Source organism: Chiroxiphia lanceolata, chromosome 8, assembly GCF_009829145.1.
Source record: "Chiroxiphia lanceolata isolate bChiLan1 chromosome 8, bChiLan1.pri, whole genome shotgun sequence".
NCBI classification, from domain to species: domain Eukaryota; kingdom Metazoa; phylum Chordata; class Aves; order Passeriformes; family Pipridae; genus Chiroxiphia; species Chiroxiphia lanceolata.
This window is the reverse complement of record NC_045644.1, coordinates 6,391,617-6,514,160: the sequence shown is the minus strand read 5'-3', so window position 1 is coordinate 6,514,160 and position 122,544 is coordinate 6,391,617. Positions and strand designations below refer to the sequence as shown.

The 122,544-nt window shown below is 45.9% G+C and overlaps 1 protein-coding gene across 2 annotated transcripts; it reads left to right on the top strand.

Moving 5' to 3' along the window:
* The first annotated feature begins 22,631 nt into the window (after positions 1 to 22,631).
* On the top strand, positions 22,632 to 81,333 carry TCERG1L (transcription elongation regulator 1 like). Of its 2 annotated transcripts, XM_032695272.1 has the most exons (14): positions 22,633 to 22,938; positions 24,247 to 24,393; positions 25,233 to 25,413; positions 33,982 to 34,137; positions 58,801 to 58,926; positions 63,177 to 63,271; positions 64,393 to 64,481; positions 65,727 to 65,881; positions 71,101 to 71,170; positions 73,596 to 73,730; position 74,111; positions 76,690 to 76,779; positions 78,819 to 78,937; positions 80,381 to 81,333. In XM_032695272.1, exons 1-14 carry the CDS (start codon positions 22,675 to 22,677, stop codon positions 80,535 to 80,537), a joined length of 1,785 nt encoding a protein of 594 aa, XP_032551163.1. In that variant the 5' UTR covers positions 22,633 to 22,674; the 3' UTR covers positions 80,538 to 81,333. The 2 variants fall into 2 exon arrangements, 1 of the variants encoding a protein (XP_032551163.1); XR_004358332.1 differs by lacking the exon at position 74,111 and having other exon boundaries at positions 22,632 to 22,938.
* The last annotated feature ends 41,211 nt before the right edge of the window (positions 81,334 to 122,544 follow it).

The window sequence follows — 122,544 nt, the reverse complement described above, 5'->3', positions numbered from 1 at the left end:
TCCCGCCTCCTCCTGCACCCTCCCTGCTCCTTGTCCCTGGTCCTGTACAGACCGAAATGTGGATGTGGCTAAAAGCAACCTATTTGACGTGTGGGATCAGGGTGGTATCAGCCCTTCTCATGCCTGGGGAAGGAAGTCCTTTTCTTTCCATGGTGTGGGTGCTTTGCCTGTGTCTGTCATGATTTTAGACAAGTTCTAGGAGAGGGGGTGCCTGGAATGGGATGTGTCCCCTGACAGGGGGTTTAACCCCACAGTGCTCTGTGCTGGCTGAGGAGGTTCTGTGTGCCCCCTGTCCCTGCAGCTCTGGCAGTGTTTGTGGTGAAGGAAACCATCCCTCAGATTCAGAATGTGTGGGGAATTTTGGCCACTGAGTATCTGCTGTTTGCTTTTCCTTAGCTGGGGAGAAGGTTTTAGGTACGATGCCATAATGAACTCATTAGCATCAGCTCCAGTCACATACTTTATGCAAAGACTGGATCAATTTACAAACTGCTCCTTCTTTTCAATTTGGGATGGGATAGTTATAAATACCTAGATCAAAAATAGCCTTATTACAAAAGCTCTGGTCTCATTAGGAAATTCAAATGTGCGTTGATTTTGCATCTACATATATTAAGTTGTCTGGTTTCAAAGATTCCCATGGAATAATGTTATGGAAGTACTTAAACTATGTGGGTCACCAGTGATGGGAACCTCAAAGCTCAGGTATTAATTTTTTTCTCTATTGTTAATATTCCAAGAATTAGATCCTAATTTGAACATGCAGTGGGTTTTCCACTTTATTTTGACCTGACTCTGTGTAGCTCTGTGCCTTCTCCTACCTCTCCAAACCCCCATGGTTTTGTGAGAGGGGATGAGATGAAGAGGGTCCTTTCTCAGGGTGTGTGTTCAAGCTTAAAGGAAAAAAAGAAATTCAAAATGAGAGTCATCTTCCTGCTGCTCAAGATGAAGTACTGATCCCAATGTCCATAATTTTATATTAAACAATGAAGTCAGATGTGGTGAAATACCTTTCCTGCAGTACTTTTAAGTTTGCCATTTCAGGAGCTTTGTGACTTTCCCTCCTGAGCAAACACCTTGTGTGGGTGGGGATGTGCTGCTGGGGAAGTACAGCCATGGCTGGGGGATAGCAAAACACTTTTCTCTAACAAAGCCACAATCAGAGATGATTTTTCCTGCGTGGAGCCCCATATGATGCTCTGAGCTGCCTTCTTTTGCTGCTGTCATCACTAATTACATGGCAGCAGGTAATTGTCCCAGTGTGATTTATGCAGCAGCTGTGAAGTGATGCATTAAATGCACTACTGAGAGGAGACCTAAAGGTGAGCTCTGAGAATTCCAGTCAGAGGAACAGTGGATTTCGCAGGAAAATCTCCCTGTGCGGGTTGTGTGGAAGGTGCAGTTGCTGTGCTTGATTTGCCAGGTAATTTTCTGTCTTCATTGTGGGGCAGAACCAAAGGACAGAAAAGGCTCATTTAGGAGTGTTGTGGTGCTGTCAACTGAAAAAAGGGTGTGAGTCAGTGAAAGGCTTGAGCAAAACAGCCATGACTAACAAAAGATTGCAGCAGTCATGGCATGAGGCAAACATCTGTAATCTTGGAGATTTCTGAATCAGACAATTCTAGAAGCACAAATGGTTTTTTCATCGATCCAAGACATGTTTTACTGATTCCCTGCTGTCTCACAATGAGAGCTTTGCTACAGTTTCTTTCTGTATGTGGCAGTTTTCTATCTGCTCTCCCTGCAATCCCATCCTGATGGCTGGCAGGTGAGGGGGAAGCAGTGAGACCAGGGATCCTTTATTTTCCATTTGATTGCCATGATCAGCTGGAGCTGTGTGTGGGTGGATATCCTGCCTAGCAATTATTTATATATAGCAGTAGACAAATAAATAATAGGTATTGATGGATTAGTGCTGAGATGTACTTTTAGGCTTTCTTTCCACAGGAAAGTAACCCATGGACTTGTGCAGATGCTGGGAGTCTTGGGATGTGCTCTGTGGGTCCTGGGCACAGGGCAATGTATTGGCTGCCAGAGGTCACCTCTCACACCCTCCAATTCACAACTATCAACCCACAGGAAACAAGTCACTTGTTTCTATGGTTTTTTTCCTTGTTTGAGTTTTGCATAAGGGCTCCCTGGTGCTGTCCTGCTGATTTTTAAATGCTTCTGTGTTTCCTGGTGTGAGTTAAACAACCAAACTCTGTTGGTGTCTGTGGGGATCCTCGGACCAGATCCTTTGGCAGACCTGGAAATCCCAGGGTGGAAGTCTGCTGGTGATGTTTGTTCTATTGACTTGCCAATGACTTAAGTGAATGCAGAAACAGAGCAGAATAAGGGGCTGAACTTGTACAAATCCTCTTGAAACCAATGCCCTGCTAGTAAATAAAGGCTGTGTTTTGGTCATCCTGAAGGAGGGGTGTTTTGGAGAGCCTGGACAGTGTAGATCTAAGTGTGGAACCTGCTATTTCTGAAGTACTTCAAGAATTGGCTCTATAAATTTTATGAAAAGCAAAAATATTACCTGTAACAAAGTGTGTCTCATTAGTGGTGTGAACACCCCCCAGGCCCTACCCAGGGCTGTAAAACATGCACTCAGGGAGCTGCTCTCACCTGACAGCCAGGTACTGATTAACTGAAATGATGCCTCTCTGCACCCAGTGTTTCAGTGTCTAATGAACTCCTGGATAATACTGATTGCAATCAGTTCTCTGCCCAAAGCTCCCAAAGTGATGGCTCTGTTCGTTTGCTAAACAACCCCAAGATCTGAACATACATCTTCTGCCAACTGCCCAATGAATATTAATCTGCTTGTAATAAACTGTCTCATAAATAATTCCAGTTTCACAAAATGAGTGAGTTTAAGATATTGCAAAGTTAAATGAACCATTAGTGATGTCTTTTATAAGTATCACCAATTATTGGATGTTGTTTCAGAGAGTTTTCCATCACGTACCTTTCATTTATGAAAATGCTACAAAGAATCTTTAACTTTTGTTCCTTATCTATCTTTTTATTGTCTCTATTGAAATGTTAGATGGATTTATGTTGGATTACAGTGCTTATGACACAATTCTAAGCATAAAAAATACTGCAATGCTCTCATTCAGTGAAGAACAAAAAGTAGATGACAAAGTACTTTGATAAAATAAAGGCTAAGGATGTCTGAGTAAAGATTTTTACTCCTTAAATTACCTGCCTTACCCAGGACAAGACTTTCAAGCTACCTCAGTTTCCCATATTATAAACTAAGGATGACATTCCCTATAATGTTTAAAAAATCTTTTCTTGGAGAGCATTCTATGGCATGAATGACCTTTCTGGATGAAAGTGCTGCTCAGCTGGGGGTAACAAGTTATGTTACCTGATTTTTTAATACCAAAAGGTTTGCAAAGATTGCCAAATTCAGCTTAGACAAGTAAAAAAATAAAACGCTAGAATTGTTTGGGTTGAAATGATGCCATGGGCCCCCCCCATGGGCAGGGGCATCTTCCACTTCCCCAAACTTATCATGTTTCCATTGTTCTCTTAATTCGAAATATAACACACTGTTGTAGCTAAGCATCAGGTGGGCAAGATGAAGATTTGCCTTTGGAAATCACAAAAATAGTCAAACCACATGAGCTTAATTATCAATCACTAAAACTGCAGTGAAAAATTTGTTCAACTGCTTCCTTCAAAATAAAAGGTCTAATAAACTGTGCAAAAGGCAATTTTAAGGAAAGTGTTTATCGCAGTGAGATGATTTATTCCCTAGAAACTACTCTCAGCTTGACTTTTTGGAGGCTCTCAGTACAAAAAAAATAAATTACTACTTTAAGCCATGAGAAATTTTGAAGCAGACAAAGTCACAGTGACAGTGGCCTACTTCAATCTGTTATTTAAGGCATATTAAAAAATAGGCTCCTTGCATTTATAGTTTCTAAAGCTGTTGTCATGTCTGGTTACAGGAATATCTCCATAATTGCTGAAAATCCCCCTTTATTTTGTGGGAGAACCCAATCTCTGTGTGGGGAAGACAGTGTCCAGGTTTTTCTTTGCATGATCTGATCCTGTGGTGGAGGGAGGTTTTCCTTGAGTGAGCACAGATAGGAAGGTGCTGTGTCAGCACCTTCCCCCCCTCCTTTTTAAGATTCTGCCTGGGGTTTCCACGCAGTGTCAGTGCCTGGCTCTGTTATTCACACACCTGGTGATTCAATATTGCAGAGGGTTCATCAAACCCACTGAGCTGAGAAGCTCTGACTAATTAGGAGGCAGTTGTACAGTGGCCATAAATCCATTTCCTCGGAGAAACAAGGTAAGACGTGAATCTCTTGGCTCTCAAACCATGAATTGTTAAAGAATTTAGCTATTTATAAGAAAATTCAAGCTGTACCAAGCCAGATAAGACTTGCTTATGAATAACATTACCCTAAAATCTTCATCTGACGCTTCATCCCTTCTCTGCCATTCCTGCAGAGATTGCAAGAGATAACAACCATTTGTAAATTAAACTAAATGTTGTGTATGAATTATTCTAACGTTTCTTTATGTCTCTTTTCCCTCTTTGGGCTAATTTGGGCCTGTCAGTCTTAGAGACTTGCCCATCTCACCATCACCTGCCTGGGAGCATTGGGGTGCCATGTGGGATGCTGGAAGAGAGCTCTGAAGAATTTGGGCATTAACGGCAGGTTCAGGGTAAACCCCTCTTTCTAGAGAGTTAGAACTTGTCTGCAAATATTCTTCCCAGTGAGGGTGGTGAGGCCCTGGCACAGGTTGCCCAGAGAAGCTGTGGCTGCCCCATCCCTGGAAGTGTCCAAGGCCAGGTTGGACAGGGCTTGGAGTAACCTGGTCTGGTGGAAGGTGTCCCTGCCCATGGCGGGGATGGCTTTGAAGATCCCTTCAAACCCAAACCATTCCATGATTCACCTTGCAGGATGATGGTTCTGAGCACAGACTGCACCTGCCATGGGGTGAGGGATGTGCTGATGTTCTCCACATCCCCAGTGGGTCTGACTTTGGGCAGTTGCAGCTCTCCAATTTGGTGAGCAATAGCTCTGGTCTCTGCAGGAGTGGCAGTGTATTTCCTTCAAGAGGCCTCTGGAGCTTCAGGTGCTCATTTAATTCACACGAAGACCTACAAGGTCCTTGTAGATGACTTGTCTGCCCCCCAGGCTGTGGAGGGACCAGTCTGTACTGCAGGAAAACCAGCCATGTCCAACTGGAGAAGTCCTGTGCTTGGAGAGGGAATTAATAACAAAATCAGAGAATCATTGAGGTTGGGAAAGCCCTCCCAGCCCATCGAGTCCATCCTGTGCCCAATCCCCAGCCCAGAGCACTGAGGGCCACATCCAGGAAGAACTAACATGTTGCAATTCCAACTCTGTACAAACCCAACTCTTGCAGCACTGCTCTGATATTTGCCCTGTCCCAGGGTGATGTCCATCCTCTGTGGGAATGTTGGGAAGGAGCAAAGATAGAGCTGGTTTGTAGAGGTGATTTTTCAACTTTGTTCTCTTGTAGAGAATTAATTAGCTGTTATTGGGGGCTCAGCAGCAGCAGGTTGCCATGTGGTTCTTGGGTGTGTGGGTGTAGTCCTGGAGGTTTTCTGAATCTTTTAATTACCAGGCAGGAGTGGAGCAGAGCCTTGAGGAGATTTATGCCTATGGAGGAAAATATTAATACTGTCTGGATGGGGGGCTGTGGGGAATGTCTCCAGTGCCTGCAGCCAAACCTGCTTGAAACAGGCTCTGAGAGAAATAAAAGCAGAGAGAACAATTCCATGGGTTGACTCAACGTTACACCAGTGGTGGGGATATGTACATTAGGCTTTTAATTTTAACAGTCTTATTAAACCTGGCTCCCACAGAAGGTTCAGAGAGCCTTTGGCATTGCCAATAGTATTTTCTCCACTAAAAGCACCTTTTTGTGTGTTTGCTTCTGGTGAAAAAAAAAAAAAACCTTCCTGTTTTCACTTGGTTAATTTTATTTCTTATACAGATTTTAAAGGCTTATTGCTTAAGAGCAGCAAACACTTCGTGCACAGATAAGCTGTGTGACATTCCCCAGCTATCACTGGCAAAGAAAAACCTTTGTTATCTCCATCAGGAGCTGCCTGGGCACATCACCCAAGGCAGACTTCCACCCTCTCCATCAGTTTGCAGTAAGATGTGCTGAGGTCTGGTAGGGGCATCCCTGGGTGAGAAATGAAGGGTATGGTCCATTATTCTTATTTATATATTTTTATATAAAATAAAAAAAAAACCCTAAACCCCAAACCCAACCAAACTCTGATGTGTGGTTTCCCAGTCTTTTTAACAGTCTGAGGCACAGCTCTGCTGGTGCCTCAGTAGGGTCTGGGTTGGTCCCCAGAGGTGTGGGACCTGTGCAAGGTTCACATGTCCTGTCTGTGCCACCAGCTGGGGCTTCAAAGGGAACATCACTGCCAACATCCACTGCTGAGTTTCTGCAGGCTCAGCTGCAATAGGAAGATAGAAGCAGGAACCTAGATTTGAGCCACACCCAGAGCTCTACAAACACCTCCCTTTTTCTGTGTTTATTCAGCTTGTCAGAGGACCCTCTGTCTTTACCCCACACTTGATGCACAGCTCCTGCTCTGTTTGGTGGGCAAATAAGGCATCTCCTGTATTTTGGAACACCATATTTCCCCCAAAAATATGGCATGTAAAGCCCTAGGGATTGTGTTAATTTGATAACTAAAAAGACTGAACAATTTAAGTGTTTCTTTTGCCCAGGAGCTCTGAGCTCCCCTGGCCATGTCATTAGTTCAGGTTGGTACATCCCAAATATTGATTGTGCCAAGCTGCAGAGGAATGAGATGGGAAATGGGCACAGGTGCCAAAGGCATTCAACCACTTCCCATGGGGTGAAAAATGGAGAAAACAGGAGTGGTGGTAAATGCATCGATTTGGGATTTTGGACCACCAACTTTATTTCATGACAAATTTTAGATTATCCTTGTAGAAGTGCAGGTAGAAATTGCTGCATATAATTTTTATTCAGAGGACAGGCATTAGTTAACAAAAGAAATAAAAAAACCCTCATCTATTAGCCTGTAATAACTCATAATGTCAACTTTTAAATTGTGTTTCTGTGGCATTGAGATTGGCATTGAGATTACACAGAGGTTTTCTTCCAACTGAGGGTCTGAAAGGTCTGTATATTCTATGTTGTTGATGAAGACAAATTCTCCCAATGTTCAGTTGCATTAGGGTGATATCTGAGGGTGGTTCCTTAGGAATATGATGATAAATTAAATTGGTTGGTGTTGGGCAGGAGCATGTGCAGTTTCAGGATAGGGAGATGTTTTCTACCTAGAAAGATTTTCTATATATAAATTCATATCACCTGTTGCCATCGTGTCTGCTGGGTTTCCTCCTCCTCCAAGTTCAGTTGTGGGGTTCAGCTTTTCCAGAGCTGCCTGTCATCAGGAATTGATCTCAGTGATCCTTGTGAGTCCCTTTCAACTCAGGTATTGTGATTCACCTATTCTGTGCAGAAATGCACCTGACTTTGAAAGTTCACTTGGAACAATCCAGTTCTGCCCAACCTCAGTTTCACTGTGTAAAAAATGTTCATTTGCAAGATGGCTAAAAATTTGTTTTTCTCTTACTGTGTTTCTTTGTTCTCTTTCTTTCATTTTTTTCTATCATCTGTTCTCACTTATTTTGTACCTCCATCTTCACCTCCCTGTGTTTTACTCATCTTTCTTCCTCTTTCTTATCCTTCATGGTGACAGGACAGGACCAGGGGAATGGCTTTAAGCTGAAGGAGGGTAGGACTAGATTGGAATTCTGGAGGAAATCCTTCCCTGTGAGGGCAATGAAGCCCTGGCACAGGTTGCCCAGAGAAACTGTGGCTACCCCATCCCTGGAAGTGTCCAAGGCCAGGTTGGATGGGGCTTGGAGCAACCTGGGCTAGTGGAAGGTGTCCCTGCCCATGGCAGGGGCTGGGACTGCGTGAGATTTAAGGTCTCTTCCAACCCAAACCGTTCTGTGATTCCATGATCTTCCATCAGTTCTTCCTCTGCCCTTTCTTAACATGACTTTCTTCATATGACTTTCTGGATGCACATTTGCAAAGCCCTACTGGGAGGGTACCAGGGTGGTAGGGGGTGGTTGGAGTGAGGTTACATCTAATCCCTGTCTTCCATCTGTGCAGGAAGCCAATTTCTGCTCCCAGCCTTGAATTCAGCTGTGCCTTCCACAAATCCAGGCCTTGGTCCTGCATGAAGAACATGGCTGAATTCCCAGATGAACCTGGCTGGGAATGTTCAGGGTCTCCTTGGATTGGCTATAAGAGGGAAGGGGTAACCTGGTGATGCTCATCTGCACAGGTCAAGGGTTGGTTGGATGGTCAATGGAAATATTCCTTGTAATGTCATCTCCCTAATTCTGTACTGCTATGAAAAGAAGAGAGGGGGAGAAAAAAGTGATTCAGAATGTATTTGACTGGAGATAATGTGGATCTCTCTGCAAACACAGCTTGACCATCTATGGAAGAAATATGATCTCTTTAGTTTTGTGTTTCAGACTTCTGCAGTCAGTGAGTGCAGCAGAAATGAGTCACTGACCCCAGCAAAATATCACTGATTTGATTAATTAGCACTTAAAAGGACTCCTCAGAAAGGGAATTTTCAAAGGTTGGAAATAATGCTGGTATTTTATTTGTCCTTTCATTAGCTGGGATACTCAGAGATTCTGACATGATTTTTATGGTGTGGCTTTCCAGCTGGTGCAGTGCAACCTCTGACGAGGTCACTTTGAGGAGAAATATTGTCATACACAGATCAGAAGGGAAATTCAAAGGGAAACAGGTTTTATTTGACTGAGCTGAAAATTCTCTTTAAAATTAACTTTTTTAAAATTAGAAAGCAGGGGGTCCATTCAGGATAGATAATGTATGGTTTCCTTTTTATTGATAAAGATGTTATTAAATCATATTTCACTATTTTCAGTGAGATACATCACTCAGATGCTTTAGTGATTTAATCCTTCAACATCACAACTGCATGAAAAGGAAGGAAAGTCACATTCTCCTGTTCATTGGGAGGATATTTGGCGGGGCTCAAAGCTTCTGATGAGATCAGTAAGAACGTGGTGTTTCACAGAATCACAGACAGAATTGGATTGAAAGGGACCTTAAAGACCATCTCTTTCCCTCCTCTGCCAAGGGCAGAGAAATCTTCCACTCTCCCAGCTTGCTCCAAGCTCTGTGCAACCTGACCTTGGACACTTCCAGGGATAGGGAAACCACAGCTTCTCTGGGCAACCTGTGCCAGGGCCTCCCCACCCTTAGTGTAAAACACTTCTCTAGAGACTTTCCAGAGAGTCTCAGTCAGTGGAACAAATTAATTAATGAGTTAGAAAAGCCTTCCCTTAAGTGTAACATTTGCTGTTGCTGCAGGGTGTGCAAAGCCTTGGACGTGACCAGTAAGTGGAGATGTTCCTGAGCAGGGAAGCTCAGCAGGTACCTGGAGGTGTTTTGACTGTGATTAGAGCTCTCCCAACAGGGAACAGGGGTGATGGTGTCTGTAGCAGCCTAGAGAGACCCAGTCAGGAGTCTGGGGAGAACAGGCAGCTCATCCTTGCTCGCTGCCCTGAGGGTGCTCTGGGTCAGAACTGGCCTTGCTGCACCCTGGGCACAGACACCAGAGTAGAGAATAAAGAAAACTGAGAAACCTCCAGTAGAATTGCAGAAGACAACGTTATTCCAGCCTCCACCTGCTGCCATTCTCCATTCTCTGTCACTTTTCTCCCTTCCCATCCCTGCATTTTATGGCTTTTTTTTTTTTTTTCCCTGCTCTTTCACCAGACTTGGCTTGTGCTGAGGCCAGTTCCTCATCCCCACACTCACAGGAGTGATGCTGTCAAGGAAACATCCCTGAGAGCACAAGGGACCCTTCCCCTTGGGGCACTATTGCTGCTTAGAAAGGGATCTTTAGGTTTTCATGCCTTTAGTAGAGCAAAGCAGAATTTTAAAGAGGGTGGTGTGACATGCAAATGAACGTCTGGCAGTAGAAGGTCTGGCTGGAGGCACCTCACTGAGATCAGGGAAGTGGTTCCCAGTTTTCTCTGAGCACTGGGAGGCTGGGACTGGGTGATGGGCTCCAGATAAACTCCTTGTGTGTGGGGAAAAAAAAAGTCAGAAATGGGAGGGGGAGTATCAGAAATGGCAGCCTTTGATTTGGTTGCCCTTTCTGACGGCTGATGGATGAACCACTGGGCTTGAATCTGATCTGATCATGCCAGTGGGATGAGCCAGGTAGGGCCAAGCCAACCAGCCTGGGAGTGTTGTCATGTCCAATTTCAAGCACTGGCATCTGCCCTTAATGATTCAAGAAGCACATGAACGGTCTTAGATTAATCAACATCTCTGGATTTCATGAATCCCATAAATTCACTTAATGAATTCAGATTTCCAGACCTCTGCCTATGCCTGTTCCTGAAGGGAGCTCAGAAGGAAAGGGAGAAAAGCAGCTTTTACTTGCATTTCATGTAGGACCGGATGTGTTCTGCAGTAATTTAGAGTTTAATCTGAACCCAAGTTACAGCATTATGTGTGTGTGATGCAATGTTATTACGTGCTAATTAAATTAATTGAAATATGCTAACTGGTGATTAGTCAGATACTTTAATTGGATGGATGGGGCTCTGGCACACACACATCTTGCACAGCTCCCACCTTTGGGTTGCCTCTTATGCAGTAACAAGCTTTGCATTTTATGGGGCTGAACTTTACAGGAGCAGTTCCCATCCTGTGCCTCTGGGATATCCTTTGATCCATGCTGTTTATGTTTTATTGGATTAAAACTGCTTTAATAATTGCAGAAAGCTGTGTTTGGATTAAGGAGGGAAATTAATGCTACGAGGAAGGAAATAATGAGATGATCCTACTCCTTGTGCCCCTGACTGGCTCAACGATGAGCCAAATGTGGCTGTCAGGGACTGTCAGGGGGGACCGGTGTCATGGGGACCATGGTGCTGGTTGATGGTTAGACTTGATCTTAAAGGACTTTTCCAGCCTTAAAGATTCCCTGATTTTATGACTGGCTGGAGCAGACATTCCTGGTTTCTGATGAATATCAGAACGCAGAGGACAGGCTGGGGCTTCATGCAGCTTCCTGTGTTCATGGACACTGGATAATTTTTAGCCACGAACTATATAAATGTAAATTTTTCTGAGTGCTTTGATTCAGCAGATCGCAAGTCTAGGGACTGGAGCAGATCCAAGCTCCAGGGAGAACTCAGAACCCCTTCCAGTGCCCAAAGGGGCTTCAGGAGAGCTGGAGAAGGATTTTGGACAACAACCTGGAGGGACAGGACAAGAGGGAATGGCTTCCCACTGCCACAGGGCAGGGTTAGATGGAATATTGGGAAGGAATTCTTGGCCGTGAGGGTAGTGAGGCCCTGGCACAGGTTGCCCAGAGAAGCTGTGGCTGCCTCATCCCTGAAAGTGTTCAAGGCCAGGTTGGATGGGGCTTGGAGCAACCTGGGCTAGTGGAAGGTGTCCCTGCCCATGGCAGGGGGTGGAACTGGATGGACTTTAAGGTCCCTTGCAACCCAAACCATTCCATGATCCTGTAAGTTTGGAGGAGAAGAGTCCACTGGTGTAAAGCCCAAGGCTGATGCTGTGGGATACTCCATCATTCAATAACCATCAAGAGATACCTCAGGTCTTGCTCCATGAACAGACTCTGGTCCTGTGTCTGGTCCCATCAGGGCTAGTAGCGGAGCTTTAGGGGCTCAGACAGATGGTGGGAATTCCTCCTGCTCAGCCTCATCCCATGGGAAAAGAAAAATTCCTCCTCTCCTTTTAGTGGCCCATCACAGCACATCTTGCTGCTACAATCAAGCAGTGAAAAGAGTGCTGGGTTGGGCTTTTTTTAAAGCTTTTATTGGTATTCAACAAACAATAATAATGTAATCAGAGCGATCAAATCTTCAAGCACTGTCAAATTATTTCTGGGAGATGAAAGCATGAAATGTTCTGCGCTCCTGGCAGTTTGTGCTACAGACACTGAACAAACTGAAGGTTTGATAATGCATTAATAGTGCATTTTTTGAGAGGAGCTGCATGAGATGCCACATTTCCCTGTCACAGGATCGATGGGATGTTCTTCTCATTGTCTGATGTGTTGGAGGTTTTCTCTCCCGTTTCTGCACAATCTCTTTCAGCTCTTGCACAAAGCCCTGCACACCCCCAGCAGTGCAGCATCACCCCCTGGGCCCCTCATCCTGCCCAGGACCAGCTGGAGCTTCACTTATAGTTAAAAAAACCTGTCCCTCCCTGGTAAAGTCTCAGATTTGGGGAACCAAATCCAGTTGTGCTTAAATGTTTGGGTGTCTGTAGAAGTCCTAGAGAATGGAAAAAGAGTAGTTAAAATATCTTTCATCATTTATTTGTCCATAGTCATAAAACTTTCTGTGTTTTTTAAGGGCTATAATGTGGAAAAAGGAGAGGTGAAAATAAAGCAAGGCTTCAGAGGTGCAGTGGGAGCTGGGCTGTGGTCTGGACTGGGCTGCTGAAATTCAAGATGAAAGATGGTCTGGAAGTGGCATCACTCATGGATCAGGGACAGGGGCAGCTTTCCTGCTTGCACCAAAGGAAACATAATTGACAGGTTTATAGTGAAGTAAGAAAGGGACAGAAGAGTTACAGGAACAATCAGAGGGGCTGCAGAGGAGTGTCTAAGAGCTCTGGTGTTTTGAGAAATCTTTAAAAGATATAGGTAACTGAACTTTTGAAGTATTGTGATATTTAATATCTCCCCAGTTCAGAGTGCTCAAACATGCAGGGCCTAGTCAGATGTGAGAGTTGCATCACTTGCAGGACAGACACCTGTGCTGTGTCCCCATGGATGGAGAGGTGCTACCACCTCTCTCCTCACTGGGGGCCTCAGTGAGGCTTCTGAATTCTGAGGTCACATGTGTCAACCTGGGCAGTGGGACCAGGACAAATCCCTGGCCAAGCTCTTGGCTGGAAACCTCCAGCTCCAGGATGGTGCTGACTCTGCTGGACACGGCTGAGGGATGATGTTCATCCACTAGTGTTGCTTCTCTTTGCTTTTAATTTGTTAGTGAAAGAGCTGCTTCATTTAGCCCACACCAGATGCCCCCCATGGCAGTGGAGATGTCACTGGAAACATCCCCCTTGCCTCACCTGAGGAGAAACCTTTGGAGTTCTACTGGCTCACTCCCATAAATCTGGGGGATTTTTAATGGGAGAGGAAGCCACAAAGTTAATTGTGTCATTATCTGAGTGATAAATATTTCTTCAGGAATGGCATAAAGCTCTTGTGGTCTGCTGGCTGTGTTGTTGAAAGGGTTGGATGTATCACTTAGGAGTATTTTTGTTTGGGCTGTTTTTCCATAGGAATTTACAGGAGAATCCATTTCAGCTCCTCTTCATGCCCACACCCTTCATGGTCTCACAGGCCATCAGTATATTGAATTCTCCCTAAAAAACCCTGTGAGAAGCCCAAGAAGGACTTAAATAAACCAAGAAAAAAACCCAAACCAAACCCCAAAAGAGCACACAGAAGATTGATGACCCCAGGGACCTCCCTACACACTTTTATGAGTATCACAGGAGACCCACACAGCTCCACTCCCAAGAAGAATTCCTGTGGCAGATGTAATTGTCATCTGCCAGCAGGACCCTCTGCAACTGATTCCCTTTTCTCTTTAGGATTTTGCTTGTCAACTGAGCATTAAAGCATTTCTTTTTCTTTCAATTTTCATCTGATCAAAAAATATCTAAAAAGAAACTCAGGGCATTTTTTACTTTCTCTAGTAGAAAGTGCTACCAGCAGTTGCTCAGGCTATTTTTAAATTACACAGAGCAGAGGAACTTTCTAATAAGAAGGGAGGATCTCAATCATTATTAGTCTCCCTTAAAGCCCAAGCCCAAAGCAGGAGCTTTCCTCAACTCTTGGGAGAAGGAAAGCACAAGTCCATCATACCAAGTGCAGGGTGTTGTGTTTGGTGGTTCTCTTTTGGGGTTTTTTTTGAGGTTTGTTTTATTTTAATTGTAAAACTGTCTTAAATTTGCAGTGTTTGAGGTGTCTGTAGAATTCCTCTCTTTTACAAAGTCAGTCAGGTTTTTACTCAGCAGTAACAGTGATTTTTTTTTTTTTTCTTTAAAGGATGGATGTGTTTTTTGTCCAAAAAGCTGCATTAGCTGATTTTTTAAAGTTGCTTAGAAATCAGAGAATCACAGAATGATTTGGGTTGGAAAGGATACTAAAGACCATCTCACTGCACCTCCTGCTATGGGCAGGGACACCTCCCACTATCCTAGCTTGCTCCAAGCCCCATCCAACCTGGCCTTGAACACTTCCAGGCATGGGGCAGCCACAGCTTCTCTGGGCAACCTGTTTCAAGGACTCTCCACCCTCACAGCCAAGAATTCCTTCCCAATAGCCCATCTAACCCTGCCCTGTGGCAGTGGGGAGCCATTCCCTCTTGTCCTGTCCCTCCAGGCTGTTGTCCAAAATCCCTTTCCAGCTCTCTTGGAGCCCCTTTGGGCACTGGAAGGGGCTCCGAGGTCTCCCTGGAGCCTTCTCTGCTCCAGGCTGAAATCTTCTTTTTCTCATGGCTGAATTCCAGCTGTGGTTGAGCCATTTCTCTCCCTAACCTGGGCTGTCCAGTTGTGCCCACGCCTGCACATGGCTCTCCACAACCTGCCAGGAACACCAGTGGCATCTTCAAACAGGGAATCCATGCTTGGCTCTTTAGAAGATGATTTAACAAGTTCTGCAGTGTTCAGTGTAAATTCCTTCTGAGCAACAAGTTTCTTATGTCACAAGAAAACGGTCTTTTATCGTGTTTTCTGCCCTAACTAAAGGCTGGCAGTCACAGCTCAGTCCGTGCCACTTGCAACCTGTGTGGAAAGGCATGATCAGTAAGGGGATAATTCTCTGTCTCCCTCAGAAATGCAAGAAGGTGCTGGTGAGCCCTAAGGAGCAGAGTCCTAACGAGCAGCTCCTCCCCATCCACAACCGGCCTGGCCATGCTCAGCTCTGTCCCTTGGCTGTGCCCAGCTCTGCTGCTCAGTCTGGGTGGGTGAGAGCCCTGCAAGGATGGATCCTGGTGTGAGGAACCAGCAGCACTTACCCCGAGGGACGGGGCTGAAAGGAGGAGTTGTCCTGTGCTCTCAGTGTGCAGTTCCCAGAGGCATCCACCACTGCCTGCCTCACCCATTCCCGCACCAGGGCTGGGAACTGGATCCAGGAGACAAGTCGGGGCCTCCTGAGCGTCTTCTTCTCCCCCTCCTGCTCCCTGGGGTTCCTGGCCGGAGGCGGGGAAGCTCCGGCGGCTGCTGAGAGTGTTGAGTTGTTGCTTTGAGCTGCAGCCCCGAAAGCTGGGGGAGGCTCCGATGCCTCCGGGGGATGCTCTGATCCCTTCAGGGAACAGAGCACAACTGCTTCGGAGCTACCGAAGGTAGCAGGACCGAGTTCTACCCCCAAAACCAAACAGTGAGGTATAACTGGTGTGTGCCCACACTGTACTGGTGTTTGCTCCCCATTTACGATCTGGGGGCTGAGCACTCACTGGAGAGGCTTGGACTGGGATTTGTTCTTTGCCAGAGACATCCGAGTCCCAGCAGTTTCTGGCAGACCCCAGGCTCCTCTTCTCCTCACAGCAGCACATCCCAGCTTGGGGGAGGGATTTTGATGCAAGCATTTGTTTTTAGGAGGGTTTTGTGTCCTAATTCCTAAATGACTGTTTTAGCACTTTCTATGGGTGAAAAGCCGGTGCTCTTTCTCCAGCCCCAAGCTGGTGGCACGGGGGGTGGCTGTGTCACTGGAGGTGACCCTGCCTCCCTCTCCAGCCCCTTTGTGAGCGCAGGGAAAGCTCAGGCACGGGGGAAGACAAAACGCAGCATCCAGCCCTGGACTGCAGGAGGACTGGAGGTGGAATAAACGGCCTCAGCGAACAACTCCAACTGCGAGGGAAAATCATCCCTGAAATGGGTAATTAGGCGGCAAGGAAAAGTGGCTGCAGCGAGGAGGGAGCGGGAGAGCACTGTCCTGGAAAGGCTCCTGCGGGAGTGGAGCAGAGCCCGTTCCAGCTGAGTGACTGCGAAGAGACACTGGGGATTTAGTGCCGGGGAAATTAAATCGGAAGGTTTCCAGATGAAATAATTAGTTCTCGGTACGTTTTTTGTAACTTGACACTGATATTCCCACATTTGGTTGCCCAAATGGGTTTGAAGGGAAGTGTGTGATTTGGGCCACTGTCTCCACTGCTGAATCCAGAATAATGGGGATTTTACTTAAGAGCAATAATCTGGGAAGGGAAATAATTAAGTAACAAAAGTGTATTAAAGTTACTGCAAAGAGGATAAATCCCATAAAAGTGTAATTGCTTCACTGATAAAGTGAAGTTTAAAACTTGCAATTGGCTCTGACAAAGCTGTGTTAATGCGAGGAGGTAAAAGCACCTAATTAAGAAGCCAAAAACATATTTTTATGTTGCAATAATGTATAAAAAGCAGAGGTAGTTGTGATTTTCCCCCAGTGTGAGACTCAGGCACCCACGACTCCCCTCCCTGCCCTGATGTATTTTCAGCCCACTCAGCTCTGGTGCAGGAACCCTCATGAGCCCCTGTGCACACGGAGTGGGCTGATGGAAACTGGTGCCTCAGGAGAGGTGTGTCCCTGGCAGGGAGCTCGCTGGCTCCTCACTGGCTGGTTTGTGTTGTGTATGGCAGGGGTGTGTGGGTGGGTGCAGCACCTTTCCAACATTCCCACTCAGCATCCGGAACACCCCTGTGAGGCTTCACAGCAGTGCAAGAGCCTCATCCTTGTCTGGTGGGGGTTCTGTGCTGGGCACTGGTGAGGCTGTGTCTGGAATTCTGGAGTCAGGTTTGGACCCCTCACTCACAGAAGGACATTGAGGGGCTGGAGCATGTCCAGGGAAGGCAACAGAGCTAGGGAAGGGTCTGAAGCACAAGGAGCAGCTGAGGGAGCTGGGGGAGGCTCAGCCTGGGGAAAAGGAGGCTCAGGGGGGACCTTCTGGCTCTGCAACTCCCTGACAGGAGGGGTGAGCTGGGGGGATCGGGCTCTGCTCCCAGGAAATAAGGGACAGAACAAGGGGAAGAGGCCTCAAGTTGTGCCAGGGAGGTTCAGGTTGGACATCAGGAGGAATTTCTTCCTGGAAAGGGTGTTCAGGCATTGGAAGGAGCTGCCCATTGAGGTGGTGGAGTCTCCATCCCTGGAAGTGTCTAAGGAACGACTGGACATGGCAATCCTGATTCCCTACAGCAGGGAGAATTTTTTGTCCCTCCAGGATGAAATGTAACTTGCTTCTGAGAGTGAAAACCCAAGTTGCTGCCTATGTGACAGGCATTTTTGCTGGACTGTGGCACCTTCTGCCTGCCCTGCTGGTGCTGTGGAGTGTGTTGATGTGATCACTGCTCTTTACTGATAAACTAGCACAAAAAAGTTGGATCTTTTTACTTTAAACCCTACTGAGAGTCTGCCTATGAGGGGCTTCACTGACTATCCATCAAGTGTCCCTTCACAGCAGTAGGTAGATATGAGATGACACCATCTGTTGTTGTTGTTTTGGATTCCAGGACTGTTTGAGCAGAAGGATGTTTGACTAGCAGGATGTTTGGAGCTTCTCACATAAGTATTTGCTGAAATTCATGAAACAGTTAATTTCCAGACTAGTTGTTTTGAGTGAACTCATTGATCTGACTTCACTGAGAACCTGCAATGCTCAAAGTTTCTTCCTGAGGTACCTGGAATGCTTATGAGATGAGAGGTGATGCAGAGGACCAGGTCTCCAGGCTTTCAGTGATGGCTGAAGAATGTAAATCAGGAAAGCATCCCCTGAAAACTTAAACATTAAACTCCTCTTCTGATTCCCTGCTGGGCTGTACCAGCTGCAAACCAGCATCTTCTCCTCAAACCCTTGATGCTTCACATCTTTGTATTTTGACTAAGAAGTTTCAGATCTAACTCAGAATGCTGTGTTTCTGCAATAGGTCTCCTTGGAGATGCACAGATTGCTCCAGACAACCTGTTGGCTCTGAAAGTCAGAAGGGAATAAGGAAATTTGTCACTTTCTGCTAACGGTCAGCAGGACCTCCCAGGAGTGTCTCCCATGGAAAGGAGATGTGGTGGCCCCTAGAAAAGCCTCAAGGGCTCTTCTGGAGCATTGGGCCAGCACCAGGTCAGACACTTCATGGAATCCGAGAATGGTTTGTGTTGGAAGGGACCTTAAAGCCCCTCCAGTCCCAGCCCCTGCCATGGGCAGGGACACCTTCCACTATCCCAGGTTGCTCAAGTTCTGTCCAACCTGGCCTTGGACATTTCCAGGGGTGGGGCAGCCACAGCTTCTCTGGGCAGCTCCCTTCCCAAATTTCACAACCTGGCACGTGATGTGTGAGGGCATCACTGACTGTATTTTGTGAATTCCGGGTGTACTAAGGATGGTTCTATCCATCCTCACCCTTCTTCCTCTATGCAGAGGGGAGATGAGTTGCTGCCTCTACAGGTTGCTCAGCCCCAGATTTAGTATGGAAACTTTTTTGGAGTCTTTTAAATGGATGCCCATATCAAAGTGAGAGCAAAGCGTGCTCTCAGAAGTGCTCTGGCACAAAGGGGAGTTAGAGGTAGATATCTTTATCCTGTGTTTCTTTTATCCTTCTGCTGCCATGGAGTGGAACTAGGAATGACTCCCAAAAAGGATAGTTAAAAAGCAAACCTTACCTGAAATGACTGTGCTCTTTGTTCTGCAATTCACAAAGAAAATGTTTGCAGCCTCTCAGTCTCGAGCCTGCACACACAAAAGATGCCATTTATTTTTTTTTTATTTCTCGTGGTTTGAACATTTTCTGTTTCTTAGCCATCTGAAGTGATCTTCCTGTATGCAAACCCTGCAGAGCTTTACTCTGGATCTGTGCAGCAGTTGTGCTGTTTTTAAAGAAGAAAGGTTGGTTTGACTTCTGAATCCAACACGATGAGAAGAAATTTGAGATTTGAATGAATGAATTTAGCTGTTCCAGCAGCCTTGGCACAGGTTGCCCAGAGAAGCTGTGGCTGCCCCATCCCTGGAAGTGTTCAAGGCCAGGTTGGATAGGGCTTGGAGCAATCTGGGATAGTGGAAGGTGTCCCTGCCCATGGCAGATGGTGAGACTGGATGAGCTTTGAGTTCCTTCCAACCCAAACTAGTCTGGGATTCTGTGTTTGCCTGTGCCCTCTTGTTCCTGCTTTCAGTTGACTATGAATGAAAGGGCAGCAATTCCTCATTTGTTTTCCCTTCCTAAACAAGAGTTTGAAATATTGGTATCAATAACTCTATCTTTGTATAAAAACAGCTTGTGAATATTGAAGAAGAAACCAGAAAACAAATTTAATGGAATATAATGGAAAGGAAACTGATATTTTATAAAGGGAATTTTACAGGGGGAATGATACTCCATCCTTTTCTCCATCCAGTTTGCCATGGGTCACATCCTGCCAGAAAGATTGGGAAGCCTCTCAGGGAGCCAGGTGTTCCATGGTAGTTCCCACTCTCCACAGAACCTGAAAAAGGGCTCCAGGGAAGGCTGAAGTCAGGTGTCACACAGGTTTTCCTGCAGTGATTTTTATTGCACTGAAGCTACTCTTCATTTGCTTCCTGTTTCTTTGATATCTTTAATGGGGTTGAAACAAGCTCATGGAAATCAATGGAATTCAGCAAAAATCAAATCAGAGATCGGGTATTTCACACGACAGGAATAGAAACTAGGTCATTTCATGTCAGGATTTTCAATTTGATGTGTTTCCCTTGGGTACTCCGCTCACTGGAGGGTTGACTTGTGCTCCAAGGAGCAGTGGAAGCTGCTCCCCCATCCACCACACACACATCCAGCAGCTGTGAAATCCCATGGGATCCACACTGGTTTAGGCATCGGGGGTTAATCCCTCTATCCAACCACAATTTCCAAAACCGGGAATTTGTCAGAGCTTCCAGCAAGCTTTGTGGGAGAATAAAAAGCATCTGGCTGGAATTAAAGACACAGGACGATCAATTCTCCCGCTCCAGGAGCCGATCGCGAGCAGACTCAGAGGCTCGTTTCCCTTTGTCATGTGGTGTTGCACATTTAGGGGCACCGTGGGTTTATTTGATGCATTTCTGAAGCAGCTGCTCTTCACCACTGCTGGAAACAAATGAGTGAAGCAGCAGATAAGGATTAACCCGAGGGACAAGACTATTGGTCTGTGCTGGTGTGAGGAAACAGAACAATCACCTCGCAGGCTCGTTTGTTTGCCCGGGGTTTGACAGCTCTGCTGGAGGAGGAATGAGAGCTCCTGGGACAGGGTCCTGATTGCTGCCCTGCCAGGAGGGAGGGAGGGAAAGGGGGGATTGGTGCCTCAAATGAACGAGCTCTCTGTGCTCACGTTTGCTTTCTCACCCAGCACTAGATCCCTGTGATGGGGGAGGAGACTCCCTGTCCTTGCTCCTTCCCTGGGACTCTGAGCTCAGATCACACATGGAAACAGGGAGGAATTTGTTCATCAGGGATTTGCTAAGCGTGTAGCTGTGCCGGGATTCTGGTCAGTGCTATCACCTACAGGTAGCTTCAGATGTTCAAATGTTCATGGCTCCAGAAACACCTGCACACAGGGTGTTCTACACAATGCCTTTGGAATGTGGCCCAGGATCTGCTCTGTTTATGTTCACCAACCAAATCAAACGGATCCCTATGGATGGCTGCTGATTTATGGCACCTGTATTTTGAAATAGTCAGTCCATTAACAACAGAAAGTTTGGTCATTACCTGATATTGTGTCACAAAGACAACCCTGTCATGAAGAACAGTGGCTAAGAATGTCTTCAGGAAAAAAATCTGTAATTTAGATATAAATGAAAGGCATGTCTTGTTTGAATGCTTGGATGCATTTTTCAGAAATGAAGATGATGGGTCTGAACCTTTCATTTCAGGGCTAAATAGGCTTTTTGTCTTTCTAAAGTGCTCTTTGCAGTATCCAAGGGCTAAGGTGTGCACTAGGGGTGAGACTGAACTGTCTCAGGTGCCTTTTTTCCCCTATTGCATTTAAACCCAACTACTTGAGGACTTCTGCATTTCAGAGGAAACAAACATTTTTGTTTATTGGTTTTTGTTGTTGATATTGTCATTGCATTTCTGTTTCTCTTGCTTGGTTACTATTCCCAGGATGTGGTTGAGTTTTACAAACACACTAAAACATTCAGCAGTGATCCTCTGTCCATCTGACTCCTGTCACTTTGTACCTTACTCAGATCAGTATTTCAGTGTCTCTCTGAGGGTAATTATGAGCAATGTATTTCCCTGATTGAGTGTTCAGCCACAGATCATTGTAATTTGGTTTCAAACCTTCTTGAGTATTACCTTTACTCAGGTTGTGCTCTGCCATAGGAAATCCAGTTCCTCTGCAATGATTTTAAACTGTGAAGCTGAAACACTTGGTGTGATCTCAGGCTCATTTCACTGGTATTCATTCCTTTAATTTTTGCAGGAGTTCCTGGAAGCTGGGATGCTGTCAACAGCTCGCAGGGGTTTGTTCAGCTGCTTTATTTCCCAGTGTGGAGGAGAAGGCAGGAGAAACAAGCCCACAGGTTGTAAAGAACACGTCTTGTCCTCCTGGGGTGGCTCAGCCCAGGATCACCTGAGCTGGGTTGGAGAAGAGATCTGCTCTCTGGCAGTAGCACTGGTACCAGGCTTCTGTATGCCGGAAAATCCTTAGAATTCTATGCTGGTTTGGTTAGAAGGGATCTTAAAGATCATCCAGTTCCACCCCCTGCCATAGGCAGGGACACCCTCCATTAGACCAGGTTCTCCAAGCCCCATCCAACCTGTCCTTGGACACTTCCAAGGATGGGGCAGCCACAGCTTCTCTGGGCAACCTGTGCCAGGGCCTCCCCACCCTCACAGAAAAGAATTCCTTCCCAATATCTTAGCCAATTCTCCCCTCTTTTAGTTTAAATTCAGGTTATTTCCACTGCAGACAGAAGGGTCGTGTTCGAGGGGGCAGCTGTGGGATATCTGAGCCTCCTGCTGCTGCTGCTGCCGCTGCCGTGGCACATTCACAGTCTGAGAAAGGTAGAGAGACTGGGGAGGGTCGGGCAGGTCGGGGATTTGGGGCTGCTTTGGCAGAGCCGGGGAGGTTTGGGGGGTCGAGGGTGTTGGGGGATTAGGGAAGGTTGGGGGTTCGGTGAGGTTTTGGGGAGGTCGGGGAGATTGGGGAAGTCGATAAGGTTTTGGGGGTGGTGGGGAGCTCCGGGAGGTTGGGAGTGTTGGGGTGTCGGGAGTGCTGTCGGAGGGGCCGTGCCCAGCCCAGCTGTCTCTCCCATCCCCACGCATCCCCCCTCCGCCTCTCCCCCTGACCCCCCACGCGCGGGGGCTGCCCCCCGGGCGCTGGGGAAGTGGCCGAAAAGCCCATTTTATTCCCCCACGGCACACGGCAGCGTCCGCGCTCCCGGCGGGGGCTGTGCCGGGGGCCGGTCCCGGCGCCCCCTCCCTCTCTCCCTTCCCCGGGGCGGCTCCGGCGCCCCCGCCCCGCTCCGCGCCCCCCCCCGCGCCGGGCGGAGCCAGCCCGCGGCTCCCGCCGCTCGGAGTTCACTCGGCGGCGGTGCCGGAGCGGAGCCGGTGCCGGAGCCGAGCGGAGCCGCTCCCGCTCCCCCCGTGCCATGCGGGATGCTCCCGGCCGCCGCCGCCCCCCGCCCGCCGCCTCTGCTGTGGCCGCCGCCCGCGGAGCCCCCCGCGCCCCCCTGGGCCTGGGTGCTGCCCGCGGCCGCGGGGCTGCTCCGAGTGGGCGCTGCCAACGCCGGGGGTCCCCCCCCGCCCCCGCCGCTGCTGCTGCCGCCCCCCGCCCCCGCCGTGCTGCGGGGCTGGCGCGGCCCCGCAGAGCCGCTGCTGCCGCTGCTGCCCGCGACCACCGAGCCGCTGCTCCAGGGGCAGGTAAGGGCGGAGCGGCCCCGCGACCCCCGGGGGGCACAGCTGTCCCGGGGCCGTGTCCGTGCCCGGCGCCAGCCCCGCCACCGGACCCCCCCCCCCCCCCCGCCGAGGGGACGCGGCGGGACGGACCCCGCGGGACGGCGGGGATGCCCCGGGCTCGGCATCGCCCTTCCCCGAGCTCGGCATCCTCTTTCCCCGGGCGGTGCCCCCCTGGGCTCTACAATCCCCCTCCCCGGGCTCTGCACCCCCCGGGCTCCGTCTCCGGTCGCGCCTCCAAGTGTGGGGGATCGCGACGCTTCCAGAGGCTCTAGAAACCTGCGGCAGGGTTTTCCCCGGGAGGAGAAGGGCTGGGAGAGGGGCTGGGGTCCCTTCGGCAGGGCTGGGGGTCCCTTCGGCCGGGCTGGGCTCCGACTCCGCTCCCCGCCGGCTGGGGATGCGCTTCCCGCAGATCCAGCGGGAACGCGAGGGATGCTCCGGCAGCCGGGGCAGCATCGCCGCTCTGCGTTCTTTGAATATTTATAAAGACGAAAGTTTTGAGCCGTGTCACTGGAACCGGTGTGTCGCGCCAGTGCTTCCCCTGATGAATATTTGAATTATTAATTGCTGCCGTGAGCAGCAGCAGCAATAGCGGAGCCTCTCGGCCGGGTGCTCTCCCTGTCACAGTGCAGGTGCCGGAGCTGTGCCGTAGTTTTACATCGTCTTTATGTTTTTTACCACGCAGAGGTAAAAATAAACCCGGGATGTGAGCGCTGTGGTGTCCGCGCGATTTCGTGTGATGATTTCCAGCCGTTTCGAGTTCGAGCGTCTCTTGTGGTTTGGGAGAAAATAGTCGGTGCTGGGTCTAATGAAACGGGAACATCAATTATTCCTCAGCATGAGACCACTTGACTAATCTGCAGAGGTGGTTTTGCTGTGGGAACCCACTTGCCAAGAGAATTTAAGTTGACAAAAAATACGTTTCTACCATTTCCTTTGGTTCTCCAGACTCGTTTTCAAAGCATTTTCTAGCGATGTTTGGTTTTGTGTGTGAGGTTCAGTCTGATCAGAGCAAACCCACTGCAGCCATTACCAGTGCTGCTGTGCTCCAGGCTACTGGTTTGTGGCTTCCTAAAGCAGTTTATGATGCCGGTGCCATGTGCTGCTCACCATGGGATGCCCCAAGAATCACAGGTTCTTGTTGGACTGGAGGAATGTGCTTGAAAATCTCAGTGCTCTTCTGTAACATGATTAGGAAGTCATGAAAAGCGGCAGTTTACTCGGGATAAAATCCTCTTGTTAACTCTTCCTCCTGTTTTTTTCCCCCCTCCAAAGTGGATATTTGGAGCTCATTCTCCAATCATAGGATTTTCCCCTTCTTCGAGCGTGGAATTTGTCCCTGTTTTCCCCCCTGTGTTCACGGCTTCGGTTCCACCTCACACTGGGAAAAGCTGGATCGATAAAAGGCTGCCCAACTGCAAAGTAAGTCTGATCTTGGATGTTAAAGTGGTTTTAAGGCTGAAGTACATGAAGTATGGAAGCTGAGGAATGTTATGGGTTTAGTGGATTGTGATGGAGTGTGAGAGGTCAGTGGTTTGTCAGGAAAACCCTGTGGAGGAGGAATGTTGGGAGGGAGCGTTGATGGAGCAACATTTACGCAGCTTTGCTTTTCTGAAGCCTTAAAAAACTAGAACAACTCCAATATTAGTCTTTATTGAATAGAGCGTCTTACTTTTAAAATGAGATGTGATTATGGGAGTTTTCCCTTTTTTCCTGGTTTTTCCCCTATTTACCCCAGAGCGATGCCGAGGTCCAGCTCTGGCAGCAGCGGTGTCACTTATGAGCGCTGCCGTGTCCCCAGTACCCAGTCACTCGTGATCCTGTGTCCTCATCCCACCCTCAGTTACCTTCACATGACCATTTACCATCTGAATGCTGAAAATGCAGCTCTGTGACTTCATCCCATCCCCTCCCTCACCTCTTGTCCCCAGTTTGGAAGGTGGCTGCATTCCCTGAGGTGCCGATGAGTCTCTCTGGAGTGGCTGTGACTGTGTCAGGGACACTGCTTCCTTCAGTGATGCTTTTCTCTTTGTGATGCTGCATCAGCTGATGATTCATGTTAAAAGCCAATTAATTTTTAGATGGTCACTTAAGCTCAGCCTCAACACTGAGGGAGCAGAAATCCATCTAGTTTGGCAGATTTGTCCCCAGGTGAGACACTACCTGTTATAATACTGAGTTAAAGACACTTTAGTCTCACTTTTATTACTGAATTTTTTTATCTCAAGGGGTAACGTTTTTCATTTCTCCCTGTTGGACAGATATACTTGAACAATGCATTTGCTCTGGATTCAGCCTGGATACATCCTGAGGAGTCCAGGCTGTTCCAGGGAGCTGAGAAACCTCTGCTGATGACCAACCAAGTAGCTCTGGCTGTAGCCAGGCCAGCTGCTGCCTCCAGGCCACTGCCCACGCTGGTGTTGGCACCTCAGCTGGTACCAGGTCAGTAGCATGTAAATAATTAGGCACTTGCCTGTTAATTGGTGTTTTTCCCTTAATGCATCTCCCAGAGAAGCATAAGCCATTCTCTAGAGTAAAGGTTTCCTTCCATTCGACTAAAAATCTCCTGTTTGAGCTGAACCTTGATGGCAAAGTGCATTTCATCCTCTAAAATTACTCTGAAAGAAGGAAAAGACTATGTGTAATTACAGGAGATTGTAACAGGTTGTTCCCTAGCCTGTCGTTGACCTCTGGAATGAAGGGACCAGCCACTCCCCAACTGCACAGTTTATTTTTCAAACAAGAAATTGCTGACAACTTGAATGATTCCATGATTCTATGGCACAGCCCATGCACAGTTCTGTTGGCTGCTCATTGTAAGAGTTCGGTGTGGTCTCTGTAGACCACTGGCAGTAGAGGGGAGGAATTGATCAGTCAGCTCATTAAGGCTCAGTTATGCACAGGGATAGTGTGAAATAAATTCCATTGATCTGCATAAATCATTAATAGGACTAAGAGTTATATACCTATAAATATATTTATACTATTATGTATATTTTCTGTATAAATATTCAGGGATTCTGTAAGTTACTAAGATTTATACTTGGAAAAGCACAGGACATGCATTTCTGTAGAGCTGAATCTCTGTTTTGTCACTGCAGTAGTAATATAGCAGTTGTTTCAGAGAAGAGGTTGAGAAGTAAAATGCGACTGATGTTTCAACCTCTAAATATATTCTTAAATTAAGAATTAGAATTAATGGCTCACTGTCAATTGTTCCTTCCTCCTCTTTCTGTGGTCTCTGCCCCATAAAGTCCTTTTTTTTTTGCAGCTGAGCAGCACATGGGATGTATTTTGCCATCACTGTTGAGATTCAGAGTGTGCTGGAAGAGATTGTTACTGTTTGGGCTCATTTGCCAACCTGATTAATTAGCAGTGAATATTGTTCTGCACTGAAACATGTTGAACCACTCAAATGGGTCCATATTTTGGTGTTTTAGCAAAGCCATGTCTGTCAGCTGCCTCCTCCTGCCAGGATCTCCAGTGCTCAGCTGGGGGAGTGAAGCTGCTATAGGGAAACCCTGTTATTTATTTATTTATTTATATTTATTATATTATTTATTTGTATTAATTATCCATAAAACCCGCTGCATCCCCCTAGCATGACGTGGGGAAGCATCAAGCTGTGTTCCCAGGCAGGAGACAGTGGGGTTTCAGGAAAAGTGTGATGGTGAGGGAGATGTTCTGGGCAGGGGAGTAACAGCCCCTCCTTTTTTATGTATGTTTAAAAGATTTCAATATTTTAAAATATTTCACAACAATGTTATTTAAACATGCACAAACATTTTATTACACGCATAACACAAGAGTGTACCTGGCAGTGAGTCAGGGGGATGTACTGGGCAGAACCAGGACATTCCCAGCCTGGTGCCGTGTCTGAGGTCTGGAAGTAACATGGAGAAGGGAAGGTTTTCTTCTACCTGGATAATACATGCAAACACCAGCCTGTTTGTACAGGGTATCCTCAGGTGGATCCAGCTCTTCCTGCGGCAGTGTGTGCAGCACTGTCTGCCTCTTCAGAATTCCCTGAGCTCCACTGGGAGGGAGAAATGCAGGGAGGAGCGCAAAGACCCCCAACCACCTTTCTAAATCATAGAATCCTGGAAGGGTTTGGGTTTGAAGGGACCTTAAAGCCCACCCAGTCCCACCGCCTGCCACAGGCAGGGACACCTTCCACTAGCCCAGGTTCCTCCAAGCCCCATCCAACCTGGCCTTGGACACTTCCAAGGATAGGGCAGCCACATCTTCTCTGGGCAACCTGTACCAGGGCCTCACCCCCCTCTGAGTCAAGAATTCCTTCCCATCTTTCTCAAAATCTCATTTCTGGTTGCTGTGGTTGTACCAATCCAGTAACATCCCAGGCTGTGCGGCCTCAGAGCTCGTGCAGGACACGTGTGGGGTGGGGCCATCCCTGCAGGACGGCACCATCTGAGTCCTCCAGCCACAACCAGAACCTGCCTCTCCAAGGGTTATGGTGGCACTTGAAGTATTTGCTGTGTAGTCTTTACACTTAAGGTGGAGATTAATGAAAACCCTGTGAGCAAATGGCTTTGTTAAGTGGTACAAACGGAGCAGTTAATAAGGGTTCTACCGGCTCTGCGTTGGATTCATTTCGGGAGCCGCTCGTATGGCGGGTCTGCCTCACACAGTTATCAGTAATGATATAATTGTTTCCTCAATGGATCTGTAGTTCCAGAGATAAAGGAATGAGCACTGAGTCTGCGGAGGCTAATATGCATAATTTACCAGCTGCAGCTCCAGCTACTACAAGGTGTTATTTTCTGTAAGGAAAGGAAGCTCTATTATTATCTCACAAACTGCAAACCATGAATTTATGTACTTAGTGGTTTGTGTATCTGAGGAGAATTGTGGGCTTTGCCCACCTCGGAATGATGGCTCGTTTTGTGTCTGCCACATTTGGCGGGTTTGGGTGGAAGGCAGCGGCTGGATGTTTTTCAGGGAAAGGATTGATGTTTTTCCAAAGAAAGGATTGATAATTTTCAAAGAAAGGATTGATAATTTTCAAAGAAAGGATTGATACTTTTCAAAGAAAGGATTGATATTTTTGCAAAGAAAGGATTAATATTTTTATCTCCTGTGTTGTGCTCTCAGCCATGTGGGTGAGGTCAGGGCTGGTTTGGTCCTCAGTCAGATGTGCCCCTGTGGCACCTGCCTATCCCTGCGAGGTCGATGACTGCTGAATTAGGGGTGAGGAAGCATTGGCAGGACCCCTTGGTGTCACCTGTTAGATAAAAGCTGTCACCTTCTGGTACATGATATTCTGTGCTTTTACTGTTGTTAATGTTGGTTTAAGTGCTTGAAGGGGTGTACTTGTAGTTTGACATTCCTGGCTCTCAAGAGATTCACCAGCAGTGATTACTTGTATGTTCCTGTTGGTGTGTTTGGGAAGGTTTTCACAGAATCATGGAATGGTTTGGCTTGGAAGGAACACTAAAGTTCATCTTGTTGTACCCCCTGCCATGGGCAGGGATGCCTTCCGCTAGACCAGGTTGGTCCAACCTGGCCTTGAACACTTCCAGGGATGGGGCATCTACCAACACCCCCAAGTCCTTCTCCCCAGGGCTGTTCTCCAGCCATTCTCCTTCCAGCCTGTGATGGGATTGCCCTGACCCAGCTGTAGGACCTTCATGAATTTGGCACAGCCCCACCTCTCCAGCCTCTCCACACTCCTTTGGATGCCCCATCCCTTCCCTCAGGCATGTGACTGCACCACCCAGCTTGGTGTCATTGGCAAACTGACCAAAGGTGCATCAATCCCACTGTCCCTGTCACAGACACAGATGTCAAACAGCTCCAGTCCCAATCCCGACCCCTGAGGACACCACTCCTCACTGGGCTCCACTTGGACATTGAGCCATTGACCACAGCTCTACATGTGACCTTCCAGACAATTCCCTACCCACTGAGTGCTCCATCTTTCAAATCCATGTCCAAGTTAGAGACAAGGATGTCATGTGGGATGTCCTCAGTAGATTGAAACTTTGATCCTCCCTGTCAGTGTCCTTTCTTTCTTTCAACCCCAGGAACCTTTACAGAACCGAGCCAGTGTCTCTTGTAGCAATTATCAGCATTAGGATTTATATGCAAATACACACCTACATACAGGCACAGTTTTCTGGGTAATTTCAGTTTAGATTTCAGACATTACAAATCTCTGAATTAAGTGAGGTTGCTTTGTGTTGAATTTGGGTTATACTGTCTTACGTTTTTTAGCAGTTCTGAAATACAGGACCCAGGACCTCCAGCCTTCTGTATTTCCTGAGCACATGCTTTGATTTGAAGCCCATTTACATATACAAATAATCAGGTTTGGGCTTCTCAAATTGGATTATCTTGTATTTAACATGCGTGTGCTGCGGCTCCGTGTTTGGGAAACAACAATAGCACTGCAGGACCCTCTTCATGTCCCTGAAAAGCCATCAAACCCCTCTTTATTTGTGGAGTGTTCAAGCATTGCAGAGCCAAATGCTTTATTAGGTTTGGGAATGCTTGACTTTAATCACAGTCTTCACAAAGTTTTTGTTTTGCTTATTAAGTTTATGGTTCTTTGGTGCTTTTTCTTGTTATCAACCCGAATCAAGAGAAAATTTAGCCCAGTTCGGGTTGGTTTAACACTTCCATTACATAAATAAAACATAAAATATGTTATTTATGGGCAAGGCTGGTAATTCTGACCCTTTCATACTATTGTCCTGCCTGACCAGAGACCCTTTGGTAAATAAATGCAGCTCTCCTAGTGCTTTGCAGGGTGTTGTTTGTGAAGAGCCAGGGATTTTTGTTTCTTGCAAATGAGCAGAAAAGTGAGGGGTTGGTGAGGCTCCCCCTGGCACGCTCATACAATAACTGGAGTTTACAAATGGAAGTGACACAAGCTGTTTTCCCCCATTGGGTTGCAGGAGACAGGGATATCAATATGTTTTCCTTTGCAGAGGGATAAATATGCTGTTTAAGTCAATCCATGGTTTCACTTATTGAAGGATCGATGTTGCTGCAGGAGCTCAGCAGGTGATGGTTTGGAGCCTGCAGGATGGGGGTGGAATGGCCAGATGGGCATGGAGCATCACCCTGTAGGTGTGGGGGCTGGGATGGGTGGGGCTGGATGATTGGAAGGGTAAAGTTCCTTCCAAGACACATCAGAAGCTCCTGTTAAAGCATGACTGGTGTCAGGCCTTGATGATGATTCTTCCTGATTCTCAGGAAAAATTTCTTTCTGGAAAGGGTGTTCAGGCATTGGAAGGGGCTGCCCAGGGAGGTGGTGGAATCCCCATCCCTGGAGGTGTCCAAGGAAGGACTGAACATGGCACTCAGTGCTCTGGGCTGGGTGACAAGGTGGGCATTGAGCACAGATTGGGCTGAATGTGCTGGGAGGGCTCTTCCAAACCTCAGTGATTATGGGATTCAGCAGACAAGTCTCACCTGCCTGCCCAGGGTGTACCCTGACCTGCCAAAAACAGATTTGGGAAACCACCATTGCTAGGAAAAATATTGCGTATTTTCCCCCTCAAGGATATGTTGACAGCTGCATTTGACTCTTGAAATTCCACCTATAAATGTGGAATGGTTAATGATGATTCTAAAAAACTCTTTCAAGAACTTTTTCAAAAATCTTACAGCAGAATCTGGTTGGTTTCTGAGAAGAACTTCTCAGATGAAGGTCGTCAACCCTCAAGGAGTCACGTCCTGGGCTGGCTTTGGCAAGTCCAGTGTTGTGTTAGAGCTGATAAATTGATGAGTGATTGTTGAACTGCCTGCAAATAGGAGAGGGGCTTTGCTGACTCCACATACCCCACCCGTGCCTCCTCTCCTGGATTAACAATCACAGGGATAGTCCTTTCTTCATGGAGTTACTTAGCAGGAGAGAAGGAGAGAGAACTTCATCAAAGGAGGGGAAATCACCCAAACTTCTCTTTCAACTGACTGATGAAACTTTAATAAAGAGGTTGATGAAAGTTTAATAAGGAAGCCCTGCTCCAGGACTGTTACTCATTGGTGCTGGCAGAAGCTCTGACTGGCCAAGCAACCAAGGCTCACATTATTTTCCTCTTTTCCTGGACTCTTTGGGGAAATTGCATCCTCTTTTCCAAAATAAAATAATCAAATGAGAAGTAAACAGCCTTTCTGCTCAGGTCCCCTGTAGGAAGCCAGGAGAAAAGCCATTTTTCCAAACAACACTAATTTTCATAAGAGCTACAGGAGATGTTTTGTGGGTTTTTCCCAGTTGCAGACAGCTGGAATTAGGAATGGGCCTTGACTCTGGGAGGCCAGGTGTTTGACCTCACTAAATGACTGTTCTAGTCCTCAGGTGAATACAAAATGAGCTTGGATTTAACATTTGGATTAGTTGGACACTGATTTTTATTTATTTTTATTTAAATGTCCGTCGTGACATTTAAATAGGATAGTGGAAGGTGTGGGATAGTGGAATGGGAGGGGACTGGATGAGCTTTAAGGTCTCTTCCAACCCAAATCATTGTTTTTGTTTATCCATCACTGAATGATCAAAACTGAAATATTTGTGAGCTTTTTTGGCCTGTGTGCCTGTTAATTAGTGCATCTGCAGGTCTTTCTTGGCATTGAGGGATACAGTAGAAATAACAAACTTTTTTTTTGGTGATGATTACTGAAAATATTTAAATGTCTGTTTTACTAATGCATGGCTTAGTTGTTGACAAATAATTGTCTATAAAGGGTTAGAACAAAGCTAAGAGAGCTGGGGGTGTTCACCTGGAGAAGAGAAGGCTCCAGGGAGACCTTAGCACCCCTTCCAGTGTCTAAAGGGGCTCCAGGAGAGCTGGAGAGGGACTTTGGACAAGGGCCTGGAGCAACAGAACAAGGGGGAACGGCTTCCCAGTGCCAGAGGGCAGGGTTAGATGGGCTATTGGGAAGGATTTCTTGGCTGTGAGGATGGTGAGGGGCTGGAATGGATTTCCCAGAGAAATCCCCATCCCTGGAAATGTCCAAGGCCGGGTTGGACAGGGCTTGGAGCAACCTAGGATAGTGAAAGGTGTGGGATAGTGGAATGGGAGGGGACTGGATGAGCTTTAAGGTCTCTTCCAACCCAAATCATTCTGTGATTCCATGATTCTGTGATTCCACCCTGCAGCAGTGATGTTGTAGGTGTTGCATCACCCCCCTGACAGTCCCCCTTCCCAAACGCTGATTCCCTGTTTTCCTCTCAGTGATACGCAAGGATAAAGGAACCCCCCAGACTGACATTGTGCCTGGAGTGAGGAGTCTGATCAAATAGTGATTTTTTTGGAGCACCACGGTTGCCTCCTGTTGCCTGAAGGATTTCCACAGAAGCTGGGAGTGTTTGCTGAATGACATAATAAGCTAATGATTGCTTAATTCTGGAATCCTTAGCTCGGTGTGGAGGGAGGAACAGCTGCTGTGTGTCAAATTAGGTTTTCTCCTTAAGATTTTTACTCCTCATATTCTCATTTATTTAACATATTTAGCCAAGACTGAGCTCTGAAGGTCTTTCTTGCAAGTTTGTCAGACAAGGTGAATAGGACAGAGTCTAAATGCTGCTTGAACTTTAATTTGGAAGACTCCTTAGTTCTCACATTAGACCATTGGAAATTTCCTGCATGTGATGTTTCTGAGATGAAGGATATGAATGTACCACTTGTAAAACCCAGGTATTTGTGTGCAGAACAAAGCAGAGCAGCCAGGAAGGCAAGAGGAACATTGGGTTGTTAATATAGCAAGTAATAAAAAAAATCAGGTTTGAAATCAGACAGCTTATATTTAGAAAAGTTCAGAATAATTGTGTTCAATGTGCTCAAATATTTGGCTTTTTTATTGAGGTTTTTTCATTTATATTTAATAACTCTACACAGTTTGGATATGAGTCACTGCTGCCTTGTCCCTCTGGGTTATAATGATGTTTTCACATCTATGGGGTTTTAATATCTAAAAACGCTCCAGCCATGAGCTGGGATTTCAGAATAATGATTAGGAAAGGGGCTTTGGGAGTCCTTAGGAAATATATCACAGAGCCACAGAACAGTTGGGGTTGGAAGGGACCTCTGGGGATCACCCAGTCCATCCCCCTGCCCAGGCAGGGTCACCTGGAGCAGGTGATACAGGAACGAGTCCAGGTGGGGTTGGAATGTCTCCAGAGGGGGAGACTCCACACCCTCCCTGGGCAGCTGTTCCAGGCTCTGCCACCTCCATGGAAAGAAGTTCTTCCTCGTGTTGAGGTGGAACTTGTTGTGTTTTGGTTTATGGCCATTGCTCCTCGTCCTGTCCCTGGGCACCACTGAACAGAGTGTGGGACCATCCTGACACCCCTTGGAGATATTTGTGTGGATTGATGAGATGCCCTCAGCCTTCTCTGGGCTAACCAGGCCCAGCTCCTGCAATCTCTGCTCATCAGAGAGATGCTCCAAACCCCAGATCATCTCTGTGGCCTCTGCTGAACCCTCTCCGGTAGCTCCTTGTCTTTCCTGCTTCATCTCTTCTGTGAGGCAACCAGTGACAGGACAAGAGGCAATGGCCTCAAGCTGTGCCAGGGGAGGTTCAGGTTGGATATCAGGGAAAATTTCTTCACAGAAAGGGTGGTTAGGCATTGGAAGGAGCTGCCCAGGGAGGTGGTGGAGTCCCCATCCCTGGAGGTGTCCAAGGGACAACTGGACATGACCCTCAGTGCTCTGGGCTGGATGACAAGGTGGGGATTGGGCACAGGGTGGACTTGATGATCTGGGAGGGCTTTTCCAACCTCAGTGATTCTGGGATTCTTGAGCTCCGGAGACCAGAATTGAACCAATACTGAAGATATGCCCTCACTATATAATATATACATATATTATATATATATATATATATATTCAAGCTCCAATGTCTCTGACATGCAGCAGGGGCCAGGTGGGAAGCGTTGCAGACTTCTGTTCCATCTTGTGTTGAAACTGAGTGCTGGAAATGTCCTTTTCCTTAAACCCACTGTTTCCTATCCAGATAACCCTGCTGTGCCTCCCTGTCCCACAGGTGGTTGCCAGAATAGCCTGAAGGCCATGGGTACCAACCAGACCCTGGCTCTGGCCACGGCGGCCGTGGTGTCGGTGGAGCCTGAGGCCCCCCAGCCCTGCCACCTCCTCACCTTCTCCCCGCTCAAAATCCCGCTGGTGGCTTCACCCTTCCCAGGTAAGGTCCCTCTTGGGTCACTGATGAGCAGCTTTTCATGTTTTCATGCAGCAGAGAGGCTTCTGTGTGTGTTGGGTAAATCCTGAGGGGTGCAGGGGGTGTCGCTGCAGTCAGGGGTTGAAGGTGGGTTTTCTGGGGCAGTTTGGAGGCATCCTCTGAAATGGTGTCAGAGGTGAGTGTAGAACTCTGTGGACATTTGCAGTGGCCCTCTTGCTGTGGCATTTACAGGCAGTTGATGAACTGAACTGGTTCCTCCGTCTCAGTGAGTTCTGTAAGGAAACGTGGTCCGAGCTACACCAATCCTTTGGAGCTGATCCTCAGCTTAAGTGTCGGTGTTTGAAAGGTGTCTGCTCAATGTAGAATAATATTTGATTAAGACTTAAGTAGATTCCTTGGCCATTTATAATTTTAAAGCACACTGGGAGACCCAACCTGGGTCTGTGGCTTTTTTTCCAGTAGGTTGCGATGTGGTTTCTGACTGGAAAAAACCACTGTTTTCTTGGTGTACTGTTGAGTAAAAACTTTGTGTATGTGGCAGCTGGGGAGGTACTGGGGCATCTCTACCTCACTGGGGCTGGTTTAAAGTCTTAAGGGTAATTTTTGAGACTGTACTTTGAATGCTCAAGGCTATATTTAGAAATGTTATGTGTTGATGAAGTTAAAAATGTAAATTAGGGTGTGTTTTCCATACAGTGAGATTGGATTTCACAGAAGGTGTGCGGTCATGGCTTTGGTGCTCAGATGAAACCTTTTCATGAGAAATGTATCTCAGTGATTATTGTTCCTGAATTAATTCTGCTGTAGGGCAGAGAGTTGGTGGTGCTTCCCATGGAATATTGTATTTGACCTATAGAAAACACTTTGCCTGTTCATGAGTATCTTGGAGGAGAAACCAAAGGAGAAAAAATCATTCTTTATATAAAAAGTGAAATTACTTGTTAGATGTGTTCTTCCATGAGTTGGGGTTCATTTTAATGCGATTTATTTTACATTTTGTAAAAGAAAATCAGAGCTATAAGAGAGTACAGGATATTTAGGGAATTTAAACCCATGTGTTGCCTTTTACTGTGAAGGATCTCAGCTGGGGATGGGGCTGAGCAGACGTGGGTGGGATGTGCTGGGCGGTGCAGGTTTTCTGTGCTGTGGCTTTGCCACGGGAGAAGCTCCTGTGATTGTTTTTGTTGTTGGGTATTTGTTTGTCACTGTCCTGAGCTTGGAAAATTGTAATAATGAAATAAATATACAGGGGAAAAAAGCAGCATAAAATACTGGGTTTAGTAGCAACATAAAATTTTATTTAAAATATTTAAATTTGAGGAACCTATTTCTACATGAGTGATCTGTGATTGGACTTTCACTGGACTAAAACTCAGGTACTGGGGCTGGAGCAATCCAGCAGCACTGAGAGGGAGAAGGGGCTTGGCACAATATTTCTGTGCTCTCTGCTGTCACATCAATGACTTACATGGTCAAGGTTCCAGCAATGCTGTTTCAGCTCCATTTCATGATTTTATTCCTTTTTTCTCTCCCTTTTTCTTCTTTCTGCATCTACTCGTGGTTCTGCTCATGCATCTACCAGGCAAAATGTTCCCTTAAATATTTAATGCCAGCCTCGCTGTTAGCTTAGTTTTTGTGCCAGGTTTCATATAAAGACTAAATAGGAGCTTCTGGAGATGCAGCTCCTCACTGTGCTGCACCTTCATGCTTGTGAGCTCTGCTGATGGAGAGAAAACTGAATTTCCCAGCACTGTCAAGCCAAGGCTTTGAAGATGATCTTAAAGAAACCTAAATGCAATAAACTTTGGGAACATAAGCAGTTACATGTAGTATTCAGGTATAGGATGTCTAGTGACCTCCAATATCACTTTTACAGCTACTCTATAAAGAATTGGGTATTTATTTTCTTTATGTGCAGTTTTTTAATTATTGGAGTGAAGAAGGTAAGAGCTGAGACTGTGGTTATGGACCTCCTAAATTAGCAGTGAGTACAAATATTAAAAAAGGCACCATCTGCCACCTAAACCATTTGCCACCTGTTCCTGGCTTCCCGAATTATTTAAGGTTTCAATGCACTGTTTTACCCTGCCATGGAACAGCTGGGAAGTGACTCAGTATTTTTCCTCTCGGCACCTAAACGGCCAAACAACGTCGTGTGTTAAACCAGCTCTTAATGCCAGTGCTTGTCTGGGGCCTTTCATGTGTCTGTCACTCCTTCGTTTGCTGGTTTAAACCACGTTTTCATAAGTTATTCAGTGATTTTTAACAGTGTTTTTGGGAGGAAGCAGCTCCTCTCCCACAGCAAACAGAGGTAATGGCTGTTTGAGTGGTCACAGCACTTAGTGAGGGGTCAGTGCTGGGGAAGGGTAACGTGGCAGTGGAGTTACTCCCATTACACCCTTAAGCTCAGCCTAATATCTTCATGGAATCATAGAATCACATAGAATCCAATCCCTTCTGGGTTGGAAGGGACCTTAAAGCCCATCCAGTCCCACCCCCTGCCATGGGCAGGGACACCTTCCACTAGACCAGGTTGCTCCAAGCCCTGTCCAACCTGGCCTGGATGTTGCCAGATGTTTCCTGGCCAACCTCTTCCCTCCCCAGTTTCTTACTGCTGTCAAAGGTGAGGCTGATTAACAGTGGGACTTGACTGATCTTCAAGATCTTTTCTGACCTGTACAGTCCCATGATTCTGTGATTGTGAATGAGTGGGGTGGAAATTTCCTGTAAATATTTGGAGCACAAGTCCGTTGAGGAGCAGCTGAGGGAGCTGGGTGGGCTCAGCCTGGAGAAAAGGAGGCTCGGGGGGACCTTCTCACTCTCTGCAACTCCCTGTCAGGAGAGGGGAGCCCGGGGGGTTTGGGCTCTGCTCCCAGGGAACAAGGGACAGGACAAGGGGAAACAGCCTCAAGTTGTTCCAGGGGAGATTTAAATTGGAAATCAGGGAGAATTCCTTCCCTAAAAGGTCTGTCCAGCCCTGGCACAGCTGCCCAGGGCAGTGGTGGAGCCCCCATCCTTGGGAGTGTTCAAAAACCTTGTGGATGTGGCACTTGAGAACGTGATTTAGTTGTGACCATGGTGGTGCTGGATTGACATTTGGACTTGATGATCTTTGAGGGCTTTCCCAACCTTAACAATTTGGTGATTCTATGAGATAAAATTTGTCTGTAAAAAATATTTGTTTTCTGGGGAATGGAATTGAAGAAATTAAGGAGCAAGGCCCGACATCTCCAGTACCTCCCAGTTACCTGGAGGTTTGCTCTGCTCATCTCCTCCCAGTGCCCAGCTGGTGGGGTTGGGTGTTCCAGCAGACTGCAGGGCTGGGGAAAGCTGGACTGAGGACATTTGTCCAACCTTTGTGGAAGCTACAAACCCTTTTCTTTCTTGTCTTTACAAGATTAATTAAAAACTGTGATCCAGTGAGTAAATACTTGGAGAGCTAACGCAGTTCTGGGCACTGGGATCGTTCCTGCCTGTTCTGCCAGGAACAGAGCCCCTGTCTGCTGGGCTCATTCCCATTAGGAAGATGATTCATTCAGTGGTAATTTAAGATTAGTCTGGCCACCCTGCATACCAGAATTCCTAGGTATTAGGTGAGCAAAAAATAACAATTTTGGAAAAATCACAAATATTCTAACCAGAAATGTAATGTTCTTCTCCTCAGGAAGCTTTTCCTTCTCTTTCCTAGGTGTCCCACATGCCTGGCAGTAAAATAGGCTTGACTTGGAATGCTGAGTAGTTCTAACAAGCTTGTTGTAAATGATCTGCCCAGCTTTAATGCTGTGTAACGAAGCAAGATAATGAATGTTTATAGTTATTAAAGTGATAACTTCCTACTGGAGCTAATATTCAGCATAAAATTACTTTTCTGTTCCTATCTGTGTTGGCACATGCAAGGGAAGTCATGATTGTACAGTGGGATAAATTAATGCCCAGAATCACATTGAAATGAGCACCAATTCTCTTCTCCTGTTGGACACAAAATCTCTGCTGGAAACTGGAAGCTCTCAGCTGCCCAGTTAAGACTCTCTAAGAAATGAGGTGATGGTTCTGATTGTGTGAAAATTCAGCTGTTTTTTGGGTTGCCAAAGCAAACTTCATGAAAAGGACGGGCAGAGTGATGGCAGGCAGAACATTCTGATATTGCAAATTTGAAAAAATGGAAAAAATGAAGTCAATCATGGAGCATTTATTGGTGAAAATATGTGGCTGGACCCAACTGGATTTATGGATCATGATGCACTTGGTCTGTGCAAACAGACTGGGATTCCCAAGGCATTCAGAGAATGCCTGGGGACCAGTGACATGACCCAGGGAACAGCTGGGGCTGTGTCAGGGCAGGGTTAGGGTGGATCTCAGGAAAAGGTTCTTCCCCCAGAGGGTGGTCGGGCACTGAACAGGCTCCCCAGGGCAGTGGTCACAGCCCCAAGGCTGCCAGAGCCCAAGGAGCGTTTGGACAACACTCTCAGGGACAGGGTGGGATTGTTGGGGTGTTCTGGGCAGGGCCAGGAGTTGGAATGATGGTCCTTGTGCGTCCCTTCCAACTCAGGATATTCCATGGTTTTATGTACGTATAGAAAAAACGCCTCTCTAATCCTCCTTTTCCTGGAATATCATTGGCATGATGAACCAGAAGTAGAAGGAAAGATCTTCTGGCAGAATAAAAATACCCTTGTGGAGGGAATGTGCTGCTGTGGTGCTTAAGGACAGGACTTGACACTCAGTGCTCTGGGCTGGGTGACAAGGTGGGGGTCAGTCACAGGTTGGATTTGATCTCAGAGGTCTTTTCCAGCCTCAGTGATTCTGGGATTTATCATGTTCATGGCCTAACAAACAGTTGTTTCCTCAGGTGTGAATCAGAGGGGCCTCATTCATGTGTCTCCTATGTAATAACAAGATATTGACAAAAGAGAAAATATAAATATTTCCTGTAGTTACAAAAGACAAACAACCAAATCCTTTCATTCATGCCCAGCTCTTTGCTCGGTAAATGTCATCAAAGTCAGATGTAATTGACTTTAACTGCTCGGTAAAACAAGTACTAGGGTTTCTTTTCTTTGAAAAATGCCAGTGCACTTACAGAGTGTTTAAATCAGGTTTCACTGTCAGTAATAGCAATTACACAGTTAAAACACCTGCCTGGGGGGTTTTCCCCACCCGAGAGCCAAGCAAGGTGTGCAGGCTGAGTATTGTCACTGCTGGTACTTGGAAGATTAGTACTGATACAGCAGTTGGTAATTTTCCCTGTGTCCCTGAGAGGAATTTTATCTGAATTGGTCACAGTTTGCTTTTTCCCCCCCAGGATGGGCCTCTGGGCTGGGGGGGCCAGGGTGCTACCATCCCCCTGCTATGCACATGGAGAGGCACCTAAAAGCACTAGAGATCACTTGTCTTCTTATTTTATGCTTTGTGGTTACTTGGGCAGCCTTGAAATGTTTTGGTGTGATTTGAAAAAGACATTGAGGGGCTGGAGCGTGTCCAGGGAAGGGAACAGAGCTGGGGAAGGGTCTGGAGCACCAGGAGCGGCTGAGGGAGCTGGGGGGCTCAGCCTGGAGAAAAGGAGGCTCAAGGGGGACCTTCTGGCTCTCTGCAACTCCCTGACAGGAGTGGGGAGCCAGGTGGGGCTTGGGCTCTGCTACCAGGGAACAAGGGACAGGACAAAGGGAAATGGCCTCAAGCTGTGCCAGGGGAGATTTAGATTGGAAATTAGGGAGAATTCCTTCCCTAAAAGGACTGTCCAGCATTGGCACAGCTGCCCAGGGCAGTGGTGGAGTCCCCATCCCTGAAGGGATTTAAAAGCCAAGTGGACGTGGCACTTGAGGACATGGGTTAGTGGTGGCCTTGGCAGTGCTGGGAATGGTTGGGCTCAGTGATCTTAGAGGGCTTTTCCCAGCTGAATGATTCCATGTTTTGTGACATGGATGCACAAACTCTCTTGATCTGACACTTGAGACAAGGAGCTGTAATGGGTCAGGACTGGTGGGATCTTGGCAGGTCCTACTCTGCTTTAAGGGCTGAATTCTTCCCGCCTGTGGCAGATGGGACCACTGGGAATCCATAGGGGAAAGGTCTCATTTTCCATATGACTTCTGAATTTCCAACCTGCCCACCAGTGCTCCTGAAGCACCATCCCCAGCTGGGCTGTGTCAGTGTGAGTGTTTCCCACCCCTGCTCAAACACCTCACTCAAATCAGTTCAGCTCCTCCTCAGGAGCTACAGGAGACACCATTTACCCCTTGGAAGACTTTTCATAAAGGATTCCCCTGCCTCCTGTTTTTCTGTTGCAGACTCAGATTTAGTTGAGATTTGTGTAGCTTGAAACAGCTTTCTCTAAACATGATATATTTCCTGTAAATGGAGCAGGAGTCTGAGAAGGAAAAACCAAATGAACTGAAATGAACAAATAAGTCTTGCAAGGGTAATGGACAAGTTCCAAGAAGATTCTTTGGCTTGTCCCCTTCCAGGAGAAGGGAAATGGATGAGAATGACTGTGTGTGATCATGAGTCTTAAATCAGAGCTGAGGGAACACCTTATTTTGGAGACTCCTGCTGTTGTTTCCTTAAATTTATTTACACAATTAAACCATCAGGAACTTTGTGTGTGTGGCCAAGGCTCAAAGTAGCCAGGATGGAATGTCATGTGATACAAAGTAATTCCCAGTGCCATGATCAAACCCATCTCTTCTGTCCCTGCTTGTTGGTACCTACTGGGAATATTGGGGAGATTTGGAGGGGGGAACAAAGGAGCCAGTTTTCCTGAGGTCTGTGTAAAAGGAGTGACATTGTTTTGTGTGCATTTTTCTTGCTCTACATAACGTTTTGAGTGCATTATCAGTGAGAAAAAACACATGGGCTTTGGAAATTATTTTTCATATGTTCAGACAACTTTATTTTTGAAATATTGTTTTTTTTGGTATTTTGATATTGTAAAGAGAAGCCACAGAGTAGGTTTCAACCAACATGTTCTCAGTGTTTGACCTGAATTTTCAGTCCTGAGTCAGGTCTGTATGTGGTGTAAACTCAGTGCAAAACTAATGTCTGATGGAGGGAGAAATTCCATGGTCTCAGTGGATTAATATCTTCTTTTAGGATTTGCATCTCAGAATCTGGTGGGAAACTCTCAGTGTGGTGTGTTGGGCAGGGAAATAATTTCACAGCATTCCCTGGGATAAAATGGGACCTCAAAAGGCTGAGAGTTTAATTTTCCCCTAAACATTCTGTCTAATGGAACTGTGAGCTGAGGAAACCCTGTGCCACAAAAACATCCTTGAGATAATTAAAAAATTACATTAATTACATTTAATCTCAGAAATTAATTAATACAGAAATACCTGATTGGAAATTTATTATAAATAAATAAAAATATAAATTTAAGTGGCACTGTGTGCCCAGGAGCAGATGGAGAGCTCAGGGAGGTTTCCTGGCAAAGGACCTGCTGGTCCTTGTGCTGGTGGCCTTGGTCCTCCAGTCCCAGGGACATGTGGGTGACTGGGGAGGACGCAGGGAATGGGAGAAGGAGGATGATGAGGATGATGATGATTATTCCAATAAAACAGCTATTCCTGTTCAACTTCTTAGATGGTTAAACCACATGTTTAGGAATTTTTCTGGTATTTGTAACCAGTTGTAATTTGGAGCCAGCGGATGTTTTCTGGATGACTTCATGTGGTTCTCAATCAAACCACTCTATGTCACTGTAAATAAATGTAACAAGCTAAAGTGAATCTTAGTCCATTACCAGAATATAAATAAGGAAAATTAATTAAAATCCCTAATTTTAAGTATGCCATATCTGCTTCCCTGGAGTAGCTAAATGGAATTGCATTGATTTTATTGCAAATGTGGTTGTGTTTGCTGCATGCAGAATGTGATGTTTGTGAAAGGAGGTCCCTTCCAGCCCAAACCAGTCTGGAATTTCGTTGTTCCAGTCAACTACAGATTTACCAAAGCTATGTGGCCTGAGGACCTGGCAGCAAATATTCCAAAGCAGAACCTTTCTGTCTTGATTTTGTTTTGGAGATGGATAAAGCAGCAGAGAAAAGCCTGAGCAGGCCCCCAGGGTTCCATGGAGATAAACTTTTCAGCAGGTCCGGTTGTGATAAGACAAACAAGATGGTTTAAAACTGAAATAAGGTTGATTTAGATCAGATAAGATGTTTTTTGCAGTTAGGGTGGTGAGGCCCTGGCACAGGTTGCCCAGAGAAGCTGTGGCTTCCCCATCCCTTGAAGTGTCCAAGACCAGCTTAGACAGGGCTTGGAGCAACCTGGTCTAGTGGAAGGTGTCCTTGCCCATGGCAGGGGGTGGGACTGGATGGGCTTTAAGGTCCCTTCCAATCTAAACTAGTCTAGGATTCTGTCATTCCAAGAAAATCCCCCCCCGCCAGGCTCTGTGTGCTGTTGACAGCCCCCTGTGATGTCAGGAACCAGGGATCTTAAACCTCAACTCAGAAACCATCATTAAAACTGTACAAGAGAATCACATTTCTGGTTTCTGCTTCACTGGTTTCAAAATTCCAAACCTAATTTATAACTCAAATCCTCCTAGAAATGAGCATTTGAAGATTTCACTCAAATGCAAAGGGTTGGTTCATGCAGAAATAATTACTCTGCTATGATGCAGAGAAAGTGGAAGTTCCGAAGGTTTGATACTGCAGAATTTAGGAAATTCTCTCCGAATTACATCCTGTTAAACCAGGAGATTGATACTTTGTGCTGGAGTTTTCATGAGGCTGGAAATAAAGCAGAAAATTCTGGAAACGGGGCCCTATGGAGCAGCAAGAAGCGTTATGGGAGGTGAAAGGTGTGAGGTGATCATCATCATCATCCCTTTCCCCTCCTGGTGTGGGCAGATGATTCCCAGCCCTGTGGCTCCCATGGATGCAGGATGGTTTCCCCACAATCCTCCTCAGTGTTTGCTGGTGCATCGCAGTGCCCCTTGTGCTTGGAGAAGCTCCGTGTTCCAGCCTGGGACACTCCCAGTTCCTGCAAAAAGTGCCGAGGTACACTCAGCACAAATCACTGCTGCGGGTTTGGGGACCTCCAGCCTTATTTTCTAACTTGATTGGATGGATCCCATGAATAATTCAAAAAGAACCTTTTATCCAATAGCAACTACCACGTTCCAAGCTCAGGAGGTCCCCGTGCGCAGGGAGGTCACTCAGGTTAGGTGCTACTGCCTGAGAAACTGGCCAAAAATCTAATATTAATTTCTCCCCTCCCCCCCCATTTTTGGGACTACATTATGCTCTGTAATGCACCAGGAGCCAGCAGTGCCCAAAATGATCTTGGTGGAGCTTTAGACACACAGGAACCACGGCTGGAAAAATGTGGCAGCCCCTGCTTTGAGCCCTTGGTTACACCTCATTTGTGTTTTACTGGAGAGGGAAATAGCAATGCCACAATCAGGGCCTTGTAAAGGGGAATTGGGAGGAAGGAATCCTCCAAATGAGATTCCAGAGACATTTAAATTGTTGAGACTTTAATACCAGTTTTTAAAATTGCTTGTAATACTCCTCTCTGTGTGAGCAGGAACAGGACCAGGGAACGGCTGAAGCTGTGCCAGGGCAGGGTTAGGGTGGATCTCAGGTAAAGGTTCTTCCCCCAGAGGGTGATTGGGCTCTGAACAGGCTCCCCAGGGCAGTGATCATGGCCCCAAGGCTACCAGAGTTCAAGGAGCATTTGGACAATGCTCAGGGACAGGGTGAGATTGTTGGGATGTCCTGGGCAGGGCCCAGGGCTGGATGGTTCTTGTGGGTCCCTTCCAGCTCAGGAGATTCCATGATTCCATAGCTATTAAATCAAAGCACAGAAGAGAATCAGCCATTCCTCTTTGTCCTTGTGGTGCTGAAGTTCCCTGGCCTTTCCCAGGGCTGAAATCTCGGGGGCATCTCTGGGTTCATTCATGGCCACGTGACCTCTAAAGCTGCAGGAAAACCTGAGATAGGAGAGATGGGGAATTCACCTTTATGGCTCAGGTGGGGATTAGTGTCTGACGGCTCAGGAACTGAGTGTCCTTTATGTTCATGGAATCACAGAGTATCCCGACTTGGAAGGGACCCACAAGGACCATCGAGTCCAGCTCCTGATCCTAGCCAGGACACCCCAACAATCTCACCCTGTGCCTGAGGGTGTTGTCCAACATTTGACTGTATATCCTTAAAAATAAAAATGGTAAGAAAAAGCTTCCAGACAGGATTTGTATTTTCAGTCTTCCAAAGCTGTGGGATCTGACCCCAGGCAGAGTCTGGAGCAGAGGGTCAGCAGAAGTCAGAGCTGAGCAGTCACATGGGGACACGAGCTGGGACTTGGGATTTGCATCATTTGCTTTTCTAACTAAGGGGCTTAAAGTGGTGTTTAATAGTCCTGCTATTTTTGTTATTAAATATGTCAGTTTTAATACCGTCATTATGAGTCCTGCTTTTACAGCTCCTGTGATGAGAAATCTCATTAAAAGTTGGAAATGGTTTCTGTTAACTGTGCTGGTCACAGAGTTCTCATTCAATTTGGACTTTTTTTTCCAATTAAACACCAATGTCAGGAGGTGGCAGCAAGGGGGTGAATTCCTGCACTGGATCCTCCAGGCGGGACCAGGGAAGGGGTGAAGTGTGGTCAGGGCAAGGTTTGTCTGGAGTGGGTGTATGGCCTTGAAGAACCATTTCTCCCCAAAAGGGCAGAAATGAGAATGCCAACCCCCCATTTTAAATAATTCCTCTGAGAAATCTTTTAGCTTGAGACACTTCAGCTTCCCAAAAGCAGCTGCAAGACTGAGGAGCAGAGTCTGCCTGTGATTAATGCCAGAGGGTGGAGAGGGGAAGGGGGGGGACTTGCACATGGTTTTTTGGGGGCATATTTCATGCCCTCTGAACCCAGTGGTGTGGGACTCTGCTTAGTGGTGCTGGGGAAGCTGGTGCCTGGTGCCATCACTGACACGGAATCACAGAATGGTTTGGTTTGGAAGGGATCTTCAAAGGTCATGTAGTCCAACCTCCTGAAACATCCCCCTCCCTCAGGGTAGGGAGAGTTTCCTTGGTTGGTTTTTAACTGATGGTGTTTTTCTCAAACATCAACAATACAGGATACAGTTTTAAAAAAAGTCTGGATGTGACATTTCAGCTTTTAGGGGGTTTTGATTTGTTTTGATTTCACTTTGGTTTTGAAGCAACTTTTTTACTCATTTTGCTGCTCATTTGTTGGGAATTGCAAAAAACCAGGTTGTTAAAGGAAGAGAAAGTAGATAGAGAAATGTTCCCCCAGTAGAGCTCATTGCAGAAGGTGCTCATTGACACTCAGTCCTGACTCTGCAGATTTACAGAAATACTTGCTGACTTTCCATCTCACATCTTCCCTTCCCGCTCCAATAAGCAATTTACTTCAGCATTTACTAGTTCCTGAAGTGGTTATGGCAATGCATATTGAAATGAGAGCTGAAATTATCCTGCAGAAACAAAAGTGCAGCTCCTGCTAGTGCTGTGGGGGGAGGGTGGGGAACTCTGTGCTAGCAGGAGTTTTGGGTTTGCTGTTGGACATAGAGAAACATGGAATGGGTTGGGTTGGAAGTGACCTTAAAGCCCACCCAGTCCCACTCCCTGCCATGGGCAGGGACACCTTCCATTCTTCCAGGTTGCTCCAAGCCCCGTCCAACCTCGCCTGGGACACTTCCAGGGATGGGGCAGCCACAGCTTCTCTGGGCAACCTGTGCCTGGGCAACCTAGTCCCCTCTAGACTTGTTCCAGCAGATCCATGTCCTTGTTTACTCAGGTCCTGTTTTGTACTGGGAGCAAAATAATGAAAATCCAGACCTGGCTGGAGCTCAGGGTTTGCAGGTTGTCCAGCTCTGCTGCTTGGTGGGCTGGTAAGTGGCCGTGGAATTTTTATACCCCTAGGCTTTCTGGTAAAATCATTTTAATTGCATAAATTGACAGAAATGGGTAATTGGAAAGTTCAGCAAACTTCCTGAATCAGCTTTCCTGAAAAGCTGTAGATGCTGTCCCTGTCTGTCTGTCCACACAGAGTCTGTTACCCTGTAAGGCTCAGGGGGACAGGGAATCCAAGCTGGAGGACACCAATAACTTGCTGATGTCTCATCATAAAAGTGAATTGGCTGATTTCCCTCTCCATCCCTCAAATTATTATTAGGGTGTGTGTGTAATATCTACTTGATATCAGTATGGATAATTTTGAAGGAAAAATGTTCCAAGGTGAGGTGTAGTGGAGGGGAAGTGATGTAAAGCCATGTCAGCCCAACACAGATTGGGATCTGATACCTGTGGCCATGTTGTCAGTGTGATTTGTGTCCTGTAAATACCCACCTGCATGAAATGAGATGAAATTGTGTTTTCTCTTTGCTCCTAAAAATCAATTGTCCTGTTAAAATCACAGTGAGTGAAAAGCAGACACTGCAGAGCAGCTTCGTGATTTGCAACAGTGTCAGGTCATTTTTTATTCTGTTCCTGAAGACAGGTGGCTCCAGCCTTCCTGTACATGGACCAGGGATGTGGGATGTAGCTGGGGATGCCTGGGCATGGCTCTGTACCAGGTGGGTCTGGGGACACACCCCAGCCCAGCTCCAGCAGGTACCAGCTCCTGTTTCCACAGCCCCCACTGGAGCCAAACGTGTCCTCAGAGACAAACTTGGAGCTTTGTGCCCCTCAAAACACAATTCCAGATTTGTGGAGTTACAGCTTGTACAGAGCTGCCCCTGGAGAACTTGCTGTTGGAGTATAGGAAGAAAAACAGTGACAGGACTTGGGAAATGGGAACCCAAACCGATGTTCCTGGACTTCTCCTGGTCTCCTGACCCCTGGTGTGGCTCCTGCAGAGCGAGCAAAGAGGAGGTGGAGGAGGAGTAAGTGCTACCAACCCCATCTGTGCTTCGAGGTTGAGCCTTAAGAGCATGCCAAGGTGGAAGATTTGCCTGGAAGCTTCCAGGATGGGAAGGGCTGTTGATCTATCCACCTCCAAGCCTGGAATGGGTTGGCCCATGCTGGAATGTTGCACTTGACTGGGTCACATGCAAGGTCAGCCTTCAGAAGGAGGGCACTGTGGTGGGAAAGCAGGGGGTTTGTTTTCCCAAAAGCTCTTTGGATAGTTTAAGACCCAAATTTAAGACAGGCCAGTAATGAAGATGCAGGAAGGGAGTTCTGTGTGATCTTAACTGGGCTCTGCAGAACTAATTGGCACATCCCTGGGATTTGGCTCTGCTCCAGAACACATCTCACTTCATTATCCCGAACGATGGTGACACAGCCTGCCAATTGTTCAACAGGCTCATTTATTTCTGATTTCATCTTGGAGGGAATAAGGGATCACTGCTCATGAAAATATAACAACCATAAACTCACAACTGTTGTTTTTTTAAAAATTCTATCAGTTTCTCTTTGCACCTCGTATTGTTTTTGTTAGATTTGGTGTATTTCCGTCCTAAGGAAAACAAACAGTGATTCAGATCTGATGTCACCCAGTGCTTCCTGGACAGGAAAGGTTAAAATACTCCTGGTAGTGTCCAAGGCCAGGTTGGATGGGGCTTGGAGCAATCTCCTCTAGTGGAAGGTGTCCCTGCCCATGGCAGAGGGTGGGACTGGATGGGCTTTAAGGTCTCTTCCCACCCAAACCAATCCATGATTTTAGGAATTTTCTTCAAGCCCCCAATAGTGGAAGTGTTTTGTTTCATAAGTTACTTAGGCAGTGTTTAGCACTGACTGGTACTTGGGCTACTGCAGGTGAACAGACCCTGGGGCTGAGAGGTCTGACCCTTCCAACCTTGCTCTGAGGGGGTCATTCCCCAGGACACCAGTACTGGGTCAGGCTTGGGGTATAAAGGAACAGTTCCCTTTTCAACTTTACATGAGGGTGGAGGAAAGGTTGAATTCAGGATGGATGTGGAAAGCTGTAGAGTGGAAGGATGGAGGGTGGAGGTGCTGGTGGCAGTGGGGAGATGCTATGGGGTGTCCAGCACAACCAGAGAAGAGAATTTAGGCTCAGGGCAGTGTCAGTGCATCACCCTGTTGGTGTTTTCTGGCTCCCAGAGATTTAATAATTCTGATTCCCAGAGATTTTCATGAGTCAGGATTTAGCCATATTAGCACTCCTCATTCTTCAACCAGAGCTGTTTGTCTGAGCAGTGTCAGTGGTACAAGTACAATGGGCAACTCTGAGCCCCAAAATTCCCATTTCAGTTCTGTTCATTTCCGATATTGGAGCACTGCTGGATGGACTCTCCTGCTTTGTCATGAACATGCATTTGCATTTTGTTTCTCCCCTTGGTTTTAAAAAAAAAAAAAAAAGCAAAGCCAAAACAACCCAGGAAACTGCTGTTACTTCACTTTTGGCCTCAAAGGTACAGAGTTGGTGGCAATGAAACAGCCAAGTTCCCAAAGCTGCCTGTGGATCTGACCTGGTTGGGTGGTGCAGTGACGGCTCCATTCCCAGATCAGTTACTGAACCTCTGCAGACCAGTCTGACAGTCACTGGGGAAGATTTCCAGAGGAAGGACCCCCTGTGCAATAGAACTGTGACCTGGGAAAATGGAATGAGGAGAACCCTGAGTTTCAGTGGAGAAAGGGAGTTTTCCAGCACTTCTGACTCCCTGCCTTTGGGAGAGGAGATCCAGCAGCAGTGATCTCCTGCTTTATTTCCATTTTGGTACCAGGTGGGACATGCTTTGTTTAAATTTCTCTTTGCAGTTGTAACTACCTCTTGTTCTGATTAAAGATTCTTAATTTCTCTTTAATGAACTATAACATTCTGCATATTTTGAAGCACACGTTTGGATGTTTTTAAAAGGCATTTTGCAGCAGAAAGCAGAGCTGTTGCCTACAGCTCCAGCTGATCTGGGCTTGGTGCACTGCTCTGGGTCCTTTAAAATTTCATGATAAAACCCTGTTTGCAGCCCAGAGCAGCAGTTGTTTTGGAGCTGGCAGGAAACTCAGCCTGGAACACCCCAGTAAGTCAGAGTTACTGGGGGTTACTTTGGCTCAGGAAGGATCCCTGGGTTTGATCCTTTCTGACACCTTCCAAAGTGCCCTGATTTTTTTTTTTTTTTTTGTCTTCTGTTGCTGATGCATTTCTTCAAACAAATATTGAGGAATAATGGCATCAGTGTGGGCATCAGTGAGGAATCCAAGGCATTCCCACAGGCATTGCAAAGTAATCAATTAATTTCAGAAAAATCCAGAGATTTCCAATATTTCCAAATATGGGAAACTGACAGAAACATGTTAAGAACATAATAAAGCTGAGGGCAAAGGAACTCCGTGAAAATTCCTACTGAAGAGATTTCCCTGGAAGTGTCCAAGGCCAGGTTGGACAGTGCTTGGAGCAAGCTAGTCTACGGAAGGTGTCCCTGACCATGGCAGGGGGTAGAGCTGGATGGGCTTTAAGGTTCCTTCCAACTCAACCCGGTCTGGGATTCTCTGAAAGTGGGGGTTCTGTATCTTAGGTTCTATTTTGCCTATAAACATTAAGATTTGTGCAGAATTTCCACAGGAGGGTGGGGTCGTGGCTGGTAAAAGCACAGAAACTTGTGTTGAGCCTTATTATGAGCCAAAGTTTTCCCTTTTTTTTTTTTTAAATATCCCGTTCCCAAAAGAAGGAGTTGGAGAGAAAGGGAGTTCAAAGAATTTGATTCTTTACTAAGTGTGTCTGAAAATGCTCCATCTTCTTAAACCTTTGTCCAGGTCATAGATTTATGTCTAAGGGAGGTTGTAGCAACAGAATCTTTTTCAGAAGTGAGGTGGAATCTGAAATGATACTCAAAACCCCAGGAGAAATGAAGTTTTTCAAGGAAATTGAAATTAGAGTGTAGGAGGATGGAAGAGTTGGAAGATCTTAATTTTAACCCAGTGGTGTCTGGCATCTGTTTGCTGAGGTATAACAAGGATGGGCAGCTCTTATTGTGCTGAAGTGTTTTATCTCTGTAGAAGTACTGAAAGAGTAACTGGTGTGAGATTAATTTCTGATTTTAGGAAGACTGAAGACTTTCTCAGGACCCTGAAGCGTCAGCATTCTGTCCATGGATGTTCTGTACAGATGCCCAGGTGACTTGGGGAGTTGGAAACCAGAGATCCCAAAAACATGTCCCTTGAAAATTCAAATATAGAAGTATTATTGATTTTTCTTGTGGGATGCAGGGAGGGATCGGGGTGTGTGAGGTGTTTGGTCACGGGACCCAGGCAGATTCCCAGGTTGGAAAGCTACCACAGTCAGAGCCCTAAGTGGGAAGAACTAAACAAAAACAAATGTTGTTTGTTTTGGGAACCACCACAGCAAATTCACCCATTTGTACTCATCTTAAGGAGGCATAATCTCGTTTAAACAAACAGATGTTTGTTTTCTCTTGTTTAACTGTGTGCTGAGAGCTGAATCTCCCTCCTCAAGCCCCTTTTTCAGGCGTCACTGCCTTGTCCTGTGTAGATAGTCCTGAAAATTCTCCCCATGGGCTTTAAGCAAATGTTGGACTGTGCTGCAGCTCTCACACACTGCTGGGGGCACTGCCTGTGTTCATCATCCCTTCAATCCCTCATTACACACCAGACTTCCAATGCAGAGGAGAATATTTTCCAATAATCCGTGGTTTATGCCACAGTCAGTGTCCAACCTGGCAGTCAGAGCTGTAACAGGATCATCGTAATGAGATGCAAATCGTTCCCAAACAGGGCTTTTCTTCCAGAGCTGCTGCTGCCTGTGGGACATACCCACACCCTGCTGTTCCTCGTGCCTGGGCTGCCCTTGGCACAGCAGGGCTATGTGCTGGGGCATGGCTGGTGGAGGTCCAGCAGGGCAGGGATGTGCTGGGGACATCCCTCACCCTCTCCTTTTACCCAGGAATTAAATCCTGGCAGCTGAAACCAGACAGTCCTTGATTCCTGGGTGATAAAGGACAGTACTCAAGGCTGTCAGAGCCTTGGGTGAGTTGGTGGCAGTTGGAGATGACCCACGTGGGGGCTGAGATGGTGATTACCTCCTTCAGTAACTCTGACCTAACAAGGGCTGGTTTCCCACAGACTTATGCCTCCAGGTATTTAAAGAAGTGCAAACTTCAAGTGAAGCTTTTTTTGGCATCCAGAGCCCTTTCCTTCCTCATGGATGTTGAGCACTGAGTCCCTGAGCAAAGGTGGGGCTCTGCTTTCAGTGTGAGCACTCACAGCCCTCCCTCCTCCCCCCTGCCCTGCTCTTCGTGGGAATGGAGGTATTGATTTGTTCAGTCTTTGAATCGTGGAATCCCAGACTGGTTTGGGTTGAAAGGGACCTTAAAGATCATCTTGTTCCACCTCCTGCCATGGGCAGGGACACCTTCCATCAGACCAGGTGCTCCAAGCCCTGTCCAACCTGACCTTGGACACTTCCAGGGCTGGGGAAGTATCCTGTAGAAAAGATAGTTCTCCATATTGTCTTTCTGCTGTACAGTTACATATCTGTGAATGTGTGTGTATCTCTGTCCCTCTGTAGTTTTGGGTCTCATGCCTCTATTTTTCATTTAACCAAAGAGAGAAATTTCTACCCTTATTTCCTGACATCCTTCTAGGGCAATTTATTAATCTGATGGAATACAATGAGGTGATTAAGCTTCTGCATTATCAATTTAAACTAAAAAAATAAAGCATTTCCATGCCAAAATCCATAAGCAGCTCATGCTTCTTGCAGTGGCTGTGGTGCCCTGGATTCCCTGGTGTCTGTGCCAGGCTGGACCATCCCTGCTGGGACCTCTTCCTCTTCAGAAACATCCATTCATTCTGGAGTCACCCTTCACCTTCCAGCTCATTGTCATTCTTCTGGGCTCCATCTGGGATGACTGAATGTATTATCTGTGTTACTTCCCAGTACAGCAGGAAAATAGATCTTCAGTACCAATTTCCATATTTTTTTTTCTGATTTCAAAATAGGAAAACTCAAACAAAAATAGGCCACAGGAAAGCTGGATGAAGAACTGCAAAGCAGTTGAGGTAATTCTGCCAAAACCAGTGATGCTGCCAAAATTCAAAGGTTGAATGGGCTTGGAGCAACCTGGGATAGTGGAAGGTGTCCCTGCCCATGGCAGGGGGTGGGACTGGATGAGTTTTAAAGTCCCTTCCAACCCAAACCAATCTGGGATTCCATGATTCTCTAGTGTAAGTTCTGTTTGTGTATGGTGTCTCCTTCTCTCCAAGCAAGCAAAAAATTCCTGTTTGCATCTAATTGTCAGATTTGCTTCAGTTTCTGGTTTCCAGCTCGAGTCGAGGGGCTGTTGGCAGGTTCCCAGTGAGGAGCACTCAATAGGGCAGAGCTGTGTTCCATGAATCACCATTGCCCTTTGTAACCACCTTCATGGTGCATTCCAGGGAAAATGATAAACAGGGGTTGCCATTCTCACTGGTTTCCTCCAGCTTTTGGCAGTTTTGGGGCAGCTGTGGTTCCTGGAGCACCAGAAAGTATTGCAGCGTGTGGAGACTTTCCCTGGTGCTGAAGGGGAGGAGAGCACAGGGGAGCTCCACCACACCCAGGGGACACTGTGGCTTTCTCCTGGGGAAGTTTGGGGTAGGAATGAGGACAGGGTAGGCTTTGCTGAGTGTTCCAGCATCTGTGCTGAAGGTGTTTCTCACAAGGCCTCACCCAGCAGCACTTCAGCAGAGCTGTGAGGGCAGCAGCTGCTCAGAACACACCACACGTTTGGGATCTGAGGGAGATAATCAGATTCAGAAAATGCTGAATCTTTTTAATGAACGTGTCTGGGCCCTTCAAAGAAACAGAGGAAAGAGAGAAAATTCCTCAAAGGTATGTTCTAGGCAGCCTTGTGTTTACTCACCAAAAATTGCCTTGAGGAAGAGCATGGTATGTCCTTGAGGAGAAGGGAGGAACAGAGCTGAGGGGCTGAATGGAGCTAGAGGGGGCTACATGGTTGGTAAAAAGTCAATTTTTTAGTATTACTGTTCAATTCTTCCTTTTTTCAAGCAAAGAGACCTCTCCTGTCCTTTGCAGAGAGGCAGAATTGCCCCAAATTACCTCATCAGGACGGATAGTGCTTCTAAATGAAGCAAGTCCCTGAGCCCTGATCTCCAGTAACTTCTGGGGTCAGGAAATGATAGCAGCAATAATAGAAATAAATTGATGCATTTTTGTGTCTGACTGGTATTGGCTATTAGACACAGAGGCTGAAATTACTAATTTCATTTCTCTCCTCTTTTCAATTAAATTCTGTGTTTATATCCCAGGAATTTTACAAACTCATCTTCCCTGTGGCTGAGAACAGTTTGATTGCACCAAGACAAGAAAAGAGGGGCCAGGGTGACAAGTGTCCACATCAGGGGAGGGTGAGATTAGATATTAGGTAATTTTTTTCGTGGGAAGGGTTGTAAAGCATTGGAACTGTCTGCCCAGGGTAGTGGTGGAGTCCCCATCTCTGGAGGGATTTAAAAGTTGTGTGGATGTGGCACCCAGGGACATGGATTAGTGGTGAACATGGTGGTGGTGCTGGTTGACAGTTGGAGTTCATGATCTTTAAGATCTTTTCCAGCTTTAATGATTCCATGATCCCATCCATGATGCTGATGTCACTCACCTGGCTGAGCACCCTCAGGGCTGGGAATGGGCAAACTCCTTCAGAGCAATGTTCCAGTAGTGAAAAAGTTGGACCAGACATGGATTTACTCTGATTCCTTCTTGCCAAACCATCCTGCATCCCGGTCTCTTCTGCCCAGGTCCATCCTCAGCAGCAGGAAGGCTGGATTTCTCTGCTGGGCTTGGTTCGTATCGGGCAGGAGTTTCGTGCTGATGCTTTTGCCCGACCTGCTTCATCCTGGTCACAGAGTTCTTAAGGTTATTCCCTTCTCTTCCAAGATGTTTGAACTCTACCTGTTTCTTTGTCTCAGTTCAAGTCCAAGTCCCCCAGGAGGCATTAGAGAGGCAGCAGAGCTAAGTGTGAAATGCTGGCCATGATTTTTAAAGCGAGCCATGGTTTCCCTGCAGTATCACATGTTGGATTTTCATTCCCAGCGTTGCCTTCTGGAGCTCCCCATGCAGAGCTGGGGATTACAGGCATTTCTCACATGGGCTGGGGGAGTGCCTGGCATCAGATCCCTCTCAGAGGATTTAGTGCCTTGAGCTTAGTGCCAGTGACAGTGAGGGGGGTTTGGAGAACAGGTCAGACACTGGAGTGAGTGGGGATGGAGGTGCTGCCATGGGCTGGAACCCCCTTTCCCCTCACCTTTCCCTGTCTCTGGTCACTCCTTTCCCTGTCTCTGGTCACCCCTTCTCCTCCCACCTTTCCATGTCTCCGTGTTGTGATGGCTGTTCCTACATAGCAGAGCAGCTTCTTCCAGGTATGGGATGAGGCTGGTGAGTGCCTGCCCTGCAACCCAGACATGCTCATTACCTGCTACTCAGGAATTAATTACTTCATGGCTTCACTCATCTGTTCCTCAAATTTCTGTTCCTTCCAGCAGTTTCCAGGCATTTGGGTGAGATTCCTTTGCACTGGAATGCTTTTCTTTAATACAGTTTTGTAATTCAGTGGTGTTAAAATAGGGTCACAGAATCCCAGAATGGTTTGGGATTGAAGGGACCTTAAAGCCCATCTCATTCTACCCCCTTGCCATGGCCAGAGACTCCTTCCACTAGCCCAGGTTGCTCGAAGTCCCATCCAACCTGGCCTTGAACACTTCCAGGGATGGGGCAGCCACAGCTTCTCTGGGCAACCTGTGCCAGGGCCTCCCCACCCTCACAGGGAAGGATTTCTTCCCAGTATCTCATCTAATCGAATGTGTAACTGCAGGGAAATACAAAGTATGTCATAAAGGGGAGAAAAGAGAAAATGTGAATGGAACAGGGGTGAAATTGGGTATGTGAAAAACAGTCAGTTTTTTAAATTAAAACCTTGGCATTTTTCTCACTGCTAAGCAGGATGGTGGCTCAGGCTGGGCCATCACTGGTGCTGAATCCTGATCCACCCCCGAATGGGTGGCTGGTGTCTGTGTGGAACCTCATGGCTGTGCTGTGGTTTGGTGAGATTTGGTGGGAGCAGCCAGAGGCTGTTGCCTGGAGGAGACTCAGGGGTGACCATGTCACTCTCTAGAACTACTTGAAATGAAGTTGTAGGTGGAGGTCAGGCTCTTCTCTCAGGGAACAAGGGACAGGACAAGAGGGAACATTTCCCAGGGCTGCAGGTGCCCGGGCAGCCCCTTGGCTGGGTCCTCCACTCTCCATGGGGAAGTATTTGCTGAGCTGGGGGAGCAGCTCTGGGGATGGAGCTGTGCCCAGTGTGATCCTTCTGCTCCACCCCTGCTGATGCCCAGCCGTGGCTGAGGTGGGGCTGGACAGTGTGGCCGTGGGGACCAGCAGCTGAGGGGGAGTCTGTGGAGACCCTGAACCCTCTGCAGGAGGGTTGAGGGTCCCAGTCCAACCATAGAGCCTCCAGCACCCCCGCTCTCCCCTCTGCATTCCATTATCCCACACACCAATGAACGCTCTCTCATCAGGGGTGCAAATCAGGGCACTGTTTCATTTGCAAGAGGATCTTCAGCTTTCTGAACCTTCCATTCCTATGCCTTTGTCCTCTCTTGTCCTTGTGGTGTCCTTACAGTGTAAGGAGATGTGGATTGCTCTGTGTTTGTAAAATGCAGGAAAATGCACTGAAATAATCTCAAAAAGGGGCAGATGTTCTCTGAACACTTGGTTTGTTCGTCAGGCCTCCCTGACTCTGCAATAATCCAAAACTTCATAGGGAAGAGCACTTTTATCCTCCCTCCCACTCCACAGGATTGTTTTAGAGTAAAATTTGCCTAAATTTAGTCGTAAAACGCTCAGAGTGTGGCTTCATACTGGGGTGTAATTCCAGCCCAGGTTATGTTCAGTTCAGACCAGAAGCTGATATTGCATTGTGACATTCAACTCAATCCAGAGTTTATTTGTATTCCAAATCCATCTATTGCAAAGGCTGCTCTTTATGAGCTCAAAGAGCTATAAAGCATAAATATTTATTCCTTAAAGGTTAAGATTGCCTTAAATCATTCCAGCTTATTTGGTGAGCAGCACTTATAATTAAAATAAGCAGTTGAACTCGATCTGCATGTATGAAATAAGTATATATATGTATATGGATGTATATACTTGACTGTGATGCGGGTGGAAGCTGTGGGATAATTGCTTCCATCACATCAAAAGATGCACTGATATTGTGTTTGGATTTGGTAATAAATCAACATAAAGAAGCAGCTGAAATTATATAATAGCAAGTCACATTTCAACAGGCAGCATAAACCGTGGTAGGAGAATGAGCAGAGCTCAGCTCAAATGTGTGTGTGGAATTACAGAGAGATAATTATGCATGTTATGAAAATTATTCCAGTTTTGGGTGTAGAGAATTCATAGAATCCCAGACTGGTTTGGGCTGGAAGGGACCTTAAAGCTCATTCAGTGCCATCCCCTGCCATGGCCAGGGACACCTTCCACTATCCCGGGTTGCTCCAAGCCCCATCCAGTCTGACCTTGGACACTTCATGGGATGGGGCAGCCACAGCTGCTTAACCTTTTCCAAGGATATTTTTGTAGATAACAGGTCGTTCATGTGCACAAACCCCACCAGCACAAGGTGGTGAAATTCCATTTTAATCTGTCTCTGATACTTCTGAAATCAACAGGATTAAAGTCTCCTTTTTGTTGTCATTAAAATTAATTTGAAAAGCTGAAGAAACCCCAAACCCTCTTGCTCTATAAAATATTATTCCTGGAATTAATTGTGTAGGAGTGTACATCTAAGGTACAGATGTAAATGGTCTCCAAGGATGTGGAAACCAGAATTTCCATGTGCTCATGTGTGTGTCCTGCTGAGGGGCTGTTGGGAATCTGCTGCTGTGCCATGTAATTAGAGACACCTTCGACTCCAGAGTTGGAATTGCTGGTTCCTCAGCATTCCTTGATATCCAGAGAGCTCATAAAAGGTAATGGTTTTGCCAGGGGCTTTGACAGAAGCAGAACTAAGGAACTGTCATTGCCTGAGGTCTGAACATGGGCTTGAGCTGGAAAATGGTTCAGTTCTTGTTAGAGGTGGCCGAGATACAAGTGCCTCCAGTCACGCTGTGGTGCTGTAGGGAGCACAACAAACATCCCACTGACCTGCTCCTCCTCCCTAAATGCTTTATTTATCGTTCTTTCTTCCCAGCAAGTCTGGATTCCATTTATCACAGCACCGTGCAGGGGAATTTCTTTACTGTGCTGTCGATTGTGTCTTGCAGGGATTTCTTTATCCTAACTTAATGTTGGGGAAAAAAAGAAGGGAAATAATGAAATGTTTCATTTCCTGATGTTTATCCCGTAGCTGGTAGTTCATCTCCTCATATCCCAAGGAAGTCCTGCAGGTCTCCCCTGGGAGGATGGTGAGGCCCTGGCACAGGTTGCCCAGAGAAGCTGTGGAAGCATCCCTGGAAGTGTCCAAGGCCAGGTTGGACAGGGCTTGGAGCAACCTGGGATAGTAGGAGGTGTCCCTACCCATGGCAGGGGCTTGAAACTCTCTAAGGTCCCCTTCAACACAAACCATTCTGGGATTCCATAGTTCTGTGTTGGTGAGAGTTATGTTTAATGCTGTGTTTTGGCACCTGGGATTGTAGAAACACAAATCATAGAAGGGGTTTAAAGTGTGTTAGTGAGTTTTTATGAGTGGAGGTTTCAGAAATGATCCATATTATTCCTAAATTCAGAGAAGTAGGGATGGGAACTGTTTGACAGCCCATGAACAGTTAGTGAAATGAAGGGTCAGTAAATCTGGCAGCTTGAATTGTGCTTGGGAAATGCATTCTTCCCAGAGTCTGCCTTAAAGTAAGGGTATGTCTGTACTGACAGGTCAGTTTGGAAATGGTGGCTTGTAAATAGAACATGGAACTTCTAATGGGACACCTGAACTTACAGCTGAGAGGAGAGGATGTTGTGTGGGCCTTGCATGGGATTCTCAGTTTCTGAAAAATGGTTTTGTGCATAATTAATGGGAAATTAATACTCCAGGTTTGACCTTAAATTTGGCAACAGCCATGAATTCTCCAGGACTGAGTAGCCTGGTTTAATTAGCACAGTTCTAGCAGCAAACCTGGGTTACTGATTTACCACGAATAATGTACATGAGCACATTAGTGATTTTCTGCTTTGGACCCTGTCTGAGCAGACTATGGTTCCCTGGATAAAGCTGCAGTTTTAAATTATTGGCAAAATCATTTCCCATGGATAGAGTGGGACACAAAGAGTTTGTGAAGAGTAACAGTAGAAACCAGAGTTGAGTTCTTCAAAATAAGAAAACTGGTCTCGCTGTAATATGCTCTGAAGGCATTAATTTATCTATGCAAATTCTTATTTTGAGGGCCATGTTTTCTTTCGTTAGTTTCAAATCTCTGGCAATGCTTATTGTCTGAGAATTAGTGGGCAGGCTAGAGCAGGAACAGAGCTAAAGACAAACCTTCTTGTTTTAACCATGCCAGTGGCTGTAGAAGGAAGTGTTTAGCAGGAGATTAATAATAGTCATTAAAGTTGGAAAAGCTCTCTGAGGTCTCAATGTCCAACCCTCAGTGCAGCATCACCATGTTCACCACCAGCCCACGGCCTCGAGTGCTGAAAGAAATGTTCTGTGAAATACAGTTGGGAAACAAGCTGAGTTTTTTAAAGGCATATTTTTTTTACAGGTTAAAAATGGGTTTCCTTATGGTTTGCACACAGGTTCTGGCTCCAGGCTGGATGCCCACGTGGGTCCCTTGATGCCAACTCAAGTCACCCGTGTCACCGCGGTGTCCGCGCCGGCTGTGACGTTCATGGCCACCAACCTCATGGACCAGGCACTGACAGGTGGGTTGTGTTTCCATGTCCTGGAATGATGGCTGAAGCACAGGTTGTGGATTTGTGTCCTCCCAACCAGCCTGAGCTTCCTGTGCTACACAGGGATGGGCACCCTCAATGAGTCTCCTCCAATTTGATGACATTTGCTTTAGTTAATTAGGGGTGTATGTACTCAGTGTGTTTGGGGTCCTGTTTTCTCACTCCAGCAATTGGCTGTAGCTTTGAATTTGATGACATAAAAGGCAGATCTCTGACACATCTTGGGCTTTCCCTGTCCTGCACTGGTTTCCACAGCCCTGCAGTGACAATGTGCTTGTCTTTGGGGTAATTGCTCCACAAGGCCTTGTTGGCCAAACCCTCCGAGGGCTCTTTGTGCTGCGCTGTGTGATAAACCAGGTTTATTTATTGCCATATAAACGTGTGTGTGTTGTGAGAGAAGGGGCAGTGCTGTTTCCAAAGGCTAGAGGAAGTCTCATGGCTTTGTTCAGATTTGTGTGCACTCAAATCACCATCAGATTTTGCCAGGAAATTGGGAACATCATCCCTAACAACGGGACATTGCTCTTGCAGTGCTGTCAGTGTGAAGGCAGGAGCTCTGTTACTGCAGGGGAGATGCTGCAATGGGGTTGAAGTGGTGATTCCTCTGCCTGAGCTGGGGCCACGCAGCTACAGAGGGGGATCCAGCCACCCTTGCTACCTTTGTGGCACTGCAGGGCTGTGAGTCCACCTTCCCAGCCCTGTTCCATGGAAAAAAATGAGTGTTTATCAGGAATTACTCTAGGGATCAGTTCAGGAGTAATTTATCTGATTCTTCAGCCTTAAAAGTTAGACTCTGTTGTCCAAAGAGGTTGTAACTCCCCATCCCTGGAAGTGTCCAAGGCCAGGTTGGGTAGGGCTTGGAGCAACCTGGGCTAGTGGAAGGTGTTCCTGCCCATGGCAGGAGGTGGGACTGGATGGGTTTTGGGGTCCCTCCCAACCCAAACCACTCTGTGATTTTATGATTTTCAGGGCAGTGACAAATAGCACCTCTTGGGCAGTGCTGGCTCTGTGCCTGGAAAATGCAACCATGCAATGAGTTTGTCCTTGAACTCTGCACCAACAAAGAATTTATCCTTGTTATTGTACTGTTTCCATTACAAATCTCCAGAACAATAAAGGGGAGGGTGAGAAGTGATTGCTGCTGGAGGATGGAGAAAAGCTCAGCTCAAGTAGACTTGTTCTAAGAGGGGAAAGGAGTGCTTGGAGGGCACAGCAAAACTGGTGAGAGCAGCAAACAGACACCAGTGACAGTGGAAAATACTGTGTGCAGGCAGGAGCTGGAGTGGGATCTGTCCCTGAAACTGTGGTGATGAGGTGAAGTGCCATTGGGAGCAGGGCATGGACCCAGCCAGCACTGAAATCCCACACTGGGATTGAGTAAGAACCAGCAGAGGAGGAGCTGGGAAACAGTCAGGGAGGGTTTTTAGGCCAGTCTCAAAAACCAGAGCAATAGGGTTATGAGGAGAGATACAACCAACCTGTGGAGATGCTGGGGGATGATAACACCCAGAGTATTCACATATGTGAATTTAAGTAAATCCGAAGCATTTGGAATCAGAACTTTAAAACTTCTTTTGAGATTAATGGTGTTTTGGCCTCTACATACTTTTGCAAAACAAATTTTTATTATGTCTTGTCCACAGCTCCTCGTGCCATGAATCAACCTTCCCTCTTCCCCTCCCTCTCTAATTCTGCTTTTAATCAGCTGTTTATGATCACACACCGACATCCTCTGTGATTTACCCAAGGTAGTTTTGCTGCTTCACCTTTCCTTTTCACACTGTGAATTATTCATGTCTCTGTACCTGCTGTGGAGCAGGAGAAGCCTCTTTGATCAGGTATTTCATCCTCTGTCTGCAGCGCATCCTTGGGCAGCGGTGCAGCAAAGGGATGATGATCACACCGCTGGGTTTAGGGGCAAAAAAAGGGGTTGGAAAGATGTTGTGGTGCCTGAATTGTCAGGCTGCAATTTAGTTTATGCACTTAAGTAAAAAAGGAGAGGAAAAAAAGATTATTTAATGAGAAATGAGTAAAGCTGAGCAAAGACATTCCCAAGTCGGCAGTGGAGGGCAAACACAGGCTGTGCTGGATGTTCTTCCCCTGTGTGGGCAGAGGAAGGGAGATCTATAATGATGGAAAAACTCCTAACAGGGACCTGCTTGGTGTCCTCCATGGGAAGCACAGAGGGTCTGTGGGGCAGTGGATGGACCACCCTCCTCCACCTCTGTGCCGTTTGGGAGCTTGGGATCCCCCCATGTGACAGCCCATGGGGTTGGTGCTCCTGTCCTGAGCCCACTAGGGATTCCTGAGCTTGATAAGGGAGGCACAAGCTCGGATTATGTTTCTCTTTACATTATACTTAGGAAAAACATTCAGTGTTCAACTGTAGACATAAAACTAAATGACTCCTGCAGTGCACAAGGACTGTCAGGACTTTCCTTTGTTATTTTATTTTCCTTTTTTTTTTATTCACATCCTCTTTTCTATGTACTGACTGTCCCAAATGTTGTGTTTCCCACGTGAATGCCTAAGGAGCTGCCTGTTGCAGAAGCTCACCCATGTGTGCAGCAAAAGCAGCAGCACCCAAGTCTGTCCCTGGGGCTCTGGGGATGCTGTGAGGTAGCTTTTCAGAGCTGCAAAAAAGAGATGGAAAAAGAGATTGAAGAAGAGATTGAACAAGAGATTGCCTCGGGCGTTTGCAGTGTCTCCTCCCGGAAGGTGTGTGAGGTTCAAAGAGGACTGAGAGCGGCTGTTGGTGTGGGAGAGCTGCCCACACCAGCCCCTCCCTGCTCTGGGCTTCATCCTCAGCTTCATTTACTGACGAGCAGGGCAGGGGAGGCAGAGACAAAAGCAGTTACACTGTATTGTACCTTCCTGTGCATCAAACCAGAGCTCCTGGAGTGTGTTTAGGGTCTCTCTATTTCAGTTTGCTTAAATCTCCCAATTGACACTCACATATTTCCTGTGAGGATGGTGAGGCCCTGGCACAGGTTGCCCAGAGAAGCTGTGGCTGCTCCATCCCTGGAAGTGTCCAAGGCCAGGTTGGACAGGTGCCCGTGTTATCCCTCCAGTGTCCCAGAACTTATTGAGCACACTCCTGGGATGTCCTTCCCCTTTCCATAGGCCAGGCAGGAGAAGGCAGAGGTGGACATTGACTGAGTGTGACTTCACTGTGTTCAAAGACCAGTGTTCCTGGTAAAGCTTTGATTCCTGATTACCAGGTAGTGAGGGAAGGAAGATGAATTTAGAGCCCTCTTTGATATTTATTAGCTGCTCCCTACTTCTGGCTCCTTTAATGTGGAAATTAATTGATCTGGTTTGTAAATGTTCTCTTTCTCTACCCATAAAAACTGAGTAAGTCATCTTCTGAGCAAAATGACATGGATTTAATTTTTTATTGTTCTGAAATATTCCAAGTGAAGCAGAGTTACATATGTGTTTTAAGAGGACGAGAAGAAAAAAAGCCCTCCACAATTAAGAAAATAACGTATTTCTTAATATGTCTTACTGCAAAAACTCCTTTTTTTTCTGATGATTGGGTCTGTGTCTCACACCTGCTGCCTTTTTGCCTTTCCCTGGGGTCCCTTAAGGCCTCTCTGTTCTGGAGATATTTCGTAGCAGCAGAAACTTCTGGTGTTTAGGATTTCAGGATGGAGACAGAAGTCTGCAAAGGAGAGGAAAATGTTCTTGTACTGCTTCCAGTGGAAATGCGATCCAGCACTTGTTGGTAGTTCCTATGGAGGTTATCCCAGAGCATAGGATCTCTGAGCTGGGAGGAGAGGGGGTGGCCAGCCCCAAATCCCACAGAGGAGAGAGCTACTGTTCCCAGGGGGGGCGTGGTCCTCACGGAGAAGAGGATCATAGAATCAGGGAATTATTTCTGTTGGAAAAACCCTCTGAGATTGAGTCCAACTGTTAACCAAACACCACCAAGCCTCCCACTAAGCTATGTCTCTCAGGATATCCCATGACAAAAGATTGTGGGTTCAGGGAGAGCAGGACACAAAGCTCAATGCAATAAAAACCTCCTCCTAAGGTCTGTGAATGATTCCCATTAAAAGGTGGTATTTGGAAAGTATGTGAATGAATAAAGAACCGAGTGAGAAGGAAGAGGTGGAGAGAGGGGACTCAGAGCTGTAGGGGGTGGTTTGGTTTCTGTTTACTAGTTTTGGCTTGTTGCAAGTTTATTTGATGTTAAAAAAAATGCTTTCTCCCCACAGATCATGGCAAAGAATCAAGCAGATCCTCCTGCCCCCCGACTCTGATCCTGCACACAGACGGGAAGAATGTCCCTGTGGACAGCGATGGCAACAAGGTCTGTGCTGGAGCTTCTTAAAAACTTCTTTAAACAGTTGAACTGCACAGATTGGAGTCAGGGTGTGGGGCTCTGCTGGTGACACACAATCATTTCCTGCAGCTGATTTTAAAGAGCCATAGACTTAATTTACCTTGATGTTTAGTAGGAGCTCTGTCACTGAGTGTCAGAGTGTTAGGGAAGGGACCTTTGCAGCTGGCTTGCTCCCTATGAAATCCCAGAATGGTTTGTGTTGGAAGGGACCTTAAAGGTCATCTTGTTCCACCCCCTGCCATGGGCAGAGGAGATGCCTTCCACTACATCAGGTTGCTCCAAGCTCCATCCAACCTGGCCTAAGACACTTCCAGGGATGGGGCAGCCACAGCTTCTCTGGGCAACCTGTGCCAGGGCCTCCCCACCCTCATGGCCAAGAAATCCTTCCCCATATCCCATCTAACCCTGACCTCTGGCAGTGGGAAGCCATTCTCCCTTGTCCTGTCCCTCCATCCCTTGTCCCAAGTCCCTCTCCAGCTCTTCTGAAGACCCTTTATGCACTGGAAGGGGCTTGAAGGTCTCCTTGGAGCCTTCTCTTCTCCAGGTGAACACCCCCAGCTCTCCCTGCCTGTCTCCAGAGCAGAGGGGCTCCAGCCCTTGGAGCATCTGTGTGACCTCCTCTGGACTCACTCTAGCAGCTCCAAATATTTTTGTGCCATTTTATGGGGGCAATAGTGCAGCTGGGTCCCCTTCACCCCCTGTTGTTTTGCCTTTTGGAAGTTAGGAAGCAGGACCAGTATGATGGCCATGAGGAGCTGGGCCCTTCAGGGCATCTGCTGCTCCCTGGGCTCATTCCTTCCTCGTTAGTGCCATACACAGAGTAATCCCTGCTCTCCCAAGGGAGTCATTGGCATGGACAGGAGCACATTGGCTGCTTTTTCATTTATACTGCTGGAAGTGGGGTGACATTTTTATCATTCCCGTTTATCTGGGCTATTCCCAAGGCAGCTGGTTGTTCATAAAGCCACTCATGGGATAATGGTCCTGAGGGGAATCCACTCCAGGTTAAAGGGGTGATTTGTACAGCCATAACAGTACAAATAAAGCATGGGCTTTATTTGTTAACTCATCTCTGTCTGCCTTTCCAGGGTCATTCCTTTAAACTGGTGGCTGAGGGTAACAGCACAGCCAACGGCAACAAACCCGTGGCCTCCACCCCTGTGCCGGGATCACCATGGTGAGCAGGGGGGGTCAGACTGATAGAGGCTGTTCCTCAGTGCTATTCCCTTCCCAAACGTGTGTTAGTGGGAAAGACAAAACTCCCATGGGCTGTCTTTCTGATTGAAGCCACAGCTGGGTTTGTGCAATCACTTTGGTGGGATGTCTTACCTGTGGTGCACAGGGTGTGTGTCAGATTATTTTAGTACTCTGCAGTGGTGGAGCACTTTTCCAGTTTGGACTCTTTTGCCCAGACCAGACCATTTATTAACCAGCTTTATTCCCTGCTTTTAATAACAATTAAGCAGCAGAGCTTCTAATTATAAGATTTGTTCCTTCCAGATATTTATGCTTCAGAGACACCAGCATTTTCCTCCTGTCAGTGTGTGTGTCAGTGTTTGTTAGTTCTCATTGTGATTCAGAAAGTGCTGGCTTGAGATGGAAATTCTGTTTGTTTATTTACATATAAATTTAGGGAAGTACAGCTCCCAGATTTTGAATGTCTATTAAGGATGGTGCAATACTTATTTTCATATTGTCTTGGACGATTCCAAATGACTGTCAGGACAAAGAGCTGAACTGCTGCCATGCATCTCTTACCTAGCCAAGCCATGAGACTGCGCTTGGTCACGTCTGTCAAATCTTTAACAGCCCTAAAAAATCAACCTAAAGCTTTGGGGCAGTGCTGGAGTGGTGGTGGGGACCTGTCCAGTTGGGGGGACCTGTTCAGAGCAGGTGGGAGCTGGCTGGGATGACACTGAGGATGCTGTGGGGATGTCCCAGGAATGCCTTTGGGATGCCATGGGGATGGCCCAGGAGTGCTGTGATTATACCTCCTCACACCAGCACAGCAGAAAAGGCTCCCACAGCCACCTACCAGCAGCAAGCAGAGCCCTGGCCTGTGGCATCAAGGTTATGGCTCCCCTGTCCCATATCTGGGGCTCCTGCCACTGGCTGCTCTCAGCCATGGCTTTGGATCAGGAAATCTCTTTTCTCATGCTGTGGGCACACAGTGAGCTCTCTAGTTGGCTCTTTCTCCCTTCTGGGATAGGATTTCCCCTACTGCTTCTGGGGAGGGGGCTCTTTCAACCATTTCTGTGATACTGTGTTGGCAAGGAGAGAGTTGGCGTTGGGGTCAACTGGCAGGGCAGTCCCAGAGGGTGTCACCAGGCATGGCAATGCAGATGCACTACCCAGCTGGGGGGAATGTTTTGCTGGTGGATGTGTCTGACCTGGTCTAAACCCGGTTTGTCTCCTGGCACAGGTGTGTGGTGTGGACTGGAGATGACAGGGTGTTCTTCTTCAACCCCTCCATGCAGCTCTCAGTGTGGGAGAAGCCGCTGGACCTGCGGCACCGCGGGGACATCAACCGGCTGCTCGAGGACCCCCCGCACAAGCGCAAGCTGGAGGCTGCTCCAGGTGACTCATTCCGGGATTATTGGCCTCTAAACTCCAATGTCCAGGGAAGCCTGGGCACTGAACGTGCTTGGTGGAGGTTCAGTAGCCATAGTTAGAGCGGGTTTCCTTTGGAGATTCCACGTGAAGTATTGCAGGAAAATTGCTGTTTATTGCAGAATCCTTGTTTTCTCTGGAATGCTGAGCTGGGGACTGGGTGTTCTCGTTACTGGCAGGGAAGGAGCAGGTGGCTCCTTACATGAGATGAATCTTTGAGGTATAAAATACGTCTCAGAAGACTCTGTCTGTATGTTTTATTGTCCTGAGTTCCAACATGTATGTTAGGAGAGCATTACCAACACATCACTCAGCTGCTGTACAAGGCAGATACTCCAGAGCTAATGGTTATCCAACCGAGTTGTAGAGGGGGGAAAATCCCAGGAGTAAATCTCTGAGTGCTAAAAGGTTTGGTGGAAAGGTGGGTGCTTCCATCTAACCATGGCTCTGCCAGGCACATTCTGATCACCCTGGATTCCTGAAAGGAGGGTTTTCCCAGACGGACTTTCCCATCCCATGCTCCAGCTTCTTTTCTGCTCTCCATACCTTATTTGCTCAGTCCAGGTGTTGTCATACTGGTGCTAGTTGTCATACTGGTGCCACTCCTGGAGCAGCCCAGTGTGCCAGCCTCTGCTTGCTGTTTCTATAGTGGCTCTATAGCTTGTTCCACCACATTTCTCTCCAAAGATTATGTTTCAGCAGTTTAATGGACTCCCTATTCCTGGGAGCTGTTCCTTCCTGTGGCAGTACTCCTTTTATGTACTGAGGCTTCACATTGGCTTTGCTGGGAGCAGGGTCCATAAGACCTGCCCTTACAGGCGAGGCACTGAGTCATGGCAGTCACTGGAAATGCTCTTGGTCTTGATTAGCTGCTTGGAATTCCTCAATGTTCTGTTTTTCGTGGAGAAAAAAATAGTCATTATCCTTCAGTTGCTGCTTGTTCTTTAGTGGTGAGGTCTAGAAAGATGGAGGGGGGGAAAGTGAGACTTCAGTTATTGTTTTAAAGTGTAGTTTTTATAACTAAAGGAGGATGGCACTGCCAGTCTGATAAGGGGACCTGCCTCGTCCCCTCAGCCCAGCAGGGCTGGGTGTTGGCTTTGAACCAGGGGCACAGCTCCCAGTTAACCCCTGTGTCTGCAGGGGATAAAAAGGAGTGATAACCAGGATTTGTGTCAGCAGTATGAGCAGGAAAACAGCCACAAAGGCTGTTTGCTGTTGGCGTGTCCTTATCAACAAAGGCTGTAATTACATTTTTTAATATCAATTTCAATCCGCAGATGCCTGTATATATGTTTATGTACATTTTGTATATGACTTGAAGAACTTTAGCAGATATACTTTGGAATTACAGCTAAAATTCATTCTTCAGGAGAAAAAGATAGCATATGCTTTTTATTACAGCTCAGTTAATTCCTGACAAAGGGGAATGATGGCCAGAGAAAAATTGAGGTCATTGTTCATGGTCTATATCATCATTCATGTTCTGTAATTAATTAACAGGAGGGTCTGAAGTCATGGTTGGTACATCCCACCTCAAAACTCTGTTTTTTGCTGTGTGTTCCATCCTTTTTATTTATTATCTCTATGTCCCATGAAGACTTGACTCGTGCACCAGTTTTTTTGTGGCCATGACTTTCATTGTTGCTAATTGTCCTAATATTCCTTGATATAATTGGGCCTTACTTGGTGTTTGAGCAAGGCAGGTTATAATTAGTATATATTGGCTGCTGAGGTGAAAGGGATTATTTGTTCCCACTTCTCTTAGTTTGTAATCTGGAGTAAGTAAATAACACAAATGAGCTGTGCGTTCCCAACAATGGTTCCCAAATTTATTCAGCTGAGTGGCTGCTGCTGAACTTTAATTAGAATCTTCAAATCAAAGGCATGGAAAACAAGTTGTCAAGTGAAGTTGTTCACGGGGTGCTCTGGGTTATCTCTGCTGAAAGATCAAGTGCATTTGTAATTTGGGCATAAATGAAAAATTACTCATTTATCAATTATTCCACCTCCCCCAAGTGTTTGTTCTCAGGAGATTGATGGATGTGGCTCTTCACTAATGGTGCCCATCAGGCCATCCCATGGGATTGGAGAGGAGGGGCAGCTCCTCCCATGCCCCAGAGTAAATGGACCTGTTTTTATCTTCTCCTCTTCCTTAACTCCTCTTATGGTTTGTCTGGATGTTCAGGCTGAGGAAGTGTTTTCAGCTAATTGGAAGAAAATGGACATTATAGAATCATGGAATCACAGGATGGCCTGGGTTGGGAGACACCTTAAAGCTCATCCAGTCCCACCCCCTGCCACGGGCAGGGACACCTTCCACTAGATCAGGTTGCTCCAAACCCTGTCCAACCTGGCCTTGCATATAGTTGGTAGAATCCACCAGTGATAGTTCCATTTACTCAATTCCCACAAATATTTTGGACCCTTTCACATTCAGACAAAAATCTGAAGCCTGTCCCTATCACAGGGGAACTCCTGTCCTGACGGACAACTCCAAAACTGCAAATCAGAGTTTTGCATGGGAGCAATGGATCGACAAGGACCTGGTAAATGCTGTTTCCTCTTTGTGCTGGAAAATGAACCAGAATTCCTGGCAAGGCTGGGATTAGCTGAGTGATTTAATTAATCAGCACTAAGCTCAATAGACCAACAGACTGGGGCAGTGCTCTGCTTTGTGATTCCGTGGAAAGATCCCTGTCAAGAGATGTTCTTCCTCGAAGCTTTACAGTAATTACTGCATTTTGTGCCTGGTTGCCTCTTCCCTGCGCAGTGGGTTTGTAACTCACAGAGGTCCAGGGGCATGATGTGATTCAGTGGATTTCTGAGTGAGAGCACAGACACCATTTGTCATGTTTTCCTGAGTTTTCCATTGCACTGAGGCATCAGTGATGCACTGGCTGGAATTGTGTCCCATTTGCCCACAGCGCTGTGCCCCTGGCAGTCAGTCATGTGGCAAAGTGAAAAGGGTTTGGTCTGTCCTTGCTCTCTGGGGGAACCTGAGGTGTGATAGGAAGGGTCAGACAGAATCAAACTCTGAAGCTGGGACGTTTTGTGTCAGAGTTCCTTTACCTGAAGGCTCTGTGGTAGCTAAGATTGGGTTTTATTATCCGGTTCACAGATTTTTCATGGCAAAACTTTAAAATGATACCTCCTTTTAAGAGAGCTGTGAGAGGTTTTGTCATAAAATGATTTAAAACTTGAATTCTTCTTGAAGTAGCTGGAGAAATTCACATAATTTATCATCACCAGAGAGTTTCTCTTGTCCTGTGGAAATATGGAATGTGAAAGGCTCTGCTGCCTTGGTTGGACTCTCCCCACTTGTTTTACTAAAAGAACATCCCATGAGGGTTCAGTGTTTGACCTTCCCACAACATCTGTCCTTGAGCCACCTGTGGAAGGGCTCCCCTGGCAGGTGCCAAGTGCGGGGCGGGGGGGGGATTTTCCTTTTCTTTCATGAAATCACAGAATTACTGAGGTTGGAAAAGCCCTCTGAGACCAGTGAGTCCAACCATTCCCCCAGCACTGCCAAGGCCACCACTGACTCATGTCCCTAAATTTGGTAGGAACAGTATTGTGCTTGCCCAGTCACCCAACTCTCCTGGAAAGCACCAACAAATAGTCTCATTTCATATTCTTACCCTCAGAGTTAAATTAACACTACTGCTGCCTTTACAGGATGTCCAACTCCTGATTAATAGCTCTATAATATCTCTGTTGTGCTACATTCCACCTTCTGAGTTCACAGGTTGGTTTTCCTATTTCTTCGTATTCTTAATTGGGTTTTAATTCTTCTCTCAAAGAAGAATTTACTGAGAAAGGGTAATTTATGACCTAATAATTTTATGTTTATTTAAAACATTATTCCAGTTATTTATGTTGTCATAATGCTAATTTATTGCCAGGAATGTTGAGATCAATCTCTCCTTATTTTGGAATTCCGTCCCTTTCTCCTTATTATCCTTTAGGGTTTTAAGTAGAGTGTCCTTTTGCACCTGCCATGTTTTTCCTCTTCATGGGGTCCCTGCTCCTGATCTTTCCTGCCGCAAAGTCACAGCTGCTCTTTGCTTTTTATTGCTCCTTTGAGCACTGAATTTAAATAGAAAGTAACATTTGCTGAAAGAACACAAATAAACATGTAATTTCCTTCAAATAGGGAACCAAAGGGAGCTAAGAGCAAGATTCTTAAATTGAAACTAGAAATAAATGACCAAATTTCTGTTCCCTTCACTGGTACAAAGACCGGGCCCATTTTCCAGAAGAAGTCTTGGAGTTCTGTTGGGTTTCAGTGAGCTCAGGTCTTACCATTTCATTTATTCAAACCTTTTCTCTCCATAACCTCAGTTTGATTTTATATTTGCCTTTAATTTATTTTTTTCATAGTTTCCTAAAGAGCAAGACAAGTTCATTACCAGGCTAATCCAAAAGGGTTGAAGTTGGTGGTTCTGATATTCCCAAGGGAACCCCTTGCAGTTTGATATTTATATTTCTCAACCAATGTGTTTGGGATGAAAGAGTCACAGCACAAACCAAGCACTGGGTGGTTGTGGCTCCTGGTGTTCTGTCCAGTGGAATTTAGATGAAAACTGCAGCTTATTTGGATGAAAAGAAAATAGTTCAGAAGTAAACGTGTTTTATGACTGAAAATCCAACCTCTGGGTCCTTCAAGGACACGTGTCCAGGTCAATCCAGGGGAGTGATGTTGCCTTGGGAGTTATTCCCAACATCAGGAGTGTGGAGGTTGTTGGTATCTCCACAGCCTTGCCACACTGGTGCTTGTATTCCTGGGAAAACAGGGGTGCATTTGCTCATATTTGAAAGAAAAATGGGCTAAGGGGGGAGTTCCCTCTAGTGAATCCCTCAGGCTGCCAGCATGGAAATCATTTTGCAGGAATGTCTTTGCAGTTGCATTTTTAAGGGAAGGGAGGAGGGAGGATCAGGTGAAACAATAACAAGATTGAAACCAATAATGTCATGAATGAAAAATGAGTGATTTTGCTGAATGAATGAAAATGGTCAGTTTATTGCTGTCCCTTTCCTTTGGTTGAAGCAATTCTGGGGATCTGATGAAATACGTAGTATATTTTTAAACACTCTGAGCAGCAAAGACAAGGAGTGAAAGCTCAACTGGAGGAATTTGTATTCCCATTTCTCTGGTTCCAGTCTAATAATGATTTCTCTATTTTTAGCAGACAAGTGTGTTAGTTCTTGCCCAGGGGATGAAAACGATGATCTCAACATCAAAACTAAGAGAAATAAGTAAGTTCTAAAGTTTGCTTGTCTGTATGTAATGGTGGGAAGGGAATGTTTGGTATGATGGAGGGCAAAGAAAACACAGTTTTTCTGTGTGGATAACTGCACCACTAAATTATAGGAGTCATTCTGTGGGTATCCAGTCCTCATCAGACTCTAGGTCTCTCTGTAATCTCTGTTTCCCATGGACACCATCCATTTTTGTCTGAGTAGCTTTTCCTTTAAAATGGTTAAACAAAAGACTGCAAGGATATTTCAAGTTATTTCAAAGACATTGGATAAAACCTTTGTCTCTATTGAAGTGAAGCAGAGTTTTTTCCCCTGGCCTTAGGTTTCCAGGCTCAGAAGTAGCCTGCGGTGTTGCTGTTATTGACCTTTATTACCATTTGTGTTTCAAATTCTCATGAAATAACAATTGAAGAAGCAATTTTGAGACATTCAGGCTTCCAAGATCCATGGCCTGTGTCCTTCTGAGCAGGCAGTCATGGAGTTTGATGTGCAGATTGTTGTATATTTGCTAAATTAAATTTTTTATTGTCTTTTTTTTGGCATGATAAAAAAAATCAGTGTGATTCACAGCATCATTTTCACATGTGTAAGGGCTGAAGGACAGAGGAGCCTTCCTGGTGTTTGGTTGGGGGAGCAATGGGATGTACTTCCCTCAGTTTTGGCTGGACAAAGCTCTTTGTGTGTAGTAGAAATTGGATTGGGCCTTTCATGGGTGATGTCACCAAATGTAATTTGCTATTTTGATATCACACTCATTGTCATTATGTGAAGGGCACCAGTGTGGTCTGTCTCAGCTCACTGGTGATGCTGCACCGTTTTGGGATGAATGTCAAGTGAAATGTAATTGTTTGAAGGAGGATAATGGGCCAGAGCTCAAGTTACACAATGATCAAATTCCTCTGATTGGAAGTAAACCAAATTGTTCTCTTGTTGAAATTTCAAACTAAGTAATATCCCGTAGTGGTGAAAGTTGCATCAATAGAAAATGCAGTCATGTTTAGTAGGAGGCTAAAAATCAAATCACCTTCCTTGAATTACCCTCACTTGAACCTTGTGATCATTTAAAGATTCCTGGTCTTTCCAGAAAGAGCCTGAATTTGTGCTGAACTTAATTATAGAGTCATAGAACAGTTTGGGTTGGAAGGGACCTTAAAGCCCATCCAGTCCCACTCCCTGACATGGGCAGGGACACCTTCCACTAGCCCAGGTTGCTCCAAGCCCTGTCCAGCCTGGCCTTGGACACTTCCAGGGATGGGGCAGCCACAGCTTCTCTGGACAACCTGTGCCAGGGCCTCCCCACCCTCACAGCCAACAATTGCTTCCCCATATCCCATCTAACCCTGCCCTCTGGCAGTGGGAAGCCATTCCCCCTTGTCCTATCCCTCCAGGACCTTGTCCCAAGTCCCTCTCCAGCTCTCCTGGAGCCCCTTTATGCACTGGAAGGGGCTCTCAGGTCTCCTTGGAGCCTTCTCTTCTCCAGGTGAACACCCCCAGCTCTCCCTACCTGTCTCCAGAGCAGAGGGGCTCCAGCCCTTGGAGCATCTCTGTGGTCTCCTCTAGACTTGTTCCAGCAGCTCCACATCCTTGGGGGTCCTTTGGGGATCCCAGGGCTGGATGCTCCAGGAGGGGATATTTATCCTGTGTGAAACAGCTCAGCTCCAGTCATGACACTGGTTATATTGGGCTGCACCTGAGGGACCATCACTCACAGGGTGCTGTGACTTTACATTTAAACCTGAAGATCCTGGAGGTCTTTTCCAACTGTAATGATTCTGTGATTCCATGATGAACTGTCCCTCCCAGCAGAGAGCCCTGTGGTGCTGCCCACCTGCTTTATCCAGGGATATTGTGGGCAAAGGCACTCGGATGTGATTTCTCAGGAACTCCTATTTATTCTAATCAGATGCAATCTTGGAAAAGGCTGCCAGAATAAACACAGACCCTCTGGCAGGGTTTGTGAACTCGGGGTGTTCCTGAATTACTTCCCTTAGGAATGAGCTCCTGGGGTGCACAGGAACGTAAAATAAAGATGAGCATTAACTGTCAAGTTCCAGGCCACAAAAATAGAGGGGGAAAAAGAATAAACCAAGATGAGTCTTTTTGGTCCTTCAAAGTCTGTACTCCTTGACAAAGTTTATTTAAAGCTGTCACTTTGCTGTAGCTGGAATTATCGTGTATATTTGGCTGCTGAGTCCCTCTGATGTCCCTGACGGACCATCCTTCCTCATAAGGAGCTGCCAGAGGTCCCTCACAGGTCCCCCAAAGCCCAGGGTTTAATAACCAGCTGCAGGCTGGGGGAACTTCTCATCCATCAGCGTCTGCTCCCAGTGGCTCCCGGATCCTCAAGGATGTTTTGGGAAGGATTAAAATCCCCTCCCAGGCTCACAATTGCTGAACTCTTTTCTGTCTTACCTTGTTAAAGAACAGAAGATTCCCAAGCTGCTGGCCTGGAGAGGGCTGGAGTGGAGGAGAGGAATGAGGAGACATCTGCCCCCCAGATCACCCCTCCCCTGGAGGAGCGAATCACCCACTTCCGAGACATGCTGCTGAGAGGGGGGTAAGGAACTTGCTCCATTCCTGACATCCCATCTCTCAACCAGGGCATCAGCCACGGTGATGCGGGAGTCATTTCATGACTATGGCTCAGCAGCCGAGTGGAGAATTGGTGAGAGGGAGTTTCTGTCCATGACCATGTTGGTTTGGGACACTTTCTGTGCCTTTTCTCCCGCTGCCAACACTGCCATGCAGAACTGAAGCCCTTCCAAAGAAATTCCTGGAGACAGACCCACAGATAACCAAGGGCAGCAGCTCTTCCAGCACAGAGCAGTGGCTCAGCAGATCATGGGGACTGTGGCCATGCACCATCCCAAAGAGCAAATGATGTGTCTTGTACATCACCTGGAAGGCTTGTCCTGGAAAGGGCTTTGCTTTTTTTAGTGTTCATCACCACAAATTCCAGTGATTCCAGCAGACTGAAGTCAAGTTCACTTACTGCCCATCCAAAATGATAGAATCATGGAATTACAGACTGGTTTGGGTGGGAAGGGAACATACAGCTCATCCAGTCCCACCCATGCCATGAGCAGGGACACTTTCTACTATCTCAGGTTTTTCCAAGCCCTGTCCAACCTGGCCTTGGACACTTCCAGGGATGGGGCAGCCACAGCTTCTCTGGGCAACCTGTGCCAGGGCCTCACCACCCTCTCAGCCCAGAATTCCTTCCCAATATCCTATCTAACCCTGCCCTCTGGCAGTATAAAGCCATTAATGCTCATCCAGATCCCTAGGAAAGGCTGTTCTGGAGATGTTCCAGATGAGGCTGAGCTGCAGAAACATGGGATGCTCAGGGATGAACAGGGACAAGGAAGATTTATAATGAGCAGTGTGTACAGTTTTTCTCCCTCCCTCTAACACTCTGCAATCTGTGTTCTCTAAAGATAACTCAATATGTGTTCTATAAAGATAATGTCATTTCTGTAACAAAATAAAACCCAAGGTGTCTGTTGTTAGGCAGTAAAGCCTATAAAATTTATCCCTGGTAATCAGCAGCTTTAAAGGTGCATAATTAGAGCTTCAGCAGCTCAGCAGTAAATTATCTCCACGCCAGCCCTGCTTTATTAATGCATTTTGTTATTTATGCATAAAAATGCAGAAGAGCCATAAATGAACCCTGGTCGAGACTTCTGTTGGCACAGTTTAAGTTGGGGGTTAATAAGTCAGTATTTGGAAGTATTAGGGGTGTTCTAAGGTATAGGATCCTCAAGTGTTTCTGTGTAGGAGTCAGATTTGCTCATAAAACTAAGAAATTTGGGAATTTTACTGTTTTGCTTTGCTATGATTTAAAAATGTGGAGATAAGGGAGGATTTGGCTTTTGCCCTGAGCGATTTTTAAATGTCCAGATGAGACCTGGGTCAGCACCAGCTGCTTGGCATCACTTGAGACACAGGGAGGGCATTAGTGCTGCTTTAATCTGATTATTTAATGACCATCTCCTGCCATTTTCTCCTCATGTTGTTGTTTCTCAAGGAATTACTTGATGGCATTGCAAAGAGCTGAACCAGATGGAGTTTGCCAGGGTAGTTCTGCATCTTCCTACATAAATTATGTCAACAGAAGAATATTTATTGTAACATTTCAAAAATAGATGGAATTTTTGGTGCTGCTCCAAGACAAAGGCGCTATTTATTCTGAAGTCTGGGGCAAGTTTTTCTGTGTAAAAAATGTAATCCCTGGTACACTCTTGGAAGTTGAAAAGTTTACACAAAATCTTGAGAAAATTTAAGCTTCTTTCTGGCTCCCTCCCAGCCCCAGCCTCAAAATATCTGTGTTCTACAGCGTTCCTAGGAAAGTCTTCTCCATGCTGGGATTTTGGCAGCAAAACAAGGCTTTTTGAAGGAGTCCATGCAGTAGTTTTTCCTCAAGATTTTACCTTCCTAATACTGGGGAGAAAGCGGGGGTTGGGTTGTCCTAAACCCCACCTTCCCGTCTCAAAGTCTGAGCTTAACTGGCTTTCAGTTTGAGGTGGGTTTTGTGCTGGGAACAAAGCCAATGTCCACGAGAGTATAAAAGACACCCTGAAAAGGGGATTTCTGCTGCTGAGCCTTTTGAAGGGGGGACTCCCAAATCTCAGGGCATGGTGGGCACAGGGAGGGGACCTCAGGAAAGGAGATGTTGGGAGGAGATGGCCTTGAATCCCTAAAAGGAGCTTGAACTTTGAATATTACAATCTCTGACCACTCTTAAGAGGAAAATAAGTCTGTTTAAACCCATTTTGCTTCATCAAACCTTTCCTGTTCAAGTGTTAATTACTCTATTTAATTATACTTCACATACTTAATTTTGTTAAAAGAGTTTACTCCGCTTTGTAATTAGATGGAGTGATTAGAATATTTTATGTTCCTCCAGATTTTTCTGTAGCAAGTAATTCCCAGTGATGTTCTGTAGCAAATAATACCCAAGGTCCTGAAATAGTGAAAGATGTCCCTGCCCATGGCGGTGGATGGAACTGGGTGAGCTTTAAGGTCCCTTCCAACCCAAACCATTCCATGATTCCATGACTTTGTGAAGATGGAAGAACCTCTGTGGGATGTGATCTCATCTCCTGTAATTGCAGGGATATGGTGCTTTGAAGATGTTCACTGGTGGTTCCTGAGTCTGTGCCTCAGTTGGGTCACAATTTCAGTTTTGGAGTTAAAGCTGAGATAATTCCTTTGACGGAATTGATTTTTCTGTTGCTGAATCAGGATCATAACATGGAATTTTCCTTTTTGCTACAGATTTCTTTCCACCAAAATTGTGGAAGGAGCATCTCCCAGCTCCTCACTGAGATATCCTACAGAAAGTCAGTGGTGTGGGGGTGACCAGAGTATTGCCAAAATCATTAAAATTCCCCTTCCAGCCGCTCTGACATGTCCTCCCGAGGGCTCATTAGCTCCTCTTTGACTTTACCTTGGAACATTTGCTTCTTCCACATCCTATTAAAATTCCTTAGTGCAACTCTTGGTGTGCTTTGCAGGTTTCAGCATTTTCTACATGGGAGAAGGAATTACACAAAATAGTGTTTGACCCCCGGTACCTCCTGCTGAACTCAGAGGAGCGGAAACAGGTGAGTGTTTCCCTGGCTCCTGATTGGCCTCAAACATCACCCAAATTAACTGGTATACCAGAGGAATTACCTTGGGAGGGTAAAAATTGCATAAAATTAATATTTCTTTGTGCAATCTCCTGGTTTAGGCTCAGCTCACTGGGGTATGATGCTCCTCAGGCATAGATTGGGATTGTTGGGGTGTCCTGCACAGGGCCTAGAGTTGGACTTGGATGGTCCTTGTAGGTCCCTTCCAACTTAGGATATTCCATGTTTTAAAGTGTTGTCTCCTTGGAGAAGGAAGTGGTACAGGGAGGTTTGAACACAAGGCAAGCTCTGGTCTCTTGGGTTGTAGGAACAACTCCTGAGCCTGGGAAACTGGGCTGGAAAGAAGGAAATGGCCATAAGGCAATGTTCCTACCCTGAATTATTTAAATATTGAAGAGAGACTGCTTCATTTTTATTTTTAGTACATTTTCTAGGAGTTTGGCAGGATTTACTGCTGGATTTGACAATAACTGGGCACAGCCCTGTGTTGTGCTGGTGCCTGTTAGAAGGGTTGGGTTTTCCTGGTGATGCAAAGGGATGTGGATGTTTAGCTTCCTTGATAATGTGGGTGTTATTTATCACAGGGGATCCAAAAGTCTGCAGGTTAGTCTAAAAAATTTAGGAGAGATGCAAGGATGTTGCAGAGAAGGTGAAGACTTCTGTCCTGTAGTTATTGCTCTTCCTTAGAAGTCTTTTATCATCCTGGAAAAGGAAGAATGTGGAATATGGAATTGTCCATTTTTTTAAATGAACACGATGGAAAAATGGACTTATTCCTATTCCATATTGTCCCCTGGTTCTCCAGAGAGCTTCCTGTAGATATTTACTGAGGGACTGGGCACATTTACTGGCTTGGTGACTGTGGCCTCAAGAGCAACTGTTGCAGGCTTTGGGGATGATGGAAATTCAGTGAGAGGGGGAAAGTGGCTCAAAATGAAAGGGGGGAGGGAGGGAAGGATAGAATAAGGGAGAGAGGAGGTAAAGGGATGAAGGAAGGAAGGAAAGGAAAGCAAAACCAGTGTTACCTGTTAGTTCTATTTTTTCCATCTTTACTGAACTTACTCAATTGCATTTAGATTTCCTTGAGGTTCTTTTTAGTAATTTTTTCATGGCCATCTTTTAATATTTACTTTTCCAGTGCTACTCCTTCCCTTTTCCACATTCCTCCTAAATCCCACCTGTAGTTTGGTTACTTCAGCTTTCCTGGGATGTAGATTTACACCTGAGCATCCTGGTGCTGGGGAGGGAGCTTGTGGTGATATCATGGATTTCATGTTTAATGTGTGTCATTTGTGGTGAGAAGGATGTTGACTATGGAAAACTCAGGGAATTCTGAGGAGCAGCTCCTTTTGTTGAACAGCTTAGTGTGTTACAGTGTTTAGAACATGAAACCAGCCAGGGTTTGGGGATTAAAAATGGGATTAAAGTAGTTGGCAGAATTTTGTAACATAGTGAGCTCCTTAAGTCCCTTTCAAGACACCAAAAGTCCTCATGTTGTGTGTCCTGCCACCTGCTTTGCTGCCAAATACTATTAGAGGAAGGTTGTTGCTCATTCCAAAGATGTTAAAGCTTTTGGGTGCATGAGGATCATGTGTAAACTCATGGTGTTTGAAAGATCTTCAGGGTTTTTTGGGGATAACGTACAGAATTGCTGTTTGGTATATAGACATTTTCAGGAATTCCAGCCAGCTGGGAATGATGCAAGATTCAAACTGAAGGCCTGCAGGCAGTTGGACAGCGGACAAAAGTAATGCTGGAGGCATGAAAATGCAAGCAAGGCACTGGAGTTGGGAGATTTTGATTTATGTTGCATTTGATGTTTGGATGGAGATGTTATCTCTCTAAACTGTGCCTTTTCCCAGCTCCTTCCTTTGTGGGAATGCACAGTCAGTGCTGCAGGAACCTCAGGCAGATAAGAACTGCAGTCCCTGGGCTTGGCAGCTCTTGGGCCAGGCCCCAACACCACAAAGGCTTCATTAATAACTCTGTGTCTTCTTCCCTTTCTTGGCAAGATCTTTGAGCAGTTTGTCAAGACCCGGATCAGAGAGGAGTACAAAGAGAAGAAAAACAAACTGTTGTTGGCCAAAGAAGAATTCAAAAAGCTTCTTGAAGAATCCAAGTTGTCACCAAGGTGGGCATTGCCTTAGGAAGGCTTGGGGAGATAAGATTTCTCATTTAGGCTGAGCTTTTCAGTCCAGAGTGCTGGAACACTGAGCTTAACTCTTTGTAACAAGCTCTTCCAATGCTATGCTGATGTTTCTTCCCTAATATTTTATTATATTTCCTTTAATTGCTGGGAGAGGGAACGTTCCCTCTCTCTCCCTCTCATTCAGAATGTGTAATATTTTGCATAACATATATATTTTATATTTATGTATATGCTTTGATTGTAGAACACACACATACATATTAATGACGTAAAATCAGTCCCTGAATGTTAAATCTCATTTATATTACACATACAGGTGGAACTAGTCATAAACTGTATTTAGGTTTGGTTTTTGATGGAAGAGAAATATAATTTAACAAATTTTCTGTTAATGCCATGTCATTAAATTAGTGCAAAGTGTCCCTACCCATGGCAGGGGGTTGGAACAAGATGATCTCTAAGGTCTCTCCCAACCCAAACCATTGTTTAATTCTATGAGTAATATAAAATAAAGTGCCCAATGTGTAATTTGTTTTTTTACATTGTTTTTCAAGTGACGGATCAAAATCTAGCAGATGTATAGCAAATGCAGTGCTTAGGGCAGTGCTTTCTTATTTGTAAATTATATGAAAATAAGTGTTTATATATTATAAATATATAGTTGGAAGCAATAAATTAATGTTTTCTCTACTAAAATATGCAAGTATTTAATTATACAGCACAACCTGCCAAGACATGTAGATACAAACAGCACGTGGGGCTGGATGGAGATAATAATAATTATTATTATTATTATAAGAAGGATTTTGCAACAAAACTGGGAATATTCTGGGGGTAATGTAGCACTTAAAAGCTGGTTCCAGCAATGATATTTCCAGCCTGCAAGGGAAAAACTGTCCTGGCCTACAGGACAGGGAACATTTAACCTGTGAATGGTTTTGACACAGCAGGAAGGACACTTGTTTCCCTGCAATAGTCTCTGGCTTGGTTTAGGTACACAATGAGATAAATAAAACACAAATCTTTCCTATAAAAAGAAAACATCACGTTGGGAGTGCAGCCTGAAAGGAAATTAAGGGAGAAAATGTTGCTAGAAGAGTGTAATGTAAAATATCCAGTATAAAATAAAAAATCCCCCATCGCTGGTTTGTGAATGACATGTTAGTGATTCAGCAATGTCCATAGTGCCAGCTATCACCCCATTTTTCCATAAAAAGTGGACCTTAGCTATTGCAGGGAGGCCTGTGTGTCCAAAGGTTCCGTGGTTCTGGCATTGTCCTGCTTTCCTTCAGCATTATATTCCTGCCAGATATTCCCAGAACACTCCTCGTTTTTGGTGTCTGTGTGAACAACCGAGATCCAGGTCAAAGAGCCTGAGAATGGCTTGGCCAAGTCCCAGCTCTAAAATGTCTCTGTTTCCTGCAGGACAACATTTAAGGAATTTGCAGAGAAACATGGCCGAGACCAGCGGTTCCGCCTCGTCCAGAAGAAGAAGGACCAGGAGCACTTTTTCAATCAGTTCATACTTATTCTTAAAAAGAGGGACAAAGAAAACAGGATAAGGCTACGGAAAATGAGATAAGAACTCCTGAAACTGGCAATAAAGACACGAGTGAGCCGAGGCTGTGACTGCGGGGAGGAATTTGAAGGAGAAGGAGTTCAAGGTTCAATGTTCAACAGCACGACAGCGAGTGGGTTTCCCAGGGAAAAACTTGCTCTAAACAGAGTTTCTTGACCATCTCTGGGATTTGTGAAGGCTGTTCTGCAGGAATCTAAAGGATATTTTGTTCTCAAAGAATTAATGTTTCATATTGAAGCTCTCTTTTGTACAACATCCAGAGTTTGATGCATTTCTAATTGCCATGATATGTCAATCCCTTAATTGTTTTAATTATGCAAATTACTTGTAATATACACAAATTATGAATCCAGTGCAGGTTTATAATTAAGCAGAAGCAGATGCCATCCATAACCATCCCAAGGTATTTTCATCGTTTAGGGGAATTATCTCAAGCGACCTTTTGGCAACTTTCTGCATTCCAGTGTGTGGAGGTCTGGTGGTCACAGGAATCCATTCCCCGCTGCTCATATGTCTCTGTCCAGTCCTCTGAGTAGTAGTAATCAGATATTAATTGTTAATATTGGTGAAGAGTGTGAAAATCTTGGCATATGTCCCGTAGGAAAACTCTCTCAGAACTTCCCACCCCCTGTGACTGGTGCTCCAGGCGGGTGAGAGCGACACTTCTCCCTCAACGTCCCCAAACCCAAGTTTTGTAAAGCCATCCCAGTCTGGGTTCTGTTACTGTCTGTGAAAAGTCTGCATGAGATTTTTCTCATCATATTTGTATAAATAAATATTTAACTTTTTTAATTAATAAGTATGTTAAGCCAATTTTTAGAGGGGTTTAAGTTTCAGGACTGTTTGAATAGTTTCTTTGCCAGAGCTCAAGGAGTGTTTGGTGGGATTGTTGGGGCTGTGTGGGGCCAGAAACTGGACAAGGGATCCTTGTGGGTCCCTTCCAACTCAGGATATTCTGTGTTTCTAGGAAATAATGGGTAAAATCTTGTGGTTTTCACTGTAGAGATGGAAAACCAGAGGAGTGGGAGGAGCCCCACTCATGATTCATGTGCAAATTCCACTGGGATCCATCAGAGTTCTGAGGATATTGGGAGCAAAAGAGTCACTCTGGCTACACAGATAAGATTCATGGCTGGGTTAAACCAGCACAGCCCGGCTGGGCATCAGCGTATCTCTGCCTTTGTGCTGCTTCAAAGACACTCTCTCTGTGATCATCACTTTCTTCTCAGTTGACCCAGTCCATAGATTTTTGCTTGCTTGAAGTGAGGGTGATGTTTTCTCCAACTAACAGGAATTATTCTTTATGTGTGTGCTACATATTTTTATAATTAGGGAGATATAGGATATTTTCTAATGCCTTGGAAAATTGAACTCTGAATAATTCAAAGAGTGCCAGGACAAGGGGGAATGGCTTCCCACTGCCAGGGGGCAGGGTTAGGCGGGATATTGAGAAGAAATGTTTGTCTAGGTCCTGATTTCCTCGCTTCCCGTTGGAGTCTCCAGTTGTTCTGTGTTTTCCTTTGCTTGCTCCATGATTTCCCATCCAGATGGATCTTCTGGATGTTCTTCTACCCAGGTAAGTGCCTTTGGGGGGGTTGGATATCTGCTCTTTTTCAATTTTAGAGTTGGAAAAGTTTGGAGCGTTTAGTGGTTCTGACGGTCTCCGGCTCAACCAACGACCCTGAAAACTTCCCAGGACACGTAGAGCAGATTTACTTATAGTTGGTTGGATCCTTGGGAAGGAGAATGAACTGGAGCTGAGCATAAGGTGCATTTCCAGAGGGAGCTCTGCTTTTGGCTTCCCTATGAACAAGACTCTAGAAATTAAGGATGTTGTAATTCAAACTAAATTAAGGTGGAAGGGGCTGCCAGAGGCTGGAGCTTGTTGTGTTTTGGCCTCACATGCCAATAAAATCCTAATAATCACTTTGTTTGAATAACTCTGTTTGAAGAGCAATTTGTGTGTTTGCATCCTTAGCAGGATTATGTTTGGCTGAAAACAAGATACATAGGAGGAAAAATCAAAGGTGAAAATGTTGAGGTTTTTTCTTTAGCAAAAGTGCAAAATACTCAGTAAATAAATTCTGAACAGTGTGGGAAATATGAAGATACACAAAAGATGATTGTTGGGAGGTTTGGATGAGTTTTGGATGGTTTTTTTTTCTCTGCTTTTTGGCCTCCTAACAAGGCTAGAGATTTTTGGGTGAATGTTTAGTAGTTCAGCAACAGTTAAAGCCATTTTGTTGCTCTCTCCTAAATACTTTGCGACTCTGCTTTTTTTAAACTTCTCCATATTTTGATTTCTTTGCCTGGGTTTACTTTGGTAAATATTCCTTTCATCCCATTCCTCTGGGAGCAGGTTTTTGTATTGCTGTGATCATTGTTGGGAGAGCTAATCTTGAGCCTAAATGAAGAGAAGTCAGAGCAATGAAAACAAATGATGGCAACGTTCCCAGGAGACTTGGAATTGACTTTTCTGGATTCACAACGAGATGCTTTGGGTTTGCTTCTGTGAGCAATTCAACTTGATTTATCCCTCCAAGCACCAATGAAATCTCCATATATTGTATTTCTCCAGCCCTGGTGGAGACACCCAGAATTGGTGTCTCTCCACTTGCTTTTCCTGATGAATTCACCCCTGGCAGGTTTGCTCATGTTGTATCTTGAGGGGTTTTCATGGTTTTCTTCCATCTCCTTGTCTTGAGGTTGTTGTTTTTAAAGCCTTTGGGAAGGAAAACAGGACAGCAACTGGAAATGCAGAAACAATGGTTTCTCTTGGACAGGGAACTGAGTTTCATCCCTTTCAACAGAGGGGCATCTGGAGATGACTTGGAGTAATTTGCTTTTGAAGAGTTTGTGAGAAGTTCCTCTAAAATGGTAAACTGGGCACTTGGTGTAGCCCTAGAAATGCTTTAGAGTTTGTCAAACTTGCTGTAAATTGGACTTTATTTTCCTCAGGCATCCTGTGCTGGACATGAGGGGGGAGCTCACAACTCATTTCTGATCCAGCCGTACCTGGGTTTTCCACCAGGTTTAGCTTTGGGCAGAAAAATTAGGGATATTTTTTGTTTGTTTTTATAAACTGCAGTCAGGGAGCTGGTCCTGTCTTCTCATCTTCCCTGAAGACCACTAACCATCCTCTTTTCTCTCTTCCTGTTAACAGAACTGCATAATTTGCCAATATTTAAATCAGAATGATTTTCAATATAAATATCACAAAGTCTTCTGTTGATTATTTTTGAGTTACTGTCTGGTAAAAATAAAGGTACTGATAAAAAAAGGGCAAAAAAATCTTTGCCAATTCCCTGAACGCTCTCTGAACACCTCCCCTTCTTTCTGAACTTGTTATTTATCTGTAGAGAAAAAAAAAAATCCTATTCTTGGGAGTTCTTGTTCTTGCCTGAGATGCAGACCTCAGGTAGCTTTTCAGTGGAATTGGAGTCTCCAGTTCTACTGCACATAGGAGTTTCTGAGCTGTAAGGACCGGTGCAAGCCTTTCTAAATTAATTTTTTCACATTTACCTGTTGGAATCGATTCTGCTTTGGCCATCCTTGGTTTTGAACCAATGAAACCAGACAAAATGCCCAGAGCAGCTGTCACTGTCCCATCCCTGGAAGTGTCCAGGGCCAGGTTGGAGCAACCTGGTCTAGTGGAAGGTGTCCCTGCCCATGGCAGGGTGTGGGACTGGATGAGCTTTAAGGTCCCTTCCAACCAAACCAGTCTGGTATTCTTAGATCAGGCTTTACCCAATGAAACAAAATGTCATTTTAATATATTTCCCATTTTTTCTACTTTGAAGAGAAAACCTTTCCCTGGAATCACAGGAAAGCAGTGCTTCTGTTTGGAACAGAAACTGAAAAACAAGAATATATTTAACTTTAAAGAGCATTTTTAATAAAGACCTTCTCCTTCTGAGAAGGCTATGATTTTAAGCACGGGAGGCTGAGACTTTCAAGGCTTGTGTTTTGTTTGTATTAAAAATAATTTTTCCCTCAGATGTGATGTTTTTCCTCCTAAAAGAATAAAATATTGATTTAATAATTCAAACCCAGTAAACTTGAGGTTGATCTGTCTGGATCTTCCACACAGATCTTACGAATTACCACTGTATGTTTTTATTTTTAAACAAAAGTTGCTCATGTGTTCTCAGAAATATCCAGAGTAGCTGTGATGTTCCAAAACCAGGGGAAATCCTCTTCCTTGCAGCACCTGATGGCGATTTCAGAGTGAGGAGAGCTCAGAGTGGGGGAACAGGGAAAAAGACATGGAGGGAGCTGTGCCAAAACTTATCTATGGTTAAAGGAAATAAGTCTGGGTGTTTTGTGGTGGAGTCCCATCCCTGGAGGGGTTTAAAAGCCATGTTGGATGTGGCACTTGGGGACATGGGTCAGCGGTGGCCTTGGCAGTGCTGGGAATGATTGTGCTCGTTCTCAGAGGACTTTTCCAGCCTCAGGTATCTGCAATTCTTTGATTCTAAGCAGACATTACTCTCAGCCCTGGCAATCTCCATGTGCTGTTCTGGCCTCAAAGCAGTTGCTTAAAAGGGATGCTGTAACTTTTTTCCCTTGGGATAATTCCCATCCCAAGACTTCCAGGATGTGCTGGTTCATGGCTGTAGGTGTTGGGGAGCTGCTCTGTGCTTCCCTTTGCAAGGTAACATGGATGCTCAGCAAGTCTGAATTCACCCCTGAGCCTTTCCACTGATCTCCGGTGGCTTTGGAGTGGGATCTGCTCACATGGAGCACATTCCATGGGCTCAGCTGTGGAACACCCCACTCCATGTAGGTGAGGACACATATGGAGTGCAGGCACTGGGGCTGCTGCTCCTGCAGCCACTGCTGGGCTTCTCACCTGAGAACCTGCAGCACCTTAGTGCTGCTGACCTAAAATTAAGTTAATTCCTTTGTATTCCAGCTACTGGTGGGTGTTGGTTGAGTCAGAAATGAATGACTCTTGTAATGAGCAATGAAAAGTCTCAGCAAAGCAGCACTGATGGTCTCTCTGCTCTGATGATGAGAGCAGAGAAGCATAGTCGAAGTACTGATGGAAGCTTTGCCTTTTCACTAGTTGAAAATGGGTAAACCATTTCCAACCTCTGCCACTGCTCCGTCTTACTGGAGTCTCTGTAGCTGCCATGAACAAGGAGAGTTTGCTCCATGTCAGCTCCTGGAATTGCTACACCAAAAGCTCTATTGCCCTGGGATGGCTTGGGGAAAGCAGAGCCCTGAGCTGCTTAAAAATGAAAGGATTTGCTTTTGGCAATTTAAAAAAAAAATCTATTTTGACTTTTCATTTAAAAAACAAAGCAAACTACAAATTCCAATGTGGAAACGATGAGCAGGAATATCCTGCTCATGGCTTCCATGTAATGCATGGGTCAGGTTTGTTCTGTAAATTATTTTGTTTATCCCACCTGGAACCCTGTGTCCAGAACCAGGACCCCAACAGCAGAAGGACATGGAGCAAGTCCAGAGTAGGCCATGAGATGCTCCAAGGGCTGGAGTCCCTCTGCTCTGGAGCCAGACTGGGAGAGCTGGGGGTGTTCACCTGGAGAAGAGAAGGCTCCAGGGAGACTTCAGACCCCTTTCCAGTGACTAAAGGGGCTCCAGGAGAGCTGGAGAGGGACTTTGGGCAAGGTCCTGGAGGGACAGGACAAGGGGGAATGGCTTCCCACTGCCAGAGGGCAGGGTTAGATGGGATATGGAGAAGGAATTCTTGGCTGTGAGGGTGGTGAGGCCCTGGCACAGGTTGCCCAGAGAAGCTGTGGCTGCCCCATCCCTGGAAGTGTCCAGGGCCTGGTTGGATGGGGTTTGGAGCAACCTGGGCTAGTGGAAGGTATCCCTGCTGTGGCAGGGGGTGGAATGAGATGGGCTTTTAGGATCTGTTCTGACTCAAACCATTCTGAGATTCATGTTTGCCTTATGGATCTTCTCCAAGGCATTCCAGGTGGATTTCAAAGCCTCCCAGTGTTGTTTCCGCATCTGTTTTACAGCAGCACATTCATTTAATTGTGGGCAGGAAAATGTTAAAAGGAAAAGGAAAAATGAGCCCCTGCAGAAGCCTCTTGATCCTGTGGATTTCCTGGGTCTCCCAGTGAGACACCAAAGCCACGCAACAAAAAAGGAATTTTCTGGGGATCTGCTTTATCCAGGAGCATGGCCCCAGCTCTTTCCAAAGGTACCTTTTGCTCACACAGCTCTCTGAGCCTGCGCCTAAGGCAGTCCAGTGTGGAATATTGCCATTAAAAGAAGGGATTGTCCTTTACAGCAGGAGGGTGTGTCCCCCCATGCTCATCATGGAGGTCCTCTGCACTGTGAATGGGGAGTTCTGTGTTTGTTGTTCTCCAAAGTGAAGGTTGGGAAGTGAAAAGGCAGTATTTTCCTCTCAGTTTTGCTGCTCTCTTTAAGTATTCCACACTTGTCCTCTGCCAGGAGAAAAGTTTTGCCACAGGGGAGATCCTGGGGAAAAGCAAAACAAAAAAAGCTGTGAGATTGTTTACTTTATACCTTGGGAATTATGACATAAATTATGCAGAATGCAAAGAGAAAGTTGAAACGAGTTCAGGAGGAGGATTGGTGGGTTTCCATCCCAGCTCCAGTTTATCCATCCTTGTCCTGGATACAAAGAGACACCACAAACCTGGTTCATTCTCAGAGACAGGATCCTCCCAGAGCTGGTCTCACATTCCTCAGGGATTCGGGCAGGAATTCTCTCTGCAGGAAAAATATGTGTTTCTAGCTCTCTGTCCATATTTCTGGCTGCCTTTAATCCTGGTTGTTGGGCTGGCACTGAGAGAAGAAGGAGTTTATTTCCCCTGGCAGAGTTTCAGCTCTTTCTTGGGCTGTATAAGTAGCTTGTGATTGTCTTTCCATGATAAACCTTCGTGGTGATAAACCCTCTGTGTTCCCCAGCTGAAGTCTGGTAGTGTTGGACAGGATAAGGTGTTTTCTTTAATATACTTATTTTGAAGCAGCAGACAGGATGATGAGTGTTCCTACACTGGACTGTCTGAAACCCCCGGGGAGACAAGGCATGATATTCCTAATCCCATCTCTTTTCTCCCAGTGCCTCTTTGATGTGTATTTAGCAGCCTGGCTCCCAACAATGGGACAAATGGGCAAAAATCAATGTATTCCTTGAGTGGGGCATGTTGTGGGATCAGCCCTAGTGCAGGTGGGGACTGAGGGCTCCTATATGAGCATCCTGAGGGCTGCCAGGGGAACCTGCTGCACGAAGCTGATTTCAGACCAAGGGAATCAGAAACATTGCTTTTCAGTCCAGGCAGCTCCAGTCTGATTCCCAATTAAATAAAAAGACAGCCAAGTAAAACAAAACAAACTGGATAACCCATCCTGGATGATGCCCTTGATAATTCCAATCACAGAGATGCAAACCTGTGGTGAAGCTGATGGTTGGGTGGCTTGTAATAATTTAGCTCCCTCTGACAGAAGCAGATGGTTTTGCACATGGGTTTTATTTCTGTTTCTATAAACAAACATTTATTCTGCCTGCTATGCTAAATATATATATTTTATTGAATGGTCTTTGCTGCTGCTGTGAGTAACAGCAATTATCCCATCCATGTGTTGGGTTTACAGCCAGAGTCTGGCACCTACTTTACAGCAAATGAATATGTGAGAGATATATCATAGAAATATATGAATATAGTGACATCACTTCAAAATTTTAAAAATAATAATGAATTGAGCCACCTTTAGTTGATGCTCTACAGCCAGAATAATTCCCAAAGCAGCCTCACGTGTCTCGTGTGCTGCTGCGGGTCGAATCAATGGAATATGAAACAGCTCCACTTCTTCCTTGGACCTCTCACATGCCTCTTTTAATAAGAAAATAGACAATATGCTTTCACATTGCATCTTCCCAGCATTCCATGGAAATGTTTCAGTTAATGAAGATGCTCTTCTCTTCCATGGAGACAGAAACTGAGCTAACGAGGGGTTGGGAGAGGAGAAGGGGCTTGACTGTGCTGAGCCTGAGGGACAGGGAGATGCTGGAGATAGGGCTTCAACAGCACTGAAAAACAAGGAAAACTCCAGATAATGGAAAAGGTAATGGAGGATTGTGGGTCCCCCAGCCACTCACTCAAGATGTGTGGGCTTGGTCCTGGCTTTGCTGCTCCCCACAGCAGACAGGAACATGGAGCAGGGAGTGGCACCACCTGAGCTACCTTTTTACTAAGGCAGTGGCTGGAGGCAATTCAAACTCATTAAGAAATAACCCCTTTCCCCACACAGATGCTTTTCCCTCTCTGGAGGCTGTGGCTCAGTTTGCCAGAGTTTGGAATTGCTGGATGTGCTGCCTGTTGAGCCCGTGGGAGCAAAGACTTCCTTTTTTTTTTTTTTCTGCTGTAGCCACTGGGCTGCACACCAATATTTTGCCCAGGAACACGCAAATTTCCCAAGTTTTACTCTGGGCAGAATTTTTTGTCTTTAAGCAAATTATCTCATGAACCAGCACATCCAGTGACATGACCCAGAGAGCAGCTGAAGTTGTGTCAGGGCAGGTTTAGGTTGGATCTCAGGAAAAGGTTCTTTCCCCAGAGGGTGGTTGGGCACTGAACAGGCTCCCCAGGGCAGTGATCACAGCCTCAAGGCTGCCAGAGCTCAAGGAGCGTTTGGACAACACTCTCAGGGACGGGGTGGGATTGTTGGGGTGTTCTGGGCAGGGCCAGGAGTTGGACTGGATGATCCTTGTGGGTCCCTTCCAACTCAGGAGATTCTATGATTCTGTCATCATTTGGTAGCACCCTCACAGAGCCCATAACACTGAGCACAGCCCCAGGTGAGGAGCTGGGCCGTGCCCTACCCATAGAATTGCACATTCCTTGTGAACCTGGGTACTGGCAGGGGTGGCAGGCAGGGCTCCAGCGTGTGCTCTCCCCCCTGAGCTGGTTTATCTCCCCACAGCAGGCAGCAGCAGAGGAGTTACAAGCCCTTGATGGTGGAAAAAGTTTGTGCTGGGCTCTGCTGGCCCAGTTGCTGTGATGGAACAGTCACAACCACATGTCAACATTCCCATCCTCGGGAACAGCAGGTATGAAACCACCCAGTTCAGTCTGATCTCCTGCTGGGCCCAGGCTGATGTAAAAGTGCTTTGCAATCCACCTGCAACACATTAGCTGTGGTATAGCCCTGTCAGAGCACAGCACTGGGAATGAATGCTAACAAATTGGAAATCATTCCGTGTTATGGGTATCAGCAGGAAAAATGATATTGCCTCTGCTACCTCCTCTGCTCCCTCTCCACTCATAGTGCTCTGGGACTTGCAGCAGGAAAAAATAGCAGGAACACAGGGCAGGGGCAGAGTCCCCAGCCCTGGAGGGGTCTAAAAAATGTGGATATGGCACTTGGGGATGCGGGTTAGTGGTGGCCTTGCAGTACTGGGGAATGGTTGGGTTGGATGGGCTCAGATGGCTTTTCCAAATGATTCTGTGATCCCTGCTGCTCTGAACCCACTGCAGGCATTGGCTGGGCAGTTTTACCTTTCAGTCCCCTGTGCCCACACTGCCCCAAACACCAGATACCCCCAGTAAATATGTCATTCAATTTAAACTCTGGAGCTGAATTTTTGATTGGTGTGGGACTGGCTGTTGCTGGAGGCTGGGGGGGGTCCTGTTCTCACTGTGCTAAGGCACCTGGTTGCTCTGCCATGATCCATCCCGAGCTCCCATTGTTCCACAGCTCAGATGAAACCCATTACCACACAGGGAATGTGACAGCATTGAACAGCAAATAACAGGGAGAGGGAAAATAGCCCTGAGTGTTTGTGGTCCAGCCCTTTGCACAAATCCTGCTGGGATGGGATTATCCTCGACTCGACTTTCCTGGTCCTTTGTATGCTGTCAGCAGACGTCCTTCCAAACTCCATCTCCTGTTTTTCTCTCTAATTCCTGAACTTGATTATCTGCTCTCCCCTGTGTTTAAACCAGTTTTGGTTCATTTACTTCACACTTATCTTTTTCAAAAACTGCCTGTGTTTACACTCTAACTCGTTTAACTTTTGTTTTGCTGCCTCCCACCACAATTACGTTATAACTGATAATTTATGCTTGGGGGATCAAAAAAAGGGATATTTTGTTCCAAATCTGCCTGGCTATTTAGCAAAGCTTCCTCCTTCCAATGTGGGCTCCACCACTGGAACAGCTCTTGCAGAACTGCCTGGACACACCCGCTCAGGTGAGACCCCACCTACAGAGCTGCCTCCAGCTCTGGGGCACAGAACAAGAAGGACATGGAGCTGCTGGAGCGAGTCCAGGAGAGGCACCAGGATGATCAGAGGGATGGAGCAGCTCTGCTGTGAGTAAAGGCTGAGGGAATTGGGATGGAGAGAGACTATTTACGAGGGCCTGGAGGGACAGGACAAGGGGGAATGGCTTCCCACTGCCAGAGGGCAGGGATAGATGGGATATTGGGAAGAAATCCTTCCCGGTGAGGGTGGTGAGGCCCTGGCACAGGTTGCCCAGAGAAAATGGGGCTGCCCCATCCCTGAAAGTGTCCAAGGCCAGACTGGATAGGGCTTGGAGCAACCTGGGCTAGTGGAAGGAGTCCCTGCCTGTGGCAGGGGGTGGGACTGGATGATCTTTAAGGTCCCTTCCAACCCCAATCATTCTGGGATTCTGCCCCACATTTGCCCAGTGCAGCAGCCCCCGTGAGCAGACAATGGTCTTGAGGAGCCCATTTCACACATAACACCCACTGCCAAGGGAATTGTGGGAAATCCCCATAAACAGGGATAACAAAACAGATGAGTGATTTAGGGTAAATATAAATTTCTCATCTCCCAGATTCACTAGGCAGCCCAGTGTCCTTATCCACATGGATAATCAACATTTCCAACAGCTCCTTGTTCCCTTCATCTCCTGATAGAAAGGGAAGCATTCAATTAGCAAACAGAGGCTTTAAAAGGGTGATTAACCAGAGCTCAGGAAATAATAAACCCATTTAATTAGCAAGGTCTTTCTAGACTTGCCATTTAAACTACTTTTGTTCTTTGAGAGCAGGAGAGCTCTAGCCAAAAATGTCTCCCCATTGTGTTAACCAGGTCTGTGTTTCCCATATGCACATCTGGGACCTTCCAAAGTTGTCCTCTGGGACGTTTACAGTCAGTGGTGGGGTTTTGGCTGCCTGCCTTGGAAATGGTTAAATGCCAGACCAGAGGATGCTGGAGAAGGACATTAGAGGTACAAGGTAAATTAAATTTCGCCTTTAGATTCCTTTCCTGCAGCACTTCCAGAGCTGTTTTTCCCTGGCTGCTGCTGGGAGGGTGAGCACACAGCTGCTGCCACAGCCCTGTCCTACAGAACTGACACCTCATTTATCCCAGACAAGGAATTGCTGCCGTCACAGCCAATTAAGCAGGAGGTGAAGAGGGGGAGTGATGGAGATGAGCTGCTCCCCACAGCTGGTGCCTCTGCTCCTCTTCACACTCCCTCAGGGTGGGAATGATTCCAGGATTCCAGGAAAAAAGCCCCCTGGTTTTAAGGTGCTGCTTCTCATTTTGGTTGGACAGTGATTTCCAGTTGGAAATTTCAGTTTCCTTGTTCCTGACACAGTGAAAGGCTGAGCCAAGACCCTTCTCTTTGTTTATCCCTTGCCTGTCACCTTCTCTCATCTCTCTGAATTACTATTTTTCCTTCTTTCTATCCTACCATAAGTAGAAAGTCTCCTTGGCTTAGGTTTCCCATCTTGCCATGGAGGTTGGTGCCCCAAACTCCCACAGTGCCCCGTGGGACAAGAACCCTCACAGGCCAGGCAACAAGTGTTTTCCAACTTTGGGGTTTAGATTTGCCTCCCTCTCCTGTAATGTCCATTTTTATTGTCATTGTGCCGCTTGGAGAAGCAAAAATCTCCCTCACCCTCTGCATTGCTCCTGTCCAAGCTGCTCCTTCCCATCTGAGCTGGATCCCTGGAATCTTTTACTCCTGTGAGAGTTCTGTCAGGATAGAAGAATCTGTGAGGATTCTTCTATCCCTCTACAATACCTGAAGTGTGTATTAAGTGAAGCTCTTTTTCCTGCATCCCTCCTCCATAATCCTTTTCCCAAAATCTTGCTGTTCCTCCTAAAATACTCTTACTTTGCCTTTAGTACCAGTGATGTCCCAGCCAGAGGCACATCCTGATCCCCCCCAGCAATATCACTGTTCCCTCCCCTTGGTTTTGCAGATCCAGGTGTCCAACTTCCCTCTTTTTCTCTTGGTCAGCTCCAAACCTGACATTTGAAGCCTCGTGGTTCTGGTTAAACAGAGGGGTGAAGAAGGACGAGGCAAAGCGGCTCTGCCCAGCCTGGAGCTTAGGAGCTCTGCTCCCACCAAACCCTCCCCTGGGCCACCAGATTTTAAGGAGCTGCACCAAAGCCAAGCCTGAAGTCACCCAGCTCCAGGTGGGGATGAAAGGGGTATTTAAAACCTAAATTTTAACTGGTGGTACGTCCCTCTCCTTGCATTCCACTGGCTGTGGCAGTGAAGGGATCAAAGAGTCAGCCACCAGGACAGCACAGCCCCACTCTCTGGGGATTCTTCAGGTGACCTTTTGGTAAAGGTCATTTTACATCCAAACACAATTAACAGTGACTTTGCTGTTTAGGACTAGAAGAAATATCATTCTGTTATTGTTAATTTACATACCATATATGCCTAACTGTACATATAGAAAACTGTACAACTCTCCAGTTCTCAATTAACCCGGGCACTAATTCAACAACTCTGTGCACATTAATCTTTCTCACAGCCTGAAGAAGGAATGTTTAATCTTTGGTTGTAATGGAGTCTCCTGGCTGTTTCCCTCCTGCCCTTGCCCTGGGAATGCTGTGCTGTGAGGGCACTGGTGGCTGCTCAGCTCAGGGAAAATGCCAGATGCTGGGGACAGATCTGGTTGAAATATTGTGGCCTGGAGAAAGTTCTTGGCACCTCCAACACACGTGGCTGTGGGTGGAAAGCACAGTGTGGTTTGAGGGCATAGAAACGTGGAATTATGGAATGGTTTGGGTGGGAAGAGACCTTAAGTTCATCCAGTCCCACCCCCTGCCATGGGCAGGGACACCTTCCACTATCCCAGGTTGCTCCAAGCCCCGTCCAACCTGGCCGTGGGCACTTCAAGAATGTGGCAGCCTGGAATAATTTCCAGGTAGATTTCTTGCTCTTTCGGACAAATTGAAATGGAGTTTGTTTCAAAACAGAAAAACAGTTTTTCTCTGTAGCTGGTTAGAAAGTGTCAAGTTTGTGACCTAATGCACCCTCGGGGGGGCGTGACTGGAATGAGCAGGACATTTAGATGCAGGTGCTGGGAGAGGGACTCCTCACCCTGCCACAGAAATCAGAAGGCAGGGCCTGAGCTCACCCTGGGCTTGGGAGGGTTCAGAAGAGGTTTACAACACCAGCCTGTAGTCAAATGTCCTGCAGAAGCAGATCAAAGGAAATTGGATTTTGTTATCACTGAAAATTCTCATTTTTGCAAAGGAGTTTCATTGTAAAGACTTTTTTTTCTCAGTTGGAGAAAATATTCTTCCCTGGTGGACTGTGTGGCTAAGCCAGGTCCAGGAAGGGGAGCAGATTATGCTTTATGGAAGTAATTTCTTTAATCTTGTGGGTTGCTTGAAGACTTCAGACTCTGTTGTGAGGATCACAGAAAGCTGGTTTAGTAGCGCTGCTGTTGCTGATCTGGTTGGGCTTAGAGGATGTTTAATGGAAATCCCAGGAGCCCTTTCCTGGAGATCACATCTCCATTGTTAATCTTTTAATGTGGTTCAATGAGAAAAGAGAACAAGACTGGGCTTTTTTTTTGTACCAGGGTATTTGGGAGTCATTTCTTTGCCCTTTCCATGTACCAGCAAAGTCCCATAAAGCATCACCAGAGCACAGAGGATGGGCTTGACCTCCTTACTCTGCTCTCTTTCTCAATATCCACAGAGTTCCATCAGTTTTCCAGGACATTTAATTAGGAAAAACCCTCTGTTTCAGCTCCCAGCAGCACAGACACCTCCCAGTCCTGGTGTCCAGCTCCTTGGTGCTGCCAAGGGCAGCAGTGGGAGGTGCAGGGTCAGCACTGGGAGGTGCTCAGAGGTGCAGGTTTACCTCCTTTATTGTGGTGTTTGATATTTTGCTTCAATAAAAATGAAAATTCGTGGAAAAACCCTCAATTCCCTTCTAATTCCTGTGAGAAATGAAAAATTAAAACACAGTCCTTCCTCTTAAATCCAGAGCTCTCCATCCAACCTGGGAAGCACCCGTGATGGAAAGGCAGGAAGAAGTGAAGGACTTCCAGGAGACAGAGAAATGTTTCCCAGGGACAAATCCAGCTCCATCCCAGAGAAGCAAATTGTGAGGATTCAAAGCTTCCAGCTCACAGCTCATCCCCTGCCTTCAGCAAAGCAGCAGAAAGGGTCAAATGAAGGTAAGAAACATTTCTGTGTCTCTTCTAACTAATACCGAATAAATTGATTAACAAAGTGCTTTGCTCTGTGGTTGTGAACACACAGATATCTGATATTTCAGTGCATGTGTGCCCTAAAATTGATTTCAGATGGAAGGTCCCACATTCAGATATCTCTGTTAGTAAACTGATTAAGTGAATATGGTATCACAGACTGCTTTGGGATGGGAGAGACCTTAAAGCTCATCTTGTTTTACCCCCTGCCATGGGCAGGGACACCTTCCACTACCCCAGGTTACTCCAAGCCCTGTCCAATCTGGCCTTGGACACTTCCAGGGATGGGGCAGCCACAGCTTCTCTGGGCAACCTGTGCCATAAGTTATAAATGAAATATAATGAAATAAAAATCTATGAATTAGCAAATATGAAATAGATTTAAAACCAAAACTAAATAAAACAACAGCAAAAAAACCCCCAAACATTTCTGAGTTAAGTGAAATGTATGTATTTCCCTGAAGGGTCTGCAAGCAGTTTGGCAATAAAACTGATTATCTTGGAGGAGCAAATGAGTGTCAGCAAGGTCGTTGCTCCCATAGCTCAGCAGATTGTTTAATTGATCCCACAACTGATTGGTCTCAAAGGCAAGGCAGAACTGTGCCTTCCTTGCCCCTTTCCCTGTGTGCAGGGGGGCTTTGGGAGGCACAGACCCTCAGCTCCCTGTGGGCTGTGTCCCACGGCTATGGCCCTGTCCCACAGCTCCTGTGGCCTTCACTCCCCCATCATGCCAGTGAGAAGGGGGAAAGGGCCTGGAATTCCTGTGTAGGTTCCATTCCATTCAGTGAGGCATCACAGGTATCCACAGAGAATGGAATGGTTTTTAACGTGATTGGTGAGCTCTGAAACACAGACCCCTTGATCCTCTCCTTGGGGATACAGGGAAATGTACCTTGAAAGGATTAACTTCTCACACCCAGTGTGCTCACACTGAACCTGGGAAAGGCTCTGTGAAAAACACTCTGTGTCAGGATTTATTCCTCTGTTGTGGAAGCTGGGGTGTAATAAATCACCTGCAAACACTTGGGAGGGGGGAGGAAGGGAAAATACAGGAGGCAGAGGGACAGGTGTTGGGATTACTTGAGAACTGGAAAAGCTGAAAAAGAGATTTGTAAAACACTCTTTGTGTGCACACATGTGGCTGCATGTGACACATGGTATAATCATGGAAGGTGTTGGGTGGGAAGGGACCTTAAAGCCCACCCTGTCCCACCCCCTGCCACGGGCAGGGACACCTTCCACTAGCCCAGGCTACTCCAGCCTGGCCTTGGACACTTCCAGGCATGGGGCAGCCACAGCTTCTCTGTACCAGTGTTTAGATTAATAACTACATTAATTAAGTGTTAGTATTAACCTTGGTCTTTGGAAACCATGAGAGGCTCTGCTGCATCCTGGGGTCCTGAGGATGGGGGGAATGGGCTTCTCCCCTCCCTGGGCTGCAGGAGCGCCCACGCTGGGTGTAAATCACGAAAAGAATCACTTCACAAGCACCAAACTGCAGGAGCTGCAGTGGGAATGAATCTTTCAAATGGGTCAATTTATCAGTAAATTCACAGTTCCTAATTCAAAACAAGGGAAGTAATTATTGAAAGAAAGTCATTAATTGTAGTAAAGCTCATTATTGAATGTGCTGCCAAGTCGTTCTTGCACACACTGTGGGTCCATTGCATTGTGTTTGGGATGAAGGAACTCAATGGAGGTCACTGGATGGAGTCAGTCATGGGGGGTGGAGCAGGTCCCATCTGAGTACTGAAAAATAGCAAATTTGAAAAAATTGAAAAATTTGAAAATTTTGAAAATGAGAGTCCGAGGCCAGATTGGACAGGGCTTGGAGCAACCTGGGCTAGTGGGAGGTGTCCCTGCCCATGGCAGGGGGTGGGACTGGATGGGCTTTAATGTTCCTTCCCACCCAAACCATTCTGGGGCTCTGTTTCTAGATCATTCTCCAGAATGACCAAAGCGTGTGGACCTCGAAGGAAATGGGTGGTGTGGAGCTGCAGGATGAGCTTCTGGAGGGGCATTTCCTCCACCTATGTGTCCTGCTGTGACCTCCTTCCAGCACAGGGCTGTCCAGCAGTTTTCCTCCTGCTCTGCACAGCTAAAATTGGGCTGCATTTCTTACATTTGAGTAGAAAATATTTTATACTTTCATGTTCATTAGAGTCACTACAAAGCTCACCTGGAGAGACCTTAAACAACCTCCAGCTGGAAGGTGACCCAGGGAGGACGTAAGGAATCTGTTTCTTCCCAGCACCCACACCTCCAAGAACAGAATTTTGAGGGAATGTTTTGAGGGGAAGAGTAATTTTCTACTTTGTGAATAAAAGAAATGAGAGGATGAAACAACCTGTTCTCTCATTCCAGCTTGATCTGTCTGGGGTTTTCTGCTGCTGGGCTCTGGTTATTGAGTGTGAATTTATTCCCTATTATCAGCTCTGCCTGGCTCCCTTCCCATTTTGTTTCAGCTGCTGGAAAGAATCAAGTCATCCCTGTGTCTATTAAATCCCTCACTGCTCCAGCCTGAGCAGCTGGAAGGGCTGGGATATGTCAAGAAGCCAAGGAGAGCTTGGAGCAAAGTGGTGTCTGGCTCCAGGGAAAGTCCTGGTGCAGCTGGGGTCCCAAATCCTTGTTTACAGGGGAAGCAGTTGGGTATTTGCTCAGTGGTAGAGATGGAAAGAAGTGATCTGAAGGCTGGTCAAGAGGAACAGGGAACTCCAGATGTTAAGATGCCTTTGGGCAATGGTGTGTTGTCCCTGGTCTTTGTATTAATTGGTGGCTTTCTGATAAAATTTAGAGAAGTAGGTGTCCCTACTCACTGCTCAGGGGCAGGTGGAAGAGTTGCTCCTTGGTTTACAATATGCTGGATGTTTACCCGAAGAACTGGTGGAGTCCCCGCTCTCCGGAGAGATTTAAAGGCCCTGTGGATGTGGAGCTAGGGACAGAAGTTGGTGGTGGCCTTGGCAGTGCTGTGGAACAGTTGAACTCAATAATCTGGAAGGTTTTTCCCAACCTAAACGATTCTGTGACTTTGGCTCTTCTAGTGAGACTTTTGCGGTGTTTTGTCAGGATATATGAGATCAAACACCCCAAATTACTCTGTTTCAAAGAAAGCAGCTACATGTGCTGTGCTGTGAATAGAACATGAGCACATATTTGTAATTCATCAGCCTTGCAATCCATGCACAGCATCCTTTTAGGTTTGCTGGAGAGAAACCCAGAAAGGAGCAGCCACTTCAGCACCTTGTGTGTCTGAACCCGGGGACACCCAGGGCAGAGTGTAGCTCATGTTAAGAGACTCACTCAGGGACAATTTGCTCCTGGTGATTTTAAAACACAAAGAAATCAATACCAAACTAAACAGCAACAAAAGCCACCAGTCCCAGAGCAAAGCAGCAGGAAAATGCTGCTGTTATGAACATGCTGCTTGAGATCTCTGGGTCTGAGACTAAGCAAAATTTTGTTTTCAAAGGGTGATGAATTAGGAGGCCTAGAAAACCCACCCCATCCCTCAGTTGGCTGTTCCCAGAAGCACCAGTTCTGTATTTCGTTTACTCTGTCAATAGTGTTTCTTTATGTTGATTCAAAGCTCTACCTGCTCTTGCAATCACTAATATTAATTAATTCCCAAAACGGAAAAGTTACAGAAAACACAAAGCAGACCTGGAATTTATTCAGAAAATACATTTCACCTGCAATGAGAAGATTGATCCAAGGTCCTCCTGGCAGGGGAACTACCTGCCCACCCCTGTGAGTACAGTGATCTGTTCTAAAGATGTGTGATCAAGAATGACACCAGGAAACAAATTAAGAGGGTTGAGAACAGCCCAGGCAGCCCCTGAGCTGATTAACATACACATTCCATAGCTTCCAAGGGCAGTGCTTTATGTGCAGCACAGGTTGGAGGAATTAAATCATTTATTGCTGTGACTGTAATGGAGAGAAAAATGAGATCATGAGCAAAATGGAATAAACACCAGAGCATAATTTAACGATGTTTTAAGTAATTCTAATTTTTGTGTTGGCAGTTTGGGGCACAGTCACTAATTTATATTTCCCATTCTTTTGGCTAAAAGTGAGTAATTTCCAAAGGAAAGGATAAAGGAGTGTGTGGCAGGATTTTGCCTGGTGTCCTCAGGGATGTTTCCCCCCTTCCTGCACTGACCTGAATCCAGGAGGAATTTCTCCCTGGAAAGGGTGTTGAGACGTTGGAAGGGGCTGCCCAGGGAGGTGGTGGAGTCCCCATCCTTGGAGGTGTCCAAGGAAGGACTGGATGTGGCAGTCAGTGCTCTGGGCTGGGTGACAAGGTGAGGGCTGGGCACAGGGTTGACTCAGTGGTCTGAGAGGGCTTTTCCAACCTAAGTGATTCCTTTTAGTTATTCTTCTTGTCCTGTGATGCCTTTGGGACTACCCTAAATACTGAGTTTCTAACTCTTCTTGACTGTACAGCAGCCCAGATAGGCTCTTTTTGGGAAATACAGTTTACAGGGGCCTTATTTGTACCTTATTCTGTCCATCTGTTCTGATCATCCCCTCAGCTGTTGGGGAGAAAATCCTCTTAGTTGGGATTAGTTCTTACAAACCCAATTAGTTAATCATGGAATTTTACTGTGGTGCAGGAGGTTCTGTGTCCCTGTTTGCTGTAACCTGATACAGCATGTAAGGATATTTACACTGCTGGAAGTACTGGATTTAATTTAATTTCTTTCTTTATTTGATCTTCTGGAGCCCATGATCCCAGTGGTGCCCTGCTCCAAAGCATCCATGGGACTAGACCATGGCCATCCCCACGGAAGGGGAGTGGGCTGGAGGCTGGAGACACCACCACCTCTGGGATCAGGGGATGATTTCTCTCAGGTCCTTTTCCATGGATATCTCAACTGCTCTTATTGCAGGATGAAATGCTTCACTCCATGGGAGGCTTGTTCTGGAGTAAAACAAAATAAGTCAAAAGTAAAATTAATTTTGTGTTAGAAACTGGTGCTTTATAACAGCAAGGCAGATCAGGTGTCAGGTTCGGTGTCTCTTCCTCTTCTCTCTGTAATTCCATAAATCTCTACAGGATGCTCTCTGATTTATTTCATCTTGAATCTAACTCTCCCATCTTTTGGATTTTTCATGTCTTAACTGATTATAGCAACCCTCTGTCTGCCCAACTCTTTTGAGGGTAAGAAGTACTGGGTGCATTTGCCAAGTAAGGCCACTCTAATTTAAAATATACAAATGTAGGTTGGGACAAAGAATCTGCAGCAGGTGGGACACAATTCTTTGTGTCGTTTGACTTCTGCTCTGTTTTATGCTGCCCAGCACTTCACTTGCAATCAGCACACACAGAGAGAAAATGAGCTCAGAAATGATTCCCAGGCCTGATCCCTGCACTACTGCAAGGAATCTAAAATTAATACTAATGTGTCTTTGGTAAGATGCGGATTCCTCCACCATCATCCTGCCAATTGACCTGGACTTCTTTGGTCCCCTCTAAATGTCTTCACAGTCTGTTCTCTTGACCTTTGCCTCGTTCAAGTGATTTGTGGCATCAGCACTTCCCTCATTGTATCACTCAGACTTTCCAGAGCTCAGACAGCAAAAGATGAGAATTTAAACTGTAGAAAAGCTTGGCCATTCACACTCTGACCTTGATTTCTGTTGGTTTGTGAGTCAGGAGAAATAAAAAGCCTGAACTTTGTGAGGAATTTTCAGAAGCGTCTCAAAAACTGTCTGGGGTCAGAGGGCTGAGAGCTGTGGAAGCAGCTCCTGGGGGGGGCTGCTCCTCCTGCTGTGACTCTGAGCAGGAGGGCCCTGAGCACTCCTTCCCTCTCCTCTGGATATCCAAATATCCATGGAACTGTGTTTTTAACACACAGCCATGTCTGTGACACCTGTCTGCTGCTTCTCCCTGGGGAACTGGGGGTTTTACACTGCTGGGGACCAGGGAAGCAGCAGCTGTGCGAGGACACCGTCTGTCACCTCGGCTGTTTTTAACCACTTTTTATTTGGACTCAGTTTTGTTACTCAAGCTTGGGAGATGAGTTCAGATTTACTAATTAATTTTTTAACAGATAATACCTAGGTGGGGAGCAGACTGCAGAATAATGGCCGTGAATATTCATTCACACCCTGTCAGCAGCAGCCAGCGCTCCCTAATGGGGCCCAATAGTTCCTGGGCTCCTTGGCAGGTCCAACCAGCTGTTAAACACAGGTGACAGCAGGAAACCCCAGATCCCATCCTCAGGGAACTCTGCCCACATCAGCCACACACAGTTGGATGTGGCGGGTCCCAACCCCGAGGTGCCCTGGGCACAGGACAAGGGACAGAGCTGCTCTTTGCCCCTTGTTCCTTCAATGCACCTTTCAGTGCTGTTTTACAAGGACTTCAAAAACAAAATTAGCAGGGAATTTTACCACAGAGTCACATGTCATTGGTGCTATTGATCCATTTCTTCTGCCAGGGCACTTCTGAACCCAGTACAACGTAATGATCAGAGCACAGGGAACCTCCAGAATCCAGGGCAGCCAGGGGCTCATTTGGGATCTGGGCAAGGAAGAGCTGATATAAAATCCTTCTCCACTTTCATTTAAATTCCAGGCTTATATCAAACCCCCAGACATGTCTTAATTACCTTTTTTTTCCCCCTTCTATCATTTTAAACTCAATGTCTTTTTTTTTTAAATATATTTAAAACTTGTCTCATATAAAACAATATTCTGCATCTGTTGAAAGGGAAATCAGGAAAATTTCAGCACATCTTCTATGGAGCCAGGTTGCGAGAGCCTGGAGAAGAGAAGGCTCCAGGGTGACCTTAGAGCCCCTTCCAGTGCCTAAAGGGGCTTCAGGAGAGGGACCTTGGACAAGAGCCTGGAGGGACAGGACAAGGGGCAATGGCTCCCCAGTGTCAGATGGCAGGGTTAAATGGCAGATTGGGAAAGAATTCTCAGCTGCGAGGGTGGGGGGATCCTGGCACAGGTTGCCCAGAGAAACTGTGGCTGCTCCATCCCTGGAAGCGTCCAGGGCCTGGTTGGACAGGGCTTGGAGCAACCTGGGCTAGTGGAAGGTGTCCCTACCCATGGCAGGGGGTAGGACTGCATGGGCTTCAAGGTCCCTTCCAACCCAAACCATTCTGGGATTCTCTGAAAATCTTACTAGATTTTGGCAGACGATGAAAGATGGAATTGTTCAGCCTTCCAGGAGTCACCTGCAGGTCCCTTCAGGATCCAGGCAGCCCCAGCCTGGGTTCTCACAGCCCTGTCTCCCTTTCCTGCAGGATGTGGCAGCAGCAGAGCTTTACCTTCCCAAGAGAAGCTGCTCTGACTGTATTTGGGCGCAGCAGGGAAAAGGGAGCAGCCCCAGCCTAGTGTGTTCCCCATGTTTTCCAGAGCCTGTGGCAGCTCCTCTGAGGGCTCCATTCCCATCATCAGCCCCAGAGCATCACATTTCATTGGAGACACAGGAAAGAAACTCTTTCAGATTAACCTTGGGACACTTCTGAGTTCGTCTCTGCTCCATTCCTCTTCTGTGGGATATTCCCATTTTCTTCCCACCCACTGGTATTACATTCAAGGATAACACAGAATTAATCATCCAGCCATTTGATAGCTCATCTGAAGATTTATATTCTGTTTCTCAAAGAACAGAACTCAGCCTTGTGCAGCTGAATGGCCATGAATCACATCAGTGTCACCAGCAGGACAGAGGAGAATTAATGTGTATTTTGCTTTTAAAATCTGATATTTGGGAAAGGAGATTCTTCATGCGTTTTATGGTGTTATTTTTATTACACTTGTCACTCCAGCATTTAGTTGAAATGAGGTTTCTGGGGAAGAGAAATTTGGAGATAGAGCCAGAAATGTGGGATGTAGGTCTGTTTATAGGGGATACATGAGGCACTGATTCCCTCCATGTAGCCACGCTCAAGTACTTGCAGTTTCTCTGCTCTTAGTTCAAAACCCCTTTCATCTACCACTTTATTGTTCTCAGCCTTTTTATTTTCCTGTTTCTGTGCAGAGGTGATGCTCCCACTGCCCTGTTGCTCAGCTGGTGTCTCCTGCCTCCTTTTCCCTGTGCTCCACTGCTCCTTGTGCACCAAACCCAACCTTCACACAGGAGATCCTTCACCTCTCTTGGTCAGGGCCACGATGTTCAGAGACTCAGAATGGGCTGCTGCTGCCTTTCAGTTCCTTTGTGTCCTGTAACAGCCTTGTTGGTGTTGTGTTTGGGCTTCTGTTACTGTGGAAGTGAAGGCTGGCTCTCGCCCTGCCCCGCGATGAGGCCACTCGACTTCCAGGGGTGTCCCTGACATCTCCCATGGTGGCATTTCAGTGGTGCTGGACCCCAGTGCAGTGCAGGCTCTTACTGGCTTCACTCCACTTCTGTGACTGAAATGAGGGCTTTGCACAGATCTCTGAGGGTTTCAGGCTCCTGTACCCCAGACAATCCTGGTTGTCTCGTTAAGTTGAGTCTCAGTCAGAGAGTTTGCTCTCTAGTGAGCTAAGAATCAGTTTGGTGTGGGATACTAAATCTGCTCTGATTGCAACACACTGGTAGGGCTAGAGATGGGAAAAGATAGGCTGGAAACACTGCATTTTCCAGAAAATTCTATAAGATAATCATAGGATCCTTGAGATTGCGAAAGACCTTCAGGAGGACAAAGGGACTGGAGCATCTCCCTGACCAGGAAAGGCTGAGGGAGCTGGGGCTGTTCAGCCTCCAGAGGAGACACTGAGAGGGGACCTCCCCAATGTCTGTCAGTGTCTGTAGGGAGGGGCCAGAGCATGGAGCAGGCTCTACCTGGGGGGGCCCAGCAATGGGACAAGAGGAACAAGCAGGAACTGATGCCCAGGAAGTTCCACCTGAACATGAGGAAGAACCTCTTTGCTGTGCAGTGACCCAGCACTGAACAGATTGTCCAGAGAGGGTGTGGAGTCTCTTCCCTGGGGATATTCTAGAACCATCTGGACACAGTCCTGTGCCATGTGCTCTGGGATGGCCCTACCTGAGCAGGGAAGTGGGACCAGATACCCCACTGTAGTCCCTTCCAGCCTGACCCAGTCTGTGATTCTGTGACCATCAATTCAACCTTGTGGTTGTGCTTACAAAGAAGTGCCCATCACCACCCTCCCTTTGGGCTTAAGCCCAGCCTGAGCCCTGCCCCTGCCCTGCCCTCACTGGGGAGAGGTCCCTGCCTGGCACCAGGAAAGCACATCTCAACCCCCAGAGCCTGCAGCATTATTTTGGGCAGTTTGGATGCCCAAAGAGAAGCTGTCACAGACCAGATTATACCCAGCTCTTTACAGTCCCTGCCATACACAGCAAAGTATAATTTGCAGTATGAAGGAAACAAAAGCTCATGCACCGAGCTCTGGGGCTTTGTCAGGTTCCCACACTCATAAACAACAGGATTCAATAATATGTTAATTCAGGGAAACTAATTTCCCATGTCATTAAATGGTCTTAAGCAAATTAGCTTAAATTTATTTTCCAGAATTTGAAATTAAAATTGCCATACATCTCCATCATGCTCTGGTTTTCTTTCTCTCTCATACCCAAATTTCAGCTGCTCTGTTTCCCTCCATCCCATGGTGTGTGCTGGTGTTTAACAGGGCTCACCACGTTCATCTTTATGGACTCACCAGAGACTTTCAATTTAGCAACCTAAAGTGTCTGGGGAGTGATTTTCAGCTCGTGTGTGAGCAGAGCTCCATATTTCAGAGCTGCTGCTTTATTCAGTGATCAGATTTCTTGACCAAGTTTTATGATCTCTGCGTTTTTATTGTGATCCAGATTAGAATAAGTGCTTTGTCTTCTGCAGCCATAAGTGATGTGGGAAGTGTTATTGATGATCAGAGAGCTCGTGTGTGTCTGCCTGGCAGGATCATTGTGCCTCTGGGTAAACCTTGAACAGAAATTCATCAGCTTTGCAAAAAAATGTATGAGCCTCCACAAAATGTGTAAAAGAACATGAATAATGACTTGAACTTTAAAGTTTCTGAGACTCATCCGTGTTGCTCATAAGTTTTCAGAATTCCTTCATACAACAGACAGAGGTAATAAATGCTGCTTTTTCCCTTTCTGTGGCACCAGCCCCTTTGTTGCCTGATCAGTCCAAGTTCCACGTGTGCCTCTGGCTCTGAACAGCAGAGTTGGTTCCAAGTGGGCTCCAGCTGATGGACAACCCAGTGCTGAGCGTGGGGTGGGCAGGAAAAGCATCTGCTCTTTGGACGAAGATGGAGAAGATGTTTAATGAGTTGACTCCTTCTATTGTTTTGGAGAAACAAAGATCAGCTATGCTGTTCATTTCACTGCCACTGAAAAGGCAGAAATCTGTCACCAGGAAAATGTTGTTGGCTGATATTTCTTTTTTGCAATGTGTCCAGAATTAATTGGCTTGTGTTTGCTGCCCAGTTCCTCCTGGGGGATGCTTGAAGACAAGGTCACTGAAAAATAGCTCCCTATGGTGTGGGTTTGTTTATTTTTTAGTTCTGAAGGAAAAGTCTGTTCTCTGGGGATGAGGCATGAAATTCACATCATCTGTCACCATCTCATCTCACATAATTTGAGGAAGAACTTGTGCTGGTTCTGTGCAAAGCCCCTTGCCCAGCCAGGCTACCAGTGACAGACATGGGCTGGTTTGAAAGTGTTTAATGAAGGGCTCCCAGCAAATACCCAGCACAGAAACTGTTTCTTTCCCCCTCAAAGCCCCCTGAATCTGTTTGATAAGAAGTTGTGAAAAACCCTTGACGAAATTCTCGTATTTCAAATGTCTGGGTACAAATACTGTCTGTCTTTGCAGAAATCCTCCCTCACACAAAAACAGCACAGAATTTAATCTTATTGTTTGGCGCTGAGCAGGTTTATATCATGAAATCATAAACATAGAAGGGCTTGTTCATCAAAGCTGAATCCCTGTTAACCAGCCCAGAGCCTCAAGGCCCCTTCCCACTCAAATAATTCGGTGACTTTCTGATCCTATTCCATTTATACCTATTTCCATTACCCTGTCACTACACCATACAAATTACTCAAAATAAAAAGTCAATACAAATTCTCAATGCCCTACAAACTCAGGAAATAAAATAATCACATTTAGCAGAGAGAAAAATGGGGAGTTCACGAAAGGTCTCTGTAGCAAAACCAGATCTTTTGGCTTACTCCAATTTTCTCCTTGTGGTCAGTGGCTATTTTGACTGGAAAACTCAGATTTTAGCAACTCAGAAATGTAACAGGATTACCTTATCAACACCTCCTGGGGCAGCCCAGTAATGGCAATGCCCATTTCACAGGTGACAGTGTCAGATATGCTCTCATCCATGCCCATTTTCCAGACGGTGATTCTTTAGCATCACCTCCTCCCTGGCTGCTGCATCCATTTTTAATGCACTCCACTGGAAAAATCCCAATGGGATTTACTTCTGAGTGGTTTTCCAGTCAGAGCAACATTCAGAATGGAGAAAGATGATACCTTTCATTTTGTCCTACATCATGGACAGTGGTAGATTTAACCCTGGACCAGCAGTGCAAGGTGGCAGGTTACACCTCACTCAGGGGTGATATCTCTGAGAACAAAGGATTATTTGGGTTTTGGGGTAGAGAAAAAGTCCTGGACCCAGGCAGTGCTCTGGGCTCACACAGGGACTTTGCCTTCATTGGTAATCGTATCATGGGAGGGTTTATACTCCATAAACTATAATAATTATACTTTAATCATGGAGCACATGGAGTTTAAATCTCCATGTGGCAAGTATTTGATATCTGCTTCTTGCTAACATGGTTATTTTATCAATTTTTCCAGACTCCAAAACTGCAGTTATTTCATATATTTTCAAGTCTAAACTTTTACAGCTGAACTGCTCCAGAAAAGATGTTTTGTTTCTGGAGAGGTTCAGACCCGTTTGAATACACCCAGTTTTCCCTCCAGACGCTGCAGCCAGTGACTCCCATCCCAGGAGGCAGAGTTCACAGAATCCCAGAATCATGTGGGTTGGAAAAGACCTCCAAGATCAAGTCCAATGTTTGACCCATCCCCACTTTGTCACCCAGCCCAGAGCACTGAGGGCCATATCCAGGGGTTCCTTGGACACCTCCAGGGATGGGGACTCCACCACCTCCCTGGGCAGCCCCTTCCAATGCCTGAACACCCTTTCCAGGAAAAAACTCTACCTGAGTTGAAGCCTTCCTGGAGTTTTTCCTTGTTACGGTGTATAATTTAGTGGCTAGCAGTGATCCCTGGCTGTGGCTGCCAATCTTCCTAAAATTCCTCTGCATCTGCTAACCCACAGTTTATGAGAACACCATGCTGGCCATAGCCCTGTTGCCCCATCTCATCACCTTTTGAACCCAGAAACACTTTTTCCTACTTCCTTCCATCCTCCCCAAATGCCCTAGACTTGTTCCTTTACTGGCAGAGAGTTACCACCTAATTATTTCAGATCTGATGACGCAGAGATCTCCAAGCCAGTGATAATAGCAGGAAAAATAAATATTAAATCTTTCAGAATTAGCTGAACCCAGAAACATCTGTTTCTGTTCTGTTTGATGTTTCTGTTCCCAGAAACATCAAAGAATGCTCTATTAAAGAGAAGAATGTTACACTTTGACCCAAGAAAATGAGAGGGAACAAGAGTGAAATAGAATTCTATTCACTGCCAGAATTTTGTTTAGATGCCATGAGCGAAATATCCCCCCCCCATCTTCCTGTTAGGGACAGTAAGTCAGGTGTTTCACATGGCCAGGCCACAGCCCAGGCTGAGCTGCACTTGGATTGAAGATTTCTTTTGAAGATCCACTGCTTAATTTGCGAATATCAGATGGAATAAATAAAAAGAGCCTAGGTCCAGACCAGGAACTGAGAGATAAATGTCATAGGACAGGCAGCATGAAACGCAGGTGAGCGGGATGGAGAGTGTGACAATGGGATGGGTAATGAGCCACTAATCATGGCTTTGTCTTCTCACAGCCAGAGTGGGTGTTTTAATCTGCTCATGAACATCATTAATTAATCCACCATCATTTCCTTTGCACATACTGGTACTACCTGTGCAGGGAAGGGTTCTGTGAGAGGCATGTCACACCAACATGGATGTGGCACCATCAGGGCAGAGACTGAGAGCTTCTCTCTGGTCTTCCACTGCAGGACCAACAAACAGAGCACAAACTAATGTACGTCTGTAACTCTGAAACCCTCATTAAAATGATGTGTTTAATTAGAATCACAGAATCGTTAAGGTTGGCAAAGAGCTCTAAGATCACCCAGTCCAACCATAAACCAGCACCACTAAACCATGTCACGTTTCGAACACTTCCAGGGAGGGTGACTCCACCATTGCCCTGGGCAGCCTGTTTAATGTTTGACAACCCTTTCCTTGGAGGAATTTTTCTTAATGTCCTAATTTAAACCTCCCCCGGTGCAACTTGAGGCCATTTCCCCAATCACACAAACTCCAGAGATTTTTAAACAGAAATCTTTTCCTGGTAAGTCATCCCAGCTATATTTCGAGGTAGTTCAGTGCTGTGTGGAAAATGTCTGAGAGTTCCTGGTGTTGCAATTTGCCACCAGAGGATTTGCTTTCCCACTCTGGGTTGTCAACAGTGATGCTGTCGGCACCGGAGCCAGGAGATCCTCGCGGGCTCCTGTACCAGAGCACACACAAAACACCCTGAGAACCAGCATTTCAATTACCAGCTCCTGCTCTCCAAGAAAATAAATAGAGATCAAAATCTATAAATGTTCTCTGTAAATCTGCTGCTCAAGCTCAGAGCAGTTGGATTCAATTGAGGCAGCAGGGAAATCTCCCAGGGTCAGGCAGTGCCTCTGCCAGCCTGGCAAATATTCACCCTCACTTTTTAGGACTCAGTTAAAGTGACATCTCCTGCTACCATTGGGCAGGGTTACTTTTGGGAAGAATGAACATGAATTGCAGATCTGCCACTAAATTGAGCTGGAAAAGGACAGGAATTAATAAATCGTCTAATATTGTCTTAGACATAGCAAGCTTGACCTAAAAAGTTCAGTTTAGAAATTTAACCCTGAAACATAAACTGATTTATCTTAATTTTCAGGAAATTGTGACATGGCAGACAAGTAGAAACACGCTCAACCCCAAAACCCAAAAGGAACAACTCCCAGACCTCAGAAATGTGTTTGTCTATCTTCCCACATAGAATCATGTAGCCATGGAATGGTTTGGATAGGAAGGGACCTTAAAACTCATCCAGTCCCACTGCCTGCCATGGGCAGAGACACCTTCCCCTTGTTCCTCCAAGACCCATCCAACCTGGCCTGGGACACTTCCAGGGATGGGGCAGCCACATCTTCCCTGGGCAACCTGTGCCAAGGCCTCACCACCCTCATAGGGAGAACTTTCTATCCACAGCTCCAGCTCCCAGAGACCTATTTGCAAACACTTAGTTGAATCCTAATGTATCGGTACCTGGTAATAGTGGCCTTTTTCACAGAATGGTAGCCTGGAATGTTACAATGTTTTGTGGAATAGCGTCTCAACAGAATGGTCTCATGTCCATAAGGAGAAGGTGGGTGGACCTGGGAGAAGTCAACTGGAGAGGAGTCTGGGAACACTCTCTTTGAACCATGCACCTGAAACTACCTGTACAGGTTCCCCAAGGAAAGGGAGCCCACCAGAGCAGAAAGACAACTAAGGAGTTTAATTTTATAAATCACAACCACCTTACTCTCCTCTTAAAATAGATTAAAAGGCCTAATTTGTTCCCCCCTGAAGAGAAAAGAGCTCTGGATGGTTACTGAGCAAAGACAACAATTTGCCTTTTCTCTTTCATTCAGGAGAACTTGATCCAAATATTTCAGTAGCACTTTCAATTCCTGTTTATACTCATCATAATCAAGCCCTGTTTTGTGAGGCTGAGAAACCAGAGCCCTCCTGCTAAATGGTGCCTTAATATCTGAATATGTTCCAGCTGCTCCCCATCGGGCCAATGCTGGGAAGGAGGATGAGGAGGGGATTTGCTGCTCATGGCATTTGTACCAGTGAAGAAATAACAGGGCTCTGCTGAACACAAATTGGAAACAGGCCCAGTTCTGGCTCAGGGCTGGGGTGGCTCTGAGCAGAAAAGGGCTCTGATGGATGGATATAACAGAAGGGATGGATATAACAGGAGGGGCTTTCTGAGTGTGTGATGAGTTTTCTTAGAATCATAAAATCTCAGAATGGTTTGGGTTGGAAAGGACCTTAAAGTCCACCTCACTCCATGAGCAGAGACACTTTGCATCAGCCCAGGTTGCTCCAAGCCCTGTTCAGCCTGGACTTGTTTTACCCTCCTCCTCTTGCATGCAAGTACATTTTCTGGACCGCAGGATCTCCCTCAGTCCCTCCTCCTGGAGGGTTCATCCTGGACCAACATGGGATGGTACATGCAAGGAATGTCATCATGTCCCTCCTTGGCATTGAAGGGTCTGGAGCAGCAGGAGAGGCTGAGGGAGCTGGGGGGGCTCAGCCTGGAGAAAAGGAGGCTCGGGGGGACCTTCTCACTCTCTGCAACTCCCTGAATGAGGTTGTAGTGAGGTGGTGCCAGGAGTAAAGGTACCAACTCTGCCAGTTCCCATGTGTGCAGCATTCCCAATAATCAGCAAGAAAATTACCTGTTTTTTCTTACAGATAACTCATTTCATATCACAGTGTTTCTTTTTTCTCTCCTTACTTCATTTTCTCGAGCATCACCCTGGTGGATGGCCCTGTTTTGTTACCCAGGTCCTGACTGAAAGCTTGTTGAAATCCTCGGAAAATCCCCTCAGACATCAGTGGATGAATGTTGGGGTGCCAAAAGGCTGAACTCACTTTTACATATATTGTATCACATCTTCCTGGTTATTGTAGTTGTGCCAAGAGGTTCCTCACCAAGATCAGCTCAATGAGCAGGAAAAGAGCAAACACAAAGCCAAGGAAGGGCCTTGGAAGTTGTTTTTTATCTGTAGATAAATAGACCTTTTTAGAGTCTTCAAGAGACCTGGGAGTTGCTGAGTTTCCCAGTCCTTCAGCAGCAGAGCCTTTGCAAACAGAGCATGTCTTTTACACGGCAGAATTTCTTTCCCTTTCAAGAACCTGACATCTCTGGGAGCCTTCTGCAGCACCACATCAAAGGAAAACCTGGAGAGCTGGGGCTGAGCCGGGAATAACCACAGCTGAGCTGGAGCAAAGTCACCAGGTAACAAGAAAGGGGAAGGGAAGGGCTGGAAATAGAAATTCGTTTATTAACATTTTATCCCAAGACTGGAGATATTCCAGGCATTTCATCCATTTTTGTGATGGCAACTGATTTTTTCTGCTCCCAAAATTCACATCAGAGAAATATCAATCCTTTTTTTTTTAGCTTTTGCTGCATTCAGGCCTCCTTAGAACTTTACAGTCTCACCATTGTTGCATAAAGGATTCTAAATAAATATTCAGACCAACCCTCTTCTTCAAATACCAAGATGCTGTATGAGGTACTTTCACTTCTTGCAGGGTGATTACTTTGTTTCAAGCAGAGTAATGGATTCATTTCCTCATCACCACATTATTTCCCCATTTCTAGTAAATAAAGCCTCCTGATTTTGCATTCCAACCCCAAACCAAGACTGTTCTGCACTGAGTTTTCCTCCCTGAAGATTAAAAGGAGACTGTCTGTGGAGAAGGTTCATCTCTCTGAATTTCCAGACCCAGTTAACATTCGTCTACTCTGCTCTGTGCACCCTCCTGAGGAATACAGTCATTATTATGGAAATCGTGGATATGGCAGCACAACTGTCAACCATGAGAGAGTCTTAGAAAAATATTAATGTCCACAGCCTGAAATGAGCATTTATTTCACTATAAAGCTCAGATAAATATAGTTAAGGAAAATGACATTCAAAATCATTACATTATAATAAAGAAATAATTTGGAATGCAATTTACGGAATTAATTTGCACAGTGCGCTGAGGATAAGTAACAGACACAGTCTTTGGTGCAACTGCTCATTATGAGGTGTCCAGAGGGCAGGGTTAGATGGATATTGGGATAGAAATTAATCCTTCCCTGGGAGTATGGTGAGGTCCTGGCACAGGTTACCCAGAAGCTGTGGCTGCCCCATCCCTGGAAGTGTTCCAGGCCAGGTTGGACAGGGCTTGGAGCAACCTGGGCTAGTGGAAGGTGTCCCTGCCCATGACAAGGGGTGGGACTGGACGGGCTTTAAGTTTCCTTCCAACCCAAACCATTCCATGATTCCATGAGATGGGGTGGCCCCATCATGACCCTTTTTGTGTCTGACACAACAGCCAATATTTTCAGCAGTTCTTTCTCCAGCTTTTCCCTGCACTTTCAGTGCTCTTTTCACTACAGGCTTTTAACTACCCTTTAACCTCCTCCAAAGGGAGGAAAGGCACCGTGACCCCAGAGAGAGCACACAAGCTGTGCTTGGTCTGCTGCAGTTTGCTTGGGGACATCCAATCATGGCCTCAAACAAAGCCTCTGCCTGAGACTTTGCCTCTAAGATTTAAGATATTAGGAAAAGATCTGAGAATTTAAAAAAAAAAAATAATGTAGAGATAAAGCAATAAATATTTATATTTTTATATTTATATGTTTAATTATAGTAAAATAAATATAAAAAACATTTTTTGTTCCACTCCAAATCTCTTAACTTGCCCTTAAAAAGCTCATTCCACCTTATTTCTGAACATATTGTTACTCTATGAAAATAATTAATCTGATGCACGAGAGACTAGAAGAACACAGGTAAATAACTTTCCAAAATAGCATTCCACAGGATTCGTACATGACTTGTGCAAAATAACAGGTCTGAACACCCCAGCTGCTGTGCAGCTTGTTGAGTATCACTGATTTTCTTTCTAAGCTACTTCTAAAATATTTTCCAACATTTCCTAAAGCTTTAACTTCAGTCTTAATTAAGTCCATCTCTGAAACGTCCATTAGCCTTATCAAATATGACAGAATTTTCTCATAACCTCAATTTTCCCTGAACTTCTAGGAAAATGTGCCCCCATTATTCTATTTTAGAGTTCCAGAACTGGGTTGTGGTGCCGAGGTATGAATGTACACACAGTCAGAGCTATTTTGGGAAAGGGGGCCTGGAATATCATCAGAACTGTCAAGACATTTCCCAGACATTCATTACTTTTCATGGGAATGGAGATTTTCCCTTCATATCCCACTCTTTTGTCATTTTATGCTGATCAGAAAAACCTTGGATTTATTGCTGCTTCTCTATTGAGGCTCTGCTGAAGTGTCTTTATTCAATTTATTTATTCAAATTGTAACCACGGGTCATTTCCAATCAAGAGCATCTTAACTTGACGGAGAATAAACTTTACACACCTTGATGTAAGTGGCTGATAAATTAATTTTTTAGGAACAGCTCTGAAGTTGGCACATGTAATCCCCAAAGGTCCTTGTTATGGCTCAGACCTCTTTATTAGTCTGATTTTTTGAGTTTTCTGTGTCATTTGTCTCATGACTGTTTTATGTAATGTCTTTATTAATCTGTTGGAGTAAGAACAGTTTGTGTGTTGTGAAAGGCCACATAATGAATTCCGGTTTCAAAGTGAGTAAATTCACTAAACCACATGTACCTACAGACAGGGGAGAAGGTTATGGTTTCATAGAATCACAGAATCATTTAGGTTGGAAAAGCCCTCCAAGACCATCAAGTCCAACACTCCCACAGCACTGCCAATGCCACCACTAAGCCATGTTCCCAAGTGCCACATCCATTTGGCCTTTAAACCCCTCCAGGGTTGGGCACTCCGCCACTGCCCTGGACAGCTGTGCCAGGTCTGGACAACCCTTTCCATGAAGGAATTTCCCCAATATCCAACCTGACTCTCCCCTGGCACAGCTTGAGGCCGCTTCCTCTCCTCCTGTCTCTTGTTCCCTGGGAGCAGAGCCCGAACCCCCCGTCTCCCCCCTCCTGTCAGGGAGTTGCAGAGAGTGAGAAGGTCCCCCCCGAGCCTCCTTTTCTCCAGGCTGAGCCCCCCCAGCTCCCTCAGCAGCTCCTGCTGCTCCAGACCCTTCCTCAGCTCCGTTCCCTTCCCTGGCCATGCTCCAGCCCCTCAATGTCTCTCTGGTCTGAGGGGCCCAGAACTCCCCCCAGCACTGGAGGTGCCCCAGCAGCGCCAGCACAGGGACAGTCCCTGCCCTGGGCCTGTGACACACCATGGCTGGCACTGGGGCCATTGGCCTCTTGCCCACCTGGCCACATCTGGGCTCATGTCCAGCTGCTGTCACCAGCACCCCCAGGGCCTTTTCCAACCTTCCAACCCTTCTACCCCAGCCTGGAATGTTCCATGGGGTTGTTGTGATCCAAGGGCAGGACCTGGCACTTGCCCTTGTCCCTCATCCCTTTGGCCTCATTCCATCCATCCCATGGATCCAACCTGTCCAGATCCCTCTGCAGAGCCTTCGTGCCCAACAACAGAATTTCAACCATCATGGAAAATATCACCCCTGGATTTCCAACCATGAGGCAGGCTAACAGCTCTTTTATTTTAGAATATTGCTGAAGATAACCCAGCCAACGTCACTCCAGTGACGCCCTGGAGAAAGAACTAGGACATGACCAGTTCTTGATGTGGAAAGTCTTTCTCATCCAAAACATATAAATTTATATTTGGCTGAAGACTGAGTTCAAACACAGGATGCTTTTTAGATTCTTCCCTTTCTCCAAATAGTGCAAAATAAACATATTTGGGACTGATCTGATACTGCGTATGAGCCAGTGAGACTCCTCTTTGAGGGCTCAGTGTCCTGTGTGGGCTCACAGGGTGGGATTGAGGGAGTTTAGGTCTGTCATGGTGTGATATAAACTCACCTCTGTACATGAAACACAAGTGCACTGGAGAATTAACAAGTAATTCCACACTTTTAAATTGTATGGAAATGAAAAATAACATTTTCAACAGCACTTAAAAATTAAATCCCCAAAGGTATCTGGGCAGGAGTTTTCTGACGTGCTCAAGTATCCTCTAAATTTCAGTTTTGGTGTCTCTCTCCATGTTAGATTAAGCTGGTGGTGATTTAGGAGTGCTCATCCTGTTTTGGAAGATCACTTGGGACACTGATTTATTTGGGGGCAGTTCACACCTTCTAACTGCAGATGCCAAGTTCCCTGTTCGAGTTGAGCATCTGCTGAGTGGTTTAGTTTTAGGATGCCATCTCTTGCTCATGAATATGCATAAGACACATGAGATGGGGCTGTGCCAGCCCCTGCCAGCTGTGTGTTGCCTGGCACATCTATATCATCCCACCTGAGAGGTTTCATGGAGCTGTCCAGAAACACTTCTGTGTAAAACATGTTGTTGCTGGAGTGGGTTTTTTGGGTCCAGAGTGTTATTTGATGAGACTGAAGCTCTGCCCAAGTAATGTGTTGAATTTCATGGGAATTCCCAAGGAAGAAGGAGGCTTGGAAGGAAAAGGAACCCTTGGGGTTCCTCTGAGTGCACACACAGGGTTGGGATGAATCACTCACCTAAAGCTTTCAGCTGTATTTTTGCCACTTACACCCTGTAATTACAGCATGTAGAAAACTCAGATATGTTGTTGAAACCTCCTGGGACTCAAAGGTGGTTTAGGATAAACTGGAGGGTAAAATCTGGGGGAGGAAGAGATTTTTCAACAGACTGTTAGGTAAAAATAAAATATTTATCTTCAAAATCATGTGTGTGTATGTGTGTGCGTGTGTGTGTGTTTCCTAATAGATGTTAAGCCAATCCTGCCATACCATACACCCCTTGTGGTTACTCAGGTGTTTGTGAATTTGTTTGGTTTCAAAGTCTTTGCACAATAACTCATGGGTGAACTACCCCAGGTAGGTGGGTGGCTTTCTTATAAATTAATGCACTGTTCCAATCAATGGACGGTAGGATAAAACAGAATTATTTCAGTCCAATGAAATAATATTTTTGAGTTCTTTACAAAAGACAGAATCTCCTGTAATAGCCAGATAAACGTGATCCAGAAACAGTGAAGGAGAAGGGGGTTGTTACTTCCAGATTCACTCACTCCAAATCATGTATCCTGTCTGCCAGGAAGAAGAAACAGCCTTGGACCTCTTAAACACTTGGATTTACTGACAGACAACCTCCTAAAGAGCCCAAAGTTTAATTTGGAAGCTGTCAGGGAGTACTGCTCGATCCCTCAGGCTTCATCAGACACACAGGCTGGCAACTTGTCACCAGTTTCACATTCCTTTTTAACTTCGTGTTTTCATTGGCAGAATCACAGAGTCCATTGCACAAATGCCACCCAAGTGCAGTCCTGGCTCTGGACAGGTGTGTTCTTTTTGATGTCCTTTCTTGCTCAGGGCCTGAGCTCATGGAAAGGTTTAATTGAATGGCAAAACCAAACCAAGCCGCCTTCAGGTCTGGGCTGGCCCTGACCCTCATGGGGTCAGGGAACAGACACCACAGTGGGGGTGACATGGCTGTGGTGGCCCTTCTGGTGGCACATTGTAGACAACAGCCAAAACCAATCAGAGTGGCATTGAAGGACTTGCTTCAAAAAAAGCAAGATCTATTTAAATAGATCTGTTACCATCCCTTTTTCCTAATCTTTTGGACTTGTTATGCAGGTCGGCGAGGATTTTTTGGCTTTCTTCGTCAGGCAAGGAAGCTTTGGTAGACACCAAAACACTTCAGCTGCAGCAAAAATCAGAAGTGTCAATGAGAAAAGACCTCCAAACCCATGGATTCCAATCCTGCACTGTGGCTTTGGGAATGGGAGGAGGTGCCTGTCCCAGGCTCTACACCTGCTTGGTTGCTCCTGGCCAAGCTCCAAACCCTGGAGCAGTTGACCTTAGGAGAAAGAACATGAGATCCCTGCTCAGAGAGCTGCAAACAGTACAGAAGATGTTTACATAGGGCAGCTTTTACCTGCTATAAGAAATCTCATAAATCTTCCCCTGGAAATAATAAGACCCAGAAGAACACCAGTGCATTGCTCACAATTCCTACCCAAGAGCTGTTTTCCATGTGGAAATACATAAAGCCCATCAAACCCTCCATTCCAGGTTTTATGGGAAGGCTCACTGTCATTTAACAAAGGATAACAATGGCAAATCCATTGGGGGGGAATGCAGAAAGTTTGCTGTGTAATATAAATTACCTCATTGTTGAGGTAATTACCTAAATTACCTGTGCAATACAAATTACCTGGCATGAGTTATGCCTTTTAGCCTAATGAATCCCATTTATTTACAGTAAATGTAGGATCTTTATTGAGTTATCCCCCATCACTCACTGTCAGTCTGGGCTTTGCTGGAGTGGAACTGGGAGCTGCCAGTTCTACTCAGGAAAACTCTGAGCAAATTGTATTGTCCTGTTTTGCTTTCGGGCTGTTGTGCCTTGTAGGTCTGTTCTCTGTCCCTCAGGGGTCATTTTCCCTTTGCTGTGGGTTTGTGCTGGGTGTATTTGTGTGGGAAAGGAGGAAAAAAGTGTTTTGCATCCTCCTCCCACCTTTCACCATTCAATTAATTGTTAATGGCACCAGCATTGTCCTATCAGCCAAACCTTCCTCTTCTTTGAGCTAAACCCTACCTGCTGCTGGGGCTGGCACTAAACATGAGGAGGGCTGGGGCTTCTCAGCTACTGATGGTGCTTTAAATAACCTCATTTATATAAAAAGACTAGGAAATAAAGAAAGGAGATCTTTGAGGTACCACAGGGAGGAAGTACAGTGGGAGGTGCTTGTTCCTGGAGTTATTTTGCTTGAACTTCGATGGTGAATTTGCTCCAAGGAGTGTGTCAGGTAATTCATGTGCTCACAGGATTATTAAGGTTGGACAAACCCTCCCAGCCCATTGAGTCCAACCTGTGCCCAATCCCCACCTTGTCCCCTGGCCCAGAGCACTGAGTGCCATGTCCAGTCATTCCTTGGACACAAGAAACATATTCAATGCTGGTTCATATTTGGATTGAAGCTACTCTCAGTGCTTTGGTGGGACAGAGGGAAGAAATCTCTCCTTCAGAAAAAGGCATGAATAAATTCTTTATTTGTGCTTCAGTTCCTCTTTGACTGTGCTCAGCACGTAGCAAACATTAAAAATGTGTTCATATTTAAAGGTGTTATAAAATTATGTTTGCTTTGAAGGGGGAGCATATTAATAAAGGAAAAAAAAAATCTTGTCCTTAAGTAGCTTTGTCCTGATTGGTTTTGGCTTTTTAAATGAACTGAGAGGTGACTGTGGCTTTATGGTGGTAATCCAGTGATGACTGTATGTGGTTTGGAAGGTTTTCTTCATGGCCTCAAGCTGACCTGTATTTTGGAAGATTTGGGCAAATTAACTTTTTTTCATAGCTTGTATTTTAATATCTTTCACAGTGATGTTTAGAGCTGCAGTGGTTTAAGTATTAAAGGCATGCAGGTGGTATATTTCTTGTTAGGAAAACACACTTTGTTGGGAAAGCAGGCAGGCCTCAGGAACAGAGTACTGGCACTTCCAACATTCACTTTTCCTGAGGTGACAATAACATTGCTTAGGTTTGGCACAAAGAGTGTGTGTGAAATGAAGTTGTGGGAGGTGTAACTGATATTCCTGCAGCCAGGACATAAAAGCCTGCAGCACTTGCACATTGTCCATTTGATTCCCCCTTGGTAAAAGACATTATTTTCATTTCCATTTATTCCTACTGCAACTGCACCCGGCTCGTGGTTTTATCTGTCAAACTGCATCTTCGATGGCCGGGATAAATCACTTAAACTGCAGCTGCTCCTTCCCCCTCCCCTGTGCTGCTGGGGCTGTTTGATGTTGGAATTCCAAACACACTCCATCTGAACGAGCCGTTTCTGTGCTGCTCTGCCAGAGCAGGGGAAGTTACAGCTCCTGCTTTCCTTCGTAACAAATCCATCCTCAGTCAGAAAAGCTCAGCCTGAATATAAACCCCCTAATTATCAATAATGCAGTTTGAGATAAACCCAAATCCACTTGGTGTTAGTGTCAGATTTTAAAGCAATTTTTTTTTTGAGCAGATAAAGCAATGCAGGAAACAAAGTGATTTCATAGATGGGATGAGTATGATCACTTTTGGTTTGATGTTTTTCTATTATGTGTGACCTCCTTGAGTGATTGCTTGAAGTGTTAAAGGGAATAAGTGTTAAAGGGATCAGTCATCAGACTAGAAGTGAAGTGGGGCAAGACTTTTCCTGTATGTGTATATATATGTACATAGATATATTGAAGAGAGTATATATATTTCAAGATCTATATTTCAAGAGAGTATCCTGGTGAAAATGCATGTTAAAAAGACAAGTCAGGAGCTTCTGTAGCCTCTGTTTGTTACCAGGACATGACATCACTTTGCAGGTGCACAAACATTCATTCCTCACATACTTCGAGTTCTTCCTCCAAAATTTTCTATCACTGCAGCTGCAATGGGGACAGAATAAAAAAGCACAAGCAGGGGAATAGTTGGGGTTTTTTAACCCTGCCCTCCAGAGAAAAGGCCTCTGGGGGCCCAGCCCTGAGCTGGGATCTGCAGGGCTGTTACAAGGCTGTGGGGTCCAGAGATCATTCCCAACCCCCTTCCCTCATGATCACGGAATCCTGGAATGGTTTGGATTGGAAGGGACCTGAAAGCCCACCCAGTTCCACCCCCTGCCATGAGCAGGGACACCTTCCACTATCCCAGGTTGCTCCAAACCCTGCCTGACCTGGCCTTGGACACTTCCAGGGGTCAGGTGGTGCTGGTGCCAGGGAGGCAAGAGCAGGATTAGTGCCCAGTGGGCTGAGCAGGTCCCAGTGTTCCTGACCACCTTCCCAGGATTTCTACAGCTGTTCCTACTGGTGTTATTTCTAATGGTTTCTATTCCAGCCACTTGAAGGCCCATATTTCAGTTTTATCCACACTACTAATGAGCTGTTTACATGTGCTGGTTATAAAAGAGTGTAATTTTTCTTCCTTCTCAGAGTGGTGATGCTGGACATTAATGGGAGGTTGTAACCATGTTTTTCTGTCTCTCACTTTAAAAAACAGCTTGTGCTTAAATGGGGAGAATTAAAAACCTGACATGCAATTGTGTTCATTGATCATGTTCCTCCTTTCATTAAGTGTTTGTGGCTTTTATGTCCTGCAGTTCCTGCTGCTTTTGCACTCCAGAATTGGGGTAGGAAGTAAGTAAGCAAATAAACCTGGCTAAAACAACATATCATGGAGTCACAGGCTGGTTCGGATTGGAAGGGACCTTCAAGAGCATCTGGTCTGACCCCAGGGACACCTTCCACTAGACCAGGTTGTTCCAAGCCCTGTTCAGCCCGGGAAAGTGTTGTTTTGCTGTTCAGGTGAGAGTGTGGAGAACAGAAGCTTAGAAATTATATATTTTTTTTTTATATTTCTGTATTCATTTTCTGCAGATCACCTTGTAAATAATCTCAATTTAACTTGATTTCCAGTTTCCGCACCCCAAATCTTAGTCCTAATTTAGCACAGATCACACAAGAGGCGAGAAGGCAGTTGCTCCTGTCAGATGAAGATAAGAATGTCTCCTGAGACAGCAAAACCACAACTTCATAAAGACAAGACACTGATTTGGAAATGTTTTATTTTTCAATAACCTGCCCTCATGTCAAGGGGTGGGATGAGATGAATTTTAAGGTCTCTTTCAACCCAAACCGTTCAGTGATTCAATGTCTTTCTCAGCACAAAATCAATCTCTAGAAAGAGGAAGGAACCAAAACTATGTGACAGAGAAAGAAATCCAATCCAAATTTATGTAGGGGTTAAAAACTTCCATTAAGAATCTGAGAAACTAAAGACTCAGAAGTATAAAATACTATTTAATATCCCCAATGCTCTGAGAACTACTGTGTTAGGTCTAGATGGCACACAACAAGATGAACAATAAGAATCTAGATAAATCATTGTTTAGGATCATTTTTTGCTGGTTTACTAATCAAGGCTTCATCTGATTAATAGTGAGAACAGAGTTCCAGGCAAAGTCACATTTCCAAAGCAAGAGAAGTGGTGGGGGATTTGGGGCCCTGGCAGCTACAAATTCTCCCTCCATGGGGCTGCTCTGCAGCACAGCAATACATCACCTCTGTCTATAAGCCAGTCTTGTGCAGCCTCTGAACAAGTCAAATAATTTTTGCTCCCATATCCAAGTCCCTGAATATCCAGCAACTCATCTCACCAAACCCACCATGCTCACAAATAGAATTGCAATTGTCAGCAGGAAAAAAGGCAAGTGTGGGGCAGCAATTTGTCAGATCCTGACAGTTTGACAAAGTGGAGACTCTTCCATTTTGGTCAAGTCCTCCCTAAAATAAACCAAGGCTCATCCAACTCCTTTCTTGGACAACCTGCTCTCACCCTGGTGATCCTTCCCCCTGCCCTTATGAGATTTTTTTTGGAAAGGATTGTGAAATTATAAGAAGGGGAGTTTGGAAGGAAGCTGCAGGTTGTCATCTATAACGCTCTGCTCCAAAACTTTAAGGATGGATGAGGTTTTTCAGAATCCTGCCAACTGCCCTTTGAAAATCTCCAAAAATGTTGATTTACCCAAGATTTCTGGGTAACCTCTTCCAGTATTTAATTGCAGAGATTGTCCAGTGCTTTTTCTTCATATCCACTTTGTTACTTTATTGCTACTTCTGATTATTGCCTCTTGTCCTCCTTTCCAGCTTTGCCTCTTTTTTAAAGTTTTTCAGGAAATCCTCCAGTTTCATTAATTCCAAACCCAGAATTAAAGCCTGTGCAAAAATACAAAATTAAAAAAAGCAATGCTCCTCCATAATGTGCAAAATCTGATTTAAAGCCGTGTTCCAAAGCAAGTGCAGAGGCTGCATGTGCTCATCTATTTCCAGTTGGCCTTTTGGGGTCTCAGAGGGTTTCTGCACGAGCAGCAGGGTCTGTTCTGGTGAATGTGATTGTAGGAACAGTTCAGGGATCATAAAACGTTACCAGAACATGCATATAAAATAATAATTCATAATAAACTTATTAAATAAAATCCCATTTACATCCTTTATTTTCTACTGGGAAATTAAAGATTTCTGGTAGCAAAAGTTTTTTTTCTTGGGGGACGTTACATTTGCAGCTGTCTCGTCTCTGAGTCTGTGCAGCAGAATGAGGAATGGGAGAAAATAAGTCCTGGCCATATTTTGGGAGATTAAAGATCATCATAAATTAAATCTCCTGTGCTGGTGCCTCCTGCTACTCCTCCAGACCAGGGAGATGGGAAGGGACGGGGTGCCCTGACTCTGCAGAACTTCTAGCAGGGCTTTCCATGGCCTTGGAACTTCAGTCAGATTTATTTGGCAAGGAGGCAAAAAGCTTCTGTATGGAAAGATTTGGTGCTGAGCAATGACCAGAAAACAGGCACCAGTGGGAGCAAAGAGGTAGGAGTTTTAGGATATATTAGGGGATATGGAAAAATGAAATCCACTCTTCTGTGCTGTCCAGAGCCATCAGTAGATGTCACTCACAGCACCACAAGACCTGCAAATCCCAGAGCCATAAAATAAAGGTATTCTTGTACCCTAAGTGACAGAGAGAATTTTCTTAAGCTTCTTCAGGAAGTGCTGGAAAAGGAATTTCGCTCTTCCCAGCTGTGCAGAGAGAAGTGTTTGATCTG

Coding starts and splice junctions, on each gene's coding strand:
- TCERG1L (XM_032695272.1), top strand. CDS start 22,675: ATGCTCCCGGCCGCCGCCGCCCCCCGCCCGCCGCCTCTGCTGTGGCCG. Junction 24,394..25,232: donor AAAGGCTGCCCAACTGCAAA/GTAAGTCTGATC, acceptor CCTGTTGGACAG/ATATACTTGAACAATGCATT. Junction 65,882..71,100: donor CAAGCTGGAGGCTGCTCCAG/GTGACTCATTCC, acceptor CTCTATTTTTAG/CAGACAAGTGTGTTAGTTCT.